The sequence below is a fragment of the Lissotriton vulgaris genome, chromosome 1_1, assembly GCF_964263255.1.
Source record: "Lissotriton vulgaris chromosome 1_1, aLisVul1.2, whole genome shotgun sequence".
NCBI classification, from domain to species: domain Eukaryota; kingdom Metazoa; phylum Chordata; class Amphibia; order Caudata; family Salamandridae; genus Lissotriton; species Lissotriton vulgaris.
In genome coordinates this window covers 242,713,938-242,848,263 of record NC_141685.1, presented here as the reverse complement: position 1 = coordinate 242,848,263, position 134,326 = coordinate 242,713,938, and the positions used below count along the sequence as shown (strand labels likewise).

The 134,326-nt window shown below is 47.3% G+C and overlaps 1 protein-coding gene and 1 pseudogene across 1 annotated transcript; both read left to right on the top strand.

Moving 5' to 3' along the window:
• The first annotated feature begins 26,888 nt into the window (after nucleotides 1-26,888).
• On the top strand, nucleotides 26,889-128,677 carry LOC147745361 (uncharacterized). The gene is made up of 2 exons (XM_086952263.1): nucleotides 26,889-27,031; nucleotides 122,146-128,677. The coding sequence occupies exon 2, from the start codon at nucleotides 122,872-122,874 to the stop codon at nucleotides 124,675-124,677; it is 1,806 nt and encodes a 601-aa protein (XP_086808389.1). The 5' UTR covers nucleotides 26,889-27,031; nucleotides 122,146-122,871; the 3' UTR covers nucleotides 124,678-128,677.
• Nucleotides 93,018-93,963, top strand: LOC147745362 (galectin-9-like; annotated as a pseudogene).
• Nucleotides 128,678-134,326: the final 5,649 nt, after the last annotated feature.

The window sequence follows — 134,326 nt, the reverse complement described above, 5'->3', positions numbered from 1 at the left end:
CATCGCGCTAATAAGAACCATACAGCCCATCCCCCGATCCCCACTCCGCCCAGAGCCGACATATTGGCTACGCTGCCACACGACAGGATGTTGTTATCACCACCTTAAAAGAAGAGAAGCGTCACCCCCAATTCACTAAACATAGCAAAAAACGTTACAGGCCAGGTCATTTCCAGTCAATCGGCAAGTTGATGTGTGAGGGAGTCTCAGCCTTGGCCAGTGCGCCGAAATGCATCCAAATATGTCCACAACTGTACACTCTCCTCAAGCTGAACAAAGAAACAAAATGGCCTCTCCCAACCAAGAAGACAAAGAGGAGGAGGAAGTGGGCATTCCCAGTCAACCCCAGTAACAATGTCAAAGTATTCGGGCGCCCCCCCCGCCACAAGTTGAAACATACTTCGCGAACCCAGAGAAAAAGTCACAGTGGCAAAGGCAGGGAGGGGAACCAACGCCCGGGAAGTCTCTGGGGAGCGCCACAATGTTGAAGGAGTTGCAACAGTATCAGGCAGCAAAGCGGAGAGTGAATCAGCAACAGTATCCTCGACGATAGTGAAACAGTCGGCAGTATATCCAGGGTTCGAACGCTCCTTCACAGTCCCACGGTGTAAAATTGCCTCTGGAGCCGGGATAAACAGCGGCAGCAGGGGGCCAGGCGCACCCAGTTCAGTGAGACACGAGGCAGCTCCCACTATCTTTTGTTCTAGTGCACGAGCATGTTGCCGCCACGTCGCCCGCAAATCGAGCAGGGCAGCCAGGATGTCGCCGCGAGTCGGCTCCCTTTGCATCGCTGGCCGACTGTCGCTGTACGGGTGCTCCCTCGGGTACATCGCCGTTTCAGGCTTGGAAAGGATACTGCCCGTTGAAAGCAGAGAGGCAGCCATCTTAGTCCCACAGGGAAGGGGGCGCCATGGCCACCCCAGCAGCAGGCACACAGCGCAGATAGGGGGGGCGGCGTTGCAGGCAAAAACAGAAAGAGTGGGAGCCACCAACAATTTAGCGGCACTCAGGTCCAGGGCAGAGTTAGAGCCTTATGCTCCCATCAGCGAAATGGGCAGGCAGCGGTGGAGCAGGCACCCCAAGATGGACTACGTACAGTCCCCAAGCAGCAAGTCAGGATAGGAACGGTGACCTCGAGGTCCAGCGTCACTCGGGAACAGGGCAACCCAGCAAGGAGCCTTACCGCTCAAAAAAGGGGTGACGTAAACAGCCTCCGCCATCCGCTGCGCTCCTGCCCCGGCCAGTGCCGTGGCGGCGTGTCCGGTCGAGTGCGCCCCGCCGTGTTCAATGGCGGCGATCGGCTCCAGGTCCCGGGTCGGAGTCGGAGGTCGGAAACGATGCCATTTCACCGCAGAAAGAAGCGGCAGGGGTTCCAAGAGAACGCCAGCGACATCCGTGCTCGCGTGCCTCCTTGTAAACAGGGTCTCGTCAGGATTAACGCCAGGATTTCGGTGAAGGATCGGACGGCTCGTGGAGCCCGGCGCTTACACGTCCGTCCCGGTCGCCATCTTGGCTCCTCCCCGAGTGTTTGTTTTTTGATGACTTTTAATAACCTCTCCTCCTTGATACTTATTTACATTCAAATCAGTTTGAGATTGATTATTTGTCAAGACACCCTCCTGTGTTGACTCATTCTGCATGAATGAACCCCATTTTCTCATCCAAGCTGGAGACAGTTGGAAAGAAGCTTCTCTTCCTCTTAGAAGCTTGAATGGACTTGAACCAGTAGTTGCATTTGGAGTTGTTCTATGTGCCCATAACATACTCTGCACAGCCTCCTTAATATTTAAATCAGAAGACACTGCCCATTGTATACACTCCACCAAAATTTGGTTATTCCTCTCAATAAAACCATTCGCTTGAGGATGATAAAGAGCCACCCTCTTGTGAACAATACCCGATTGAGACAAGAAGACAGACATTTCTTTTGAAGTAAACTGAACTCCATTATCTGAAACAATTTATTTCGGAAACCCCTCCCTTGCAAATAGACGCTGAAAGAATTTGATAACCTCATTAGAATTGGGATCAGTCATGAAATGGACCTCCCACCACTTGCTAAAGTAATCAGCCACAACCAATGCAAATTTACATTTGTTTGGTAAGATGTTGAATGGACCCACAAAATCCACTGCCAATTTCAACCATTGACCATCCGGCAACACCACATGTTGAATCGGAGGAGAAACAATCTTGACTACTTTGTCACTTGAATTGCAGACTACACAATCCTCCACCACAGAAGTAATCTGTTGGTCCGTGGAGGGCCACCAATAAAAATTACGAATTCTTTTCTTTGTGTTGGTTTGCCCCAAATGTCCTTCATGTCCAAAATTAATTATGGCTGATCTTAATTTCTCTGGTGGTACAAATTTCTCCCCTCTCATAATCATACTGCCTCCTTCTACAGTTAATTCATCACCAACTTTCGCGAAAGGATGAAATTCTTTTTCCAGCAAATTTTCTTTAGGCCAACCAGTGACAATGTAGTGTTTGACTCTCTTCAAAACATTATCTTGCTCCACAGCAGCAAACCATTCATTCTCAGAGAAACAGCCAACTAGACATGCATCCACAGCAGCAATCAAACAGTCTTCATCTATGTTTTCTTTAAAATCATTTTTGGACATGGGTACTGGGAATCTTGACAGAAAATCTGCACGGGTATTCTTTCCGCCTGGTATGTGCGCAACTTGAAAGCTATACTGTAAAGGTTTGCTACTAAAACTTGCTATACGCGGTGTGTTAGACCTGTCTGGCTTTTTGCGTAGTTATTTATTTTGTCCCCTTTTTGCCCCTCATACCCTTAATAATTTTTGTCCACTGACTTTTTCTAGGTGTTGGTCAAGGGGATAGGTGTTCTTTTTCCCCTCATAGTTTTTCACCTCAGGCCCAGAGGCCTGTTCTGACAGGAAAAGTTGGAACCACAAAATGGTGGCTACCAACTGCCCTAACTGCCAAACCCAGAACTTGCCCATAGACTAGTATAGGGCGTTCCAGAACCTTCTAGTCCATTCTGGACCACTGAGGGTCAGCCTATATAAGGCGGAATGCTGGGCAGCCATTTTGTCTGTCAGTGAGGAGCAGCTAGAGTGAAGGCTGAGGTCTGGTAGGGGTAGGATCCTGAAGGGTGGTTTACTCTACAAGGGTAGCCCTCTGTCAAGGCTTTTCCACCTCCCATTTCCTGTTGTCCTAGCCAAGTTAGTTCATCCTGCTGATCCTGGACAGATAGGTGAAGGGGTTAATTCCAGTAGTCTTGGGAGCTGAGAAGAACCCTGCCCTTGGAGCTGAACTAAGAGTTTCCCTGTGCCCCTAGTCTGTTCAGTAAGGAGGGATAGGGGATTAGTGCTGAAGAAGAGCTCTGTGGCTTTATTCTGAAGGAGCCCCCCTTATTATTCCCCCCTCCTCGCTAAAGTGTGGAAAGGAAGTACTTCCACTGAACAATTCCAAGAATTCCTTACCCCTGACTGGCCCTGTGGTGTGTGGCAAGCCTGTTAGGTGGGAAGCGAGGGGCTAGGAACTCGTTCTCTTGAGTAAAACAGGAGTGGGACCCCTGGGGCACCGATCGCGCGCTGTGGCAGCGTTTTCCCCGAGGTGAAACAAGATCGTATGTTGACTGACTCTTGAGCGCTACCGCGCATGCCCCAGGCGATCCCACTTCCTTAGAGCAGGAGGGGCCTAGGACCGAGCAGGCCCGGAAGAAGCAGCGTCTCGCCAGCGGAGCCAGCGCGGCGGAAGGCGGGAGCGGAGGCGGGTCTGGAAGCGAGGCGGTGCAGTGTGAACGCCTCGCGCATGCCCAGAAGTGTGCGCGTCCCAGCCCAGAGTAAGGAAGAGCGTCGGGATCCCTTCGGCGGCTGGACGCGTATGTGGAGATACCTCTTCCCTGCTCGAGCGCCTCCTGAGAGAGCTGGCGTGAGCGGGAAGGGAAACCTGAGGAGCCTGCTAGCGGCCGGGAAGGTCTAATTACCCTGTCGTTCCTCGTCTGGGCGCCACGCAGCGGTGCAGGCAGGCGGGGTGAGGAGAACAGAAGGGCTGAATTACCTTGCCAGCGCTTGGGTCTAGAGACCGGCCGAGTGATTTTTCCCCGCCCCCTGGCACAGCAAGACTTACACCGCCAGATCTTTCACAAGTAAGGAGGTGTTCTGTAGGGGGAAAGTGACGCTGGAGGTTATCAGAGAATAACCCAGACACTGGTAATTTCCACAGCTGTGTTACATAAAGTGGGGAGTATCTTAAGGAAACCCTCAGTGACTGTGTACTAGGAAGAGGGGGTTGTAGGTGCTGTGGGAGTCAAGTATAGTGCACTTAGTAGGAACCCTTTCTAACTAATGCTGGAGTCTGATAAAATGCACTATTGTTGATGATTATTGAGTTAAACTTAGCAAATCTGTAAGTGCTGATCTTCCCTTCTAGAGTAATGCTGTGAAGAGAAGTTGCCGAGGAGTAAAGCAGAGCATAGTAAATGCATAACTGATTTATTGGAGTATAAGTGTTACCTGCCAGTTTTGACTAAGAGGTCTAACCAAATGTTATGTACTGCAAATGCTGATTGATAATATGTTTTAGAACTTAAAAGTATAGTTAATGCTTCAAAGACAAACTGAAATGCCTAAGTTATAAATTTTGAAACCAAAGAGCAGAGTATATTATTTTTATAAATCAGTACTTATTTTTCCAACATTGGTGTAGCGTCCTTTTTATGTGTTATTGCGTGGAATTACTGCTGGGTGGTTTGCAACCTTCACACTTGTGCCTCTGAAATGCATGTCTTGCCCTAGGCCAGGCTACCCTAGGTGACCTGACCTCCCAGGTTCCAACACGGTGTATGATCTTTTACAACCTTCCCTTGCAGGATGGGAATCAAAGGTTTATGATCCGTGAGAAGGTTAAAATTCCTACCCCACAAAAAACATTTAAACCTCTCAATTGCCCAACAACATGCCAAGAGTTCTAGCTCAATTACAGAATAATTCTTCTCACTAGGTCTCAAAGCCCGTGACTCAAAACCAACAGTAAATTCCTTCCCATCTTTCACTTGTGAAATCATACCACCTAGACCAGTGTTTCCCAAACTGTGGTCCGCGGACCCCCAGGGGTCCGTGACACATTCCCAGGAGGTCCGTAGGCAACAGTTTTAAAAGCACAGAAACTTTTTTGTATAATTAGCTGCTTTCCAGCAACAATAAAAGTATCAAGAGAATGCCAGTGATTAATGTACCTGCTGGAGAGTGAGGAGAGTTTTGTTCAGTGGAAGCTTTGATTTAACTAATGTAGCACAGAGGGTTAATGTGCCTACTGCAAAGAACATGTAAAATGCATCTTAAAAAGCAGTATTTTATGTGCCTAGGTTGGTGGTTACTGCTTTTGTCACAGAGATTCTTTTGTTACTGTGCACTTCATAAGTGACCACCGTAATCTAGCATTGGGACCTATAAACTGTCATCAAAGAGCTGCTTGCAAACTGCATGGTACCAGTTAGTAACTTATATTTTGTCCCAGTTATTAATTATCCTGATGCTGCTAAAAAGATATATTTGGGTGGGAATACATTTTTAATGTTAAAGTCAATGCTAGCCACTGTGTTATGTTCTGAATCCTGAGTTTGTGCTTTTCCAGACCAAGCACTCTTTAAACATTTTATGTACACACTGATTTACATGTATGATTCAATGTCTCTATATGTGTGTGATGTAAAGTGCTCTGACATCCTACAATAGTATGAGAGATGCTATAAAACAAATGAAATACATGTGACCTTCATCTAGTCTTCTAATTTTTAACTTCTGCACACTGTCTATTTAGCGCCAGGATGCTCCTTTCGGAGCGATTGTTGCACTTTAGAAATACAATAAAATACAAATACAATACAGAGGGTCTATTACTTCAATATAAAATACTAAGGGCCAGATGGACGATCTGTTTTTATATGCGCGAACGGGTTCGCAAACCCGTTTACGCATGCAAAAACCTATTGGGCCATGTACATAATCTATTTCGCGAGTCGCAATTTGTTTGCGGCTCTCTAAATAGGTTTTGCAATTTGCTGTTTGGAAGTGGCATTCCCTTCCAAATAGCGAGTCTCAAAACCATGTACAAATGTTTGCGGTCGCAAAACAGTCACAATTACCACCTACTTTAAGTAGATGGTAATGCATTCGCAAATGGGAAGGGGTCCCCAGGGACCTCTGCCTGCCCTTAGAAAATGAAAAGAAAACGTTTCATTTTCTTTTTTTTTTTTTTAAAAGCATGGTAAACAGGCTGCATGTTTTATTTAAAAGCAGTCCGAGACATGGTGGCCTGCAGAGCCCAGCAGGCCACCATCGCTGGGAGGGCTGGCATTCCCAATGGGCTTGCAAATTACGAGAGGCTCAATAATAATAATGAACCTCGCAATTTGCGACCCCATTGGGAATCCCAAACAGTGTTAAACACACTGTCGTACATTTCATTTAGCGACTCGCAATTTGCCACTCGCAATGTGTCGCCAATTGCGAGGCGCTAAATAAAATGGTCGTACATCTGGCCCCAAAATCCTTAGTACTTTGAGTATTTGTTTTGTGCACACGTGTGTATTTTTTTCGAATTACTGTTTTCATGTTTGAATTTTAACTCCTACAAATTGCTTGAGTTTGAGTTTAAATCATTCCTAAAGCGCGCGTACACCTGGCGGTTTCATGGCGCTGTAGTTTACTGAGCCTCAGAGAACGGGAAGGTCCGGGGGGCATAGGGAGGAATTATTGTGGCAAAGCTTGTAGAAAAAGGAAGGTTTTTAGTGCCTTTCGGAAGTGAGAGTATTGGGTGGAGGATCTGAGGTGGGCCGGGAGAGAATTCCAGAAGGTGGGGGCGAGTGTGGAGAATTTTGAGCCTCCCCACTTTTTACGCCGAAAGCGGGGAACTGTCAGCAGGTGTTGGGAAGATGAGCGCAGTTCCCTTGCGGGGGCATAGGCTTTAATCTCCGAGGAGATAAAGGCAGGGGCGGAGCCTAACTGAGCCTGAAAAGTGATGCAACCCATCTTGAACCTGGAACGTTCACGGATAGGGAGCCAGTGCAGGGATTTTAGAAGTGGAGTGACGTGATGGGATTTGGCCAGGTTGTAGACTAGACGGACGGCCTGGTTCTGAACCAGCTGTAGTCGTCGTACGTTGTATGCGGGCATGCCGCAGTATGGAGCGTTGCCGTAGAGAGATGACCATAGCTAGTACAATAAGTTTTAGGGCAGAGAAGGAGAAGCGGGAGACCTTGCGGATAGTGCGAAGTGAAAGAAAGGAAGAGGACACCACTGATCTCACCTGGGAGTGCAGACTGAGTTGATCGTTAAGCTTGATACCGAGCGTTTTGACGGAGGAAGAGGGGGACGGAGGGGGACAAAGGGAGGGGGGCCAAAAGAGGGGGGACCAGGGACTGGTGCAACCACCTGTCAAAACCAGTTCGGTTTTGTCTGGGTTTAATTGCAGGTGGTTGTAATTCATCCATTCCCGGATGAAGATCATAGTAGATTGAAAGTTGGACATGGAGTCAGGGGATTGAGATAGGGAAAATATAAGCTGGAGGTCATCCGCATAGTTATATACGGAGACCTCCATTTGCTGAAGAGCAAAGATGAGGGGGGCTATGTACAGTTTTAAACAGTAGTGGGGAAAGGGAGGAGCCCTGAGGGACCCCACATAGTACCTTCCGTGGATCAGCCGAGAAGTCGGCCTGGCTGTCCTCCTTAGTAAGGAGGACAGCCAGACCAGGGCCGAACCGAAGACCCCAGCCACCCTGACACGGGAGAGTAAGATGGAGTGGTCCACCGTGTCAAAGGCGGCGGAGAGGTCGAGGAGGACCAAGGCCTGGGGAAGGTTGGTGTCCATGCCTTCTCTAAGGTTGTCGAGGACCGATAACACCACAGAATCGGTGGAGTGAGCGGGGCGAAATCCGGCCTGACGGGGGGCTAATACTCAGTTTTCTTCCATGTAGGCGGTGAGCGCTCTGGTCACATGTCGTTCCAGTACTTTCCCTAAGAAGGGTAGTAGAGAGATGGGACGATAGTTGACAGGAGCAAAGGGGTCAGCGCCAGGTTTTTTTAAGGATGAGCAGAATTATGGCTGTTTTTAGAGTTGGGGTAACAATGCCCTGAGACAGGGAGCTGTTGAGAAAGGTAAGAGGGGGTAGCACACAGGTCGTGAAGATGTGCCTGAGGATGTGAGCGGGGCATGGGTCTAGAGGGGATCCTGATTTGACCAAGGGGAGAAGGGAGAGAAAGGATTCTTCCGTTAGGAGGGGGAACGAGTCAAGACGAGCCTCTGCAGGAGGACAAGAGGGATTGAGAAAAGAGGGAGAAGGGGGAGGGATATTGGCTTTGATTTTTGCGATCTTGTCCAAGAAATAGGTGTTCAGGGAGTCGCATAGAGACTTTGACGGGGAGGTTTGAGGGTGGTTCTGTCGGAGTTAGCGAGATTGTGGACTATAGAGAAGATTTCTCTGGGCTGAATCTCGGCGGCTAAGATTTTCGAGGAGAAGTAGTCCGTTTTGGTGGTCAAGATAGTTTTTTTATATTGCGACAGGAGGGAGGGGTACTGGGCTTTGAGGTTGGGACAGTAATGTCGTCTCCAGGCTCGTTCGGCGTGGTGGACTGTAAGTTTTAGGGCCTTCAGTTCCTCGTTGAACCAGCGGTTGGAATCGTTCGCCCGTCTGGAGGAAACTCATCTAAGAGGGGCGATCGAGTCGCAGCCTGACAGTAACCAGGAGTTGATGGAGTCTGCTTGTGCTGAAATAGGCAGACCGAGTAAATCTGGGCTGGAGGAAGAGAGTGTGGTGGCCAGTAAGGCCGCATCCACCCGGCCCCCAGAGCGGGCCCAGATGTTTTTGGGAAGCGAGGGCTTGGTGGCTGGGCCAAGTTGTAGGGAAAAAGAAATCAAGGAGTGGTCGGACCAAGAGCAGGGGGAGGTGGAGAGGGACGCTATAGGACAGTTGAGGGACCAGATCTGGTCGAGGATGTGGCCCTGAATGTGAGTAGGGGTGTGGACATGAGAGTCGAAGTTGAGAGAACGAAGGGTGAACGAAAATTCTTTGGAGGTGGAGCATTGTGCTGGGTCAGAGGGCCAAAAGTTGAAGTTGCCTAGCACCATGATGGAGGAGTTGTTAACAGCTAGGGTGGCCACGAGCTCTTGAAATCCAGCAAGGAAGACTTGGGAGGGTTGGGGGGGACGTACATAAGTAAGCAGGTAAGAGGGACTTTAAGGGAGAGGGAGCGGACAACTAAAGAGATCTGAAGTGCCGATAGGGGGGAAAGTAAGAGGCTGAAAGGGAAGTTCTTTGCGGGCGATCAAGGTGACACCCCCACCCGATTTGCCAGAGGGTCGTCGGTGTGAAGCGCGTAGTAAGAGGCAGGAAGAGCTGCTAGTAGAGAAGGGAGGGAGCTATCACGGAACCAGGTCTCTGTAAGGAATAAGAGATCAGGTTTGTGCAGGTCAAGTAGAACAGAGAGTTCGTGGCAGTGCTTGACTGCAGAACGCGTGTTGAGATAGTAAATGGAGAGGGAAGTGGGTTTGGGTGCAGCAGGGGGATCGGAGCAAGAAGTAAGGGGGAGAGGGGGAGGGGAGGGTAGGGCGGGGAGGGGAGAGAAGGAGAAGGGCTTAAGGCAGTCAGTCCCAAACTGTCGATGTAATCGGTCACGGAGCCATCGATCGGCCATGGGCCCTGAAGTCCATATAGTTGCGCAGACGAGTATTGCCTCGTTAGGGCATGGTGGGGTGGCCCTAGGCCCGGTCGGTCGCGGACGGGCTTGCCTTAGGCACGCAATTGTCGCGCCCGCTGCGCTCGTCCGCTGCGCGTCCGAAAGAGGCACATGATTTATGGTGGGCGAGGTGGCGGCGGGGGCGTGGCCTCTGTGAAGGGGCGTGGCCTCGGCGCTCGCCGGAATGGCGTCAAGAGGTGGATTTGTTAGATTTCCTGCTGCAGCAGCGTTAAGTCGGCTGCGCGGGGAACACAGATCAAATGGTGAGTGGTTTAAAAATTGCTAAACACAAGTGATAACGAACAGTTTAAAAAAATCAAGTCGCGCTCCTGGCTTCCGCCTCAGGAGGTTCTGGTAATCCCTTGGGGGTCCCCGGCTTCCAGTGGTAACTCAATGGGGGTCCTCAGGAGTCAAAAGTTTGGGAACCACTGACCTAGACCATACAAACTTGCATCAACTGACACAGTACATTTAATATTAGGATCAAATGGTGTTAAAATGTTACATGAACCCAATTCTTTTTTTTAAGTTTTTGAACTCTCTTTCACAAATGTCATCCCAATTAAAGATTGCCCTTTTTTTTTTTAGCAAATCTCTCATATGTGCAGTCTTCATAGAAAATCTAGGAATACATTTTGAATAAAATTCTCACATTCCCAGAAAAGAGGAAACCATATCTTTTGTAGTCGGACTAGGAGCATCTACAATTGCTTGTATCAAACCTTCCCTTGGTACTATACCTGCTCCTGAAATTTGATGTCTTAAATAATTGATTGCACACCAAAAATGCATTTTAACTTGTTAGCCACAATCCCATTCTGCTCAAGCCTTTCTAAGAATTTAGACACATTACAAGTAATCTAGTTTCCATCTTTTATGTCTATTATATATCAGAACATTACTATGTCATGATCTCATTTCTATGGTTACAGAATGTTAGGCTTTGAATACTTTTCCTAGGACTCCTAGTTGTCAGTTCCTGGGAGCTCTTGTGACTAATGGTTAATAAATACGATCTGACCCATCATTTGTCGTTGTGTGGGCCTACTTCAAATTGGCGACGAGGTCTGGCCATTAGTCACCTAACCCACGTGTGTTCAAGCTGTTGAACTGTCTCTAGAGTCGAATTGGAAGAAAAATATTGAGATATATATATATATATTTTTTTAATTCAACTCTTACGCTGATGGGATCACTGATCTCAGCGTGTATCAAAAGCGGTGTTCAACAACATTATTAGGAGTGTGGAATGCTTTAAAAACTTTGAAGACTACGATGTCTGTCACTTCATTTGAACTTTGCTGACGTAGAAAAGATTTATACTATCGGCATTCAAATGGACTAACTGGAAACTTTTAAGGAAACTGTGAGTAAACCTGACTTTTCTTCATTTAAAAGGATACATTTTGGCAGATCTATTTTGAACAGCAAGAATTTGGCAGTATAAGGCACGCTTTGTTTAACTGTTCGAGGAACAAAATATTTGCAGGACATGAAATAACATTACCTGCTTGTTCAGATCGAAAATACAACGTTAACATGGTGCTTTTACCGGATGTCAATCGTATAAGCAGTTAGACGTCCTTTGGCTGCCCAACGGTTTTGTGTCAACCGCAGATCTGCTCATTCCTGTGCTGTACGGCAACTGATGACGTGGTAGAATCTTCAGCGGGTGTTGGTGATTGTTTCTGCGTGAGAGAAGCAACGTCGGCGGAACAGTGGAGACAGAACGTGATTTGATAACGTCATACGGTTTGGTGATTGTTTCTGCGTGAGCGAAGCAACGTTGGCAGAACAGTGGAGACAGGACGTGATTTGACAACGTCACATGTTTTCCTTTGTTTTTTTCTGTTGCTTAGCTGCTGAAATCACCAGTCTTTCTATTTCAGTGAATTAAGACGCTGCACATCGGGTTCCTCACGGACCAGTCTTTTCAGCCTGCAGTACAACGGGTCAGAAGCATAATCTGGTTTACAACATGGCATTTACAGATACTCTGAACTTAACAACGAAGCATTAGTAAGACAAAAATACAGCTTGATAATTCTTTTGGTAACAGTGCCATCCAATGTATTTGCAGCACATTGACATTTCTGGAGGGAATGTATAATTTCGCTTTTTGTATGACTTGCTTTGTTTTAATCTGTATTTATATGTTATAACTACTGTACATTTGGTAAAATTCTTTGGTAAAATTGCATTTATATTTAAATGTCTTTATCTTGGTACAGTATTACAACAATAGGTTTCAAACAAGGTAATATTTACAGTTTAATATTTAACTGGAAAATATGCAGAATGTACAAGCCCCTCCTCCATTTTTGCAGCTCCCAGGTGACCCTCCTGTGAAATGGAAAGTATGGTTTAGGGCTTTTGAAAAGTATTTAGGGGCAATTGGGGACAGTAGATTTAGTGCACAAAGAAAATGTTTCATTCTGGAACATAATCTTGGATTCGAAGGGCAAGCAGTCTTAGAACATTTGCCAGCAACGCAGTTAGGTGAAAATGGGGAGTAATTAGATGAGTTTGAGAAAATTGTTAGGTCTTTACAAAAACAATTTGATGTCGAAAGTAGTTTAGTTGTCGCAAGACACGTTTTTTACTAGAAAACAAGAGGAAAGTGAAAGCATAATTGCTTATGTCACTGCTTTAAGAATTCTAGCGTCAGAGTGTGAATTTGAACAATTTACTGAACAGTTAATAAGGGATCAAATTGTTGTTCATACTAACTGTGGGAAAGTTCAAGAGAAGTTATTAACACTTAAAAATCCATCATTGGGTGAGACTATTTCAATTGTAAAAAGTATTGAACTTTCACAAAAAAGCTAAAAAAGAGTTGAAACCAGAAAGAGATTCTGTTAGTGCCGTAAAAGAGTCAGGAAATCTGAAAAGCACAAAAAGTCAAGCAAAAGTGCCTTATAAGGTAGACCTTAAAGGGAATAATGAGTCAAAAAGTACTAAATCTTTTCAGAGTAAAATCAAACAAAGAAATGTGTGTACAAAAGTGTGGGTTTGCTGAACATTTTCCGAATGCAAAAATGTGTCCAGCAAAGAATGAGTCTTGCCATAAGTGTGGTAAACAAGGGCATTTTGCAAATGTTTGTAATTCAAAGAACACTGTGAATACAGTTTATAGGGAAAAACACACAAGATGATGAGAGTGATGGGGAAGTGGTGAGCTCATTATCTGATTTGGTAGTGGTTGTGAAGGATGAAAGTGAAGATTGTGAAGACCCTATTGTAGAAGTTTTGGTGGACAATAAACCCTTAGATCTATTGGTTGATTCAGGAGCACGTATAACGATGATAACTGATGAGTTATTTGAGAAGACATGGAAGGAAAGGTCACTTTATCCACCAGACAGAAGACCGCTCTCTTATGAGGGAAGGCGAATAGAATTATCAGGATTCTTTGAAGCTACTTTAGTCTTTAGACATAGAACTATTGAAGGTAAGGTCTATGTAGCTAAAAAAAAGGACTCAATATCCTTGGTTGGTACCATCAAGGGTTATTTAAAATGGAACTTAGACCGGGTAGGAAAGATCAAGTTTCAGTGGTTGAGGATTCTGAGTTAGAGGATACATCTAGTTCATGGTTTGATAGGTTCCCAAAAGTGTTTGGGGATGGTTTAGGATGCATTTCGGGTTTCAAACATTTGATAAGGTTAAAAGAAGATGCAATCCCTATCAAACATAAATTATGAACAGTACCTCATAGTGTCAGGGATGATTTGGCTAATGAGCTCAGGAAAATGTGTGAATCTGGAGCTATTGAACCCATTGAATCATCTCTTTGGTTGTCTCCCTTGGTTGTCAGACGCAAACCCAATGGTAGTTTGAGAGTCTGTATTGACCTTCGCAGTGTCAATAGTGAAATTTGGATAGATTCTCATTCTTTGCCGCGTATAGACGATATTCTTTCTAAGTTTGCGGGGGCTAGATATTTTACAAAAATTGATCTAGCTTCAGCTTATCACCAAGTGCAATTAGATCCCACTTGTAAACACATCACAGCTTTTGTTTCTCCTATAGGGACATTTCAATTTAGGAGAATGCCATTTGGCTTAGCTGGTGCGGCTTCAGTCTTTCAACGAGTTATGGAGAAAGTTTTGCAAGGTGTTGTGGAGACTGTTGTTTACCAAGATGACATATTGGTAGCAGGCAAAACTAAAGTTTAATAGTTAAAGCTACTGGAATATCCTATATGCCCAACCCATTAACACCATTGCAATAATATTAGGTATAAGAATATCTTTATGCCCAACACATTATAGACACCTCAACTGTACAGTTATTTAGAATACCTTACGTCCCCAATACATTAAAGGTCCATTGGTACTGTTTTAGTATCGAACTCACTAAAGACACAACAACGGTTGTGGTTTTATGGTTGAAGTAGCCCTATGATGCTTTTGTATATCTTTCTTTTATTGTTTGGTATTGTCTAATGTTTATGGTTTTAATTGACTTATAAACAATAATAATAAAACATTAAGACAGAGACTTCATGTTCGAATATTGTCCATGGCCTCTTTTTTTTATAATAAAGCCCCTTAAGTTGTGCTGGAGAGTGGAAAGAGGTGGTTCTTTATTTATAAATGACCTTAAATGTACAGGGGTGTAGAAACCCATATCTGGCACTCATTTCTCGTAAGGATGGATGTAGAGCCAGGAATTCTTTGAGGTGGCTGCAGTGACTGATGATACGTACTGAGAAAGAAACATCCTGTGACCTGACCAAATTATCTGTTTGCGCTGTTTACAAGCAGAAGAACTTGCATAAGGTCAGTGTATTGTAGAAAGTAGGATGATGATTCCTCTAGGTTTGGAAGCAGAGTTGGCACTAGAGAGTTTTGAACCAAGGCAGAGAGCTCTTCGGATGTTAAGGTGTGGAGAAGCGTGTCTCAATGGTTAGAGCAGCAGACCCTGATGCAGAGGTCTGGCCCGGGACCAGGGTTCAATTCCCGCCTCGGTGGCTCTTGGACTCAATTTCCCCGGACCTGATAATTCTCGCCTCGGTGCCTAGTCTAATCATGGGTCCCACTCGGTGACTCTGGGCAATAGCTTAATCTCCACAATGGCCCCAGCAGCGCTGTGGATGCCTGGCTTCACCTTGGGGGTGCCCAGGAGTGGACATTTCACAGGAAAGACAGGATGGGTTATACAGCGGTATGAATACAGTGCTACGAGGCCTCCGGGTAGAAGTGCGCTATATAAATACTCTACATTTACATTTAAGGTGAGAGCTGCTCATAATACCCACTATCTTGGGTAAGTTCATCTGAAGAAAGGTGATCATGTCACCACCTGCACCCCCCTCTGGAATTCCATAAACAAGATTATTTTGCGGATTAGGATTTTCTAAATCTTCTGTTTGTCTTTTAAGTGCCATAATGTTCACTTTGACCGAAGTATCTCAAAATTCAATAGAAGTGTGCTCGAGATCAGAAACTAGCTTCAAGAGATGACCACTTATCGTCAAGGTGTTGAAGAATAGTGGTGGTTTCCAAGATGAATGGTTTTAACATTTTGAGTTCATCCATTAAGTCTTCTATTGAAATGGGAAGGGGTGATTTCCTGGGAAAAGCAGCGTCCTTCTTAAGTGTCTTACTTCACTCTCCATGGTTTCCTTACGAGTGACTGAAGAGGCATTGTGGTGAGAACCAATCTTAGGTGAAGTACCACCCTCAGTCATGGTAATAAGGTGATAAATGGCAAGGGACAACATAGACAAAGCAATAAATCTGAGAGAACGAGTGCTCCTGAGGTAAAATTCGTGATGCAAAAATTAAGGAAAGATAATACCAGTCAGAATCATATATTAACAAATTGAAATGGCTCTGAGTAAAAAAAAAATAATTGAAAAAAACATTCTCTACAAATGCCAAGCAGAGAAAGAAAGAAACATTTGAAGAAAGGCCCAAAACAGCTGATGCTGCAATATAAATGCTTCTAGTCAGCGCAAGTTTGGCGGGAAAGCCGAGATATCCCCAGCCAACAGAACAGAAAACTGTAGAATGTAATTCTTGGTTGAAAGGGCGTTCATTTCATTAAATTGTAAAAAGTATTGAACTTTCACAAAAAAGCTAAAAAAGAGTTGAAACCAGAAAGAGATTCTGTTAGTGCCGTAAAAGAGTCAGGAAATCTGAAAAGCACAAAAAGTCAAGCAAAAGTGCCTTATAAGGTAGACCTTAAAGGGAATAATGAGTCAAAAAGTACTAAATCTTTTCAGAGTAAAATCAAACAAAGAAATGTGTGTACAAAAGTGTGGGTTTGCTGAACATTTTCCGAATGCAAAAATGTGTCCAGCAAAGAATGCGTCTTGCCATAAGTGTGGTAAACAAGGGCATTTTGCAAATGTTTGTAACTCAAAGAACACTGTGAATACAGTTTATAGGGAAAAAAACACAAGATGATAAGAGTGATGGGGAAGTGGTGAGCTCATTATCTGATTTGGTAGTGGTTGTGAAGGATGAAAGTGAAGATTGTGAAGACCCTATTGTAGAAGTTTTGGTGGACAATAAACCCTTAGATCTATTGGTTGATTCAGGAGCAAATAACAATGATAACTGATGAGTTATTTGAGAAGACATGGAAGGAAAGGTCACTTTACCCACCAGACAGAAGACCGCTCTCTTATGAGGGAAGGCGAATAGAATTATCAGGATTCTTTGAAGCTACTTTAGTCTTTAGACATAGAACTATTGAAGGTAAGGTCTATGTAGCTAAAAAAAAGGACTCAATATCCTTGGTTGGTACCATCAAGGGTTATTTAAAATGGAACTTAGACCGGGTAGGAAAGATCAAGTTTCAGTGGTTGAGGATTCTGAGTTAGAGGATACATCTAGTTCATGGTTTGATAGGTTCCCAAAAGTGTTTGGGGATGGTTTAGGATGCATTTCGGGTTTCAAACATTTGATTAGGTTAAAAGAAGATGCAATCCCTATCAAACATACATTATGAACAGTACCTCATAGTGTCAGGGATGATTTGGCTAATGAGCTCAGGAAAATGTGTGAATCTGGAGCTATTGAACCCATTGAATCATCTCTTTGGTTGTCTCCCTTGGTTGTCAGACGCAATCCCAATGGTAGTTTGAGAGTCTGTATTGACCTTCGCAGTGTCAATAGTGAAATTTGGATAGATTCTCATTCTTTGCCGCGTATAGACGATATTCTTTCTAAGTTTGCGGGGGCTAGATATTTTACAAAAATTGATCTAGCTTCAGCTTATCACCAAGTGCAATTAGATCCCACTTGTAAACACATCACAGCTTTTGTTTCTCCTATAGGGACATTTCAATTTAGGAGAATGCCATTTGGCTTAGCTGGTGCGGCTTCAGTCTTTCAACGAGTTATGGAGAAAGTTTTGCAAGGTGTTGTGGAGACTGTTGTTTACCAAGATGACATATTGGTAGCAGGCAAAACTAAAGTTTAATAGTTAAAGCTACTGGAATATCCTATATGCCCAACCCATTAACACCATTGCAATAATATTAGGTATAAGAATATCTTTATGCCCAACACATTATAGACACCTCAACTGTACAGTTATTTAGAATACCTTACGTCCCCAATACATTAAAGGTCCATTGGTACTGTTTTAGTATCGAACTCACTAAAGACACAACAACGGTACAGGTTATTTAAGTTTATTTTTTTTAGTATATTAAGTAAGTATTTGGTCTAAAGGTTCCTTAGGCCAAACACATTATAGACACCTCAACTGTACAGTTAGTTGGAAGACCCTACAACACCAACTCATTAAAGACTGGATGATACTCTTTATCGAATTCTACTATGTACCCAACACATTATAGACAAAACAAGGCACTGGTAACTGAAAAAGTGCCTAAGTCATTAAAGAAACATCAATGGTACTGCTTAATGAAAGATACTAAGGCGAGATATACGTCCATTTCTTTTAGCGCCTCGCAGTTTGCGACAAATTGCGAGGCGCTAAATGAAATGTACAACAGTGTGTTTAACACTGTTTGCGATTCCCAATGGGGTTGCAAATTGCGAGGCTCATTGATATTAATGAGCCTCTCGCAATTTGTGAGCCTATCAGGAATGCCAGCCCTGACTAAGTCATTGCGATACTTTTTGTTTTTGTATTGGGCACTTTTATTACAATTGAAAGGAAGGACTGAAGAAAAAGGTAAAGGCCCATCCACATGAGGTTTTATGGTTGAAGTAGCCCTATGATGCTTTTGTATATCTTTCTTTTATTGTTTGGTATTGTCTAATGTTTATGGTTTTAATTGACTTATAAACAATAATAATAAAAACATTAAGACAGAGACTTCGTGTTCGAATATTGTCCATGGCCTCTTTTTTTTTATAATAAAGCCCCTTAAGTTGTGCTGGAGAGTGGAAAGAGGTGGTTCTTTATTTATAAATGACCTTAAATGTACAGGGGTGTAGAAACCCATATCTGGCACTCATTTCTCCTAAGGATGGATGTAGAGCCAGGAATTCTTTGAGGTGGCTGCAGTGACTGATGATACGTACTGAGAAAGAAACATCCTGTGACCTGACCAAATTATCTGTTTGCGCTGTTTACAAGCAGAAGAACTTGCATAAGGTCAGTGTATTGTAGAAAGTAGGATGATGATTCCTCTAGGTTTGGAAGCAGAGTTGGCACTAGAGAGTTTTGAACCAAGGCAGAGAGCTCTTCGGATGTTAAGGTGTCGAGAAGCGTGTCTCAATGGTTAGAGCAGCAGACCCTGATGCAGAGGTCTGGCCCGGGACCAGGGTTCAATTCCCGCCTCGGTGGCTCTTGGACTCAATTTCCCCGGACCTGATAATTCTCGCCTCGGTGCCTAGTCTAATCATGGGTCCCACTCGGTGACTCTGGGCAATAGCTTGCTTAATCTCCACAATGGCCCCAGCAGCGCTGTGGATGCCTGGCTTCACCTTGGGGGTGCCCAGGAGTGGACATTTCACAGGAAAGACAGGATGGGTTATACAGCGGTATGAATACAGTGCTACGAGGCCTCCGGGTAGAAGTGCGCTATATAAATACTCTACATTTACATTTAAGGTGAGAGCTGCTCATAATACCCACTATCTTGGGTAAGTTCATCTGAAGAAAGGTGATCATGTCACCACCTACACCCCCCTCTGGAATTCCATAAACAAGATTATTTTGCGGATTAGGATTTTCTAAATCTTCTGTTTGTCTTTTAAGTGCCATAATGTTCACTTTGACCGAAGTATCTCAAAATTCAATAGAAGTGTGCTCGAGATCAGAAACTAGCTTCAAGAGATGACCACTTATCGTCAAGGTGTTGAAGAATAGTGGTGGTTTCCAAGATGAATGGTTTTAACATTTTGAGTTCATCCATTAGGTCTTCTATTGAAATGGGAAGGGGTGATTTCCTGGGAAAAGCAGCGTCCTTCTTAAGTGTCTTACTTCACTCTCCATGGTTTCCTTACGAGTGACTGAAGAGGCATTGTGGTGAGAACCAATCTTAGGTGAAGTACCACCCTCAGTCATGGTAATAAGGTGATAAATGGCAAGGGACAACATAGACAAAGCAATAAATCTGAAAGAACGAGTGCTCCTGAGGTAAAATTCGTGATGCAAAAATTAAGGAAAGATAATACCAGTCAGAATCATATATTAACAAATTGAAATGGCTCTGAGAAAAAAAAAAAAATAGAAAAAAATATTCTCTACAAATGCCAAGCAGAGAAAGAAAGAAACATTAGAAGAAAGGCCCAAAACAGCTGATGCTGCAATATAAATGCTTCTAGTCAGCGCAAGTTTGGCGGGAAAGCCGAGATATTCCCAGCCAACAGAACAGAAAACTGTAGAATGTAATTCTTGGTTGAAAGGGCGTTCATTTCATTAAATGTCGCTCACCATCCGAGCCCTCTCATCATTATTAACACCACATGCCTTAATAGCATGAGACTGACAGAAACTCTGGTTGGAGAAAGAAAAAGAAAAAGAAAACCGGACCAGGATCAGGAGCTGCGTTCTGCGCCGGCCAACTTGTACGGGTCCTACCATGTGCTCAGCTATGATCATTTCAAGAGTGGCAAGATGAGAAATGAGCTTTAAAAATATCCTAAACTGCTGCAAAACCCCTGAAATGGAAGGTTAACACCTGCTTTATAATTGACACTAAATCTCTGCATATTTTGTGGCAGCCTGTCTTGTAGTGTATGCAATACAAATTTAAAGCAGTGTACCTTGTAGCACTATGATGTAGAAGTCACTATCCCTCATTGTGCCAACATGGAAAAAATAGGTTTTTCTCTGTGTACACGCAAAACATCTTCAGTGATTGCATTAACCAATTGGGGTTTCATAATGTTAATGTAAGGAATGCATTTCTCAACAATTTCTTTAACTTGTACGGTTTATCATCCTTCATTTAGATATGTGGTTACTGTGGATGTAGGAGCCTAAAATGAAAGATGAACAAAATAGTTGAGGAATATTTTTCCCCAGATTCTGTTTTTCTGTGAGCCCTAGACCACATTGTTGGTGGAGCAGTCCGAGGACGGACCCATTTATGCATTATCCCCTTTTCAGTATCACATTTCCGGAGATAATTAAACCTGGCTTCAGAGCATGGCATCCGAGCAGCATATTTCATAGGATACTGATAGCTTAGCTTTTACAAGTGAAAGGAGCTTAAAATTACCAAACATTGCTCTGGCAAATAATACATAATGCTAATCATTCTCGGGGGGGGGGGGGGGGGGGTGCAAAGCAAGATGGCCACACTTACGTGAGGCTCTTGCTGCTCGGGAGCCCATCCACTGAATATCCTCTTCATCTTCTGAATAACAAATGGATAAACGGTTCCATTTAACTGCTACCTCCTCGGAGCACCCAATACACTGTTTTGCCGCTCGCACTTATGCCTAGAACCGGAGATAAGTGAACTTCTATTCCACCTGGCGGAGCTGACAATATGGTGGCTGCGAGTTCCCGATGATCGAGCCGAGCTGCCCCTGAGCAATTCGGAGCTGAATCACTGCTCTCAAAGCTAAAGCGACTGTCTTCCGCGTTGCAGATCCTGCGCCGTCTGACCTTTGTTGGGCTTGTGCGCTTTCTCTGACCTTACGGGGTTGGTACAGCACCCTCTTCCCAAGAACACATACCCACGGCCTGGTGGGCCTCGCGGGGGGCCTGTGCGGCTGAGTGCATCACCCGCTGCGGCCTCGAAGTCCGGTGTGAGGTGAGGAGAGGGCAATGATTGTCACAACGTTTGGCTGCTACTAGGTGCACCCACACCACCGCGTATCGGTCTCGCCCGACCTCTGCGGTTTTCCCCCCTACTGAGCCTGGGGGAAATGAAGCCATTGGCAATTACAGAATGAGGCAAAGATGATCGCCCCCCCACTTCAAATTCTACACCGCAGCACTATAGTGCATAACACAACGGGAGTAGTCCTAATTCATCCTCTGTAAGCGCTTGACCTCCCCTCTGGACACAGGTAATCAAAGGGAAGTGTGGAAAAACATTCCTGGCCCATACCGCATCTGCTGGAATCCTTCGAGACAGAAAAGGGGGGTGGTGATGAACAGTGTCTGAATTAAGCAGACCACTCTTACCCAGTCCAAAGATCAGGGCTTGATCCATCACCGTTATTTATCTCACTGCACCATCCCAGTTCAGAACCTGGCTATATGCAAATCAGTCTGTCCCTGGCCCAGTGCATCATGGGAACAGGGCAGACTAAACTACCAAGCCAATTCTTCACCAGAAAGGAGACAAGCTACTTGGGACCGGTTTCTGGCATTTCAGCCGTCTTCGGCCCGGCTTGCTTGAATCCTGATGGTGCAGTGAGAAAGGGACTCATGTCTGAGTATACCCTGCCACACCTATAGTGGCCAAAAACGATTCAGAAAAGGGGGTGGTGATGAACAGAGTGTCTGAATTAAGCAGACCACTCTTACCCAGTCCAAAGATCAGGGCTTGATCCATCACCGTTATTTATCTCACTGCACCATCCCAGTTCAGAACCTGGCTATATGCAAATCAGTCTGTCCCTGGCCCAGTGCATCATGGGATAAACGGTTCCATATAACTGCTACCTCCTCGGAGCACCCAATACGCTGTTTTGCCACTCGCACTTATGCCTAGAACCGGAGATAAGTGAACTTCTATTCCACCTGGCGGAGCTGACAATATGGTGGCTGCGAGTTCCCGATGATTGAGCCGAGCTGCCCCTGAGCAATTTGGAGCTGAATCACTGCTCTCAAAGCTAAAGCGACTGTCTGCCGCGTTGCCGATCCTGCGCCGCCGGACCTTTGTTGGGCTTGTGCGCTTTCTCTGACCTTACGGGGGTTGGTACAGCACCCTCTTCCCAAGAACACATACCCACGGCCTGGTGGGCCGCGCGGGGGCCTGTGCGGCTGAGTGCATCACCCGCTGCGGCCTCGAAGTCCGGTGTGAGGTGAGGAGAGGGCAATGATTGTCACAACGTTTGGCTGCTACTAGGCGCGCCCACACCACCGCGTATCGGTCTCGCCCGACCTCTGCGGTTTTCCCCCCTACTGAGCCTGGGGGAAATGAAGCAATCGGCAATTACAGAATGAGGCAAAGATGATCGCCCCCCCACTTCAAATTCTACACCGCTGCACTATAGTGCATAACACAACGGGAGTAGTCCTAATTCATCCTCTGTAAGCGCTTGACCTCCCCTCTGGACACAGGAAATCAAAGGGAAGTGTGGAAAAACATTCCTGGGCCATACCGCATCTGCTGGAATCCTTCGAGAGCCACCCCGTTAGGCATCCATTGCCGCGCACGATATAGTAACGCCTGACACCCACCACACCCGGCAGCCAACAGCTCTGCATACCGGCCATATATCAAAAAGGGAACATAACAGCGCTGCCCTTTCAGGTCTCCAACCTGGCAAACGACAGTTCTTATGCTGGAGGCTGCGATCTGCTCCGACACTGTTTGGCTATTGCCTCATTCCCACAATACGTACCCCACCTTGGTAAGCCCACAGCTAGAGAGGACAGGACTGGAGCTAGAACCCATGGAATCGCGGGAGGTCACAGCTGCCAATCCTACAAACCATAACCATTGGCACCAACTAATAGGAATATCTACCGAATAGCGCCTACCCTCTAGACTACCAGATCACCCCGCGCCAAGCCTGGGATATGGGCCGCAAAACATAAGGACACACAACGGAACCTCCTCGACTGCAGCTGCGCCTCCCTGCTCCGTGACCATGGGGAAGCCAGACGGGCGTCAACCAAAACTCAATTTCGATACCCGCAAGACAGCCTGATCACAAACAGAGCTGGAGGAGGACAAGCCTGACACGCCGACCACCTCTACCGCAGATCTAAAGGAATTACTGTTAGTGATGCAGTCAAGCATGACATCCATTGAATCGAAAATGGACTCTATGAATGCAAGGTTGAATGGCCTTACGCACAGGGTGGAGAAGCATGACAATCACCTGACTGAGGCAGAACAACGAATTTCGGACCTGGAAGACACGTCCAGCGCCACCACGAGCCGCACACTTGAGATGGAGAGGGTTCTAAAGGTGAGAGCTGCCAAAAATGAGGATTTAGAATCCCGCTCTCAGAGAAATAATCTGCAAATTCTTTGGGTGCCGGAATCGACAGCCACTGGCAAGATGGAAGTCTATATTGAAACGACAGCCACCGGCAAGATGGAAGACTACGTTGAACGTCTTCTTGTAACACTATTCGGCAGAGAGACTTTCTTGCCGGTCTTCGTTCTCGAGTGAGCACATCGTTCACTGGCAAACAGGCCTGCACCCGGAACCCCTCCCCGGCCGATAATAGCAAGCTACTTAATTATCGGGACAGAGACACTGCCCTCCGCCTCTCGAGAGAAAAAGTACCCCTTAAGCACAAGGGAACGGAGATATCACTGTACCCCAACTTCACCATGGCCGTCTAAGACCAAAGACGAAAGTTCCTCCAGGTAAAGCAAAAATTACAACAACTAAACATCCCATACGCTATGCTGTTCCCTGCCTACCTCAAGGTAACGCACCAAGGAAAACAACATTTCTTTACAAATCCACAACATGCTCAAGACTTTCTCAAAACATCTGCCAGCCAGGCATCCCCTACACATCACCCTGAAGGACATGGCGACACATCCGATGTCGAGTAAACCATGGGAGGACTAACCCCGACATTGCAGGGATATGCACTGAACCCCTGCAAACACGCTCATTCTGCTAGGAATGCGGCAGACATCAAACTCACCCACATAACCCTGCCTATACTATACAGGCTGGACAGCAAGTGGAGCCCAGTACATACGCTTCACACAGAAGCCTGCGTGATCACGATCAACGCGTATACCGGAATGAGGCAGACCACACACTCACCAGTCATTCAACTGTCATCCTACAAGACTCCTATGCCCCTCTCATGAGGTGCCCGATATTAATAGACAATCGAAACCTGACCTCTGTAATGGCTGGCTGTCCTGAAGTCGAAACAGCCGCCTGAAACGCCATGCAAGCTCCACAACATCTTCATGGCCAGAATCTTACAAATAAAGAATTGTGACACAGTAACGAGATAAATCTATACAATACCACCCGAGCGCCCTCGCCCAGACGAGGAGAGACTGGTCGCTCTCTAGATTCCACCCAACAGGTGAACCCTAAGGATTGTATAACATACATGGTTAAAATGTTGAACCCACTGTCCCCAGTTGAGACAGTGGGGATGGGGACGCTGGCGGAGGCGGGAGGGACAGGCCACGGCGGGATTGGTTGCTGTTGTGGGAGAGGGGAGGACTTGGGGATTGATTTCATGCCACTTTTTATCGTACTACTTTGCACATGCATATTGATGCTGAGAATCCGAAGTACACACTAAACACTCCGCATCCGCACTATTCTATACCCATGCAATATAATCACAACGCAGCCCCCTTCAATATAATTTTTTGACATGAAACGTACGATGATTGGGGAGTCCTCATAAACGGCGCCACATCCTTTCCTATTTGGACCGTCATAACATTCACTGTGCTATGCTTCAGGAAACACATCTTGCTCCCACCTCATCCCCGACTTTTGCAGCCCGCTGGGCGATCAGCAGATGTTTCTCGTCCTATTCTATATATGGTCGGGGAACCCTCATTTAGGTTAAGCACACGCTCCCCTACCCCCCATTGGATCTTATGGAGACGCACAGGGCCGATAAAGCATCCTTTGGGGTAGGTTATCCACACAATCCATTACCCTTGTCTCCTGCTATGGACCCAACACTGATGACCCAGAATTCTTCTGGATCCTATGGGGCAAAATAAGCGACATAGGTTCAACGCATCTGGTATGGGGAGGAGACTTCAATGTTACTTGAAAAACGACTCTAGACAGGTCACACCCCCAGACTCACCACTACTCTAACACGCAGAATGCCCTCAAAAACATTGTAGATGGACATGACCTCAGACGCTTGGAGAACCCTCCACCCACAAACCCGTGAAGGTATATGCTACTCAACTGCCCACTCATCCTGGTCTCGCATAGACACTTGGTTGGTGGACAGGGGTGTGGACACTTGGTTGGTGGACAGGGGTGTGGCCACCTGGATGTCATGCGCGTCTCACCTCGCCCACACAAATTCAGATCATTCTTCCTTATTCTCGAACCACCTCATGAAGACTCACCCTACATCTCCAGGCGTCTCAATCCTCAAACATTATTAAATACCGTTTTCAAAGAAGAACTTGAAGAAGAAATATCAGACTTCTTCCCCTGAAATGTTAACTCGGTCCCGCACTATTCAACAGTATGGGTGGCCTTTAAGGTCACCATACGTGGCATTGGCATAGCTAAAAGTGCGGGGGTCTTAAAAGATATCTGCACCATGCTATAGAAGTTAGAACTAGGTATCAAATAATCTGAACTCTCTATTCAAACTTCCCCCACCCATGATTCGATGTTTCTGTATCCATTTTACCAGCTATATGTTTGCTGCAGCTCCTCCTAGCGCACCTTGGGGTAGCCAAAGGGTGCTATAATGCATGACTAATGAATTACAGTGCGGTGAAGAGGATACCAGAACTAAAATGCATTAGTCGAACTAACCCCTGATGCGTGGTACTTGGCAGGGCTGAGCCGTGCACACTTAAGTGCCTCAAAACTGCAAGGCCTCTAAACCTACATGCCCTACTATATACTAGGGACTTACAGGTAGGTTGTCAATGGCAATTGTAATTACCCCTACTTACCATATACCTTTTGGTTAGCAGAGCCCAGGGCACAGTCAGAATCAGTTAACACCAGTATCAGTCAAAAAATGGGGGTGATCAGGTCAAAAACAGGGGCGTAGGAAGGGGGGTGCGGTGGTGTTTAAATACATATTTTTGCCATTTTGTCAAGCCGGGGGTGACAAGAGATTTCCCGCACTGGGTACCACCTGACTTTGCTACGCCACTGGGCAAAAAGGATCACTTTCTCACACAAACAATTTTATACAAAGTCTTATTGAAGAATCATGTCCGGGCCATTACAAAATCTTAAAACATGACCAAAAGGTGGTAGCCCATACAAGAACCTATAGGAAGGAGTCCAGCACCTTCTAGTGGGGAAATAACTCTTCCGTTCTTCTGTCCCAGCACACTTCACTCATTTTCATCATATCTTCCTCTGAGTAAGAAATCTCTGTGTGGGTCAAACCTGATTGTTCTGTCGTATGAATTTATTGTGACTACAATCTACTTCTTTCTTTGTTTTATTAGTGAACCTTTTGTAGGGTGGGAGGTGGTCAACAAAGCAGCAGACAAATGGAAAACTTCATTTTTGGTAAAGCTTCGGCATGCTGTTTGAAGAAACACAGCTATATTGAAGAATTACCCACAGATTTAGGAAAATTAGAACAATGCTGTCCAGTTTAGTTTACTGTGAGCAGCTGTCTACATCGTCATATATTTAATGGAACACAAGTTGTCTGTCAGTTCCAAATCATGGAGACCAATGCGAGCCCCCACGAGGGCCTCGAGACTGGAGCCAGAGGTTCTGTCAGCGGCCACACGAGGGCGCTCGTCATCTTATGATGAAACCCACTAAGCTCATTGTATGAGCGAGCGAAGGATTTCCTTTTCCGGGTCAGCAGCAGTAGAGGCAGCTGCGGCAGTGGTTGCGGACATCATTTCCGGTCTTTCTTTGTATGTCCAGCCTTCTACAGAGGAGGAAGGTTTCTCTGCCTGTCTGTGCTGTTCCCATGTTCAGACCTTCGCAGACCCTTTCTCTCCCAGGCCTCAAATCTGCACCAGCCCCACCTCAACCCCAGGAGGAGAGAGCCTGGAAATGTCTGCCCAGGTAGGAGAGTGTCTGCACTTTCTGCTGTGTGAATAATTGCCGGAAATCCCAGCCAGGAGCCGGGCTGAGCTGGGCTCTTGCATCTTGGGACCTCTGTGGGGGCTTTCCTTCCGGCCATGGGGGTGTTTGTGGTCATCATTTGTGTTAGAGGGGATCTGTGCACTGTATCTCACTGCAATATGTGGAATCTGTGCACACTGCACTGCTTCATACTGCACTATAAGGGATCTGTGCACTGCATTGCATCTTACTGGACTGTTTGAAATCTGTGCACTGTGTCTTATTATACTGTGACAAATCTGTCAGTGCACTGCATCGTATTGTATTGTGAGGAATGTGTGTGCTGCACTGCATCTTACTGTACTGTGAGATATCTGTGTGCACTGCATCTTACTGCACTGAGTGATATTTGTACGTTACACTGCATCTTACTGTGCAGAGAGGAATCTTAGCACACTGCACTGCACCTTACTGCACTGTGAGCAATATGTGCACCCTGCACTTCATCTTATTGTACTATGAGGAATCTGAGTACTCTACTCTGTACCTTTCTGCACTGTGAGTAATCTGTGGACAGAACACTCCTTTTTACTGCACTTTTTTGGGGGATTGACAAAAGAAATCTGGGCACACTGCACTGCTTTTAACTCTACCATGAAAGCAGCAATTGATGCTCAGTGCTCTGCTTTTCACTACACCAAGAGGAGTGTTTATAGCAGGTAGTAGATCTGCACTACACTACACAGGGAAGATAATCTGTGCATAATGCATGACCTTTTGCTCACAATGTGAGAAATCTGTCCATACTGCACTGCTTTTTCCTACATTACGAGGAGTGTATAAAGAGTTTTTCTTTCCTATATTACGAGCCTGGCCCACCCAAACATGATCCTTGGCCCGAGCAGTAAATCTGCCACCGATCTACAACATCAATAAAAACTGTTCAGATAACTGGTGATTTACGATCCTGCTGCAGAGCAACCATTTGTCTGTTGGTAGTTTTTAAATGCAGATAAACTGAATTTTATGGGAATAGCTCAGTGGGTTACTACCTTTGTCACAGAGATCCTTGTGTTACTTGCAGTTCAGAAGTTACCATCCTAACATAGGACAGTGACCAATGAACTGTCATCAAAGAGCTGCATACAAACTTCACTTTTTGTGTTGTGATATAGTTAGAACTTCTCCATTCTTTCAACATTCTAATTTTACTAAAAAGAGTTTGTTTGGGCAGTTCTACCTTTTTATCTGTAAAGCCAACCCCCAACCACTGGAGTACTCTTTAAATCCTGAGTGTGTGCTTCTCCAGACCAAACCCTCGTAAAATATACTGCCCACCTGTATGGATGACGTGATTTCTACACCTTGTAATCCTCATTGGCTTATGTGACATTCCCAGTAGACCGATTTATTGTCTCTGTTTAAAGTGTGCTGTTATGTAAAGTACTGTGACACTCTACACTCATATGAGTAGCGCTATGCAACAAATGGAATGGATATGAGAGAGGGGCAACGGCAAGATGAGGAGCACTGGTGGAGGGTGGCAGTGAGTGAATCCGTGGAGGAGGTCATGGGGTGGGGGGCTACGGAGAGATGTGGGGCGCTGGTGGAGGTTAGCAGTGAGGGAAGTAGAGGAGGAGGTCACGGGGAGGAGAATTACAGAGAGTTGAGGAGCACTTGTGGAGCGAGCAGTGAGGGAAGCCGAGGAGGAGGTCACGGGGTGATGGAGAACTACAGAGAGATGAGGGGCACAGGTGGAGGGTGACAGTGAGGGAATCCGAGGAGGAGGTCATGGGGTGGGGAGAACTACAGAGCGATGAGGGGAGCTGGTGGAGGGTGTCAGTAAAGGAATCTGAGGAAGAGGTCTTGGGGTGTGAGGGAGCTACAGAGAGTTGAGGGGCACTGGTGGAGGGAGCAGTGAGGGATTTTGAGGAGGATGTCATGGGGTGGGGGAACTACAGAGAGATGAGGGGCACCCTGGAGGGTGGCAGGAGGGAGTCAGAGGAGAAGGTCACGGTGGGGAGAACTACAGAGCGATGAGGGGAGCTGGTGGAGGGTGGCAGTGAGGGAATCTGAGGAGGAGATCTTGAGGTGTGAGGGAGCTATGGAGAGATGAGGGGCACTGGTGGAGGTTGGTAGTGAGTGAATCCGAGGAGGAGGTCATGGGGTGGGGGCTACGGCGAGATGTGGGGCACTGGTGGAGTGTAGCAGTGAGGGAAGCAGAGGAGGTCACGGGGGGAGGAGAACTACAGAGAGTTGAGGGGCACTTGTGGAGGGTGCAGTGAGGGAAGCCGAGGAGGAGGTCACGGGGTGATGGAGAACTACAGAAAGTTGAGGGGCACTAGTGGAGGGAGCAGTGAGGGAATTTGAGGAGGAGGTCATGGGGTGGGGGAACTACAGAGAGATGAGGGGCACAGGTGGAGGGTGGCAGTGAGGGAATCCGAGGAGGAGGTCATGGGGTGGGGAGAACTACAGAGCGATGAGGGGAGCTGGTGGAGGGTGTCAGTAAAGGAATCTGAGGAGGAGGTCTTGGGGTGTGAGGGAGCTACGGAGAGATGAGGGGCACTGGTGGAGGGTGGATGTTAGGGAGTCTGAGGTGGAGGCCAAGAAGGGGAGTGGCTACGGAGAGATGAAGGGCACTTTTGGAGGGTGGAAGTTGAGTTATCTACAGACAAAAGAGGTAAAAAAAGAGGTCAAAAAGACTTTTGTACCAGCACTAAAGCTGACCGACAACTGTGGAGCATACTTTACCATGCATGCTAATTACATTTACTGCTATATTTAATGTTTCAAGTTTGAAGGTGATTTTGCTATTATTTTTTACTGGGAATAATGAAAGTGGAACTGTATGGTGGCTGATATGGGGCTGGGGTCCAAGGTCAGCTGTGAGATAAGGTGTAATGGAGGGGGATGGTAGAAAAGTGGATAATCAAGCCTGTAAGTAAGTGCGCTGCAGAGTCAGGGGTAAAGTGGAGGTAGTAATGAAGAGGGTTTCTCCCTGAAGGCTCGCACAGAGGGAGCCCGAGTAGTGTCACTTGCTTGATACTCCCACCTTAGAAAAATCCACTTCCTATCAAAGGGACATTACATGGAAGAAAAGCACTTTTTGAAAGTGATAACATTTAGAAAGTGACTTGGAAAAGAGTGCGTTTTACTGTGCCTTGTAAGACTAAGGATAGAAAGGAGGGCCCAGAAGCAGGCCTGGCTAGATATATAAGCGATAAATCGGCCCTCCCGAAAGTACCTTTGGCCCACCCAAATAAATATTCCTGGAGCCGGGCCTGATTACGAGGGGCGGTGCTTTTTTTCTGTGCACTACAAGGGGTGTTTACAGGCACAGGAAGAAATCCATTTTACAGCAGAATGAAGGATGGTTGCAAAAGAGTAAAGCTGTATTCACCGACCTGCTGTTTGCTGATACTGTGAGGTTCTGTTACAGAGAATATCTGTAATCACTGCACTACTATTACCTAGACCGTGAGGGGCATTAACAGGAGGAAATTGTGTACTGTGTGTTGCTCTTTATTACACTACGAGAGGCATTTGCAGAGTAAAACTGCACTGCACTGCCTTTTTACAAGTCAATGACCGGTGTTTTTAGTAACGATTATATGTAGAGCTGTATAAACTGCTCTGCTTTTTACTGCCCTGAGAGAAGTAATAAAATGGTTTAAATCTGTGCACACCACACTGAGTTTTGCTGAATTAGAAATATTTGCAGATCTGTAAGGCACGCTGATTGTTACTATGGGTGGGCAGAGCATGCATAGTGCCTCTACTCGAAGGTTCACGGAATTTGAAACAAGCATTTACAATGCAATGGGTTCGCCTTTGGAAAAGTTAGAGCTATTGGCATTGTAAATGAAAAATTTTGTATTTATGTGTTGGTTTTGAAAACAGATAAATAAATGGCATTGTCATTTACATTGCCATTCTCTCGCAAATGTGAGACCTATTGTACCCTACGGACGAGCTCAGCAGACAACAATTACTGCCACACACACACCCAGAGCCACATACACACACCCAGAGCCACATACACACACCCAGAGCCACACACACACACACCCCCAGAGCCACACACACACACACCCAGAGCCACACACACCCAGAGCCTCACACACACACACACACACACCCAGAGCCACACACACACACACACACACACACACACCCACACCCAGAGCCACACACACCCAGAGCCACACACACACCCAGAGCCTCACACACACACACACACACCCAGAGCCACACACACACACACACCCAGAGCCACACACACACCCAGAGCCACACACACACAGAGCCACACACACCCACACACCCAGAGCCACACACACCCACCCACCCAGAGCCACACCCACCCACCCAGAGCCACACACACCCACTTTGCTCTTCTGAAATGTTGGCATGTATGGTAGTGAGCTGTGTGTGGTGAGCTGTGTGTGGTGAGTGTGTCTCGTGAGCAGTGTGTGGTGAGCTGTGTGTGATGAGCTGTGCCTCGTGATCCATCAGTGTGCTGTGAGCTGTGTGGGGTGAGCTGCATGTGGTGTGTGGGGATCAGTGTCTGTCCCCCGCGCTGCGCTGGTTTTGCCCCCCGGTCGGATCCTGCGCTGTGCGCATGCGCAGTGCCGGCTGCTGCTGCCCTTTCATCAGGGCCCGGGGACGGATCCTGCCCTGCAGCCCTTCAGTTGAAACACCTTCTCCCAGGCTTCTCGGTGACTTTCATGAACCAGGTGATCCATGGGGACACCTCGTGCACTGCCCAAAAACATGAACTGTGATTGGAAGTCTCTTGCTTATAATGCTTCGTGCTAAGTAACCTCAACCTCCGGGACCCTTCTAAGGTGATAGAAAAAAAGGCAAAGCTATTTGTGCTGGAGGTGTGGAAATACGGTACTCGTGATGGGACGAGGAAGTGTTTTTTCACATCCCTGTCTCTAAAACGGGATGCACTGGTCGTTGAACAAGGCCTCTAGTTCTGCAGGGATTAGAAGTCTGGGATGAAAACAAAGATGTGCTTTTTCTGCTAGAAGCGTGACTATCATGTATGTGCTATATCGCACATTGAACACCTTAATGACACACTTATCAACAAGGCATTTCAGCTCACAAAGAAAACTATCACCCCTCGCTCACCCTCACATACACCCATTCTTTATTTCCGGTTTAAATGTTGTGTAGGTTGCAGAGGGAGCCCCCGCGGCACTGCAGAAGAACATCTACCGGGAAAGGTTTAGAGAGGGGTGATCTGCATAATGTGGTCATTAACATGGAGGCGACGCTCACTGAATAAACATAAGCTGGGATCCGGCTGGCGCTACGAGGAACAGTCGAGCCTGCACTTCCCTGGACTGCATAGTTTAGCTGCAACCCTTTGCTTCGCTCGATAGCCAAAGCACCTCGAAAATTGATCGAAAGAGAATCACAGCGGGAAGCCCTGCCCCGGTGAAAGGCCCATGGGCCTAAAGCGTGCCTGACCTGACCCCTGAGCATGCCTGGTGACAGGACAGGCTCGTGTTGGCATGTAATGAAATGAAATGAAATGGAAAAAAAGGAACTTAATAAAGCGCACTGTGGCCGAGCGGCTTCCTGGCGCTGAGGGGGGGGAGACGGGTTCTGCACTGCAACCGGAGGGACTAACCGGGGAAGGCCTGAAGAAAAAGAAAGGTTTTAATGCCTTTCGAAAAGCTGGGTAAGTGGGGATCGAACGGATAGATAATGGAAGACTATTCCAATACTGGGAAGCCAGAACCGAGAAACGGGTGCCACCGATACGGGCTTTACGGTAGCGGGGAACTTGAAGAAGGAGTTGAGAAGATGACCGAAGAGTGCGAGAGGGAGTATAGGGAGTGATCAAAGAAACGATAAAGAGAGGGGCGGAATGGGTGAAGGCTAAAAAGGCTAGGCAGGCTAATTTAAAAGAAGAGCGAAAGCGTACAGGAAGCCAGTGAAGGGACTTCAGGACGGGCGTGACGTGGGAGAATTTGGGGAGATGAAAAATGAGCCGGGCGGCCTGGTTTTGGATGGCCTGAAGCCCGCGCATTTCAAAGGCGGGGATGCCGGAGTAAAGAGCGTTCCCGTAATCGAGACGAGAGGTGATGAGGGCTGTAATGATGGATTTGAGGGCTTCAGTGGTAAAAAAACGGGAAATTTTGCGAATGAGACGGAGGGATAAGAAACAAGATGAAATTACAAAGCTAACTTGGGAATGCATGGAAAGGTCACTGCTGACCTTGATGCCTAAGGTGCGAACAGAGGGGACTGGAAGAGGGGGGTTACCAAGAGAAAGGGGCCAATAAGTAGGGGACCAGGGATTAGAGGGACCACCAGTGAGGACAAGCTCCGTCTTGTCAGGATTTAGTTTGAGGTGATTCGTGGTCATCCAGTCCGTAATAAAGACTAAAGTGGAACTAAAAAAAGATGAGTATGTATGGTAGTGAGCTGTGTGTGGTGAGCTGTGTGTGGTGAGTGTGTCTCGTGAGCAGTGTGTGGTGAGCTGTGTGTGATGAGCTGTGTCTCGTGATCCATCAGTGTGTTGTGAGCTGTGTGGGGTGAGCTGTATATGGTGTGTGGGGATCAGTGTCTGTCCCCCGCGCTGCGCTGGTTTTGCCCCCTGGTCGGATCCTGCGCTGTGCGCATGCGCAGTGCCGGCTGCCGCTGCCCCTCGGAGGCTCTTTCATTGTCTCGCATCTCTCCCCGGCTCCCCCTTTCATCCACCGGACCTCAGCCCAGTCACCGGAGACAACTGGACCGTCATGGTGGGGACGGGCCCTGCGGAGGTGAGCTGCCCTTTACGGCTCTACCACCCCGTGGGGGCGGCGGGGCTCCTCTTTTCACCCACGGACCCGCTCTGCCTTTCATCAGGGCCCGGGGACGGATCCTGCCCTGCAGCCCTTCAGTTGAAACACCTTCTCCCAGGCTTCTCTGTGACTTTCATGAACCAGTTTTTGCTCACTACTCAGAACTCCTAAGGTGAACACACACACTTAAACCATCCCTAAAGCTGAAAGTAAGTGACGGTACTTGTCGAGTAACTCTGTAGGAACCATGTGTTGGTAGGCCAGCTGTAACTAGAAGAATGTGTGCACCTAGTGACTGCTGCTGTTCAAGGGCTTTCTGGATGCTTATTACCCTTCCCATTTACACTGCAGAATTGAATTACGTGGTGTCAGAGCCACCTTGAATTCCCGTTATATATTGGGCGATAAATGGTTAATGGTAAACACTAGTCCAGTTTTTCTGAAGCTGGTACATGGAGTAGTGTGCATGTGTACATCAGGTGAAAGTGTGACTAACAGAGGGCGGGGGGGCAGTGGAGCGGGAGGGAAGCGTTTACAGTCAGGCCACAGCCGTGGGCAGGTGTCAGCGGCTCTGGTTACCTTTGTGACACAGAAAAGACGCCCATGGAACTGTAACCGGCGGGCTGAGACCTGTGCGGATCAAGACGATCGCTTGCCGTGGGCAGCCGCTGCTTTTGTCTGCGGGATGAAACGCGGCCCTTCTCCCCTTACCGGGGACAGCCCCGCAGCTGGGCGCGCGCTCCCACGCGGGTTCCCGCCTGTGACTCCGGTGCCTTGCGCCAGAGGGCCGGCAGGCAGCACTGTGATGATGACCAAATACTATCTGTCTCCTTGAAACGCTGCACGCCGCTAATGTGCGCCGCGCTGGTCTTGTTGATTATGCACACGCTGGGCTGCGCGAGGGTTGTCGACCCTTGGCTGCCGTCCAGCGTCAAAGGACATATGCCGAACTCATCCCCACCCCGAAGGCTTGCTGCTGGTTCCCCTTGCTGACCACTTTTAAGGCCATCATGAATGATGCCGCCACCTGTCTGTGGCTGACAAGCTCTGCATCTTCAGTATCTCTTGTCATACGCCGAAGCCAGGACTGTTTTAGAGTAAAGGCGAATAAGTGCAACACAGAAAAAAAAAGATACGGGTAGAGGTGCCCCTTGAGACAGCGGGGACGGGCACACGGACAGCGGAAGTCAGGAGGGGGGCGAACAAATACACGGCAAACAGGGAGGGGGGACGGACAGCTGGATACAACCATGCGGGACCAGGACGATCAAACAAATGAGGAAAAACAGCCATGTAAAAAAAAAATAAGTACACGCCCACAGTGGACACGTCTTCATGACGTTGCAAAAAACCTAAAAATCGCCGGAACGCCCACGAATCTGCTCCGGCTATGACGGCTATGACGGACAGATCTCTGTTCCAATGGCTAGCCTCCATTTATGGAGCTAGCCAATGGAACAGAGGGGCGGGACAACACACACATACTGTAGGCATAAGATTTCGCACAAAGCTTGTACAGGCGAAACCTAAAAAAACTCAGTGAAGCTCCGCTCAGCTTCACTCCGACAAATTAAAAAAACCAAATTATTTCTAAAAAAGGCACTTACCTGTGTGGCTGCCTCTACCCCCTGCATGGCTGCTCTCCTTCCTGCTCCACACGTCCTTCTCCTATGAAAAAATCCTATGTTGTACGTCTGGAGGGTGATGGGCTGGCTAACTGTTTAGCCACGGAGTCGGAGTTTTGCCTACCTCCGCGTTCGCAGCAGAGCATGGAGTAGGCAAATCTGCACTGGCGAGGCGGAGTTACCCGCCCGGGGTTAATTATTACTCACACCGAGAGGGTGTTTAAAGTGAAGGTGATCTTTGCACTCTACAGCGCTTTGTGCTCACACTAAGAGGGCATTTACTGTTGAAACAAAACCATGTCCCGGCATTTGCACTTTATAAAACAGCTATCACAAAGTCTCATGATAGGCAAAAACACTAATCCCGCATGAGATGTCATCCTGATTGCTGATGGTTTACAGGTAGCTGCATGTGTGCCGTAGCAGAAATCACACTGTTCCTCTTCATGTGTGTATGTATTTACTTGCTGTTGTAGTTGCTGATAGCTTTAGCTTCCTGTGCAGATGTGCAAGTACATGACCAGGTGCCTCTGCACGATTCTTACTTCAATAATTTGTTTATGCGCAACAATATCTGTGAATATCCAGTCTCAACCTAATTTAATGAGAAAAACATGAAGTATGATCAGTCCATCCAAGCATGCGTATATCTATCCCGGAGTAAAGTGATTGTGTTTCATTGTCATCTCCTTAACACTACAACCTTTTTCCCATACACCATGTACCTAGGCATGTAGCATAGGTCAGAGCAATTAATCTTCTCAGCTGTCGGGCTCAGCAAGACTTACTTCTGGTACTATATAAGGTCTTAATAATGTACCACAGAGACTGCTCATAGCTATTCACCCTCCTAAGAAGGCTGCTCCTCGGTATAGGCTCTCTCATTTGGTGTCCCTCTCCTAACAGCCTTTCTAGCTCCATCTATGTAGATAAAAATTTGCATACAGAGATCTGATCAGGGTGATGGCTAAAGGCTCATTCTTCACCCTAAGAAAAATTAAGAAGCTACTTCCATTTCTCCCACCCTCGGCTGGCAAAACTCTTATCACTTCCCTAATCTTTTCCAGAACGCACTATTGTAACGCTCTCCACCTCAATGCACAAGAAAAGGTCCTAAACAAACTCCAACTGGTGCAGAACGCCTCAGCGAGAATTCTGCTCGGTATCCCAAAATTCAGTTCCATCTCCCCTTTTATCCGCCAGCTTCACTGGCTGCCCATCAGAAGCCGGACCAAATTCAAAGCCTTATGTATTGTCAACAAAGCCATTAACAATTCTGGCCCTCAGTGACAAAAAAATGCCTTCCGCCCATATGCACCCACCAGGTCACTCCATTCTGCCTCAGCACACCTCCTTCTCATCCAACGAACTAAGAAAGATACCTGGGGTGACAGGTGCTTCGTGGTTTCTACAGCCAGACTCTGGAACTCCCTCCCCGTCACCATTAAAACCAGCCTTACCCTCCTCATTTTCAGGAAACAACTCAAAACCTGGCTGTTCACTCATTAACCCTTGTGCCCACTTGTCTGTCTTCAGAATCCTAAGCGCTGAGACACCCCAGGGTAGTTGCGCGCTATAGAAATTGCCAAAACATAAACATAAGGATACCATTCTGACCCAGCTTAAGTATGTTGGCCAAATTGCAGAGGCCTAACATGTTATACAGCTCCCACTTAGAAAAGATAGGACTGCGTATTAGGACTACAGAACATCAGAATTTAGGGACTGAGTCCATCTACACCATCAGAGACTGTTGGCCAGATTCCTGACTAGCTCACAGTGCCTCACCTGAACACCTAACCCTTCTGGGATGGCAGGTGATTATGGCAACCTCAAACATGACACTCTGATTCCCAAGGGAATCATGGAAAGAGACCTTACCCCTTTCGTTGGTTACTTGTGCATGCCAAGATAGACACAAGAAAGATACAAATAAAGTTCACAATATATTTATTGACACAATCGCAAACTTGCAAGAGAGAATGAGCTGCAATTATATATACATATCTGTCTATCTATCTCCAGGTACTCCGCTTCTATCGTGTGTAGTTTCTTGAACAGAAAACGGATACAGACCTCAATTTTGGTACAAAGTTTATTTTGTGCAAGAGGTCGCCATGATGCCTTTCAGCCCTTCCCACGGGCCTTGATCACATGACACAGTGCAAACATACACATTGGTTTAAATAGTAAAGCATGTTGAGGTAATCATTGGTGTTGGAGGCATACAAAGTCAGTTGATATAAAAAACAGACTTCCTACGAACTACAGGTCTCGTTTCATTCCTCATCATGACATGTAAAGTTCGATTTTCTAAAAATTACACCCTAGCCTCTGTTAATGAAATTTTAAAAGTGTAACATAAAATTTAAATTCTTACACCATCAATGGTGTGTTTACTCCATATACATCTCAAAAGATAAGCCAATGTGCAAAAGACAATTATTTGTGCAAAATGTGGAAAATAAGTGCAAAATTAATTTAAAATATATACAGAAAGTTTTGTTAGTGAGCAGTAACGCCAATAAGGAGATTCATATGGGCATTAAGTCACCGTTAATACCTGTGTGAATACACATAAATTGTTACTGTCAAATAACGTAAGCAATATTAGAGATATGTGGGTTACTGGAGCCCCAGTAATCCTTAGGTCAAACAGAATAGGCTCAAAGGATTCAATAAAGTGCAATAATATGTAGTGTAATGGTCTCATAAAAATAGTAAATAGTTATGTACCACAAGTAAAGGTAGCAACTGATTAGAATATCGGTATGAATACCAGAAAGCTTTCATATAGAAAATGTAAGATGGTAATGGTATTAGTGGTCATTATCAAAGAGTGGAGATAATATATCCCCATGATATCAATGGATAGACCTTGAGCCCTACATACATACATAATTGAATACATAAATAATAAATATTATATAAGCAATGTAATACAATCTGTAGTAGATAAAATATGCTTAAATATTCATATATGTAACCAATAAATATGTATATAAAAGATCACTAGATCATCCATAAATAATAAATAATAAATATAACGATAACATCCACAATTATCTAAAATCCAATGCGTATTGCTCTCAATGAAGTTGGTAAAAAATCCTAATATAAAAGTCACATAATGAATTTAGTATAAACAACAAAAGAGTGTGACTACTGCAAACCGCATAAAAAAGGAGAAAAAAAGAGGGGAGCATGGACAAAGATACATAAATCTTGTTTATATTTATATAGAAGGCCCTCACTCACCAACCTGGTTGGTGACATGCTTCATCATTGGGCCCCACTGATAGATTGGCCACCCAATAAAAATTCTGTTGTGACACAATCCAGACATTTTTAAAGTTATCACATTATCACTCACTCACGCACTCCTCACAATACAAAAAAACAGCTCCGCAGTAGTTCTGGCGTCGAAGCACACCGGGGAGGCATTCGGCCTCTCTGTGGGGCCAAATGATGAAGTATGTCACCAACCAGGTTGGTGAGTGAGGGCCTTCTATAGAAATCTAAACAAGATTTATGTATCTTTGTCCATGCTCCCCTCTCTTTTTCTCCTTTTTTATGCTGATAGCCGTAGTCACACTCTTTTGTTGTTTATACTGACTAGCTGGAGGACCAAGAGTGTTCTTTCTACACTATCCCTCTCTCTCATATTGATAATGAAGAAAATAATGAATTTAGTCAATAATCTGGAAAATGTTCTTGTAGGCATGTAAAAAGATCCTCTATTACATTAAGACCGAAAGGTTGTTTAGTATTCAGTTCTAAAATGTACCCGGTTTCCATCTGGCATAATTTCTCTTCTCTATTTCCGCCCCTCCTACTAGCAGGAATAGAGTCAATTACAAAATACCTCAAGTCTTTACTTCTGGAGTCATGTTTGGCTTTGAAGTGTCGGGCCACTGGATATGTGTTGTCTTGGCAGGGCTCGACAAATCCACTCGCCCGCTCGCATTTGCGAGGGAGAATGGATGAGGGCGAGCTATTTTTAGGTCCTACTCGCCCTTTCTGGCGAGTAGGAAGACAAACTAACTTTTGTCCTCCGTCTTGGAAAACGGAGCAAAAGTGACAATATAACAAGATTTAAAGGCATTTTTATTGCTCACAAAGGGGCTAAGCAATAAAGATGCCTTTAAATCTTGTTAACTTGTCACTTTTGCTCCGATTTCACAGACAGAGGTCAAGTAGGTTGCACTTGGGTCGAGGGGATTTTCCAAGTAACTAGACCTGCAGGACTAGTACAATTTTTCAGATTTGTCGAGCCCTGCTTGGTTAGCAATAGCCCTTAGATGTTGTAATATTCTTTTGTGAACTTGGAGCTTAGTGCTCCCTACATAAAGTAGATTGCATGGGCATGACAACACATAGACCGCAAACTCTGTTTTACATGTAAGTAATTTGCCAATTTTATGCATTTTCTGATCAAAGGGAGTGATATATCTGGTTTTGTTTACACCCTGTTGGAAAGCTTTACATGATTTACAGTTATAAAAACTGGTGTGGGTTTGTAGCCAACTGACTCAATGACCTCAGGGCTGGTTTTGACTAGGTTGTCTCTCATGGAACGACCTCTGCTGCAGGTTATGAAGGTCTCTTTGGTAGTCTGGGGCCTATTATACAATCACTTAGAACCAGAGGCCAGTTTCGAGTTCTTATTGATTCAACCTTTTTATGCTGTTGACTGTATTGGACAACAATTCTAAATACCATGTCAATTTCTTCCTTATTGATTTCTGTTTCAATTGTTGTAATGTCAGTTATATTCTCTGTCTTGTCTAATAGCTCGACCCTACTTTTACGCATAGATTTGTTGATGGCATTGTCTATGGTAAGGTCAGAGTATCTCCTTTCCTTGAATCTCTGCTTTCGGTCTGGGCTACCTGCAAGTCGTTTTCTTTACTGTGGATCCGCCTTAGCCTAAGCATTTCACCATAGGGAATACTATTCACCAGATGTTTTACATGGGAGCTACTCGCATGAAGCGTAGAATTACCAGCAGTTTCCTTGCGATGGAGTTTAGTTTCCAATTTATTGTTCTCAACATAGACCTCTGTATCAAGAAAACTCACTGAGTGTGCGCTAATCCTGGCAGTAAAGTGCAAGTTCAAATCGTTTACATTGATTTCTTGCACAAACTCATGTGCTCTATCTGTACTGCCATCCCATATGATGAATAAATCATTGATAAAGCGCAATCATAACTTGGTTGTCATGACCTCCTGGTGTTCTGTCATGAGGACCAGCTCCTCCCACCAGCCCATGTGTAAACACATGGGGGAAGAAGCTGCCCCCCATCGCCACACCTATGAGTTGTCTGTAAAGAAGGTTATTGAACATGAAGATATTGTTTGTTAAACAGAAATCAACCATTTCAATTAACATCGTTTTGTGGTCTCTCATGTTACCCATTGACTTTTCCAAGAAATAATTCAGTGCCCTCAGTCCACCTGCATGTTGGATACTCGTATAAAGTGAGCTGACATCAAGGGCAATTCGTAGGAAACTAGGCTTCCATGTAACATTCCTGATTTTCCGTAGAAAGTCACTTGTGTTATTCACGTACGATGGAAGGGCTTTCACCAGACTCTGTAGGTAAAAGTTTACATATTGCGATGTATGTTCTAGACACCCATTCCTAGCAGATATAATAGGTTTCCCGGGTGGATTTACAGAGTCTTTGTGAATCTTAGGCAAGAAATAAATAGAAGGTACCACTGGATGATTGTTCTTTAGGGATTTGAACTCCTGCCCTGTGATCAAATTATTTGATTTCCATGTTGGCTATTTTTGGTGAATGATTGTTGTTGCATACATTGTTTTCAATTCCGTCCCACTACATCCAGTGTAACACGTTCTGTCATTCAACTGACTAAGCTTCCTTGGTGTACTTGTCTTTGGTCATCAGTACAATGTTCCCACCTTTGTCAGAGGCACAAATTACAATTTTAGTGTTCTCTCTGAGTTTAGACAGCAAAGTAATATAATCTGATTTCTCTTTATTGAACTTAGGTTTGCCTCTGTGTGTCTTTATATTAAGATCCTTAAGTTGATTTGTTACCTGGTCATGAAATAGATCAATCGAGTTCCGTAACATGACCAGATTGAATGTTGACTTTGGTTTAAATTGGGTCAGAGGATGCTTGGTTTGTATCAGCATTGTGTTTGGCTCTGTAGGAGGTTCACCTGGTTGTTCTTGGGGGTGGGTAGACAGTTCTTCATCTTGCTGGTAAATTCCCATTTGTGGGTCCCATAGATCCAGCATCTCATTGAGAAATGTTTCATCATATTGTGTGGCTTCTGTCAAATTCAGTACTCTTCTTCCTGCTACCATGGGAGAGTTATATTTCTTAGTATTCCGGTTCAGCTGGTGATATTTTTTTAGTTTTAATTTTCGAGTACTTTTAAATATATCAAGTCTTGTTTTTACATAGTTACAATTGTTGGCATGACAGTATGTTAAGCCCAGACTTAGTATTTTTATGTCATTGTCATTTAATTCCATACCCGATAGATTCACAATTGTTTTGTTGGTAACGGTTGACATGTTTACTTGCCTCTCCTCCACCTTCCTCTTTTCTTGTGATTTATTTCTGTTTCGTTTTGCTTTCGTTTCCAGTTCGTTTTTGGCCATAGTTCATTCTTTCTGTGCGGGGACGGAGAGTTTGCCGTCTGTCCTCGCATAAAAAAGATAACTCTTAGTCTAATGTACGTTTTGGCCTGCCCTGATTAGACGCTGATTCCCGCTCGGAGTCACTATCCGGAACTGAACTCAAGTCGGATTGTGAAGTGCTTGAAGATTTTCCATCCGTCTTGTTGCCATTTAATTTGGCAAGTCCTGTTTTTTTCTTGTCTTTGTTTGATCTAAACGCTTCATATTTTTGAAGAAGATGAAGATCTGTCCCAACTTCATAAGCCGTTTTGTCGTGGGAAAATTTATAGGTTTTCCGCTCCTTGATTTTATCCTCTACTTTTTGGAGCCTCGTTAGCATTTCTTGATGTAGTTTTTGTTTCTCCTCAGGTTGTTCTATTGTGTCAATATCCTCATTGATTTTAGCTATCTCTTCCAGTAACGCAGTTCGGTCGATGTCTGCATATTTAATTAGGATATGCATCAGACGTTTAGATGAATCTAAATTGCATTCTGCCCACTCCAGCATCATGAGTGGGTTGGGTGCCTCATAGCTAGGTGCTAGGAGTATCCTCAGCCCGAGTGGGACTCTATCCACGTCCAGGTACATTTGTAAGGAGCGCTATTCCCACCATTTACTCTGCTCTGAACTGCTTTTCTTTTCCAGTAATTTGAATTTGTCCCTTAATGAGGTATTTGTCTCCTTTTAGTTGGCGTTAACAGGAGTTTCTTTATTTGTTGCAGTCATTAAACATCATCAATGCAGCTGCTTCTCTTACTTTGACTGTGTCAGCCGACATTGCACAATAATATACGAGTACAGAGTCCGAGGTCAAAGAAACTGTAATTGAGTTTCAGACTTCGTCCCGCACACCTCTCACCCCTTATCCGCTACTTATCACGTACCTGAGTTGACAACAGGAAGCAGCCGCTTCCTCTGAACCGGTCAGCTCCCAGCCGGTTCGTGTTTCTTTCGCAGTATCCGGGCATTCCACAGAACGACTCCTTCCGGGTCAAACTTGTAGTTTCCTGAAGCAGAAAACAGGTCTCTCCGAGTGTTGCAGCCCAAAACGAGAGGGGGTCCGTAGAACGCCGCTTCTATCGCGTGTAGTTTCCGAAAAGGGATACGGACCACAATTTTGGTGCAAAGTTTATTTCGTTCAAGAGGTCGCCATGACGCGTTTCAGCCCTTCTCACGGGCCTTGATCACATGACACAGTGCAAACATACACAATGGTTTAAATATTAAAGCATATAGACACACACAAACTTACACACACACACACACTTCGCTCTTATCCGAGCCTCTTAATGACGGTGGTCACTCAGCGGGGTGGCAAATCCCGATCAATCCTCAAAACGCTGCAAGCACTCCCAGAAACAGCATGCTGCGGACTCAGTTATTTTGCAATAATGTTAATTTATTTAAATGGTGGCACAACAATCTTTGCGTATCAGAGCCCACGTTCCTAGCTCACGAGTATCTATTGTTGTGAGTCTGCACAATTTAAATAAACCATGTGACCTTCTCTTTTCATGTACACTGTGAACAAACTTTACATTTGTGTTGTATTTCTTCACTCAAAAACATCAGTTTAAATAAACAGACAAACCAACCAATGTTTCGCATATTATACGATCAAAAGGCAAGTGGTATAAAATAAATAATAGCTCACTGTTTTTTAAGGGGTGATGCAGATTTTGTTAACATTGCAGTACAAATAAAGTGTTGGGCCACCTTTATTGACTATTCACATAGTGGACAGCAGACACTGTCTTGGTGACGGACTTGGGAAATATTGTTTGCATATTGGCACACTCCGCTCCAATCTACTCATCCGTGCACTTGTAATGCAAGAGCAAATAAAACCCGACAAGATCAAAAAGACACCAACAGATCTTGCTGTTGATATTATTATTTCGTCAATTCTTGCCCCAATGGGCACATGTTATATAACCTCATGTATACATCCTGTCCAGCTCCAGTGGACCATTTAACACTTCATTGTTCGTCAACTCATGGTATATATATTTTATATTCAAATTGTTCGTGACTTCTTAAGATACTGCCCAGTAGGCTTACCCTTACATCTTGATGGCCAAATTTCACCTGCATTAATTGTCATCTGCTCCGACAAAAAGTATATCTTCGTCATTAAAGTTCACTTTTCTGCATCCTTCATTCAATTGGATATTTTTGGCTCTCTAGCCTTCCACTTGCCATCATATCCGTTGTTGATTTGCAGATACAAAAAAAAGTCAATTCATCCAAATTCCAAGTGCATCATCAAAATACTAAAAAACTAAAGCCAAACAGTAAGATTAAAACCAGATTTCTGATACTATCCTCTTACATTAAAAGCAACATTAGAGCTAATACTTCAATAGATACTTTGATGTTGGTGTATTATATACTATCAAAGTGGATGATTATATTACCCTAAATGAACCAACAGTTCTTCATCCCCATTGTGTCCTGTAGGTGTCATGGTGTGATGCTGTATTATCAGCTTAGATTCTAAGCGTCTCAATTCTCTAAACAGGTCACCCCCTCATTCATGAACTAACACAGTGTCAACATATTGTTTTCATATTCACGACGCCATAAAATGAATGGGTTCACAAAGATACTAAAGTTGTCCCATTCTAAGAGAAGTACCTACATTTGTTGTTGTTGTTTGACCGCCTAAAGAGAATCAACTAAGGGCATAGTCCGGGCCTCTGGAATTATGTGACCAGAGACCACCAAATTAGGCGGCAGGGTTCTCTAAACTGTATGGGAAGTGAAGGCACATTATGCATCACATTATTGCTAGTATCACTTCATTATATTGTAAATTTTACATATAGTAATACTACCTAGGCAAATATTTCACCTCAGGAGTACCAGTGTAACAACCAAATACTGAAATAAGCATTGAAAGATAACCAGTTAATCTTTGCAAACGGCCTTCCGCTGAGCGTGAACATGTGTGGCCAAGTTTAATCTGTGTGAGTTCGAGATCTGCATAATCTGCATATCATGCAGCTGATGATGGATTATGTGACGGATCCATATTTTTGCAACGGTATACACCTGTTACAACGCATTTTTTACAACGCACTACCACTACAACGCAGGCATTACAACGCATACCATTACAACACATTGCGCTGGGGGGCGCTCTAGGATAGGGAATAAGTATAATTTACTATCCAACACCTTCCCTAGGGTCCACGGGGACTGGAGTTAGAATAGTAAATTATACTTACCACTATCCAGCACCTCAAAGCGCTATGCGTTGTAACGGTATGCGTTGTAAATACCTCGTTGTAATGGTATGCGGAGTAAAAGTATGCGTTGTAACGTCATACATCCTTTTGCAACAAAAGCTGTGGCTCTAGAAGATCATAATTCCAGTGGACATGGAAATAGTAGCCTCTTTCTCTATAGAGAGGAACCTCAGGATCTTGTAGTCTCATACTTTGTTAGACCCTGTTCTTTTTGCTTGAGCCCATGCCACCCCTATCTTTCACCTCCGCTCCTCATGTTTCTAATCTCAACTTTTCCCTCACAAACTCGGTCATAGTTTTCTGGAGGGTTCAGAGTCTCAGTCAGACATAACCCACCCAAGGAAATAACTCCTGATGTTGGTGATAGTGGTACCCTTGAAATCCAAGGAAAGACAGAATGTCTTGAGGAAACCTTGGAAAGATAATATCACCTTTGGGGTGTGTCTGGGGACTCATTTAATTTGGGAGGGCTCTTGTACACCATACCTGCACCAAGAAAGTGTTGAGCTATAAGACTGTCACAAGAGCACTACTACTTTTTGCAACTATTTTAATCTTATTGAATGTGAATACATTATGTTCATCTTGTATGCTGCATGGCTAACAAGAAAGATCAATGAGTGTATATATTGACATGAGTTGCACAATCTCTCTGAATAATTATTTGAATAGCTAGCAGCTAATCAGAGTAAACAGCTTCAAACATCACAGAGTTTTGAGATATAAAATAGAGCTTTAAAGTTCAGCCTTCCTTAAGCAATGAAGAGGGATTAAAAAATAATTTTCTTTAACTGAAGATTAGCACAAAGGAGCATTCTCGTCTTGGAGCTGGTGACTACAGTCTCCAATTGTCACAAACCTGGAGAAATATACGGAGGGAAGAATGAGAAACGGCTTTCACTGAGGCTGAAAAGGAAACAGGTGCTTTCATTTTTATGACATGCTACTCGAGGGTGGCACTGGGGCCGGGCAATTAATCCTGGCTGCAATGCGGCCTATTTCCAAAGCGAGTTTACCCACTGAAATTCTGGCTTATAAAATCCAGTGCGCATTTCTTCATATGAATAAAGTGCGGGAACAACAGTCAGCAATCTTTATCTCGATGAAAATGTCACAAGTCTGTGTTCCCCCCCCCCCTACATGACTCTTGTTCCCCACGAAGCTTTACTGCACAAGAAATGTCACATATATGTACCTGTTTGCGTCATTAGGTCTCGCCTGGACATCGCATCCGAAGGATGCGTCCAGGCTGGAGACTTATAGTCGTCTGACACGGGGGAATGAGGGACACGAAACTGTGACGAGCGGCTGGATTGAGCTGCGTGCACGCGCGTCAACATTCACGCATGCGCACATCACAGCCACACGCATACACAGCACTCACGCATGCGCACATACACACGCATACACAGGCACACCCCCGTCACCTACACGCATACACAGAGACCCCTCCACACACACCAGCCCCTCTCCTCTCGGCTCCACACACACGCACACGCATTTACACTTACACAGACACAGACACGCAGGCACCCAGACAGGCAACCCCCCCCCCCCGTCACACACACGCATACACACAGACTCCAGGACACATACACATACACACACACATGCACGCTCACACACATACACAGTCCGCCGCCGCGCGCGCGCACACACAGATGCCTCCCCCCCCCCCCCCCCAAACAAGGCGAAGCCCCACTCACCGGCATCCTCAGTGCAGCGGCTCCCACCGGCAGCAAGACTCTTCTTCCCTTCTTCGGCACCGGGGCGCAGGGTAGGCTCCTGCCTGCTCCGGTGCTCCAAACAATCGCGGCTCTTCCGTGGGAGGCGGGGTAGGCTCCCGCCCTCCTACTTCCGGTTGTCCCGCCCGGCCTGCCTGACTTCCTGGTCGCAGGCCGGCGCAAAACGCTGCATAAAAAATGCTTACAACAAAGGCTGCTTCTCAGTTTCCGCGACCGCGCTCCGGTTACCGGCGTCTTGTGTTTTTTCTTTTTTAATTGCGAGCCTTATATTTTTCAGTCTCAATTAAGTGCATACTATTATATAACTGAGTTAAGGTCCCGCGACGAGGGGCTGAGCAACCGTAGTGGCGAAGCGAACCTGACCTGTGAGGCGGCCTGATTGCTGTGGCGGAGCCGGAATCGCGGCGCGACAGACCGAGCCCGGGCCTCATTCAGGTGCGGAGAGAGGCGTCCGCGAAGTAGCAGCAGCTCCGGACTGAATTCCGGCCGCCTTTACCAAGATGGCGGCCGTTTGAGTGAGGTTCCGGACCACAGACGCGGAGACCGAGGGAGAAGCGGAACGGGTCCCACCCGCGAGGCACGGCGCTTGGTGGAGGTGCTACCCGGGAGCGGAGAGCGGGGGGATCCCTTCACCTCCCCCCCGCACCCCTCCCCCTCCAACGACGAAAACCGCGGGCGCTTGGATCGGCGGAGCTGGTCCGTTCCCGCAGGCGAGATTGGACGCCTACAACGGAGGTGAGCCCAGGAGTCAAAAGCGGAGAAAGGGACCGCTTGGGGGGAGGCCTTGCGCCAGTGGCCTACCGGTCCGGTGCATACCACCGAATTCCCATTAGTGCCACCCGCATCGACGGAGGTGCCCTCTCCCCACCCCCCATACACACATTCCCGCCTGTGGAACGGCCGGTGGGGAGGACACACGAGACACGGGGGCAGGCGACAGACTACGGGAGGCACCAGCAGCGGAGGCTGACCCCGCCAGGGACGACACTAGCAAGGAATCGGGGCCACGCAGGGAAGGGAGAGCAGAACGATCACGAGAGCGGCAGGGGGTGAGACTCCGGACATTGCCCCCCCTCCCCCTACGTGACAAGGCACACAGCCGAACGGGGAAGAAGGCCCTGAAGCAGCAGTGGGGATACTAGGAACTGGAAGAAGAGATAGTGCCCCCCCCCCCCCCTGCACCAGGGGTCATTGTGAGAGGACAAGCGCTACACGGGAGAGGGCCGGACCATATTCACGAACCGGGCGGAAGGAGAAGGGATGAGATAGCCACCTCAGCCAATCCTGACCTCAAGGGCCACACGGAGATAGACCACTTGCAAACGCACAACACGCCCCTGCTGGCAGAGACCCGCCTGGGATAGCTCCAAGGGACGGGCTTCGGAGCGACTGAAGACTGAGCACAGGGAAGAAAGACACCTGGATACGACGAGGGGGGTGGCAGGATCGCCCCACCCGGAACCCTGAGGTGGGTGCAGAACCAGACAAGCCCGATACTGTGCGTGCAGAGTGACAGTGAGTGCAGAGTGACAGTGAGTGCAGAGTGCGTGCAGAAACGCAGAGTGACAGTGCGTGCGGAGTGACAGTGAGTGCGGAGTGACAGTGAGTGCGGAGTGACAGTGAGTGCGGAGTGACAGTGAGTGCGGAGTGACAGTGAGTGCGGAGTGACAGTGAGTGCAGAGTGACAGTGAGTGCAGAGTGACAGTGAGTGCAGAGTGACAGTGAGTGCAGAGTGACAGTGAGTGCAGAGTGACAGTGAGTGCAGAGTGACAGTGAGTGCAGAGTGACAGTGAGTGCAGAGTGACAGTGAGTGCAGAGTGCGTGCAGAGTGACAGTGAGTGCAGAGTGACAGTGAGTGCAGAGTGACAGTGAGTGCAGAGTGACAGTGAGTGCAGAGTGACAGTGAGTGCAGAGTGAGAGTGAGTGCAGAGTGAGAGTGAGTGCAGAGTGAGAGTGAGTGCAGAGTGCGTGCAGAGTGACAGTGCGTGCAGAGTGACAGTGAGTGCAGAGTGACAGTGAGTGCAGAGTGACAGTGAGTGCAGAGTGACAGTGAGTGCAGAGTGCGTGCAGAGTGACAGTGAGTGCAGAGTGACAGTGAGTGCAGAGTGACAGTGAGTGCAGAGTGACAGTGAGTGCAGAGTGACAGTGAGTGCAGAGTGACAGTGAGTGCAGAGTGACAGTGAGTGCAGAGTGCGTGCAGAGTGACAGTGCGTGCAGAGTGACAGTGCGTGCAGAGTGACAGTGCGTGCAGAGTGACAGTGAGTGCAGAGTGACAGTGAGTGCAGAGTGACAGTGAGTGCAGAGTGACAGTGAGTGCAGAGTGACAGTGAGTGCAGAGTGACAGTGAGTGCAGAGTGACAGTGAGTGCAGAGTGCGTGCAGAGTGACAGTGCGTGCAGAGTGACAGTGCGTGCAGAGTGACAGTGAGTGCAGAGTGACAGTGAGTGCAGAGTGACAGTGAGTGCAGAGTGACAGTGAGTGCAGAGTGACAGTGAGTGCAGAGTGACAGTGAGTGCAGAGTGACAGTGAGTGCAGAGTGAGAGTGAGTGCAGAGTGAGAGTGAGTGCAGAGTGAGAGTGAGTGCAGAGTGAGAGTGAGTGCAGAGTGCGTGCAGAGTGACAGTGAGTGCAGAGTGACAGTGAGTGCAGAGTGACAGTGAGTGCAGAGTGCGTGCAGAGTGACAGTGAGTGCAGAGTGACAGTGAGTGCAGAGTGACAGTGAGTGCAGAGTGACAGTGAGTGCAGAGTGACAGTGAGTGCAGAGTGACAGTGAGTGCAGAGGGACAGTGAGTGCAGAGGGACAGTGAGTGCAGAGGGACAGTGAGTGCAGAGGGACAGTGAGTGCAGAGGGACAGTGAGTGCAGAGGGACAGTGAGTGCAGAGGGACAGTGAGTGCAGAGGGACAGTGAGTGCAGAGGGACAGTGAGTGCAGAGTGACAGTGAGTGCAGAGTGACAGTGAGTGCAGAGTGCGTGCAGAGTGACAGTGAGTGCAGAGTGACAGTGAGTGCAGAGTGACAGTGAGTGCAGAGGGACAGTGAGTGCAGAGTGACAGTGAGTGCAGAGTGACAGTGAGTGCAGAGTGACAGTGAGTGCAGAGTGCGTGCAGAGTGACAGTGCGTGCAGAGTGACAGTGAGTGCAGAGTGACAGTGAGTGCAGAGTGCGTGCAGAGTGACAGTGAGTGCAGAGTGACAGTGCGTGCAGAGTGACAGTGCGTGCAGAGTGACAGTGCGTGCAGAGTGACAGTGCGTGCAGAGTGACAGTGCGTGCAGAGTGACAGTGAGTGCAGAGTGACAGTGAGTGCAGAGTGACAGTGAGTGCAGAGTGACAGTGAGTGCAGAGTGCATGCAGAGTGACAGTGAGTGCAGAGGGACAGTGAGTGCAGAGGGACAGTGAGTGCAGAGGGACAGTGAGTGCAGAGTGACAGTGAGTGCAGAGTGACAGTGAGTGCAGAGTGCGTGCAGAGTGACAGTGAGTGCAGAGTGACAGTGAGTGCAGAGTGACAGTGAGTGCAGAGTGACAGTGAGTACAGTCATTCAGCACCACCACATTATCACTCAGAACCACCACAGCATCACTCAGAACCACCACAGCACCACTCAGCACCACCACAGCATCACTCAGCATCACTCAGCACCACCATAGCACCACTCAGCACCACCACTGCATCACTCAGCACCACCACTGCATCACTCAGCATCACCACAGCCCCATTCAGCACCACCACAGCATCACTCAGCACCACCACAGCACAAATATGTTCTCTCAATGTTTCAAGCTTTATTACAAATGTCACAAAAAGATGTTAATATTTCACTTCTGTTCTTGGATTTTGTTACAATAAAATACACTGAACATAATCTTCACAAAAGTTATTTACAAAAGTTTAAGCTATTGCCATTATAAATTACAATCACTTTTATTAAGTATTAAAAAAAATTAAAAGCCATTGTTATTTGTAATATCAATACATCTAAGTCACGTAAATACAAATGTTGCATGACAAATGCTATAGGTGTCACATTTGCGAAAGTTATAACTATTGGCATTGTAAATGACAAAGCTATTAATTTAGCTATTTTCAAAACCAACACATAAATGAACATTTGGTGAATTTCCATTAAAATATTTGACTTTTTTACTAAGATATTATTATACTGTTTTATGCAAACAAAATTTAGATACTGCATAAATAACTTTAATAAAACATATTTTATATGAAGCTTTTTATGTAAAAAAAAAAACTATAGCATAAAGCAAAAAACAATTGCCATTTACAATGCTAATAGCTCAAACTTAAATAATGCGAGACCTATTGCATTGCAAATGCTTGTTTTTTATCTGCAAGCCGCTGTGTTCACTAAGGATGCTGTCCTGTTTGGCAAGACTGCAGACCACTGCACATTTTCAAACAGTAACCAATCATTTTTGTCCCTTTCAAACTCGGCATGTGAAAATAAATGAGTCAGTTCAGTTCAGTAAGCTTTATTTGATTATAAAAAACAATCACAAAAGCACAGAAGCCTTTAAGACATGTACAGTACATTATATGAAATAGCAACAATCAGGACAACAAATATTAAAATAGCATACTCTTTCTAGCAGCAATTGATATTAGGATATAAGTTGCAGTAAAAAAACAAGTATCGGGCTCGTGTAATAAAAATAGGAGATTCATAGCAGTATTTACAGATAAAATGCCGTACTTTTAATAAAGAGGTTTAAGAAAAGCAATGCGGAGGTGCAAATATAAATCACAAATGAGAAGAAAGTGCATAGTGCTATGTTTTGTGACTCCGTCACATGGGCATGGGACCGTGGGATACTTTTTAAAACATGGGAATGCCACCAGATGGTGTACAATGCCTAGTCTCATTCTGGTGAGTACAAACCGGTGTGATGTTCTAGTAACCGTTGTTAGATATTGTTGAAAACCAATGGTATCCGCATGAAAAGTATAAAACTTAAAGGTTGCTAACTGCCCACTTGTGCGTTTTCCGGTCCGAACCTTTCTTCCTCAAATAAGTGTGTTTGATTTCACTCCTCGATATATCGGTAGCACTACTAGGATCTTCCATAATATTTATGTTGAATATGTCCTTAAATGTTGATACTACATATTTGAGCCATGGGATCTGTAAGCATTTGTCCAGGCGGAGGCAGTCATTAATAATGCTTCTATTAAAAATGGTTTCATCCTTCAACCATATAGATCTCCAGACCATCAGGGGTCTTAGCCCAATTAAATCTGTCAAATGTTCCGTCCCCACTTCATTATGTATGAGTTTGGTGGAGGCCGACATAGGTAAACTGAGTAACTTAAAAAAAAACAAATTTCCTCTATTTGTAGATCTACATGGTGACAGTAGCCCCAGACCCCAGCTCCGTAGAGCGCTATCGACACGCATCTAGATTTATTTATATGAAGCATATCGCGGATACGGCGATCCCCAAGTTTGCCCGCAAATTAAAAAACCCCAAATGCGCTTTTGGCCATTTTAGCCCTAACATTGGTTACCTCCTGTGTCCACATTCCGTTACCGGCAAAAGTTATACCCAGGTAACAGAACTTCTCTACTACTGAGATTTTTTGGTGGTCTAAATAAAAGGATTTTGTTTTTCCTGCTCTATTGCCACAGATCATAGCATAGGTTTTAGTTTTATTGATCTGCAGCTTTCTACCCTTGATAAAATCTGAGAACTTATCCATAAGTCTCTGGAGGCCTAAAGGTTGTCCTGTCCCTTGGTCTACTTGATAGGGCTTGCTTTAGCAGCAACAGGGATTGCGTGCAGGCATGATCGAACCACCCTTTATTCTGGGCTGACCTGTTCACCTTAGTTACAGTCAGGATGTTATGAATTTTAACATTAATCTTGCTAAAGCACTTTATAGTATGCAAGGAGTCAACATAGGAGTCCAGGCAGTCATATAACTCTGCTTGACATGCTGTGACAATACTTTTTAAAAACTTGTCAGAGTTTTCCCCTTTCCACTTAATCATTGGGTTATTCGGTCTACATGGGGTAATATCATCTACAGTTATTTGGGGAGTCTGACTTCTAAAGCCCCAAATACAAAGTGTTAGAACAATACAGTTCTGGTCCTTAATGTCTAAGTCTATTATCTCTGGAGTGGTACAGTATGCACTAATATTTGCAGAGATCATCAGGTGATCAATGATAGTGCAAGCATTCCTGCCTGTGAATGTCGGTAAAGGGTTACCATCCCCATCTTTGGCACACTGCAACACCTCCATGCCAAATTTGGCCATAACGGAATTCAACACCTCTCCATAGATGGTATGCAGAAAATGGACACATTCATCGCCTAGATCGTTGTTAAACCCAAAGACTTTCGTTATAGAGAGGGGACACGGGGATATATTAAAATCACCCCCCATATAAAATCAAAATTAACATGATTATCAGAACACAATTCATCTAGTACATTCTCTAGTTCAGTAACCGCTTTGTGTCGCGTGGAATCAAACACATTATTGTAAAAATTAATTAGCAGGACATTTTGACCATTTATGTGTTGTAGCCACAGAACCTGAGAATGATATCCAACCATTTTATACATTTTAACTTCCACCGGCAATTTAACAGACAGAAGAATCCTTTTGCTCTGCCAGCGGCAGATTCCAGGGAAGGTAGATTAAATGAAACATACCCATCAAAGTTGATGTTCTCCATACACCATGTCTCCTGGTAGCATAGAATATCATGGCCATTGACAAAGTCCTTCCAGCCTAAAAATCTATCTTCCTACACCACCTGGTAATATTCCAGGTAATAAGGCTAAACCCGCTACCATTACCACATATTCCTGCCCTCGGGTCAGCTACTTCACACACCCGGGATTTTACAGCCCCGATTTCCTTTGGTGTGCCGACCAATTCATTAGGTAGAAAATTTGCAGGGCTATCGGGATCTAAATCTGGTGGATTGCATTGATTAGACTCCCTTATTAACCTATTATCCCCTATGCTGGGGTCAACCTGGATAGGGTTGTCCGACTGTCTAGCATCCCCTAGGGAAATCATACTTTCTTGTTCCACCATACATATGCTATGGCGGTCGGGGTAATGTCAATCTATCTCCTCTAATGATGTCAATGGGAGATATCTATTGGACTTTGGGATGGTGGGATAATGTAGGGATATGAGGGTTTAATGTCTTCCGGTTCCATTCTTGTGCCATAGAGCTATCTGCTTTTAGATGTCTGTAAAAATACCCCAACGGTAACAGAGAGACACTTCCACCATTAGGGTGCCGGGTAGGACCTTTCTCTAGAGCTGTACGTGCGTAATGAGGATTTTTTAAATTAATGATTACGCAGTCCCCCTTAACGGATTTGTTTGATGGACCGATCCAATTTACTCTCCTGGTTGTAAGGATTTGATCCACACAAGCTATGGGGAAGTCATAGTTGCAGTGGACCCAATCAACAACCTTGTTTTTGAGGGAGTCATGTGATTCTATGGCATCAGGAGTAAGTGGGGGGACATTCACCAATACAGTTACGTATGGGCAACATGCTGGAGGGAGGTCAATTGTCCTAGATCTTATCACCTTCTGCGGGTCTTTACCTGATTTATTTATATCTACCTGTTTTGTCTCTTTATTTCTCCCCAGAAGACTGTTTCCTGTTGCTGCCTTGCGCTGTTCCTTAGTAATTTGGGCATTGCTAATGATTTGTAAGTCTTGAGTCAGGCTATTAGATAGTCCCTCCCCTTCTGTAGGTATGCCGGAACTTTCATTGCCTTGTGCTGCTATATGACCTTGTGAGCAAACTGGGTTCTTTGTACTAACCACTAACTTGCTTTTTCCCAGCATCGTAATTACATCCTGTAATCTACACACTTCTGTTTTAAGTTCCTCTATTCTATCCTCAAGGGGCTTAATATGTCTTACCAGGGAGCTTGTTACTTTATCAATGATCATATTGACCTGCTCACTGGTAATGGTACCTGGTATCATTTGTACTGGGGATGTATGCGTGGGAACATTGGAACCTTTTTTAGCAGGTCCCTGCTTTGGTAGTTTTGGCTGGGCCCTCCTACAATTTCGCTTTATTTTGGGGGATGGGGAACCATTATTTAGAGGAGTACAGGGTGATCCATCTAGCTCAGAGTTACAAGTAACATCTGGGGTTAGTAGGTTTGTATTTAGTGTGGTGGCAATAGGCATATTAGTCGTAGGGTCAGACTCAGCTTGGGTGGCAATAATTAGTAAAGGGTCAGGTAAAGTACCAAGGCCCAGCGAGAGTCTACGTTCTGCCTTATCAATCTCCTCGTTTATAGCGCTAACCGCTTTCACCAGGTAGCAGTCTATGGTGTTTCCGGGTGTCTCTGAGACATCTGTGACCCCTTTATTTAGCTTACGTTTTGTCATGGTTCGTAGTTACAACACTCGCCTTGTTATATCTGTGTGCTCCAATTAATGTAGAAGGGAAATGTACTTTAGGTTTAAATTCCTAATACAATATTTGGCGTTTAAATGCTGTTGAATTAAGCTTACGAAACAGAAGCAATACAGTTAAAATATATGTTTAAAACATTTACCGGAGAGTAAATACATTGCAATATTACAATACCCGAGTCTAATGTCCCCAATAAGCAAATGTTCCAGATCTAGCCTTCTCGGGTCAGCAACAAGGGGGGTGGCCCATCCCAGCCTCCGTGGGCCCCGGACGGCCCCAGACGGTTCCGCCCATGTCCCGGGCTTGTCCCGCGACGCGGGAGGAGCAACTCTCTTTTAAGTGCCTCCGGGCGTGTGTGTGTGTGTGTGTGTGTGGGTGGAAGTGGGCGTGCCAGCAGGGGAAGCTGGGATCTGTAGTCCCCCCTCGCAGCGGCCGCTTGATGGTTCCGGCGGCGGCGAGGGAGACCAGCAGCAATTGTTCCCCGGGCTCCTCTAGGGTTCCTGTAGGGCGTATGGTAGGTAGAACTCCGCATCAGTGTCTGCCCCAAGATTATAATGAGTGAGCAGTGTCAGCCCTCTTACCTACTTGTAGTGAAGAGGCACCCCAGAGGCGCGGCAGAACACGGGCAGGAATAACGCTTGTCAATCATCGCTGCATATCCTGAGGCTACTACGCATGAAAGCACGTATACGTGTATGGCAGCAGAGCACTCTTTGGCCAAACCATGTTTCCGGATTATGCAGGTGGCATTTGTAACTCCCCCCTGTTTAGTGCTGCGGTTGGAATAAGCTTTACTTGCAGGCTTCAGGCTGAAAGTTAGAGTGTCAAAAGATGCATAATTTTTTACGGGCCCACATTCTCACAACAACATGATCCCAAGCTTCCTCAGCACATGGCCACATGCTATCTTTCCTCACATCGCGTGCGGTGCCCCTGGCCGCGGCGCACAGTTTGGGAACCAATGACTTTAAGAATATATGGTCTGGCTGCATCACAAAACAACCCCGGAGAATAGATTCTGAAGGCTGCAGAGGGGCCCTGCTCATGTATAGGCACCCTCTCACACAAAACCCAGCACCCTGCCTTCAGGATTGCTAAGGCCTGCCATAGGGGTGACTGATAGGTTTATATGTGAAGTTATATAAGGTAGATGTAGAGAACCTATATCTAAGTAAGGGGTGCATACACCACCTTACACAGGCTGCAGTAGCAGACCTGTGGTGTAATTTTGCAAGGCTTCCTAGTGGTGGCATAATACATGTTTCAGCCCCTGGTAGGTCTCTGGGGTACCTATGCCCTTGGTACCTAAGGTACTATATACTAGGGACTCAGAAGGGTACAAAAAACAATTAACAGGAGATGCCTAGTCAAGAAGATGTGTGTAGTACAGACGTTTAAACCATAAGGGTACCCCAGTAACCAAACTGGAGTGTACCTAAAGAACATGGAATCATTTTAGAAGAGTAAGCAGATAGGCTGGGGCCCTGAATAGCAGGATCCCAGCCAAATCTAAGTCAAAAACCATCAAAACACCAGGAAAAAAGTGAGGGCAACCATGTAGTCAGATTCCACCTTCCTACATCTGTCTCTACAGTTCCCAAAGGCTAACAGAGATGGCAAGAATGAGGCACAGGTGCAGATAACTCAAAGCAAACATGCTTGAAATGTTTAGGTTTCGCCCTGGCCGTAGCACTGCAAAGCAGTGCCCCGCCCAAGGCGAACCTTATGTCCTACAGTATGGGGCTTCGTCCCGCCTCTGTCTTCCATTTTCTAGCTCCATAAATGGAGGCTAGCCATTGGAAAAGATTGGCTGTCAGTCACTATTTCCCAGTCAGAACGCGATTTGGGGGCGTTTCTGTGTCTTTTTTTAAGTCCCGCCCCCCACACCCTCCCTCTCGCCGAGGTCCGTGGCTTGATGCGATCCGTGGGCGTTTCTGTCTCTTTTTTTAAGTCCTGCCCCCCACACCCTCCCTCTCGCCGAGGTCCGTGGCTTGATGCGATCCGTGGGCGTTTCTGTCTCTTTTTTTAAGTCCTGCCTCCCACACCCTCACCCTCCCTCTCGCCGAGGTCCGCGCTGAGTAGCGCTTCTTTTAATTCGCTTAGTCCCGTTTTATTTATTTATTTCGAGGGAGCCAACTGTGAAAATCACCGCCGGTCAGCCCGGGACAACCCCCTGACGTCCTTCCCCGGGCCGTGCTGTGATTGGCTGCCGGCCCGGGACACCCCGTGACGTCATTCCCCGGGCCGCGCTGTGATTGGCTGCTGGCCCGGGACCTGACTTGTTTAATTTCCCGTCATCTGCTGCTTGCAGCTTGAAAGCTTTTGCAGATAAAATGTCAACAACACGGAACAGTCCGTAAAACACAAGGCTATGGCTGTATCATGGCGAAAAAGCATTCACCTTGGGCGTCCTGCTCAAGGACAATGTGTGTGACACGTAACTGGTGTTGTGTATCTGCAAGGAAACAATCCAGCCTTTTTCTTTTTGTATTGTGACTGTAATTCACCATACAATATCATACTATATTCATTGTGCCAGCTTTAGGACATAAGCCATACAATATACAAATAATAAAATCCACATGCTAATATATTGATAAAATAAGAGTAAATATGGGCAAAAAATGAGTTCCAAGCATAAATATACAAATGAACTGCAGCGAAGCAATTTTCATACATTCTACAACTCATCCAGAAAGCTTGTTATGAACATAATTAAAAGTAGGCAGTAATTGTATTTCTATAGCACCGACGAGGTGTTGAAGTGCTTTAGGTCTGTCACGCTCTGTGTCTTGGCAATTATGGGTTCTTGGATTATTGGCGCTAGCAAAACAGTAAACTCGTGTGCAGCAGCGAGTTGTGCATAGCACTTGTTAAGTGCGTGAGTTTTGCACTTTAGTTGTATTGTAATTATATGTATGTAGAGCCTACTACTCCTGACGAAGTGCTGAAGCGCTTTGCATGGCACTGCATACCAGTGAGAGTTTGGAGCACTCTCCCTGGGTTAGGTTATTCATTAAAGGGGTCCTGGCTGCAGAAACTCGCCACCTCGACTCATTACCTCAGCGTAGTTGGAAATGGGGATAATACACCTTTTATTGAGGTGATTTACCCGCAATACGCCTCTCCATCCACCATTGCTCCCCAGACCCTCCCTCTCGCTATCCAGCCTCACGGAAGTCCTGAACAACAATGCTCTTATGGCTTTATGCAGCTTTTTTCATAGTGACGTCAGCAAGGCCAGCAGAATATGGCCACTGCAAGTTAAAACGTTCTTCGAACGTTATCTTTGTTTAGGAGTTGCGTGATTGGGCCTGGGCTCGCACCCCCAATCACGCATCTCCTATTAGGCAGGTGGGCTGTGTCCCCGCCGACTCGTGCAGGTACATTAGGGGCACTGTGAAGGGGACAAAGACTTTCGTTGGAACTGGATTTGTGGATAATTAATTATTTTCTGCTGGTAAAGAGGAGTTTGTTTTGCCGTTTCGTTTTCCTGACCTTCCTGACCCCTTGAGCTGTTTGTTTGACAGAGTTCATAAGGAGCAGGTAAGAGAATGTGTGGCTATTGTGTTTTTTAAATCTGTGAGAAAGACATACTTAGAACGCCGTGTTTATTTCATTTTCATTTACATCGTGTGTTTAAATCGTATCATTCATGAGTGTTTCTGCAAGGATGCACGACAACTAAATGTCCAAATAACCTTGGGGATTGTTGATCTTGCTGGAGAGCGTTCTTTTTTTTGGTTTGTAGTATTTAAATGCAATACAACTGTAGTTAACGTGGATAGCTCAGTGGGTTACTGCCTTTGTCACAGAGATCCTTTGATACATAGGACAGTGTGATCAAAGACGTGTATACAAACCAGAATGGTATAATTAGATTTTTTTTGTATTGCTAGTTAGTTCGAATTTTCCCAGTATTTCATTATTCTAATGTTGCAATACAGAGTTTGGGCAGATATAATTTCTAATCAGTACAGCCAACCACTGGGGTATGCTTTAAATCCTGTGTTTGTGGTTCTCCAGACCCAACCCTCTTAATACATATTGCCCAGCAGCATGGATGAGATGTGATTCCTACACCTGCTAATCTTCATTAGCTTATGTGACATTCCCTATAGGCTGATTTGGATACTTTTATGAATCATTGTGTCTGCATAATGTGTGTGTGATGTACAGTACTGTGATACCCTACACTACGAGTAGCGCTATACAAGAAATAAAATGCATATGAGAGAGGGGCTATGGAGTGATGATGGGCTCTGTTGGAGGGTGGCAATGAGGGGATCCGAGGGGGCATCATGAGGGGTGGAGATACGGAGAGATGGAAGGCACTGGTGGAGGTTGTTTGTGAGGGAGTCTGAAGAGGAGGTCATGGGGGAGGGGCTTTGGAGTGATGAGAGGCACTGGTGGAGGGTGGTAGGAAGGGATTCTGAGGAGGAGGTCATAAGGGGGAGTTGCTTTGGAGTGATGAGGGGCACTGGTGGAGGGGTAGGAAGGGAGTCTGAGGAGGAGATCATGAGGGGGTGTTGCTTGGAGTGATGATGGGCACTGGTGGAGGGTGGTAGGGAGGGACTCTGAGGAGGCGGTCATGAGGGGGGGTTGCTTTTGAGGGATGGGCACTGGCGGAGGGTGGTAGGGAGGGAGTCTGAGGAGGGGGGCATGAGGGGCACTGGTGGAGGGTGGTAGTGGGGGAGTCTGAGGAGGCGGTCATGAGGGGATTGCTTTGGAGTGATGGGCACTGGTGGAGGGTGGTAGGTAGGGAGTCAGAGGAGGAGGTCATGAGGCAAAGGAGCTTTGGAGTGATGAGGGGCACTGGTGAAGGGTGGTAGGGAGGGAGTCTGAGGAGGAGGTAATGGGGAGGGGCTATGGAGCGCTGAGGGGCACTGGTGGAGGGTGGTAGGGAGGGAGTCTGAGGAGGAGGTCATGAGGGAAAGAGGCTACGGAGAGATGAAGAACAGTGTTGGAGGATGGCAATGAGGGAATCCGAGGAGGGGGAGGTCATGGGGAGGAGCTACGGAGAGATGAGGGGCACTGGTGAAGGGTGGTAGTGGGGGAGTCTGGGAGGAGGTCATGAGGGGCACTGGTGGAGGGTGGTAGTGGGGGAGTCTGAGGAGGTGGTCATGAGGGGGGTTGCTTTGGAGTGATGGGCACTGGTGGAGGGTGGTAGGGAGGGGGTCTTAGGAGGAGGTCATGAGGCAGAGGAGCTTTGGAGTGATGAGGGGCACTGGTGAAGGGTGGTAGGGAGGGAGTCTGAGGAGGAGGTCATGAGGGAAAGAGGCTACGGAGAGATGAAGAACAGTGTTGGAGGATGGCAATGAGGGAATCCGAGGAGGGGGAGGTCATGGGGAGGAGCTATGGAATGATGAGGGGCACTGGTGGAGGGTGGTAGTGGGGGAGTCTGGGAGGAGGGTGGCAATGAGGGAATCCGGTGAGGTCATGGGGGAGGTGCTTTGGAGCGATAAGGGACACTGGTGGAGGGTGGCAGTGAGGGACTCAGGAGGAGGTCAATGGGGGGAGGGGTTATGGAGCGATGAGGGGCACTGGTGGAGGGTATTTGTGTGGGAGTCTGAGGAGGTGGTCATGGGGCGGGGCTTTGGAGTGTAGAGGGACACTGGTGGGGGGCAGGTAGGGAGGGAGTCTGATGAGGAGGTCATGACTGAAAGGGGCTAAGGAGAGATGAAGTGCACTGTTGGAGGGTGGTAGTAAAGTTGTCTATCGAGTAAGAGGTCAGTGGTGGGACACCAATAGAAACTTTTGCACCGGCGCTATAATAGACCCTGTTATGTTTTTGCTTATTTAATTAGCAGTTGGGTCATTAGGGCCACTGCGTAACATAGTTTAAAGTGTGTGCTAATTATATTTACTCTTATATTCAGGGTTTTCAGTTTGAAGGTGATTTTACAAATCTTTTTAGTGGGATTATGGAGAATGAAACCAGGTGGTGCCTGATATGGGGCTGGGGACCAAGGTTAGCTGTGAGTTAAGGTGCACGGTAGAGAGATTGTAGAAAATTGATGATCAGGCCTGGAAGGGAGTGTGCTGCAGAGTCTGGGGTCAGATGGAGGTAATAATGTAGAGAGATTCTCTCTGAAGGCTGGCAACGAGGGAGGCTGAGTAGTGTTACTTGCCTGATACTCCCACCTCAGAAACCTCCTCTGCCCATCAAAAGGACCTTACATGGGATCAAAACACTTTTTGAGAGTGTTAACGATTAGAAAGAGATTTGGAAAATAATGGAGGGCCCTGAATCTCCTGTTATCCCCTTTATCACACGCAGGAGTACAGTTTTTTTTATTTGTAGGCTACCTCCAGAAGCGACACATTGAGCCCGCAGTGGCCCACCCAAATGCGCCCTTGGCCCACCCAAACAAAAATTCCTGGAGCCGGGCCTGATCGGGTCATGCATCCCGCTCTGCATCTCTGGCTGTTGGAGGCTCCTCGGAGGCCTGTGAGGCTTTGGCATCTGGCATGGCGAATGGCGGGAAGGGGCCTGCTCACACATGTAGGAAGCCCACACAAAAGGTAAGAGCTGATAGAGTATCTAACACCTGCCAATTCAGGGCCCTATAATCGCTTTCAAATCACAGCAGGCCTGATAGTGGATCCGTTCTTTGAGAAAGTGCACGGATTCAGGCCATAGAACGTCCATCATTGCCACGCCAGGGAGCAATACCTTAGCCATTAATGTTTTACTCCTTGCGGTGTCAGACAAGCAGGATCAGGGCTGTTCTACCTTAGCATGGGCAGCACTAGGAGTGAAGGCAAATGAGTGTACAGGACTGAAGAGCGTTTATATTTCAATCAGAATTGCTGTTCAAGTGAGAACAGGGTTGATACGGGGCAGGTCAGATTCATGCCGTTAGAAGGCCACGGACTGTCTCGGTCTGTGAGACAACCACATGTTGCTGCATGACATTGAGCAGTGGTTGAACATGGAAACCTATGTTTCCCACTAGAGGGTGGCTGGGTGACTACTTCAGCTACCTTCCTCTGAGAGCTCGATTTCATTTTGTGGCCATCATTTTAATCCCAATGACATTTTGGAGGGGGAATCTGTAGCAGGTTGTGGTGGTAAAATCATGGATAGTTGCTGGCTTCCTGGGATCACCACAGATACACACAGGGAATTATATTAAGCAAAAAATGGACTATCGTTCTGAGGGTGAAACCCGGGATGTTTCGCCAGTGTTGCTTTTTGTAAATGTCATCTTCTCATGGTGCTCAAGCTCCTTTGCTTTTTGATCTGTAGATATTCTACCTCTAAACAGGCCTCAGCCACAATACGCTCTTTGTAAAACGGCATTTCACACTGTCCAGTCATTTGTAAGTGGTGGCCATCTTTCAAAGGTTTTCATGTTGTCTAATTTATTATATGGCGTGCTTCTAGGGTTGCAATCTAATAAAACACATCCATACAAAGCCTACTGATCACAGAGTCCTTCCCTTCCTCTCACCCTCTGGGGGCTGATAATGAGTACAGATGAGTAGCAATAGAAGCCAGTAGATGTGTGTGGTATTTATACAGTACAGACTTAGCTGAGAAGTAACAAAGTGCTGTTATGTTGTGCAAGGAAAACCCTTGTGTTGAGGGTGGTTTTCTTTCCATATATAAATTATGTTATACACCTGTACTTTCACCCTGAAATCGAAGATCATTTCTAGAGCCCTACAACAAAATAGGCTGCATGTATTAAGAGCAAAAATGAGGGCTTCTTTTCTTGTTTGTTACTTTGCCTCCTTGCAGCCCTCCTTACTCCCACCCCCACCCCCTCCTGCTGCCTCTCCCTCCAGCGGTCTGTGTGCTGGCATCGGACCTAGCCTCGGTTTTGCCTCCTGAGCCTCCGGTTATTTTCTGTTACAAAGTTCTTGCAGTTAGGGACTTGTCCGGTTTATCCCTTATGAAATCAGAAATACAAGACCCAGCATGCAAATAAAAAATCTTGACTGGATAAACAGAGATCACAATTTGCAGAAAGCGGAGTGCAAGCTTGGTCAAGTTGAAACTTTTATCGCTGAATGAGCTCACAAACAAGATTTACTGCCGAGTGGGTGACCACATTGAAGTCCAAGCATACCAGCGTGATAAAAACCCTTGAAGAAAGCAGAAGTCGCTCAAGTAGCCTGAGCTACTAGAGCACATCCACCACCGCCACATCCACCACCACCACCACATCCACCACCACCACATCCACCTCCACCACTTCCACCACATCCACCACACCCACCACCACATCCACCACACCCACCACACCCACCACCATATCCACCACACCCACCACCACCACATCATCCACCACCACATCATCCACCACCACCACATCCAACACCACCACATCCAACACCACCACATCCACCAGATCCACATTCACCACATCTATGTGTGTGTGTGTGTGTGTGGCTCTGTGTGTGTGTGTGTGTGTGCGTGTGTGTCTGGTTGCAAATGCAATAGGTCTGGCATTTGCGAGAGATTAAGCTATTGGCATTGTAAATGACAATGCCATTTATTTATCTGTTTTCAAAACCAACACATAAATAAAAATGTTGTCATTTACAATGCAAATAGCTCTAACATTTGCAAAGCAGAGACCGTTGCATTGTAAATGCTTGTTTTATTATTCTCATTAATAGTAACGATTTTAACTGCCATTACATTCTCATTCTGTGTTGCTACCGTTCTTTGTATCTGCACAAAATCAAGACCTTTACGGCATACTTTTAAAACTACAAGTCCCGATTTTTTTGGTGCAATGTTTGAGTGTGTTGTCTGCAAGACGAACCCATCATTTTGATTACCACTGTGTCCCTGAACTTGCTTAATTGGACTGCTGACAGGAATCTGAAAGCACCACCTACGCAAAGAATAGCTTGGTTGGTTTGTTTTGAGACTGCGGTCTGTTGTGCATCTCTAACTCAGCATGTGCACTTAACAGAGTCCTTGAACCCTGGAGAAATCTCCATAATTTCTATCAGACTGTCCACCTTGGAATGTCCCCGTTTCTCCCTTGGTATGAATGGAATGCTTGAAAGGCTGCCAAGGGATGAATGGTCTTCAGAGACTGTGGATCTGTGTTTTAGGTAGGGGAAAGGATATAGAAAATGAGAAACTCAGTAGTGAAATGGTTGTTCATGTTCTGGATGAGTGAATGAATGTCTGACATTAATTAGGGCTGTTCTTTGTCCTGGACCACCTCTCCATATCCCATCATTGTCAGTTGAAGGGAAGTTATCCCCCGTCCAAGTGTCAACTCAATTCTGAACTGTTATCGCACAACTTATTTGTTACGTGTGTGAACTCCCTCATGAAAGGATTAGGGAGAAGGGTGGCTAGGCTTCCAGGGAGGTATGATTTAGTCTGCAAGATCCTGGACTCTAAGTTACAGGGGGAAGGATGCACCCTGCTCTTCCAGACAGGCTGTATTTTATTTATTTGATTTTATTTATTGACAGTTTTGTATAGTGCAAACTAGACCTGAAGGCATCAGAGTTCTTCAAAGAGTTTGCATAGCAGCAATTTACAAGGGGTTGCATTTGGAATAAATATAATACAAGGTGAAAGCATATCTCTCGTGACATGGTCAGTGACATCACTGATGACATCAGGCCTTTATATATGTTTTAAAAAAAGGGGAGAAAGCCACGCAGCCCCCCTCCAGGCCTTCATATATATTTGTTTAGGTCTCGCCTCTCAATGCACTTGCACATTGAGCGGAGCGAGACTATAGGGGCTTAAACAGAGGTTTAACTAAATGGCGATTTGATGCTGTGCCCGTGCGCTTTTAGGTCAATGTGCAAGCGCATTGACCTAAAATGTGCGTGCACAGCATCAAATCGCCAGCCATCTGTTCCCCAGCAGCTCTTCCCGCTCTGCCCCACAAGCTTCCCCCAGCGTGCGCTCTGCCTCAGCCGCACTCCTCCCACACCTTTGAAGTGAAGCATAGCTTCACTTCAAAGGCCCCTGCTGCTTCACACTATTCACGGCCGCCAGGCCGTGTCTCTCCCTCATCGCCCCTCTCCCCGCTCCGCCCCCTGCTGCGGCCATGTCGCATTTCTCCGACCCCCCCCCCCCCCCACCCTCCCCACAGCAATGCCCTCTCACTTGGGCAGTGTTCAGCTTGTTAATATAGTGCCATACATGGATTCACACTTTGTAGATTATCAGCTATTTTAGTTAATTTAGCATCTTTCAACAGTTAACAAGATATTAATGTAATTATGCATTGGTCAATAGCACTCCCTATCCACGATCTCCGATTAGATGGACAAGACCGACCCACATATTCAGTAATCTCTCTTGCTTGCTACGAATTTTCTCTTTTCTTTTCAGCTGCCTTTAGTGGAGTCTGGATTTTGAATGCAGAGCTGTCAAGCAGACCTATTGTATACAATTCACACAGTGTGCTTAGCTGTCTCCCCTTCCAACCATTTGCTTGAGTCTGTCAATGTGGTCTTGACTAAGCACACAGAAGTATGATTTTCTCACCTAATGCTATTGGCTGTTGGGCTGTATGCTTTCACCTCCAGTAGTGTGTGGCCGGACTGCTTTAAAACTACATAGCCCACTTTATGTGATTAATAAAAACAATCAAAAACATTATCGGAGCCAAGGGAGTCTTTAGTACAGTTCTAACTTTTCTTGTCTGCCTTTAATATGCTTATTTCGCGTCTATTTGTACATTAAACCCAGGCCTATTAGTTTTGCCAAAGCTTGTCTAGGTATGGGAAAGCAGCTGTTCCTTCCTTAAGCTTTAAATGAGTGCTGCTGATGAAAGGTTTTGATAATTTTAAGACCAAGATGTTTTGAATGTGAAGAAGTCAGTCATAGCTCCTGGATTCATTTTTAGTAGGGTTTGTTCGTTCAAGCGACCGTCGTAATTTAAGTAATTTAAGTTTAAAAAAAAAAAGTGGTCACTTAGATTCATCTATGATTAAGTCGGTTTTGTATTTCAAAACTCTGTCCTGGCGTGTAAAGGAAAAGCAAACCCGTTATCCTAATAAAAATGCATAAAGGTGTAGACAGACACTTATCGGTCTAGTTTTAATTTTTAAAGACAAGCATGCGCTAATGTTTACATCCGTTTACACACTAAAACCAGAACGATTGGCTTAGCTGGAGCTTGCTGTGTATACTCTATATTTATTACTTAGTAACGCGTTTTGACATTGTCCGCTACATGCACGTTTAAGGAAGGGCTTTTGAACATTACTACCTCGTAGGGCGTCCGATTGATAAAATGCTATTGGTAATATTTACTTATTATTAGAGCGTATGCTTGGAAAATAAGTTATCAATAGGTTTTGTACGTTTCTAATGTTAATGTGAAATAGTATGTATTTAATTAAGAAAGTTAGACTGATGCAGGATCCTATTGAGAGCTGTGTGGAGCGGACCCTTGCCTCAGGGAAGCGTGTGGACTGTCGTGCCCTGTTGGTGCAGAGGAGAAAGGCAGCGCCTCGCCGGACTCGCTTCGCGGGTCCCGCAGCGCGTGTCCCGCAGTGCGTGTGTCCTCGGATTGTGCAAGTTAGACTCTGGACTCTGGCTGAGCAACGCGGGTCAGGCAAGTGAGCCGGCGGGGCTGCGAGCTTCTTGGCAGGGACTCCAGCGTCCAGGAGTCCCTGCGCGCCCAATTGGTCACACCTGGGCTGCTCTCCCCGCTGGCCACGCCCCCCGCCAACGAAGTAAAACCGGACCTGCCCTGCCCTTACCTGGGATCCTATTGAGAGCTGTGTGGAGCGGACCCTTGCCTCAGGGAAGCGTGTGGACTGTCGTGCCCTGTTGGTGCAGAGGAGAAAGGCAGCGCCTCGCCGGACCCGCTTCGCGGGTCCCGCAGCGCGTGTGTCCTCGGATTGTGCAAGTTAGACTCTGGACTCTGGCTGAGCAACGCGGGTCAGGCAAGTGAGCCGGCGGGGCTGCGAGCTTCTTGGCAGGGACTCCAGCGTCCAGGAGTCCCTGCGCGCCCAATTGGTCACACCTGGGCTGCTCTCCCCGCTGGCCACGCCCCCGCCAACGAAGTAAAACCGGACCTGCCCTGCCCTTACCTGGGATCCTATTGAGAGCTGTGTGGAGCGGACCCTTGCCTCAGGGAAGCGTGTGGACTGTCGTGCCCTGTTGGTGCAGAGGAGAAAGGCAGCGCCTCGCCGGACCCGCTTCGCGGGTCCCGCAGCGCGTGTGTCCTCGGATTGTGCAAGTTAGACTCTGGACTCTGGCTGAGCAACGCGGGTCAGGCAAGTGAGCCGGCGGGGCTGCGAGCTTCTTGGCAGGGACTCCAGCGTCCACGAGTCCCTGCGCGCCCAATTGGTCACACCTGGGCTGCTCTCCCCGCTGGCCACGCCCCCGCCAACGAAGTAAAACCGGACCTGCCCTGCCCTTACCTGGGATCCTATTGAGAGCTGTGTGGAGCGGACCCTTGCCTCAGGGAAGCGTGTGGACTGTCGTGCCCTGTTGGTGCAGAGGAGAAAGGCAGCGCCTCGCCGGACCCGCTTCGCGGGTCCCGCAGCGCGTGTGTCCTCGGATTGTGCAAGTTAGACTCTGGACTCTGGCTGAGCAACGCGGGTCAGGCAAGTGAGCCGGCGGGGCTGCGAGCTTCTTGGCAGGGACTCCAGCGTCCAGGAGTCCCTGCGCGCCCAATTGGTCACACCTGTGCTGCTCTCCCCGCTGGCCACGCCCCCGCCTATCAACCTATCATGAGGTAGCAGTGTGTATAATAGTGTACAGGGCTTCCGCATCGCGGGAGCATGCGGGAGCGCGCCGGGAGAAGCCCGGGACAAGGGCGGGACCGTCTGTGGCCGTCAGGGGCCGAAGGAGGCCGGGCTGGGCCTATTCTCTTGGCCCCGCCGCCCACCCCCAGGTACAGAAGCTGATAAATAACCTTATTGCTTGTATTACACCCTAAGAAACCATGCCGTCCCCGGCAAGGGAATGTACCCCCTTAAGACAGGCAGGAACAAAAAACATGACCCTAGATAACTACTTCCCACGGGCGGGGGGAGAAGGGGACAAGGAAAACATGCTAAGTCGGCTTAGGGCTGAGCGGAGACGCTCTATAGACAACCTGAAAGGCCGACCCCTAGGAGACTATCCCCCTACACCTACCTCAGATCTAACACTATTGGAAGACGTCCCTATCCTGCTTAGGGATGCCACAAAAACGCCCCCAGAAACACCTAGGACCTCAACTCCAGTGAGGAGCGAAAGCCCAACCAGGGAGACGATTGATCTAATTTCCCAACTCCCCCCACAATCAAAGCCTAGAAAAGCTAAACCTAAACAAATCGCTGCGCAGGGTGTATTTGGACCCCCCCCAAATAAACGAAGGAGGAAGTCGAAGGGTGCCCAGGTTAAAAATAAACCCAAGATCTCCCACTCTGACTTTGGGAAGCCACCTAAACATACCACACCAACTGTGACTGTGGCGGGTGATTTACACCCCATTCCCACGGCTCAGGACGGTGGGGCCCCCATTTTGCCTAACGAGATGGCTAGTAACACCACCAATGCCCCTCTTTCTGTTGCCCCGCTGGGCAACCTGGAATTCCTGCTTAGGTCACTTTTGCTACCTATTAGTGAAAGCATTAAACAAGTGGAAATAAGATTAACCATCCTTGAGGCCACACTAAGTAGCATTAAAAACCCCCCCAAATCCCATGAAAAGGTCCTTAAACCTACTGTCAGTTCAAAAGCCCCGAATAGCGCACTACACCTGGCTCCCCCACAGGCGCCCATTACGACCATCCCACCACAAACTCAGAGGAACAATCCTGCCTTAACTAAACCATCCAACTGTACAGGATCTAGCCCCCCTGTAAAGGTAAACAGCGTTCCCATAGTACAGCCGAAAGAAAGTGTAGCACCTACTCCATCAATGAAGCCCCCCCCTAGGCCACGCAGACCCAACTTACCACCAGAGGCGAATGACTTCACAGTAGTTATGGCGGGCGTCCCCACATTAAAGGAGGGTGAAGCTGAGGATTTCTGCACTTTAAAAACTAGGGTGATTAAGTGGCTAAATCAGAATAGACCCTTACCTGTACACTTAAGCAACGAGATAATAATGGTCAGAAGGGTACCCTGGATAGGGAGAACACGTAAATCCATCATAGGGGACTGGATATTGGTGAGCTTCAGGGATACTGGAACAGTTGCTCACATATGCCAGGGAAGGAATAGATCACTAGTGACAACAATCCAAACACTACATGTGTCCTTTTTCTTTCCTCCTGCCCCGGTTCGCACACATGGGACCCGTTCTTATGACAACTGGGAAAGGGTGGGCCGAAGGGGCGCCCAGCATCATGAGTTCAATCCCAGGCCACCACTCAACCGGCCATTACCACCCTTCCAAACATTTAATCGGTTCCATTGTTTGGACGGACTCGAGGGGGTGGACTGACAAACAGAACACTGCAGGTGGGATAGCGGTGACAGAGGTGCCCAAAATGTAGAGTAGGAGATCCCCAGCCACCTAGCAACAGGTAGTGCCCGGAGCCAGGTGTTGGATGAACCTAGGGTCGTAGACAATGCACGCATGGGTGATGCGCAAGGACCAGTCCCGGGGGATGAAGGGCGAGAACCTCTAGGTGGGACGCAACGAAGTGGGGTCCAGGCGGGGGATGCACTAAAAATTATTTCATGGAATATAGCCGGTTTGGCTGGGAAAGTCAATAACAAGGAGTGGCTTGAATATATCAGGAAATTCCACATAATATGCCTGCAGGAGACCTGGGCCCTGGAGAATAATTTTCATCTAGAAGGGTATAAGTCCTTTGTTGTACCTGCGCAAAAATCAAGATCAGGGAGAGCCATGGGAGGTTTGGCTATTTACACAGATTTGAGCCTACCGGGAAATTATGCTTGCCTTGAGTGCAACTCCCACAGGATTCAGGCTGTTAGGTTCACTGGGAAAGGACTTAGATTCGTCGCTGTAAACCTCTATAATAATGAGACTGCAGGATCTAACACCCCCCTTGCCATCGAACTAGATAACAGGTTGGGCCAGGTACTAACAGGTCAAAAAAACGGGCTCCCATATGGGCTAGTGGTCATGGGAGACTTTAACTGCCATTTGTGCCCAGCACTGGTCCAAACAAACATAGATTGGTCCCGATGTCCAATGGAGAAGGGACCGCATTTCTCTCACACGCCGTTGGGCTTAGCCCTTAGGACGTTACGGCTTAAATATGATCTTGGACATACCATTAACATGGTAGGGATGCAGGAGGGTGGCACACTCCCCCCCCACATTTAAGGGTAGAGGATGCTCCTCCTTTATAGATTATATCTTGGTCTCTAGGGCACTAATGAATAAGACAATCAGTGCAGGGATTGAGTGGAGTGGTTTTGGCGACCACAACCCTCTTGTTCTGGAACTGCTGTATTTGGCAGGCCCAAGAACTAGAGCCCACCCTACTATCACCGAGAGAGCAACAGACCAGGGCAGGAGATTAAAATGGGCTAAAATAGATGGGGAAAAGTTCTATAAGGGCTTGGTGGATGCAGGGAAACTAGCTATTAATGATTGCCTGGACATCGAAGTCCATGGACCGAGGGTAATGGAAGCCTTCGACCAGATTGCTAAGCTGGTCGACGGTTTATTAAAAACCAGTGTGCCTCTCAGGACTGACGGGAATCCCCGTTGGTTTGATAAAGACTGCTCTAAAGCTCTGAGGGAGCTGAAAAGCAGCCTTAAAGCCAAACCAAGGGTCCCCCACAAAGTTAAAGAGTGTAGAGACGTTTACAAAAAAGAAATTAAGAGGAGGAAGTTTGCCTTGCAGGCGGAAGCATGGGCAGATTTACGAGAAGCGGGGGAAAAAAAGGACTTAGCGGGTTTCTGGAAAATAATTAGTAACCCAACCTTCCAGGAAAAAGATTCCCCGGATATAGGGGCTAATATTCTCCCAGAGCAATGGATTAACCACTTTAGGGGCCTCTATAATAACGAGCCAGGTTCCATTGTAGACTCCCCGGTCAGTTCTATCGAGGCCACACTGGTGGAATTTTCCATCAAGGAAATAATTGCAGGGATTGAGGGTCTGACCAAAAACAAAGCACCGGGGCCTGACGGAATCCCCCCTGATCTGTTTTTGAGTAACATCGAACTGTGGGCCCCCCTTATGACAAGGGTAATAAACACTGCTATTATTTATGGCCTGCCCCGATCCTGGTCCACGGCAGTAATTGTGCCAATTTTCAAAAAGGGCAATAGGGATGACCCAAAGTGCTACCGCCCGATCTCCCTGATCGATGTGTCAGCAAAGCTTTTGGGGAGGGCAATCCTCAATAGATTGTCCGAGTGGACCGAGGAAAGAAACATCTTCTCGGACACCCAATACGGCTTTAGGGCAGGGAGGTCCACTAGTGATCAGTGTCTGAATCTATATATGCTGACTGCCAAGTATACCATAGCTAGTGATGAATCCATTTATATGGGTTTTATGGACTTGGCAGCAGCATTTGATCACGTGAACAGGGAAAAACTGTGGGGCATGATGCTCAGCATGGGGATAGAGAGCGGCCTAATTAACATCTTGAGAGAACTGCATAGTGATACTACTGCCAAGGTCCGCTTTAATAGGGAGGGGGGGCTGACTAGTTCTTTTCCTTGCAAGAGTGGAGTCAGTCAAGGCTGCATTCTCGCTCCCTTTTTGTTTTCCCTTTATATCAACAACTTAGAGCAGTTTCTGCTAGGATTGAAGACAGATTGCCCAAGGGTGGGGTCGCGTCACATTCCAGTTCTGCTTTATGCAGATGACGCGGTTTTGATCGCACGCACACCGAGGAGCCTTCAAACCCTGATTGACGGATTTGTCAGTTTTATGAGTGCCCTGGATCATTCTGCAAATCTCAGTAAATGTTATGTGCTTCTGGCAGGAAAAAAAAACACCTCTAAATTTACCTACAAAATAGGGAGCCACATTTTGGAAGAGGTTAAAACGTTTCCATATCTTGGTGTTACATTTGATGGTGCCTTGCGGTTTGATACCTTGGTGGAGAAACGCTGTGGTAAAATGGTATCCTCTAACGGGGCAATTGCTAGTTATGGCAGGAGGCTAGGAAGATGGTCCCCGGAACAGGTGTTAAACCTGTATAGCTCTGTATCATGCTCCAAGGTAATTTATGGAACAGAGGTATGGGGCTTTGTTAATACCACTAGCATCCAACGTGAAGAAAACAAATACTTGAAATCAGTTCTGAGGGCCCCACAATGTACTGCTGGTTTGATTGTCCACAGAGAGTTAGGGAGATCATACATAGAAGATCTGATAAAACTGAGGCCAATCATAGCCTGGTTAAAAATTTGGGTGAACCCGGAGGCGACACTAAGCAGAGAAATTTTATCAGATTGTCTAAAGAGGGACAAATGTATGCGCATCCCTTGGCTCCTTTATGTGAAGAATATCTTAGAGGAGCTCGGCCTTGGGAACCTCTTCTTTCACCCTGCATCGATTGTAGCCCAGGACAAACAGCAAGTGGGGAGAATATTCCTGGAACAGAAAACCATGTGCAGAGAGGAGGTTGAAGGATGTAAAAAGACTGTGAGGGCCCATCGCCAAGTAAAAAGCGTTGAAGGTATGGAGCCATACTTGTTTCTCATGCACAACGCCCAGGATAGGTTCCTGATGTGCCGATTCAGACTAAACTTACTCCCATTCATGTTGGCATCACCAGCGGGGTTCGTCACAACAATAGACCAGAAGGGGCCCTGCGGCTGCGACAATAGGTCTCTGCAGGATTCCCTTCACTTGGTCTTACTTTGCCCTCTCTACTCTATGCCCCGGCGTAAATACCTTGTAAATATCTTGAAAAAAGCTAACTTGGTCCACGCTAGGGAGGCACTAGTTTTCTTACAGAAAGCCGAGGACCCTTTGACACTGTGTAGTATTATGAATTTTATTAAAGTAGCACTAAGACTAAGGCTCACTAGAGGTGTAGATTGAATTCTTTTATTCTCATTTTTAAATGTTAAATATGGCCATACTGCTGCAGCTATGTCTGTAAATTTATTGTACAAAGAATTCTGAAATGTTTAATGCTTTTTTTATTGTGTAAATATGAATGTGCTTTTATGGTGTTTTTTAATCACCGAATAAAGATTCTTTGAATTGAATTGAATTGACTGATGCAGTAAAGTTGTTGTACCTTAAGAAGGAAAATCCAAACCATCCTAGCTAGGGCTTTGGAAGGGTTAATGCCAAGCAGACTCTTCTGCTGAGATCTGCCTGCTGGGCCCAGCGGAGCATTGGTATTTGATGGGCACTTAAACGTTCTCACTAAAGGGAACTGCGTGGAAACCAAAGCAGGGTGGCGTCGTAAGACGTTGGATTTTTACTCTTGGGAACAGCAACCTAAAAGCACATTAGCTCTTGTAAAGCATTGTGATTTTGGGGGATGGGAGGTTCGGAATATTGCCTTAGTAAATAGAACCCTGTCACTCTTTTTGCCCCCTCTGTATTTTTCTAAGACCCGAGGGTCAGAGGGCGTAACCTTTCGTCACTACGATGTCGACAAACTTCATAAATCGAAAAAGGTTTCCTGTTGAGTTATGATGAACCCTATTATTGAAATGTCTAGCGAAATAGCGACACATTTTTTAGTGGAAAACGAATTTCTTGATGATCCCACATTAAGAGCACTTTTCGCATGGAAAACAGCAATCGTTTAATTGTTTTATAATCCTTAAGACTTATGATTTGTTTCCGCTCTTGACTGTTTTTTGTGTGTGTGTGGGGGGGGGGTGATAACTTTGGACGAGCATGCGCGCTGTGTTCCGGCTGACCGAGCTCCCCCGCGCTGACGTGCTGTGAAGAGCTGTCTCGGGTTTCACTGCCCAACAGTGGAGTAGTGTAAGCCTTCGTCCAGCTGGCGCTCCATGGCAGCGGTGCCACTACTGGGAAGCTGATGCATGAGCTCGTATGGAGCCCGAACTCAGTGCCTAGCTGTAGCTGGTCAAATTTTTGGCAACAACGGCTTTGCATGAATATACTTCAAGAACATTCAGCCACTGTCACAAACAAGGCAGGATGACTCACCTTAAAAGTCAGAAGCAGCAGGAGCGATGTCGTAGCTTACTTCCTTCCTCCCTAGAAGCGGCCCCTCCCAGGCGCGTCATACATATAACACACTTCTAGGTTGACCTCCTCCAGGGAAGGGGAAAAATGGAGAAATAAAATATAATAGGCTGGCAGCCAGAAATCATCTACAGCAGGCGAAGACAGGTTAGAAGTCCCTTTTCACATCTGCTTGCTGAATCTGCATGAATACACAAAAAGACACTTGTCAATACTAACCCCCTCCCTTTCATAGAGCCCAAAAGGCAAAGAGGTATAGAGAAGAGGTAAGACTCACTAATCTATGCTGCCACACAAATCCAAGAAGACAATGGCCAATGAAAAAGAAAGGAAAGTAATCCAAGTTTGAAAGAGCACAGCTCCAGAGAGAAAGCAATAATCTTAGTTCCAAATGCACATCTAAGAAACTAATGTGCTCTCTCTATATCTCTACAGTATTTAGAACTGTGTTCCCCTTCTCCGTGGCAAATCAAAAATATAATAGTTCAGCCTTTCTCAAATCCACACGGGCAGTAGGCTGGGGGTCGCTTCACTAAATCACATGGCACCAAAATATCCAGCCAAAAACAAAGGGGCGGGCTGGGGAAAAATACAGTCACAGTACCTCCGTATGGAATACTAATCAAGGCGCCCAGCTCTCTCTGAATGAAAGGAGGAGACACGAGGGAAATCAGCGTCTCTTTACACAGTCTGTAATGGCCACACAATGTTCACTTTCCTTAAAGGCTGCTGGCGACTTCTCCGCGTCGTTCCGTAAACAGCGGTCTCCTTCTTTCAGCGCGAGCAGCGCGGCTCCCCGGCTCTCAGCGCGGCTCTCAGAGGTCAAAGGGGCGTAAACAAGCCGTGAAGCGGAAAAGTCTAGCACACGGCAATGCTCGGTCTCCGCTAACTCCGAGCAATAATCTCTTCACCAGAAATTCTACATGAGCCCGATAAGGCTTAACCAGGCACTCGAGTTCAGAGCAGATCGGCTCTCAGGTGACAAGCACCGGAAGCAAGGAGTGAAAGAAAGATATAGGAATCAGGGAAAACGACCAACAACACAAACAACAGACTACACACCAGGCACTCTAGGAGATGCAGTTCTCCTAACATGGGCCTGAATCATGACAGAACCCCCTCTCACCGACCGACGTCTTGGCGGTCCACCTGGCTTCGTCGGATACATGGTGTGAAAACGCCGTAACAGACCAGGACAGCGGAGATTGGAATGAGGCTCCCAAGAGCGTTCCTCATGCCCATACCCTTTCCAATCAATTAAATACTGCAAAACCCCTCTCACTCTCCTGGAATCAAGCACTGCTTGCACTTCATATTCAGTGTCCCCATCAATCTCCACTGGCTGTGGCCTCCCCAAGACTCTCGTACCCGGTACATACGGTTTCAGGAGAGACACGTGAAACACAGGATGTATATGCCATGTAGGGGGAAGACGAAGCTTCATGGCCACCGGATTGATAACCTCTAGAATGGGATACGGGCCAACAAATTTAGGTTGCAATCGAGTATTCCCCTTCAGTTTTAGGTGCTTTGTGCTCAACCAAACCTTATCTGCTATCGTATACACTGGTTCAGGGGTTCTTTTTCTGTCAGCCTGTTTTTTGTCATAATCCCTGGCTGCCACCAACTGTTCCCTAGCCTCCTTCGCTATGGAAATAAGATGAGTATGGTGCTCCTGGATAGAGGGAAGGGAGGAAACACCAGGGTGAGCAAAAGGCAGAAAATTGGGATGAAAACCGTGAGGACAATAGAAGGGTGAACATCCCAATGATGAATGGGTGGCGCTATTGTAGGCAAACTCCGCCATCCACAACAACGTCCTCCATTCCTCACTCTGTTGCAGAGTAAAACACCTTAGGTATTGTTCAAGTGTTTGATTTAGTCTTTCAGTTTTTCCATCTGTCTGGGGATGATAGCTTGTAGACAGTCGTGCATCGATATTCAGAATGTCACACAATGCCTTCCAAAATTTAGACGTGAACTGTGTTCCCCTATCCGTGATAAGGACCGAGGGAACACCGTGTAGCCTTACCACGTTTTGTAAGAAAACCAGGGCCAATTCCCCAGAGGTAGGCAACTTAGTGAGGGCTATGAAATGCCCCATTTTGGTTAAATGGTCTATGACCACTAAGATGGTGTTGTTGCCGTGACTGAGAGGCATCTCCACAATGAAGTCCATTGAGACGGTGTGCCATGGCGCAGGAGGTATCGGAATAGGGCGTAACAAACCGCTACTTCGTTGATGCAGTGCCTTTCCCTGGGTACATACAGGACATTTCGCCACATAGTCTGCAATGTCCTTTCGCAAGTTCTCCCACCAAAAATACCTGGTGACTGTTTGCAAGGTTTTCTGAACCCCCAAATGTCCACCTAATGTTGAGTCATGAGTCCATCGCAGAACTTGATTTTGTAATTCTGTCGTAGGCACATACAGCAGTCTGTCCCTGAAGAGAAGTTTGTTTCGCGAAGTTCTTTGCTGTGGTTCAATAGCTATCCAAGCTTGCACATCCACCAGTTTGACTTCCTCTTCCACTCTTTTCAGGAATTCAAGGGAGCCACCAGTTTGACTTCCTCTTCCACTCTTTTCAGGAATTCAAGGGAGCCCCCAATAGCTGAAGCTGATGGAGAAAAGGATGCCTCTCGAAGAATGCTTGGTAGCTCTTCGGTGTCTGGAGAAAGTTCTCTTACAGCAGATCCCGGTCTCGAGAGCGCATCGGCTTTACCATTCTGGGGACCCGGACGGTATTTAATCACGAAATCAAAGTCCGAGAAAAACAAAGACCATCGTAATTGGCGTGGTGTTAATGCTCTTGCGCTTTTCAAAAAGAGCAAATTACGATCTGTGAAGATTTCCACGGTGTGTCTAGCCCCCAGTAGATGGTGTCTCCATTCCTCACAGGGTCTCTTGATGGCTATCAATTCCTTGTCAGTGATGCTGTAGTTGATTTCACAAGAAGTTAGTTTCCGAGAGAAATATGCCACAGGGTGTAGTTGACCAGTATCCGGGTTTCTCTGTGAGAGGATACCTCCTATGGCGTAGTATGATGCATCCGTCTCCATGATGAACGGCTGACTAGCATCTAGATGCCGAAGAATGGGAGCAGTCACGAAACAAGTCTTCAATGTTCGGAAAGCACTTTCCGCAGAGTCGGTCCATTTGAAGACAGCTCCCTTCTTCAGTAGATGGGATAATGGCTGGATAATCCTAGAGAGGTCCTTGATGAATCTTCTGTAAAAGTTTGCAAAATCTAAAAAGCTCTGCAAAGCCTTTACAGACGAAGGAGATTCCCACTCTCCTAGCATACTGAACGTCAATGAAATTACCCGTAGCTCCTGAATCAAGCATAGCATGTACCATCACAGGTATTTCTCCAGGCCATGTAAGGGTAACACACAGATTCATGTGGGGCACAGAAGGTTGCATGGTATTAGCAATGGCATGAGAGACCTCTTTCACTTCATCCAAGCTCAAACCAAGGGCCTCTGGTTTGTTTGAGCCTTCTCGTTTCCCGAATCCTGTGAGGGATATTCAACTGCAGGTATATTTCTGTTGTTCTTTGTTTTAGCTTTGCAGTCTCTGATAAAATGCCCTGGCTTTCCACAATACATGCAAAGTTTTTGGTTGCGTCGACGTGTTCGTTCTTCCTGGCTCAAAGGACCTCTGACTCCCCCTATTTGCATAGGTTCCGAAGTGTCTGTATTAGATGCACCATCCGACCCCACTTTAGGTTTTGTTACTGGTAATCGCAACTCATAGCGGTGCTTGTCGCCCTTCCGTTCCTATAACCGATGATCCAGCTGTATCGTGAGATCTATCAATTCTTCACAAGAAGTAGGCATGTTCACCACCTGAGCCAGAACATCCTTTAGCTCCCCTCTTAATCCTTGATAAAACAAGGAAACTCGTTTGGCAGACGGCCAATCAGTCTCGACAACAAGACGGTTGAAATGGGTGATGTAGGTCAATAAATCCAGTGATCCCTGTTTAAGCGTTATCAGTTCCCGATCCAAGGACAACGTATGAGCCTTGCGATCAAACAACTTACCCATTTCTTCACAAAAATTGTCAAAATTAGCTAACACAGGATCATTTTTATCAATTAAAGGGAATGACCAACTTGCAGCGTTGCCTCCCAAATAAGACAACATAAAGGCGGTCTTAGAATGGTCATCAGGGAAAACAGAGGGTTTGCACATAAAGTGCAGCTTACACTGCCCTAAAAAGGTACTGAATTTCCTAGGATCCCCTAAGAACCTTTCAGGCGGTGCCAAGGGTAATTGTACAGGTTGTATAACCTGAATGGTGGATGGGCCCTGCACTCCTGGGGCTAAATGGGAAGGTACATGAACTGAGGGGAGGGGGGTAAAGTAGCCTCCCTAATATACTGCTTTCCTGTAGGTCTGACTTGGGCCAATCCCTCAACATCACGTCTTAGTGCACCCATCTCACTCCTCATGTCGTGATTCTCCACTCTCACTGCGTCTACCTCAACCCGTAAAGCAGTTAAGGATTCCAACAAGGTCTGTAATACAGTGTTGGTGTCCATCGCTCAGGCCGCAAAAAGACGTGGGCTTGTCACTCTGTCACAAACAAGGCAGGATGACTAACCTTAAAAGTCAGAAGCAGCAGGAGCGATGTCGTAGCTTACTTCCTTCCTCCCTAGAAGCGCCCCCCCCCGGCGCGTCATACATATAACACACTTCTAGTCAAGTCAAGTCAAGTCAAGTCAGAAATTTATATAGCGCGCTACATACCCAGAGGGTCTCAAGGCGCTTGAGGAGGGGAAGGGAGTTACTTGTCGAATATCCAGGTTTTAAGTTGCTTTCTGAATGCTAGGTGGTTCTGTGTGAGACGTAGGTGGGTGGGTAGAGAGTTCCAGGTTTTAGCTGCGAGGTAGGAGAAGGATCTACCTCCCATGGTGGTTTTATTGATGCGAGGAATGGTAGCAAGGGCTTGGTTGGAAGATCGAAGCTGGCGAGGGGGGCTGTAGAAGGAAAGTCTTGTGTTGAGGCATTCGGGTCCAAGTTCGTAGAGTGCTTTGTGGGCGTGGGTTAGGAGTCGGAAAGTAATCCTCTTATTGACGGGGAGCCAGTGGAGGTTTTTCAGGTGGCTGGAGATATGGTCTTTGCGTGGGATGTCTAGTATGAGTCTGGCTGATGCGTTCTGGATGCGTTGGAGTTTTTTCTGGAGTTATGCGGTGATACCGGCGTATAGGGTGTTTCCGTAGTCCAGGCGACTTGTAACCAGTGCATGGGTGACTGTCTTTCTGGTTTCGGTGGGGATCCAGCGAAATGTTTTTTTGAGCATGCAGAGGATGTTGAAGCATGAAGATGAGACTGCGTTGACTTGTCTGTTCATCGAGAGAGAGGAGTCCAGGATGAAGCCCAGGTTTCATGCGTGGTCCGTCGGGATGGGTGCTTTTCCAAGGGCCTCTGGCCACCAAGAGTCGTCCCAAGCAGAGGGGGAGGTGCCTAAGATAAGGACTTCTGTTTTGTCTGAGTTCAGTTTCAGACGGCTGTTCTTCATCCACTCTGCTACTTCTTTCATGCCTTCAAGTAGGTTGGTTTTGGCGGTGTTGGGGTCTTTGGTGAGTGATAGGATCAGTTGGGTGTCGTCTGCATAGGAGATGATGTTGAGGTTGTGTTGGCGAGCGATGGTTGCGAGGGGGCTCATGTATACGTTGAAGAGGGTGGGGCTGAGTGAGGAACCTTGGGGTACGCCACAGATGACTTCAGTGGCCTCGGACTTGAATGGTGGGAGGCGGACTCTCTGGGTTCTTCCGGTGAGGAATGAGGTGATCCATTCCAGTGCTTTTCCTTGGATCCCGATGTTATTGAGGCGCTGTAGGAGAGTGCTATGGCAGACTGTGTCGAAGGCTGCGGAGAGGTCGAGGAGGATGAGGGCGACTGTGTCTCCGTTGTCTAGTAGAGTTCGAATGTCGTCTGTTGCTGCGATGAGAGCGGTCTCCGTGCTGTGTTTGGCTCGGAAGCCGGACTGTGAGGAGTCGAGGGATTTGTTGCTTTCGAGGAAGGCGGCGAGCTGGTTGTTGACGGCTTTCTCGATGACTTTGGACGGGAATGGTAGGAGCGAGATGGGGCGGTAGTTTTTGAGTTCGGTGGGATCCGCTGTGGGTTTTTTCAGAAGGGTGCTGAGTTCGGCGTGTTTCCAGTTTTCCGGGAAGGTGGCGGAGTTTAGGGAGCAGTTGATGACGTCTCGGAGGTGTGGTGCTATGATGGAGTCTGCTTTGTTGAAAATGTGGTGAGGACATGGGTCTGTGGGGGATCCTGAGTGGATGGAGTTCATCAGGCGGATGGTGTCCTCGTGGAGATTGGGTTCCAGTTGTTAAGGATGTTCGAGGGGGGTGCAGGTACGGCAGAAGATTGGGTGGGATGGTTTCCGGGTTGGCTGTCGAAGCTGTTGTGGATGTCTGCAATTTTGTTGTGGAAGAATGAGGCTAGGGAGTCGCAGAGGGCTTGCGAGGGGGTGATGTCGTTGGAGTTGGCTGAGGGGTTGGTGAATTCTTTGACGATGTTGAATAGTTCCTTGCTGTTGTGGGCGTTGTTGTCTAGTCGGTCTTTGAATGCGGCTTTCTTGGCAGTCCGGATCAGTTGGTGGTGTATGCGGGTGGCGTTTTTGAAGGCGTTCCTGGTGCTGGAGTTTGGGTCTTTTTTCCACGCCTTCTCCAGGGAGCGACAGAGTTTCTTGGATTTCTTAAGATCATCATTGAACCAGGAGGCGTTTTTGCTGCCAAGTTTGATTTGACGTTTTTTCGGCGGTGCTAGGATGTCGGCGCTGTTGGATAGCCATTGGGTGAGGTTAAATGCTGGTTGGTCGGGGTTTGAGGAGTGGGTAGGTGGGTTTTGAAGAAGCAAAGAGGAGATCTGGTCGATGGTGATTTTGTTCCAGTTTCTTCGTAGAGTAGGTTGAAGTCGGTTGTGAGTGGTGGTTTTATTGTAGAAAAAGTGTACGCAGCTGTGATCCGTCCACTGGAGGGTAGTGGTGTGACTGAAGGAGACATGTTTGCTGGAGGTGAAGATGGGGTCAAGTGTGTGACCTGCGATGTGGGTGGGCGTAGAGACAAGTTGTTTGAGTCCGAGGTTCGCGAGGTTGTCCCGAAGGGAAATGGTGTTGCTGTCGTTGCTCTTTTCCAGGTGAAAATTGAGGTCTCCCAGTAGGATGTATTCCTCGGAGGGGAGGGCGTGTGGGGTGATGAAGTCGGTGATAACGTCGCTGAATGTTGCACGGGGTCCTGGAGGCCTGTAGAGGAGAGTGCCTCTGAGTGTGGTCTTGGGGTCGGTGTGGATCTGGAAGTGAAGGTGTTCGGCGCTAGCTAGGTTGACGTCTGAGCTAGTTGAGATGCGGATGGAGTTCTTATGGACGATAGCGATGCCTCCTCCTGTTTGGTCGATGCGATCCTTACGGATGATCTTGTATCCTTCCGACATGGCCTCCTCCAGGGAAGGGGAAAAAATGGAGAAATAAAATATAATAGGCTGGCAGCCAGAAATCATCTACAGCAGGCGAAGACAGGTTAGAAGTCCCTTTTCACATCTGCTTGCTGAATCTGCATGAATACACAAAAAGACACTTGTCAATACTAACCCCCTCCCTTTCATAGAGCCCAAAAGGCAAAGAGGTATAGAGAAGATGTAAGACTCACTTATCTATGTTGCCACACACATCCAAGAAGACAATGTCCTATGAAAAAGAAAGGAAAGTAATCCACGTTTGAAAGAGCACAGCTCCAGAGAGAAAGCAATAATCTTAGTTCCAAATGCACATCTAAGAAACTAATGTGCTCTCTCTATATCTCTACAGTATTTAGAACTGTGTTCCCCTTCTCCGTGGCAAATCAAAAATATAATAGTTCAGCCTTTCTCAAATCCACACGGGCAGTAGGCTGGGGGTCGCTTCACTAAATCACATGGCACCAAAATATCCAGCCAAAAACAAAGGGGCGGGCTGGGGAAAAATACATTCACAGTACCTCCGTATGGAATACTAATCAAGGCGCCCAGCTCTCTCTGAATGAAAGGAGGAGACACGAGGGAAATCAGCGTCTCTTTACACAGTCCGTAATGGCCACACAATGTTCACTTTCCTTAAAGGCTGCTGGCGACTTCTCCGCGTCGTTCCGTAAACAGCGGTCTCCTTCTTTCAGCGCGAGCAGCGCGGCTCCCCGGCTCTCAGCGCGGCTCTCAGAGGTCAAAGGGGCGTAAACAAGCCTTGAAGCGGAAAAGTCTAGCACACGGCAATGCTCGGTCTCCGCTAACTCCGAGCAATAATCTCTTCACCAGAAATTCTCCATGAGCCCGATAAGGCTTAACCAGGCACTCGAGTTCAGAGCAGATCGGCTCTCAGGTGACAAGCACCGGAAGCAAGGAGTGAAAGAAAGATATAGGAATCAGGGAAAACGACCAACAACACAAACAACAGACTACACACCAGGCACTCTGGGAGATGCAGTTCTCCTAACATGGGCCTGAATCATGACAGCCACTCTACCTGCAAATGTGAGTGGTTTTAGCGTGTCTATTTGTATTTTTCCTCTCTATCCGACTGTTTTCGTTTCTGCAGATCTTTGTCGTCTTTGATCACCTCCTGCCCAGCGTAGAGGCGTTCCACACATGGCATCTCTCTCGCACCAGGGTCTGGTTTTTTGTGCCTCTGTTCACCGCAAGGAACTACGTTTGTAGTTCAGGATAATGGTGCAGAGGTTAAGGGCGTCCTTCTGTCTTATCTTCTCCCTTTGGACATTTTAAGGAGCAGCCCCTGAACCTTTGGCCTGCGTACACTTGGACTCGCATCCTTCTTCCACCCACACCCTGCTTCTCCTTTATTCTGTAATCCATAGGCTCACTTAGACACCTCCCTTCAGTTTATTGATGCTGCCTACTCCCATTAGTTGTTGTGATTGCTCTTCGGTGAATGATTCTTTACTACAGAGGTTCTGATTATAAAGCCTGCAGGCCTCTTTGTCAAACAGGAGATAATTGAGAGCCTTTAAGGAAATTGATGCGGGCTGTGTAACCCCTAATAAGAAGGCCTGTAAACCTCTACAATAAAACACCCTGAAGAGGCTTAGAACCAGTAGGACTAAATATTAAAATAGTGTGCTATTTTTGTATAGCACTCCATTAAGCACTTCTGTTTCTAAGCACTGTAAATATCGTTAAAATTAACCAATTCATGCTTCTCAATTTACTGACCCCTGAAATATGAAAGTCTGAGGGGGCCTTATTTACGACTGAAGTTTGGACAAAACTTGTCTGTGGTGAGACACTTTGATGGCTATATAGTTTATCTGAAAGAGACTTCTAGCCTCAGATTCCTTACCTTTGAATTTCCCCCAGGCGTCAGGGGTTTTCTGGAAGATTTTTCGAGAGCAGTACTCCTGATCAATGGTAGGTGACGCCGACCACCACCCTCCGCGCCTGGACTCCGATCAGCACCGAAGACACCGTCCGCATGATGAACTCCATCCACTCCGGATCTCCGACCGACCCCTGCCCTCACCACGTCTTCAACAAGGCCGACGCTGTCATCGCACCCCACCTGCGGGACATCATCAACACCTCCTTCGACACCGCCACCTTCCCAGAGAGCTGGAAACACGCCGAACTCAGCGCTCTACTCAAGAAACCAACAGCGGACCCCACCGAACTCAAGAATTACCGCCCCATCTCGCTCCTCCCGTTTCCAGCCAAAGTCACCGAGAAGACCGTCAACAAACAGCTGGCCGCCTTCCTCGAGACGAATGGATCCCTCGACCCCTCAAAGTCTGGCTTCCGAGCCAACCACAGCACCGAGACCGCCCTCATCGCTGCCACCGATGACATCCGAGCCCTGATGGACAACGGAGAAACAGCGGCCCTCATCCTCCTAGACCTCTCCGCGGCATTCGACACTGTCTGCCACCGCACCCTAGTGCAGCGCCTCAGCAATGTCGGAATCCAGGAGAAGGCACTGGAATGGATCATCTCCTTCCTCGACGGAAGAACACAGAGAGTCCGCCTACCACCGTACAAGTCAGAGGCCACCGAAGTAATCTACGGCGTCCCTCAAGGATCTTCGCTGAGCCCCACCCTCTTCAACGTCTACATGAGCCCCCTCGCGGCCATCGCACGCCAACACAACCTCAACATCATCTCCTACGCCGACGACACCCAGCTGATCCTCTCCGTGACCAACGACCCCGCCGCCGCCAGAGCCAACCTTCACGAAGGGATGAAAGATGTAGCCGAGTGGATGACGACCAGCCGCCTGAAACTGAACTCAGACAAGACGGAGGTCCTCATCCTGGGCTCCTCGCCCTCCGCCTGGGACGACTCCTGGTGGCCCCCCGCCCTGGGCACCGCACCCAAACCGACGGACCATGCACGCAACCTGGGCTTCATCCTGGACTCCTCCCTCTCCATGACCAGACAAGTCAACGCCGTCTCCTCGTCGTGCTTCAACATCCTGCGCATGCTACGGAAGATCTTCCAATGGATCCCCACCGAGACCAGGAAGACTGTCACCCAGGCCCTCGTCACCAGCCGACTGGACTACGGCAACGCCCTCTACGCCGGAACCACCGCCAAGCTCCAGAAGAGACTCCAGCGGATCCAGAACGCCTCAGCCAGACTCATCCTCGACATCCCACGAAACAGCCACATCTCCGGACATCTGAGAGACCTGCATTGGCTCCCCGTCAACAAAAGACTCCCCTTCCGTCTCCTCACCCACGCACACAAAGCCCTACGCGATCAAGGCCCGAGCTACCCCAACAACCACATCAACTTCTACGCTCCCAAACGCCACCTCCGATCAGCCAGCCATGCCCTCGCCTCCGTCCCCCGCATCCGAAGAGTGACAACAGGAGGAAGGTCCTTCTCCTACCTGGCCGCCAAGACCTGGAACTCCCTCCCTCCCGACCTGCGCCTGACCCAAGACCACCTCTCCTTCGGGAAGAAGCTCAAGACCTGGCTGTTCGAGCAGTAACGGCACCCCCCCCCCCCCCCCCAAGCGCCTTGAGACCCTACGGGTAAGTAGTGCGCTCTATAAATGTCTTTGATTGATTGATTGATTGAGTGACGTCCACCTGCTCTGCTTTCATCGTTGGCGTCATCGGCGCCAGAAATGACACACACCCTCAGTCACCCTCACCCTCACACCTCCTAACCCTCACACCCTTACCCTCACCCCCTCACACACCCTCACACACCCTCACTCACCCTCACACACCCTCACCCTCACACACCTTCACACACCCTCACCCTCAAGCCCTCACACACCCACTCACCCTCACCCTCACACCGCCTCACCCTCACACCCCTCACACCCCTCACCCTCACACCACTCAGTGCTACAAAACATATTGTGTTACAATAGGTGTCACATTTGCGAAGATAAAACTATTGGCATTGTAAATAACAAAGCTATTAATTTCGCTATTTTTAAAACAAGCACATAAATAAAAAATGTGTCCTTTACAATACCAATAGCTCAAACTTTCCTAATGCGAGACCTATTGCATTGCTGTGCTTCTCTCCGCTGCTGCACTCTCCTGCTCTCTAGAGATGTGGCCTAACGACCAGAGCTGCCATCTAAGTCACATAAATACAAAACATGTTGCATTCCAAATGCTATAGGTGTCACATTCGCGAAAGTTATAACTATTGGCATTGTAAATGACAAAGCTATCAATTTAGCTATTTTAAAAACCAACAAATAAAGAAATTATTTTTCATTTACAAGACCAATACCTCCAACTTTTCTAATGCGAGACCTATTGCAATTCCAATGCTTGTTTTACTGGGGAGGGGTGCTCACGCGGCCACCCTCCCCAGACCGATATCGCCCTGGGGGCCCCATCCCGTGGTGCCTGGCCTGGCAACTCCTGCGAGAGCCAGCATTGCTTTGAGACCCAGGGAGCTGCTACCATGCAGCTCCCTGGATCTCAAAGCAATGTCTGTTTTCTTGCTCGCTTGACAGTGGACAGGGAAAAAGACACTTGCTCTGCTTTCAGCAAACAAGAGCATTTTCTGCTTCTTCTTGTTGAAAGCAGAACACTTGTTTGCTATAGCTTGGTGGGAGCAATGTCTTAGGGGGTGGCACACAGGGATATTGCTGGAGCCTTCCCTGGGAGGTGGCTGTCCCCAGAACCACCTAGGGCTCCAGGAGGTGGCTTGAGCAACCCCACTCCAATGTTAACTTTGACTCTAGGGAGGTAGGGATCCCCTTCATTGTTGTGTTTGTGCCCCGGGTAGGTGGCGATTCTGGGGGGGGGCTGTAGTGACTCTCCTGCATAAAAAAATCTATATATATATATATATATATATATATATATATATATATATATATATATATATATATATATATATATATACATACATACATACATACATACATACATACATACATACATACATACATACATACATACATACATACATACATACATACATACATACATACATACATACATACATACATATATATATATATATATATATATATATATATATATATATATATATATATATATATATATATATATATATATATACACACATACATACATACATACATACATACATACATACATACATACATACATACATACATATATATACATACATACCTAGGGGATGTGGCAGTCCCTGGGGCCATAGGACCTCCACCACATTTCATTGAAAAACCAGTGTGCTCCGGGAGGTAGCGGTCCCCAAGGCTGCGGGGGGCAGAGCGAGCCCCACCTATTTTTATTGTTTGCAGCCCTGAGGAGGTGGCGGTCCCTGTGGCTTTTTTGTAAGCCAGAGAGGGGGGCCCCATGGGCCCCCCTTCTTCAATGGGGCACCCCTTCTTCATGCCCCCAGGGTTTCGACCACCCGGGGGCATGACAGATTGCCCCAAGACTTTCAACACAGCTGCTGAATCAAAAGGGGGATGTTTTGTGAAAATTTCGAGTAGATTTGTCAAGCGTTGCAAAACAAAAACCGCTTTTCCTATGCAAACTTTGGTCCTAAGTATAACTACCTACTGACGACCACCAGTAGGAAATATACAGGGTTTTGCAGAGTTGGCTCAACAGCAATTGCATGAGTTACATGTGGAGTAGCATAGGCTCACTTTTATTGTGCTTTATTTTGTTGGAGGAGTGGAAATTTCATTTTCTATCTACGGTACTGAACTAAATTGTTGCTCAATATCCTGTGAGGTGTTCAGTTCCATATTCTTAGTTATTAATGAATTTTCCTTCATTTTCATTTAATGTGAGTTCTCTTTTCTCACATTTATTACTATTTGATTTTGTTGGTACATCTTTTGTAACTTTGTATATTCCCCTTTTTTTGTATATTCACTTTGTATATTCCCCTTTTCGCTCTCTACCGCTGTGTAGCGGGCGTGTATGCCTGTGTTTGTTTTATATTCAGTTGTACTTTTTCTCCTTCTCTTTGTGCTCTCGTCTTTACATCTTTTTCGGTTAAGGGGAGGTGTTTTGTATTCTGCTTTCCTAGTACCTTGTCCTTCCTTTGTGTCTGTCTCTACTTGTCCATTTCATGTCTCTGTGATGTCATACACTGTTCCACCTGTTGATGGTCAATGATATTTGTCAGTAATCTGGAGGCTGAGCAGGATTTCTACTTGAATCCTGTACCTGACCGTCTAATCCCAAGAATAAATATACTACATGAACATTATAACAAGGAGTTTTAATCTTTATTTTACTGAATGTAACATACCCTCTGCTCGACATACCTGCCAGGTCATTTCTCTCCAGAGGGATAATACTAAGTAGGCTTGACTACTGCAACGCCCTGTTGTTTGGAGCCCCTAGTTACCTTCTAAAAGAGTTAGAACTTATTCAGACCATTACTGCCAAATTGACACTGAACAAACCTTGGTATTCATCCGCCACGGAAGCCCTGAACGAGCTTCATTGGCTACCTGTCAAGCTAAGAATAGTTTTCAAATCTCTATGTATTGCTCATAGAGAATTACATAACAAAGGGCCAATACGTCTTCAAAATAAAATAAACAAGCATTTGCAATGCAATAGGTCTCGCATTATTAAAGTTAGAGCTATTGGCATTGTAAATGGCAATGCCTTTTATTTATGTTATAGCCTTGAGCATTACAGTGCATATACTAGAGGTCTGCAAATGTCACATGCCCGAGCCAGAAATGTCCACTTGAGCAGGCTTCTGTTTGGTTGGTATATTATATGCGGCAAGTTGTGAAAGCCTATGCACATCATATGGGCAGCTGATATTTGCAGACTACCACATGCCTTTGGCTAATTCATATTAAATAGCCAGCTGATATTAGCCCAGTGCTTCAAACCTTTGTCAAATGCATTTTTTGTGGACAATGAATGCCCAGTAGTGCAGGCCTCAGGGATAGGCAAGTGATGTGATCAGGGAACATTCGTCCAAATTTTAATTGTGTTTACATTTAATATTGAAGGTTTAAGACTCATGTTTCCAATATTTAACACAGCAGCAGCATAGTAATATTGATGCAAGTAATCTCTGTGATGTTTGAGAGGTACCGTTTTGGTCTAAAAGAAACTTTTTTATAGAAGTTACATGAAATATAAAAACAGCATGTCTCTCCAAAATGTCCATTATAGACTCAGATATCACCCACATTAAAAAGGAAAAACAGTATTTAAAACAATCTGTTAAAAAAACGAATTAGTCAAGTTAATCAGGGCAATACTGAGCTGCAGAACAGAGCTAGCTTTATAAGGAGGCCTCCTGAAAGGCTCTTTGCCCATACCTTAACATGTATCCACTGCTGGGTAGGCCAAAGGTTTCTGACTCTCTAGGTATAGTGCTGCTAAAAGATCTTCAGCAACATGGGGACGGGCTGGACACTGGACTTTTACCCACACTATCTCAGGGAACGCTTTTGTACTCCTCGGCCGAGCTATTAGCGTTAAAGCCCCCATGTCTACCATGTACCCATAGATTTTCCCCAGAGGGCATCCTGCATTCCTCCCGCTGTCACACGTGCAAATCTGTACTATTACCTCTCATACCTTCTAAAGTGGATAGGAATACTCTGATAAAAAAGGGCTTTTTAATCAATGCTAGATCCCTTATTAAAAACAATATTGCATTCCATGACTTTGTGGTAGACAGGCAACCCGATTGGATGCTTGTCACAGAAACATGGGCATCGGAGTCTTCTGGACATGACCTAGTGATGGCCATCCCAGAGGGTTATAAAATACTTCAACAAGACCGACCCATACGCAGAGGGGGTGGACTTGCTATTGTCTGCAAGGCCACTTTGCCCTGCACGATTAAAGCCCTGTCTGTAGTATCGGACTCTTTTGAGGCCTTGCATTTCTCCATCCTGTTTGCTCCCTCGGTTTCCTTCTCAGGAATCTTTATTTATAGACCCCCTGGCTCCAGAGTTACGTTCATTGATGACCTTCTCAGAATCCTGGAACCCTACTTTGGCAATTCCCATCTGTCCATTCTTGGGGACTTTAACTTTCATTTGGACAACACAAGAGACTCAGATACCATCAGGTTAGTGGACGCACTAGCTGCCTGTGAATGCATACAGTTGGTCAACAGCCCTACTCATTTGGCGGGCCACACCCTCGATGGAGTCTTTACTAACGACGACAGATTGTCTGCTGACACCCCGGTGCCTCTGGTCTGGTCGGACCATTCGGCGATCCCTCTTCTGATGGCCCTTCCTCTGGAAGGAACATCCGATTTGTACTCCACTTCCAGAGGCCCAAAAAGGAGCTATAAGAACATCACCAATGACACTCTTGAACCTTACATAAAGAAGTTCACCTTCTCCTCCCTGGGAGATGTGGATGATGCTGCGGTATTGCTCTCTGAATCTATCACCTTAGCGGTTGATGAGCTGGCTCCCCTGTCTTTTAGATACTCGGCTCGCCGTAAGCCCACTGCCCCGTGGTACACGGATTCACTTAGACTCCTTCGTCAAGGCTGCAGAAGACAGGAAAGAAAATGGAGGAAAGCATGGGATCCCATTGAAAGGGAAGTACATAAGGGTCTGCTTGCCGATTACAAAACTAATGTTATCAGGGAAAAGCAGCAGTACTTCTCGAATCTTACTACCTCCCTTACTTCCTCCAGGGAGCTCTTTAAGATTGTAGACTCCCTCTGTTCCCTTCAGGTCCCGGATCCAGTTGTGGGTTCGCAGGAGCTCTGCAACAATATATCAGAGTTTTTCCATAAAAAAATTGAGGACATCTATCTTGCGCTGGAAACTCAGAGAAAGTCCTTAGCTGACTCCTCACTCCAAACCCTGAACAAATTACAAGCCTGGACTAGAGACCATCCGGTTAGTCTAACGGCCTTTCCACTACTGACCCGAGAAGAACTTGAGCTTCTACTCGATAGGATTAAATCCTCATCACCTCTAGATCCTTGTCCTTTGAGGATATTGAAGGAATGCAGAGCGATACTGCTCCCGCCACTCCTGGAAGTTATGAATGGTGCTATAACCCAAGGTACCTTCCCCCTAATATGGAAGAAAGCGATAGTGAAGCCTCTACTCAAGAAGCCCACGCTGGACCCGGAACAGTTGAAAAATTTTAGACCTATCTCACTGTTACCCGCTCCTGCTAAGATTCTTGAGACACACCTCAATGGCCATCTTACCGCCTTCTTGGACTCATCTGGGTATCTTGACATCTCCCAGCATGGGTTCCGAAAGGCGCATAGTACGGAGACAGCTCTGACTATGGTGGCAAATAACATCCGTAGGAAGGTGGATGCTGGCCAAACTACTGTGTTGGTTCTACTAGACCTCACAGCGGCATTTGACACCCTGTCTCCCTCAACGCTTACATCTCGGTTGAGGGAGGCAGGGATCTCCGGCATGGCTCTGAACCTCCTGCACTCCTTTTTACAGCATAGGGAGCAAAGAGTCAAGCTTGGTGAGTTCCTTTCCCCTGCTATGTCCTTGCAGTGTGGGGTGCCACAAGGGTCGGCTCTCAGTCCGACCCTATTTAACATTTATGTCGCCCCCCTTGCAAGGCTAGTAAAATCTCAGGGGATGGAACTGGTGTCATACGCCGATGACACCCAGATTATGGTGTCACTGGCCCACTCAGTATCATCATCCGCCACCAACTTCAGGATCTGTATGCAGACAGTCTCTGATTGGATGCTTCAGAACTCCCTGAAGTTGAATGGTGACAAAACTGAGATCCTGGTCTTTGGCAAGGACCAGGATATCTGGTCGGATGAGTGGTGGCCGGCCTCACTGGGAACCTGTCCATCCCCTTCCCAGTCAGCAAGAAACCTTGGGGTAATCTTTGACACCTCCCTATCCATGACTCTGCAGGTCAACCGTACGGTGGCCACCTGCTGGGGAGTGCTAAAGATTCTCAGGAGGATCCTTCACTATCTCTCTCCCTCAGCACGCAAACAGGTGGCAGTAGCATTGATAGGTTCAAGGTTGGACTACTGTAATGCGCTCTATGTAGACTCCAACAAGGGGCTCATTCAGCGATTACAGGTAGTTCAAAATGCGGCTGCTCGCTTTGTCTTAGCACTTCCCAAAGCTTCATCTGCTACGATGGCCAGAAGGAGCCTTCATTGGTTGCCCATTCATCTCAGGATTTCGTTTAAGATCCTCTGTCTTGTCTATCGAGCTTTGGCAGAGGGCTCTTCTGACCCCCTTGGTGCCCTGCTGACCCGGTATCAGCCCGGTAGATCTTTAAGATCTTCTGAGATGAATCTGTTGGTTGTCCCACGTACCAAAAGCGTTCGTTGGGGAAACAGAGCTTTTTCCGTTTCTGCTCCCAAACTATGGAACTTGTTACCTCTTGAGATTAAGATGCAACCTTCTCTGTCTTCCTTTAAAAAGGCGCTCAAGACCTGGTGTTTTGTCAGGGCTTATCCGTAATTAGGATCAGTCTCTGTTATCTGGTATTATTTGGTTAGGCGCCTTGACGCCCATCTGGGCTTAGTTGCGCGTTAAAAATTGTTTTTCATTTCATTTCATTTCAACATGTGCACCAGAAAGGGTACCTGAAAGTACAACTAATGTAAGAGGATACACAGATGTGTACTGCATCATTTTTGACCCTTTCCACATCAGACACAAAGGCGATCTATAAAAACGAATCCACTTTAGAAAGACCATTTTTATAACGTTGTATGTCATGTTTGACTCTTAAATCTTAAAACGAGGTGAAAAAATAATGGCAGGTATGTCTTTGTAAAAGGTGGCAACCCTACTTACCAGTGGTTTAATATGTTACTTAGGCATCCACCGTACTGTAGGCAGGGGGACTATTGAAGACTGTCTCTCACTGTCTTGGAGCACAGGGCAGTTTTAGCTGTCATGATTGCTGCATGCTTTCCCTATTAACCAGGTACAATAACCACATCCTCAGCACCAACGGAGCATCCAGGAAGCCAAGATGCAGGTCGGCCATCCCCACAACCAGTTCTACAGACCGTGGGTGCCCTTCCCCCAAGGTATCTCCGGCAGCCTCAGCAATGGGACCGTGTTGGTGATTAGTGGCACTGTCAGTCATCATGGTGACACGTTTTATGTAAACTTGCAGTGTGATCATTGCGCGCCGTCTGAGAACATCGCTTTCCACTTCAACCCGCGCTTTTCCGAAGGTGGTGTCGTTGTTTGCAACACCAAGGAGAGGAACCAATGGGGAAAAGAGGAGAGAAAGCATGAGATGACTTTTCACAAGGGCCACCGTTTTGAAATCAGGATCCTTGTGAACCATCACTGTTATATAGTGTCAGTCAACGGAAAACATTTCGTGGAGTACAAGCACCGGATTCCGCTCCATAGAGTTAACGCCGTGCACATAAGTGGAAATGTGGAATTGGAAAATGTGTCTTTTCAGGGTCCTGGGGGGTTCCCTCCGTCTTTCCCACCTTCTACGTGCCCTCCCGGAGGATCGTTCCATCCATATCCAACTCCACAATTTCCACTGCATGGCCAACAATGTCCTGTGCCGTACCACCCAAACATCCATGGGGGTTGCTACCCTTCTAAAGTAATCACAATTTCCGGGACCGTTCCGCACCATGCTAAGAGGTTTGCTATCAACCTGAAGTTCCATGGCGGCACTGCCTCATCTGAACCCGCGCTTTGATGAGAACACCATTGTTCGAAACAGTTACCTGAACAACAACTGGGGATCAGAGGAGCGTGGAGGAGCAATGCCCTTTTGTAAAGGACAGGGCTTTATGATTGTAATCTTATGTGAACACCATTGCTTCTGCCTGAAAGAAAAGCTTGTTTCCGGCAAGAGGACAGGTTACTGGACTTCCATCAACAGAGAACAAGCTCTAGCCGAATTAAAACTGGCAAATGCAGAATATAAATTAATACTCAAGTAGTGTGCTAGTGTCTGCCATATCACCCACAAAATAAAGAAAGTAAAGTATAAAGTGCTCCAAGTAGGCCTAATATCATTATGCAGCTACTAGGTTTTATGCATCCCAATTGACGAAGAGCCCTAATTAACACATTTTCTTTCATTACTCATTTGCTCCTGGGAATCGGTTTTTGGCCAAGATCACACACTTTGGATAAGAAGCTGGCACCCAAACAGTGAAAATTCAACCCCCTCATTGAAAAACAAAATTCACCGCCGCAGCCCGGCTTGAACAGGAAGCCAGGTAACCTGTGTTGGGACGGGGGCGGGGCCGCAAAAAGACAGGAAGCAGACGGGAGCCTACCCCGCGCTCCTGTGCTGAAGCGCTCCTGTGCCCGTCAGCCGGAAGATTTGCGTGTCAGCTAGCGGGGCTCCCGTGCTCGTGGAGAGCCCCGCCTGCTGCTGAGAATGACCCGCTGCCTGCCGAGGTAGAGAGGAACACACGAAAAGAACTCGGTGAGTGGGGGGGGCGGTGTGCGCGCCTGTGTGTGTGTGCGCGCGTGTGTTTGTGTGCGCGAGTGTGTGTGTGCGCGAGTGTGTCTGTGTCTGTGCGCGTGTGTGCCTGTGTCTGTGCGCGTGTGTCTGTGTGTGTGTGTGTGTGTGTGTGTATTTATGCATGCGTGCGTGTGTAGAAAGAGCCGATGACTGGTGGGGGGAAGCGCGCGTGTGTTTCAGTCTGTGTGGTGGATGGCTGTGTGCGCACGCGTGGGCGGAGCCGACGTGCGCGTTCGCGCACCCAAATCCAGGAGAAAAGCTAGTAACACACGCTTGTCCCCATTCCCTCGAGTCAGGCAACTAAAAGGCTCCTGCTGGACGCATCCTTCGGATGCAGTACCAGCGAGCCCTAAAAAGTACACCCCGGCAGGAACCTCCGCTCTACTAATGGTAACTATGCCCAGGAAATCGGGTATAAGAAAGTTATACAAGGAGGAAGCATCCTCACGGTTATCGCGGCCCAGCTATGGAATAGAGTTCCAGCCTACCTACGTTCTCAAATTCATTTACAAAAATTCAGGAAGGCACTGAAGACCTGGTTATTTCCCCACTAGTGGCCACTGTTTAGCTTTCCATCTGCTATATCTTACACAATAGTTCAGCACCAGAATACCATCTTTGGTCACAGTGTGCTCTATAAATAATACAATACAATACAATACAATACAGTAGCTATGGAGAGCAGCCTTTAGACTAAGTCTCGAAGGAATGTGAAGCAGCTTGTTTTACAAGATCAGAACCTCCTGAATAATCAAAGGAAAGGAGAACCACATGAGATATATAAAATATATTTATTTATTACTAAACACTCCCTACTAACCTCTTTAAGAGATTAGAGCACAAGGCACACAATACTTAATCAATAGAACAACAGTAAATAGCACAATAACAGCAGGCTCCAGGGGGAGACCGAACCATATACTAAATAAATGGTATAACAACAATGACTTCACTAGACACAGTACCTAGAGCATGTAGAATTTCTGGTACCCCAAGGAACCACCCAAAGTAGTGACACAGGAAGCCCACGGAGGACCAGTGCAGTGTGTGAACACAGACGCTAGTTCCGTAACACTCCATGGGAAAGTCGCAGTTGGATAATTACAAATTCAGGACACTACGGAGAGGACTTCAAGCAAACCCTTTGGAACATAGAAGGTTCTAAGGTCAGCACCCTCGTGAGTACCGAGGTACCCATGTTACCTATCCCAGAGGAGCCAGGTGCATAGGGGTCAAGTGGTGACGGAAACCTTTGTCGTTTTCAATGGTGTGACTCAAGAAGTGCTGCTGCCAGGAAGATGAAAAGTGTCCGGTGGAATCCAAGTCTGGATCTGAGGTGAAAAGAACCTGACAGCAGAGGGGACAGAGTCTAGTTCACTTCAGGGTGACCGGGGGCTCGATAGACGAATGCCCACCGATGTCAGGTGCTTCAGCTGTGAAGATTGGATGCTTGACTCTGCAGCCATGGGGACCAGTAGACGTCAACGATGACCAAAGTCCAGAGGTGAACTGTCCCACGAAGGATGTCGAGTGCTGAGGGGTCAGTGTCCAGATTGAACACAAACAAGCCTTGGCAAATGCAACCCACGCGGGCAGAGGAATCAAGTTACGATGAGGACCAGCAAGGTCCAGGAGACTCTCCGCAATCTGGGGAGTCGGGGCACGTCTGGAGCAACCAAGAAAGCCCAAGGGAAATCAAAGTTACCTTCACAGGGATCCACAGATTAACTTGCCAGTGATCGGAAAGGGACCTCGATCTGAATCACGAGGTACAGGCCCACAGAGCACTCGTGGAGTGGAGGCCAGAAATCTTTGGTGTAAATACTGCTCGGGGTCAGGACTACACGTAGCCCAAAGCACAGCCTCAGGGATCTCCAAAAAGCATATGCTGCATCAAAAGTACACGGTGCACAGGGGTTTGGGATGCATGGTCCCCACAAGGGATACTGGTCTCAGAATTGCTGAGAGAGCAGATCGAATTCAGAGACGCTCGGAAACCCACCCCCTGTGTTGCAGAAACCTCCATGCAAACCGGTCAGATGCGTTAAGGTGCCTGCTTCAGCGGGGGAGTAACTCCTATACTCCAAGGGAGATTCTTCTGTCGTCCAGCGAAGTTTAGATCATCGAAGTACTTGTTTTGAATTTAGTCCACGTAAAATCCATAGCACTGTAGTCAAGTTTCCCACTTTATAAGCAGGCATGGGGTTGGACTAACTTTGGGGACCCACCTATGGGTGGGTCAGGACAGAGGGGTGGCTACACCCATGTCCTTTGTCCAGTTTCACGCCAGAGCAGGAGCAAATGGCTCCTGCAACCGGTTTGAGCTTGACTATGCATGGGGACACCAAATGTGCCCCCATTGCAGACTTTCTGGCACTCCAAGAGTACACCCACCCAGCCCCAATACACTAAAGCCTGTCTGGGAGGTGGTCACACCTCTCTGTGACAAGAAACGTATTGTCAGGCCTTCCTCTGCTTGAGCTTGGCTCAGCAGCAGGAGGGCAGACTCGTGTCTGTGGCTGGAAGCATCTATTTTGTGATGCCCAGGTCGAGAAAGCTGGTACCGGGTGTACCGGTGTTTCACATAAGCCCCTCTAGAAGGGTGGAATCATACCTTCCCCTCCAGTTACCGACGGGGAGGTATGATTCCAAGGTGTTTGACACCAAACACAACATGTTTCTAATCAGCCATTTTAAAGTTAGCTTTTACCGCAAGGTTTATAATGCACTCCAGTATATATGGTTGGCTGCATTACAGACAACTCCGGAAAATAGGTTCCGAAGGCTGCAGAGGGGCTCTACTCATGCAGGTGCACACTCTCACACAAAACCCAGCACCCTGCCATCAGGATTGTTAAAGCCTGCCATAGGGATGACTGATAGGATTATATGTGCAGTGATTCAGAATAGATATAGGGAGCCTATATCTAAGTAAGGGGTGCATACATCTCCTTACACAGGCTGCAGTAGCAGACCTGTGGTGTCATTTTGAATGGTCTCTCAGGGGTAGCACAATACATGCTTCAGACCCTGAGAGGCCTCTGGGGTACCTATGCCCTGGGTACATGGTATACCGTACACTAGAGCCTTATAAGGGTACCCCAGAATCCAATCTGGAGTGTACCTAAAGTGTAAGCATATCCAATTTAGGGAAAAAGCAGATAAACTAGGGTTCTGATTAGCAGGATCCCAGTCAGACTAGTCAAAAACCAGCAAAACGCCAGAAAAAAGTAGGGTAACTATGCAGTCAGATTCCACCTTTCTACATGGTCAAGCAGCAATCGCAATTCTACTAAGTGTAAGGTACAAGCAAACCCCAAATTAACCTGTGTGCACGGAGCAGCCGGGCCTAAATGAGAGGCAGTATGTAAAGTATTTCTGTAACGCTTCACACAGTGAAAACACCACAACAAAACATTCGGCTCCAGGATAGGAAATATTACTTAGTTTAATCAATAAAACAAGACCAAAACAACAAAAATCCAATGAGTAGAACTGGATGGATTGATTTTTAAAGTTTATGAATCTCCTCTCAGCACAGGGCTCACTGATTCCCTCCATTAATCCCAGTAACGCCTCTCGGAGACCCAGTTCAATGTTATGCTCCAGGACCACAGAAATCTCCCATGTTACTTCCTCCCAGAAGGGCTTGAGGTGCAAACAGGACTATGTCATGTGGAGGAGTCAGCATTTTGGGCTTGACAGTGTGATTGGTGCTCTGTGCTCTTTTGTGAATGTCACCAGTAAATTATTTAATTGCCTCAAATTGTAAAGCGCTCAAATATCCTTCGGGATCAAGTTTGCGCTATATAAAACTTTATAAATAAATAGTGAAAAATAGCACAAAAAAATACAAAGCGCTATTGAGGATATCTGGTTGTGTCGGACAGGAACAAAGTCACAAGTTAGGAACGACTCCGATGGAAAGCGGGCCAGCTATAGGGACCCAGTTAGGCCCGCTGAACAAAGTACTTTAAATTCTGATTTTGTTGCATGAATCTGCATCAAATGTGCATTGTTAAGCCAAAACGCTATGTCGGTCTTGAGAGATAGCGAGGCTGCAGTGCGAGGTCCTGTTGTGTCTATTACGAGGATCCCATCGACAGGGCTTTCAATACGTAGTCAGATGTCGGGGATGCGATGCACAATCGAGGCGATGTGTGGGTTCTGATGAGCAGTGAAGCTGTGATGCAGCATTACAGCAAGTAGGTTAGCCAAATAGCCCTTGTAGTCACTATTGGTTCTGGGTTCAAGAGATGCGGGTCTAGGGTCTAGTCCTTCTCGCCCAGGCAAGAGGGCAGCAGGCATTAGATCAGCACAGCAAAGCAGGAGTCCAGAAGAGTGCAGCTGTAATCCATTCTTATTTAGTAGAAAAAATATAGTTCATGAACACATACAACCCATTATCTTTGGTAAACAATGAAAATAAAAATTATAACCTAATTGAGCAAAATCAACCAAATTCTTCTTGTGTGCAACTAAACACCCCACAATGTGCATTAATCTGAACTCGCATAGGGCGATAACCTCCTCAAGCCAATCTCTATTAATTTGACCTGCACATGCTAAACGCTATTCCTAGCAATGTAACCGGCTCCTCTCCTCTACGCCGCATCACTGTGCGAGTGGTCAACCAACTAAATACTACCTTGTGATCACAATTAAACCAACCCCGCTGCATACCTTCCAAACAATCACCTGATTCTAATTACCAATTGCAAAATCAAACCTACTAAAACTGCAAGTCCCAATAACCATTGCGTGTCATGCATTGAAAACCTACCATTTCTACTTAAATCCAAACATTTACATGTAGTATTTATCAATAATATCTGATATTTTTATGGGATTTCATATTCCAGATGTCATTTGTACAACAAATGTATACGATGTTTAAACATGTTAAACATTTTAAATCCTTCAGCAAAAGACTTTTTAGCAGTTTTCTAATAAAGAGAACAAGACTTCCTCTCATGAATTTAGATTTTCCTAAGCAGTCTTTTCCGTGATCTTGTTTAATTTCTTTCTCCTTTTAATCTATGTCATTGTCCTGGGTAAAAACAATTTGCCGGGCAAAATCCATTCAAAATTCATGTACAGTGACAGAATGCACACCTATCTAGTTAACAGTCCAATTTTGCAACATGCTCATAAGGCAGGCATTGTGCCTTGCCCCAAGAGGACGAGTGAGTGACTACACAACCTTTGGAATGACGTGGCGCCTATCAACGCCTATTTCTGGAACACGTGGAGTACATAATTTATCTTGGGCAGCTGTATGCCCAGGATGAATTATGTATGCCATGTGCTACAGAAAAAGGCATATCTGTAGCATCTGAAAAAATTGAGTAACATGCAGCCTTTGCATGAATGGAGAAAGTAAAGAGAAAGTTATGGAATGAAATAAGGATTCAATTGATTAAAATGTATTGGGTTTCCAGTGAGAAGAATCGTTTTGATACTCAATAACTATATAGAGATCCAAAGCAGAATAGGAGCTGTCCCCTTGGGCAATTGTACTGCCCTTTTATGCATGGGTCTGGTGATGCTTTAACCAGCCCTGTTCATGGTAATAGTGATATTAAAGTGCTAAAAACGTGGGGGATCCACACAAGCCAAACCTCCCTGGACTCCCCAGGGTTTCTAGTTCTCAGAAATGTCTCGGTTTGGTAGGTTTCCCTAACTGGCCACCGAGCCCAGGACCAAAATCCTAGGAAGCCCCTTTGCAAAATCAGGACGTTTTGTGATAGGTAATTTTGATGTCTCCACTATCTGTTTTGGGACCTTCTCTGCTGTGGGCACTTGGCCCACCCTCAAAAGTGAGGTACTATTTTTATTGGGAGACTTTTGAGAATGCAGGGTGGGTAAAAGGTTTGTGGACCCACTCAGATTCCAGAACTTTCCATCACAGAAACATGTGGAAAATGTGTTACTTTTTTTTACAAAGTTTAAGGTTTGCAAGGGATTCTGGGTAACAACCTGGTGAGAGCCACACAAGTCACCCCTGCTACATTCCCCTGAGGTTTCAAAAATGTATAGGTTTGCTGGGTTTGCCTAGGTGCCGGCAGAGCTAGGGTTCAAAATCTATAGCTAGGGACTTTGGAAAAAAGGGTCAGTTTTCACTGTAAACAAGCATTGGAAATGCAATAGGTCTCGCACCATTAGAGTTAGTGCTTTTAGAATTGTTTATGGATTTATTTTTGTAAATGTTTAGCATTTTTGTTTCCTGTAGCCAATGCTAAAGAATTACAAATAAAAAAAGCCATAAACATTTCTAAAAGCTCTAACTGAAATGGTCTGAGACCTATTGCACTGTGTGAGGGTGAGGGGTTGAGGGTGAGTGAGGGTGAGGGGTTGAGGGTGAGTGAGGGTGAGTGAGGGCGAGGGGTTGAGGGTGAGTGAGAGTGAGGGTGAGTGAGGGTGAGGGTGAGGGTTTGAGGTTGAGGGTGAGGTGTTGAGGGTGAGGGCGAGTGAGGTGTTGAGGGTGAGTGAGTGTGAGGGTGAGTTAGGGTGAGGGGTTTAGGGTGAGTGAGGGTGAGGGGGAGTAGTTGAGGCTGAGTGAGGGTGAGTGAGAGTGAGGGTGAGTGAGGGGTTGAGGGTGAAGGTTTGAGGGTGAGGGTGAGGGGTTGAGGGTGAGTGAGGGTGAGGGGTTGAGGGTGAGTGAGGGTGAGTGTGTGTGAGGGTGAGGGTGAGTGAGGGTGAGGAGTTGAGGGTGAGTGAGGGTGAGTGAGTGTGAGGGGTTGAGGGTGAGTGAGGGTGAGGTGTTGAGGGTGAGTGAGGGTTGTAGGAGAGTAGGGTCTGCAATCCTATGATCACCCAGATTTTTTGCTTTTGTTTCACTGGTTTACGACTTTCTCTGGCTGTGGGCCTGCCAATCAGACCCACAGCCTGGCTTCTCTCTTTCTAAATTCCGATATGTACCCTAGGTGCATTTACCAATTGGTACTGGGCCACCTTATCAGACCCTGTAACTCAGGGCATGGGTGTACCCAGGGCCGCCATGGGCTGCAGCATGTATTATGCCACCCCTGGCTGGCCTCGTAAATTTGACACAACTGGCTGCACGACAGCTGGGGCGAAGACGTGTAACCACCCTTCGCTTTAGGTATAGTAGCTCTATATCTAACCATACAATGGACACCCGAGTTCCTATCAGTCACTCCTATGGCAGGCCTTAACAATCCTGAAGGCAGAGTGCGTGGGCTCGTGTGAGTTAGGTTCAGGCCCGAGCCGAGCCCGGCTGCAGCTTGCGGAATCAAGACCCAATAGCTGTTCCATGATAACGCGTACCACATCGGTAACTTCGGTGTCGCGTTATCAAGGCATGTCGAGTAAGGTGTCATACGAATCGGGATGCTGCCCTCTCACCAACGCTGGCGACGAGGTTAGCATTCCGCCCTTCTAGAGGGACACGACATGTACGTAACTGTGAACCCCGGTTAAAGTTAACGAAAGCCTCAGCTCCACAAAATGGATGCTGCCACCACAGACACAAGTCTGACCTCCTGCTGCTGGGAGTCCTTCCAGCGAGGAGCACTTGGACAAAGGGTTTCCTGTCGAGGGCGCTGTTCGCACCGTCCCAGACAGGGTTTGTGTATTCTGGGTAGGTAGGGCTTTGGCGAGAAGGTGACTGCGGAGTGGCACCCCGGTGCTCACTACGCATCTGCCGGTTAGAACCAGTTCCAGGGGCGACAGCCCTGGCCTGGGGAAAGTCCGGCAGGGGAGAGGGGCGTAACTACCCCCCTTCCTGGTCCCACCCTTAGGGCAGGACCTAGTCATGTACCCACCCCTTTCTTTAGGATAAAGACCGGAGCGGGGACCCTTCCAAATTAGATCATCTTTGAATCAAGAATACTTTCTACGAAAGGACTTCAAGACTCTTCTCAAGATTTCTCCCTTGTGGCTAAGGAGTAGTCACCCTGCATCAGCGGGCACCATCTAAGAACTCTGCGGTTTGCTGTAAGTCCTTCCTCAAGGAATCCGACGGCCCAGCTCGACGAGAACCGGCTTCCCTGGCACCTCTGACCTCTACCCACGTCATCAGCTCAGCTGTGATCTGTGGGTGCGACGAGACCTCGAGGGACCGGCCATCATCAGAACCTGCACGCTCTTAAAAACCAGCACGACCATCGAGGTAACTCTCTGGTGAGTGCTCTGGGGTCCGAGAAGCCCCGACCCTGAGCCGCTCCAGCACCGAAGTGCAGTGTCCCAGCATCTCCACGATCTGCGTGGGGCCCTTCTGCTCGCTGCTCAGCAGGTTGTCTGGTCACTAGCCGCTGGCTTGTGCCCTTCTGTGACGACATCCGAGAATCATCACTGCCGGTCTGGTTGCTCCAGACTGGCCCTTGCTTCCATCTTTTCGAGAAGCACCCCGGACCCTCCTGGTCCACTCAAGACGCCGACAGCGACATCCGTCGTGGGACAGCTCGCACCTCCACCGTGGTCGCCGACAACGCCTCCTGGTCCGAGAGACTGCAGAGCCTAGCGTCGCCCACTCACCTGGTCGAGGTGACGGCCAACCGGTGCCTTCCTGGTACCCTCTGACTACTGGCTAGTAGTACGAACTTGGTCCCCTCTGCTTTCAGGTTTCATCAATCTCCGATCCAGGCTTGGATCTCTACGAACTATTCAGCACTGGTCGCCGGCCAGCAACTCCTTTCTTCCGGCTCCTGGCTCGTCAGCGAAGACCCCGACGCCTGTAAGACTTGTGCAGCCGCAGCCCTCGTGGCTAGGTAACTCGGCATTTCAGTGCCTGCATAGCCTCCTTACTCTAGGGTCCCGAGTCCCTCGCTTCCGACTTGCCTTAACCTTTCCGTGTCCCCGGACACTTGTTTTAAACTGTGCACTTGAAGTATTTGCTAAAGAGATTTGGTTTGTGCTTAGTACCCTGTCCTCATAAAGAGTACAGGGCTGTTGTGATTCTTAATAAATATACTGTTTATTTTCATAACACTTGTGTGGTGTCCTTTCACTGGGTGTTCAAGGGGTACATGTGTGGTAAACAGCTGGCTTAACACGCCCTCTCGAGTCTTTAGCCTTAGACTGCTCGTATCCACGCTACTAGGATAGCTGGTCTATAGGTTGACTTACAACCAAACACCATAAGGGTCGTTGGAACGATACATAGCGGTCGCTAGAATAGCGAACGTTGCATATCGGGCCAACTTCTCACATTGGTGAGCAGCGGTTGGGATTTGAGCTTGCTGTTGTTTTACCACACGTATCCTAAGAATATCTTGTTGAAAGATCGCACAAGTACTGGTAGTACATATAACTAAAGCTTAGAATACTCTGAGTTCTACTGAACCAGCTGTTGTAGCTCCTCAAGGCTTAGCACACCTTGGCTACAACTCTTAGCAAGGGTACAGTAGGAAAACACATAGTGTAGGTAGGTGCATCACTTACACCACACTAGAAACAGTATGTCGGGCCAAGGAGGAAACTCTGAGTCTCCCCTTGTGTCAGTTGACCCTCCACAGGTCATCCCTTCAGGATATACTGTGCTGAGCTTCAAGGAGTTAAGACGGTTGTGTCACTCCCGGAAGATTCAGCAGGGGTCTAACCCCACAACGTCCTTTCTGATTGGTCTCTTGGAGACTTATGATGCCAGAAGAGCTGAGAAACTTCGTAGCTCTTCTAATCCAGAAGGAGACATGCCTCCCCTCGAGGGAACCCGGGACGATCCTGACCTCATTCACCTCGCAACCGAGAACGAGGATGTGGAGGAGGATGAGGATGAGGATCTCTCTGGGGACGAGGCAGATAAGGGACAGGTAGAAGTCGTCAGACTAACACGGTCCAACTTAAGCAGACACAATAGTGGTACGGGGGGAACCCCGGCGCTACTGTCGGTTCCGCTTAACCTGGGGAATGGACGAGCCCGATCTCTGTCAAGAGACTCTGGCAGATCCCTTCATACCAACGGCTCTCACAACTCTTCTCAAAGAGGGATGACGTCCCCTCAGAGGAGAGTGTACGAAGCGAAAGAAAGGGCAGCTAATCTAAGGATCGAAAGGGAAGAACTTGCCCTGGCCAAGGAAAATCTTGCTTTCGCTAGAGAGCAACAGTTAAGTGGGGCAATCCCCACTGGTGGCAGCAATGTACCTAGTAATAGGGAAAAGAGTTTCGATACGAAACACCTTGGGAAGATAGTGCCCCCCTTTAAACAAGGGGACGACATCCACAAATGGATTACTGCTTTGGAGAGGGCCTGCACTGTGCAAGGTGTTCCCCAGAGTCAGTGGGCAGCTATCTTGTGGCTCTCCTTTGAAGGTAAAGGAAGAGACAAGCTCCTCACCACAAGGGTAGAGGACGCTAATAATTACCAAGTCTTGAAGAATACACTCGTTGAAGGGTTCGGCCTAACCACTGAGCAGTACAGGGTGCTGTTCAGGGATACCCAGAAAACGCAGTCTCAAGATTGGTCTGATTTTGTCGATTGTGCCACTAAGGCTTTTGAGGGCTGGTTGCTGGGCAGTAAGGTTACTGATTACAAGGGATTGTATAATTTGATGATGAGAGAACAAATTTTAAACAATTGTCAGAACCAGTTGTTGCATCAGCATCTTGTCGACTCGGATCTGACCTCTCCCCAAGAATTGGGGCAGAAGGCAGACAAATGGGTTCGTACGAGAGTTAAACAGAACCAGGGCCAGAATCAAGGTGGTCAGAAGAAAGCAGACCAAAAGGGTAAAGATTCTAAAGGGGAACAAAATGACCAGAAGTCTTCGACAGGTCCCCAACAACCCAAAGAGGGTGGGGGTCAGGCTCCCCAAAAGAAGAAAGAAGGCCAATCCAAACGATGGTGCCAGTACTGTAAAAGTAAATCTCACTGGTTTAGTGAGTGCACCAAGAAAGGAGGAGGGCAGACTCCTGCCACTGCAGCCCCTAAGGCACCTGTGCCCCCTAGTACAGTCAGCAGTGGTAGTGCGCCTCCCAAGGGTTTAGTAGGGTTAACCCTGGGTTCTGAGGGACGTGACAACTTAGTTGGCACGCTCACTCAGGCTGTCCTTGTCAGTACAGGGGACGCGGACGTGTCCCCTGACGTAAGCCCCAATACCTTGGGCAAATACAGACAGACACCTTTCATAAATGGAAAGATGGCTCAGGCCTATAGGGACACTTGTGCCAGCGTCACCATGGTGACGCCTAACTTTGTGGACCCTGGACAGATCATGCCAGGTACAGAATTCCTGGTGACCAATGCAAGCAATGTCACTACCAATCACAGTATGGCAATTGTAGCTTTCTCCTGGGGAGGGGTAACTGGCCAAAAGAAGGTTGTAGTTAGTCCAGACCTCCCAGTGCATTGTTTGTTGGGCAATGATTTGGAGTCGTCACAATGGTCAGAAGTGGAGCACCGGACTCACATGGAAATGTTAGGTTTGCCAGCACATGTGTTCGCTGTGACTAGGTCGCAGGTCAGGAAATGCCCCACTGAACAGGTGCTGGATCCTGGAACAATGGACCAGACACCTCTCAAGAAAAAGAGCAGTAGGGTTAAGGCTGCGCCTTCCCCCTTGCCCCAGGTCGAGGATCAAGTCTCAGAGGAGGCTGACCTACAGGAATTGAGGGAAACTGAGCCGAGAGAGTTCGAACTTGATCAAGTTGAATTCTTGGGCTCAGGGGGACCCTCAAGGGAAGATCTGGGGAAGGACCAGTTAGACTGCCCTTCTCTTGAACCCCTCAGACAGCAGGCTGCTGCTGAGGCTGCTGGGAACGCCACAGGTACCCACAAGGTATACTGGGAAGATGGACTCCTGTACACTGAGTCGAGAGACCCCAAGCCTGGCATGACCAGGAGGCTGGTCGTCCCCTTGTCTCAGCGTGGTTTCCTACTTACCTTGGCCCACGAGATTCCCTTAGCAGGTCACTTGGGCCAGACGAAAACGTGGGACAGGCTTGTCTCGCACTTTCACTGGCCACACATGAACGAAGATACCAAGGAGTTTTGCCGCTCCTGTGTCACTTGCCAAGCCAGTGGTAAGTCAGGTGGCACGACGAAGGCCCCCCTTATACCACTGCCTGTGGTGGGGGTACCCTTTGAACGGGTGGGGATCGACATCGTCGGTCCCATGGAACCACCTACAGCATCAGGGCACAAGTTTATACTGGTGGTAGTGGATCATGCCACCAGGTATCCTGAAGCTATTCCCCTTAGGACCACTACAGCACCTGTTGTGGCAAGAGCCCTAGTTGGAGTGTTCTCCAGAGTGGGCTTCCCTAAGGAGGTCGTCTCCGACAGAGGTGCAAACTTTATGTCGAGCTACTTAACTGCTATGTGGAAGGAATGTGGTGTCAACTACAAGTTCACTACACCCTATCATCCACAATGCAATGGGCTTGTTGAGAGATTCAACAGGACCCTAAAAGGGATGATTCATGGACTACCGGAAAAGCTTCGGCGTAGATGGGACGTCCTGATCCCCTGCCTCTTGTTCGCCTACAGAGAAGTCCCACAGAAGGGGGTTGGCTACAGCCCTTTTGAACTTTTGTACGGGCATCCTGTAAGAGGACCCCTGTGTTTGGTGAAGGAAGGATGGGAGAGACCTCTCAAAAAGCCTGCAACCAACATAGTGGACTATGTGCTCGGCCTCCGCTCGCGGATGGCTGAGTACATGGAAAAGGCATCTGAAAACCTTAAGGCCAGCCAAGAACTCCAAAAAGCTTGGCATGACCAAAAGGCTGTCTTGACTGTTTACCAGCCCGGACAGAAGGTGTGGGTGTTGGAGCCAGTGGCCCCAGCAGCACTCAAGGACAAATGGTCCGGGCCCTACACCATCCTGGAGAAAAAGGGAGAGGTCACCTACCTGGTTGACCTGGGAACTCCCCGGAGCCCCCACAGGGTGCTTCATGTCAACAGGCTCAAGGCATATGTCGACAGGAAGGACATGAGTTTGCTCATGGCCTTAGATGAGGGACAGGAGGAGGAGAGTGACCCTCTCCCCGACCTGCTCACTCAGGATCCTGACGATGGATCGGTAGATGGTGTTGTCTTTTGTGGCAGCCTCTCCGAACATCAACAGAGCGACTGTAAACAGGTTCTTCAGTCGTTCAGACATATGTTTTCTCTAACACCCAGCCAGACCGATTGGTGTACCCATGAGGTCGACACTGGTGACAGCTTGCCCGTGAAGAGTAAAATCTACCGGCAGCCTGATCACGTTAGAGACTGCATCAAGAGTGAAGTGCAGAAAATGTTGGAGCTGGGAGTCATTGAACCCTCGGATAGCCCTTGGGCTAGTCCCGTAGTTCTAGTGCCGAAACCTCACACCCAGGGTGGTAAAAGAGAGATGAGGTTCTGCGTAGACTACCGGGGTCTCAATGCAGTCACTAAGACTGACGCCCACCCAATACCAAGGGCAGACGAGCTTATCGATAGATTGGCTTCGGCCAACTACCTAAGTACGTTTGACCTGACAGCTGGGTATTGGCAAATCAGGTTAGCTGAGGACGCCAAGCCTAAAACCGCATTTTCAACCCCTGGTGGGCATTATCAGTTCGTGGTGATGCCCTTTGGTCTGAAAAATGCACCTGCCACCTTCCAACGGTTGGTGAATCAAGTCCTTACTGGGCTGGAGGACTTCTGTGCGGCGTATCTTGACGATATTGCTGTCTTTAGCTCCACCTGGGAGGATCACCTGGTCCACCTGCGGAAGACATTGGAGGCGCTGCAAGCAGCAGGCCTCACTATCAAGGCCACCAAGTGCCAGATAGGGCAGACACAGGTTGTATACCTGGGCCACCTTGTAGGTGGAGGACAGGTTCAGCCACTGGAGAGCAAGATACAGTCAATCAGGGACTGGGCTCCTCCAACCACCCAGACTCAGGTTCGAGCTTTCTTGGGCCTGACTGGTTACTACAGGAAGTTTGTCAGGAACTATTGTTCCATCGTGACACCATTAAACGAACTGACAAGCAAGAAAATGCCAAAAAAGGTTCAGTGGACAGTGAGCTGTCAAAAAGCATTCGATGACCTAAAGCAGGCCATGTGCACGGCGCCTATCCTCAAGAGTCCGGACTACTCCAAACCATTCATTGTCCAAACAGATGCTTCTGAGTTGGGTGTGGGAGCTGTTCTTTCTCAACTGAATTTTGATGGTCAAGACCAGCCCATTGCTTTTATAAGCAGACGGCTGACCCCTAGAGAGAAAAATTGGTCAGCTATTGAGAGGGAGGCCTTTGCTGTGGTTTGGGCCCTGAAGAAGCTGAGGCCATACTTGTTTGGCACTCACTTCAAGATTCAGACCGACCATAAGCCCCTCTTGTGGCTAAATCAGATGAAGGGTGAAAACCCCAAACTGCTAAGGTGGTCCATTTCCCTACAGGGGATGGACTTTACAGTGGAACATAGACCTGGTACTGATCATGGCAATGCCGATGGGCTCTCCAGATATTTCCACTTAGAACAAGAAGACTCACCTGGTCAAGGTTAGCTTATTGTTCCGACGTTTGGGGGGGGGTCATGTAGGAGAGTAGGGTCTGCAATCCTATGATCACCCAGATTTTTTGCTTTTGTTTCACTGGTTTACGACTTTCTCTGGCTGTGGGCCTGCCAATCAGACCCACAGCCTGGCTGTTCTCTCTCTAAATTCCGATATGTACCCTAGGTGCATTTACCAATTGGTACTGGGCCACCTTATCAGACCCTGTAACTCAGGGCATGGGTGTACCCAGGGCCGCCATGGGCTGCAGCATGTATTATGCCACCCCTGGCTGGCCTCGTAAATTTGACACAACTGGCTGCACGACAGCTGGGGCGAAGACGTGTAACCACCCTTCGCTTTAGGTATAGTAGCTCTATATCTAACCATACAATGGACACCCGAGTTCCTATCAGTCACTCCTATGGCAGGCCTTAACAATCCTGAAGGCAGAGTGCGTGGGCTCGTGTGAGTTAGGTTCAGGCCCGAGCCGAGCCCGGCTGCAGCTTGCGGAATCAAGACCCAATAGCTGTTCCATGATAACGCGTACCACATCGGTAACTTCGGTGTCGCGTTATCAAGGCATGTCGAGTAAGGTGTCATACGAATCGGGATGCTGCCCTCTCACCAACGCTGGCGACGAGGTTAGCATTCCGCCCTTCTAGAGGGACACGACATGTACGTAACTGTGAACCCCGGTTAAAGTTAACGAAAGCCTCAGCTCCACAAAATGGATGCTGCCACCACAGACACAAGTCTGACCTCCTGCTGCTGGGAGTCCTTCCAGCGAGGAGCACTTGGACAAAGGGTTTCCTGTCGAGGGCGCTGTTCGCACCGTCCCAGACAGGGTTTGTGTATTCTGGGTAGGTAGGGCTTTGGCGAGAAGGTGACTGCGGAGTGGCACCCCGGTGCTCACTACGCATCTGCCGGTTAGAACCAGTTCCAGGGGCGACAGCCCTGGCCTGGGGAAAGTCCGGCAGGGGAGAGGGGCGTAACTACCCCCCTTCCTGGTCCCACCCTTAGGGCAGGACCTAGTCATGTACCCACCCCTTTCTTTAGGATAAAGACCGGAGCGGGGACCCTTCCAAATTAGATCATCTTTGAATCAAGAATACTTTCTACGAAAGGACTTCAAGACTCTTCTCAAGATTTCTCCCTTGTGGCTAAGGAGTAGTCACCCTGCATCAGCGGGCACCATCTAAGAACTCTGCGGTTTGCTGTAAGTCCTTCCTCAAGGAATCCGACGGCCCAGCTCGACGAGAACCGGCTTCCCTGGCACCTCTGACCTCTACCCACGTCATCAGCTCAGCTGTGATCTGTGGGTGCGACGAGACCTCGAGGGACCGGCCATCATCAGAACCTGCACGCTCTTAAAAACCAGCACGACCATCGAGGTAACTCTCTGGTGAGTGCTCTGGGGTCCGAGAAGCCCCGACCCTGAGCCGCTCCAGCACCGAAGTGCAGTCTCCCAGCATCTCCACGATCTGCGTGGGGCCCTTCTGCTCGCTGCTCAGCACGTTGTCTGGTCACTAGCCGCTGGCTTGTGCCCTTCTGTGACGACATCCGAGAATCATCACTGCCGGTCTGGTTGCTCCAGACTGGCCCTTGCTTCCATCTTTTCGAGAAGCACCCCGGACCCTCCTGGTCCAGTCAAGACGCCGACAGCGACATCCGTCGTGGGACAGCTCGCACCTCCACCGTGGTCGCCGACAACGCCTCCTGGTCCGAGAGACTGCAGAGCCTAGCGTCGCCCACTCACCTGGTCGAGGTGACGGCCAACCGGTGCCTTCCTGGTACCCTCTGACTACTGGCTAGTAGTACGAACTTGGTCCCCTCTGCTTTCAGGTTTCATCAATCTCCGATCCAGGCTTGGATCTCTACGAACTATTCAGCACTGGTCGCCGGCCAGCAACTCCTTTCTTCCGGCTCCTGGCTCGTCAGCGAAGACCCCGACGCCTGTAAGACTTGTGCAGCCGCAGCCCTCGTGGCTAGGTAACTCGGCATTTCAGTGCCTGCATAGCCTCCTTACTCTAGGGTCCCGAGTCCCTCGCTTCCGACTTGCCTTAACCTTTCCGTGTCCCCGGACACTTGTTTTAAACTGTGCACTTGAAGTATTTGCTAAAGAGATTTGGTTTGTGCTTAGTACCCTGTCCTCATAAAGAGTACAGGGCTGTTGTGATTCTTAATAAATATACTGTTTATTTTCATAACACTTGTGTGGTGTCCTTTCACTGGGTGTTCAAGGGGTACATGTGTGGTAAACAGCTGGCTTAACACGCCCTCTCGAGTCTTTAGCCTTAGACTGCTCGTATCCACGCTACTAGGATAGCTGGTCTATAGGTTGACTTACAACCAAACACCATAAGGGTCGTTGGAACGATACATAGCGGTCGCTAGAATAGCGAACGTTGCATATCGGGCCAACTTCTCACAAGGGTGAGTGAGAGGTTGAGGGTGAAGGGTTGAGGGTGTGAGGGTGAGGGTGAGGGGTTGAGGGTGGAGGGTGAGGGGGTGAGAGTGGGGGGGTGAGGGTGAGGGGGTGAGGGTGAGGGGGTGAGAGTGAGGGGGTGAGGGTTAGGGGGTAATTGTTAGGGGGTGTGAGCGTTAGGGGGTGTGAGCGTTAGGGGGTGTGAGTGTTAGGCGGTGTGCGGGTTAGGGGGTGTGAGGGTGAGTGTGAGTGAGGGGGTGTGAGGCTTCGGGTGTGTGACGTTGCGTGAGTGTGTGTGAGGGTGAGTGAGGGTGTGAGAGGTGTTGTTACCCAGAGGGTGTGTGAGGGTGTGTGAGGGTGAGTCATTGTGAGGTGTTGAGGGTGAGTGAGGGGTTGAGGGTGAGTGAGGGGTTGAGGGTGAGTGAGGGTGAGGGTGAGTTAGGGTGAGGCGTTGAGGTTGAGTGAGGGTGTGGTGTTGAGGGTGAGTGAGGATGAGTGAGAGTGAGGGTGAGTGAGGGGTTGAGGGTGAGTGAGGGTGAGTGAGGGGTTGAGGGTGAGGGTGAGGGTGAGTTAGGGTGAGTCGTTGAGGGTGAGTGAGGGTGTGGTGTTGAGGGTGAGTGAGGATGAGTGAGAGTGAGGGTGAGTGAGGGGTTGAGGGTGAGTGAGGGTGAGTGAGGGGTTGAGGTTGAGTGAGGGTGAGGGTGAGGGTGAGTGAGGGTTGAGGGAGGTGGCAACAGGAGATCGCCAATGCGCATTTTAAAATGCTGTTGGTGTTGTGCGAGCGCGCGTGCATATATCCTGTCCTGCGTGTGCGTAGACATGGAGGCAGGGGCAGTGTGGCCTTGCTCCTTGGACAGTTAGCATAAATTGTAGGAGGGTTCTGAAATACGGGGTTTAGTGGCAGATGAGGGATGGAGGGATGTTGTTAGCTTACACTGCCTTTGCTCGCGCAGCATGTTGGTGATAGCATGGCACTATTGGGGGGGTTGCTTGTCGGCGTTTGAAGTTTGCAGTTAGAGTACTAGAGTGTTGGTGGCTCAACAAAGATGAGGTTGTTAAAAAGTGAGATACACTTTAGAAGAGGAACATGGAGTACAAGGGAGGGGGGAATGTAGAAGAGTCTTATAGCAGTTGTATGTTAAAAGAGATGGAGGGTTGATTTTGTAGAAGTTCGTGTATTTGGGAGTATGGTATTGGAGAGTAGGTGCTTGAACCGGATGTTTTGGTACTTGTGTACGTTTTTGGTTCTGCCACTGTAGTTATAGTACTGTACAGCGAGTTCTGCCGTTTGGTGTGTGCTTTAACTGTTGGGAACTGAGATACAACTTAAAAGCGAAAGATGTTGGGCATGGAAGAAGTTTACGGAAGACTTTGAAAAGTAATGCAAGTGAAAAGGAATAGAGAGAGGTTTATCATGGTTGGTGAATTTAGAAACGCACTGTTAGACAATGAACATTTTTATCAGATGTTTTTTCCCCTTGGAAGTTTTAGCGTTGGCCCTGGGTTTTTTGTGTCATACAGCAAGTTCGCACCTTTTGTGATTTGCTTAGAAAGGCATTCATTATAGAGTGCCTTTGCTTGCGCAGATAATTGAGACTGAGGGCCTTTTTTCAAAATGCTGGTTGTGCTGTTTATGCAATGCGTGAGTAGTTTGTTTAAAACTGTAAAATACGATTGTGCTCTTTTTGTGCACCATGTATGAGGCAATCTTTACACAATACGCTAATAAAGTATACTAGTTGCATGTTAAAAATTAATATTTTTGCCTTTGACGCTTTGCTTTAGTGCGGCCACAGGAATCAGAAGCAATATGGTGTTGACTGCTACAAGACGCTGATAAAGTATTTTAGGTTGCATGTTTAGCTTTAGTGTTTTTGCCTTTGGTGCTTTGTTTGAGTGGGGCCTGGAGAATTAGGAGCAATATGGTATTGACAGCGATGATGATGGCCACAAAGGTCGTAAAAAAAAGGGAATTAAAATAATTACTGGACATTGCCGATGACCGGGTAGACTGCGTATGACGAATTGTAGATGCTGCTATGAAAGTTAGAGAAAAAAAAAAGAAAGCACACTTCCATTCCTTTGCATGGCAATGCTCTGTGCACGCGTTCCTTACTGAAGGCACGGCGCCAGAAAGACGCCACTTATTTACTCTCCTGACAGTGGGTTAAGGAAAACACCAATAAAGGAGGATTTGCAGTGCACTCTGTTAAAGCACAGTTCCATTTCTCATGTGCCTGTTAGTAAAGAACACAAATAAAGCCGCATTTCAAACGCACGCTGTTAAAGCACACTTCCATTTCTTGTGTTAGGTTGCATGTTTAGCTTTAGTGTTTTTGCCTTTGGTGCTTTGTTTGAGTGGGGCCTGGAGAATTAGGAGCAATATGGTATTGACAGCGATGATGATGGCCACAAAGGTCGTAAAAAAAAGAGAATTAAAATAATTACTGGACATTGCCGATGACCGGGTAGACTGCGTATGACGAATTGTAGATGCTGCTATAAAAGTTAGAGAAAAAAAAAAGAAAGCACACTTCCATTCCTTTGCATGGCAATGCTCTGTGCACGCGTTCCTTACTGAAGGCACGGCGACAGAAAGACGCCACTTATTTACTCTCCTGACAGTGGGTTAAGGAAAACACCAATAAAGGAGGATTTGCAGTGCACGCTGTTAAAGCACAGTTCCATTTCTCATGTGCCTGTTAGTAAAGAACACAAATAAAGCCGCATTTCAAACGCACGCTGTTAAAGCACACTTCCATTTCTTGTGTGCTTGTTACTGAAGCTCTGGCGGCAGCGCAGTGGCACTTATTTCCTATCCTGAAAGTACAAGGCATAAATCTTGCAGTAAGTGGTACAAAAATACGAAACGATTGCATGCGACATGGCAGGGTACAGACGGCTGAGGGAACAGACGGCGAACAGACGGCGGGCAGGGGAGGGGGCGGAGCGGGGAGGGGGTGTGAAAGCAGCAGGGGCCTGGAGTGCGGCTGAGGGAACCGATGTGCACGCGCTTTTAAGCTCAATGCGCATGCGCATTGAGCTTAAAAGTCACGGGCACTGCAAGGAATCGCCACGATTCCTTGCAAGTTGGATAAAGAGTGGATGAGCCCCCATAGTCTCGCTTGCTCGATGCGCATGCGCATCGACAGGCGAGACCTAAAAATGTGGTGTGTCCACATTGGGTTTTTGCCCATTTCGTGTTGTGGGCACTGGGCCTACCCACATCAGTGAGGTACCATTTTTATCTGAAGACTTTGGGGAATGCTGGGTTAAATAATTGGCAGAATGCGTCCCTGAAGACACTGCAGTGTCCCATGGCGGAAAGGGGGACTGGAAGTCCCTAATTTTGACTACTATATACTGGCGGTCCAACTACAGTGGTTGTCACTGTGGTTGGAGGGAGTAAATAAGGAAGGCACATGGTTACCCAACCCAGACTCCCGCCCCAATTTATTGATGGCCAAACTCCTCATATCGACAACGAATACGCCATACTGCTCATTATTACCATGCACTGCCTTACAGGCCTGGAAAAGGCGTCAGAATTAAAATTCCTTGCGCTGCTAAATACACTGTGCTACCATTAGTGGGACTGCCGCATGGTGATCTCCAATATGTATTCACAAGTGAACAATTGGCACATTAGGCGGCCGCAGGGCTGGAAAATGTAGGGGACTGTTACTCGTATAAGGCATTGGTCCCGTTTCAGGATCTGGTGGTGCAAATTCAAGCTTGGCTGTATTATTTTCAAATCCCTTCCCGGCTTGAGTCCTTCCTTTATCTCTTCACTACTGCACGCTTATGTTCCTATCTGTAATCTTCGTTCCTCCCATTTTGCTTTACTTAAGGTCCCTGTTTTCAAACGCAAGAAACATGGAGGGTTAAGATTTTCTTTTCTTGCCCCTTCTTTTTGGAACTCACTTCCTCTGAATATCAGAGCTGTTTCCCCCATGCACGTTTTAGATCTCTTCTTAAAACTTATTTGTTCTGTAATGTTTTCTGCTAATACCCATGTGTTGCTAATGGTTTCCCCCCTGTTTGCCCGAGCGCCAAGAAACGGCTAGGTGTTAGCTGCGCTTTAAAAGTAATTTTTACATTACATTACTAGGCACGGCAAGGCATCTCGTAAAGTGGTTTTATACTATGCTAATAGCAGCGTCCCTTGACCCCCTGAGTGGGCTTCAGTAGAAGTGGGAAAGACTTATCGGAAAAGAGCTCACATATGTGGAGTGGCGTAAGACCTTGCTGTCCCCCAGACAGATCTCTAGGAACACATGCTTAAAATATACCCAGTTTAACTACATACACGTCTTACTTAACACCACACCGTCTCAATGTGACATATGGAGGAGAGGTTAGGCATTGTCCCAGATGGAATCACCCTGATTTGGACCTTGGGTACATGGTCTGGGGTTGTCACACTATACGGCTATTCTGGGGGGCTGTTTTGGACAAAATTCAAAGTGTGCTGGACAGGGTTTTTGCCATTCATGGTACAGGTGTGCTTGATGGGCCTCCTCCCCAGACCACGTAAACATACGGTTGGGAACCGACAGGGGGGGGTGCTAGAGGGCACCAAGCAAGATGGCTGCACTTGTGTGAGGCTCTTGCAGCTCAGGCCTTCATCCGCCTAATATTCTCCTCATCTCACACTAGCGCTATACAATACGACTGTACTGTAGAACTTGTGGAGCCATCAGCCAATCTGGTGACTGGCGGGTCGCCTGGAGAGCGCTACTATCAAGATTCAGCTCCCATGGCTGGGCTTCGCAAAATGGCAACGGTGTCGCCCAGATGAACTCCTTGCCCGCGACCGTGATACCACCGGGATTGCCTGAGGAGCGGAGTAAGAGATTGGCTGCGGTAAAGCCGATCCCCGCCTGATCACTGATTCCTCGTGTGAGACACTGCAGCCCTGCTGACCCTTTGAAGTGGCCTATGGGAGGAAGGAGCCAGGTCGCCAGAGCCCCCTGTGACGCTGCAGTGGCGGCGAGAGGTAGATGAGCAGCGTGACCCCTTGTGCTCTCCAGGACTCCCTGGCTGCCGTGTGCTCTGAGCGAAGCCCTGACACTACCATCTGGACCCACCAGTAAGTGAAGCACTGCCCCCGACAGCTGCGCGAGGCCTGACTGGGCGCTGGGCACTGGGCACCCGCTGCGGCCATAACACTCCGCTCCACACTGACCTGCTGACTAGCTCGGAGGCGGCGGGCCCACTGCGGGAAATCGCCCATGCTCTGTAACGAGAAACAACTTTGCCGGGCACCCTGGCATTGCGCTGCGTCCCAGGCGGCCCGACCACCCCACCACCCCCTCCGCTGCCTGCACCGCTGAGGGCTGGGGGGACCACTGCAACACAGCCACGCTGCGGTGAGGATTAAGTATTGAGGCCTACTACAATAGCGTGCACCCTCGATAACCAACCTGGAGGGAGGAGCGACCCGCCACTGTGCTCCAGCGGGCCCGCGCCATCATCCTACCTTCCTCGTCTTGCAGGGGACTCACCCACACTTTGGACATCTGCGATCCGTCTGAGGGCTTCGTGGCGGGCCCGGGAGACTGTTGCAACTGATGCCATTGAGGCCTGCAAAATAGGATACACAGAACCGGCTCCCCCACCGGCGTGTTGAAACATGGAATCCGCAGTATGAGGCCATCCCCATGTGGTTCAACTGAAGACTCACTGCCATACCCTGCTGCCTAGGTTTTTGGCAACTTGAGAAGAGGACGCCATCCCGGCCTTCCTCTCGTCACAGGAGCGGCGAGGGAGCTCAGTAATAAACCAGGATACGACACCTGCCCCCACTGAAAAGTATTCCCTGCATCGCTCTGCCCCATCTGGATCACTTCTGAAGTGAGAAACACTTGGAATCAACGTGTTATCAGCAACCCTCACACACGTTAGACAATCGGGACCCCGCTGAAGTGGGGGAGGACCCGCTACACACGGATATCACCCTACTGGAGTCAATAAATTGGAGGACTACCACCACGGCATTCCATTCCCTGAAGCCACCGAGTGCCAGAAGTGAATACTGCATTCACCAGGTAGCCCCTCTGGGACCTTAATCACTCTATCAAACTTGCCGATCCACCATCATGGGGAAACAAGACGGACGCCAACTGAAAATTAACTTTGACACGCGCAAGTCTGCCCTCTCCCAGACGGAGCCTGAGGAGGACCAACCGGACGCCCGACATGAACACCAGGCTGGATGGACTCACTTACAGGGTTGAAAAACATGATGATCGCTTGACGGAGGCGGATCGATGTGTCTCTGACTTAGAAGACACCTCCACTACCACGGCAAATGGCATGCTCGAAATGGAGAGGGTCTTAAAGGTGATAGCGGCCAAAAACGTAGATTTAGAATCACACTCCCGGCGTGATAATCTACGTATCCTAGGCGTGCCCCCGGTAAGATGGAAGAATATGTTGAGCGCCTCCTCATAACACTGTTTGGCAGGGAGGCCTTTTTACCGGTCCTTGTTGTTGACGGTGTACATCGTTCACTGACGGCCCGACCCGCTCCTGGGACCCCTGCTCGCCCGACAATAGCTTGAATACTTAATTATCAGGATCGAGACATGGCTCTCTGCCTCTCCAGAGTACATGGACAACTCTGACACGAGGGGACAGAAATATCGATTTACCCTAACTTCACCCTAGCAGTACAGGAGCAAAGGAGGAAATTTCTCCAAGTGGAGAAAAACTGCAACCCTTAACTTGCCCTACGCCATGCTCTTCACGGCCCGACTAAAAGTTACACATCAAGGGAAACAACATTTCTTTACTAACCCGCAACACGTCCAGGTTTTCCTTAAGACTTTACCCAATCAACCTACGGGTAAATCATCTCCGACGCAGCGACCAGTGGGTAATGGCAGCACCTCTGACATTGATTAACTCCACGCATGCCGCCCTTGCCATGCGAACTGCAAACCAGGTAGCGATCCGGACATGTAATCCATGAAAGGGCTCAAGGGATCGCAGCGAATTGCAAGCTACTATGGCAACAAAAATAAAAAGACTAAAGGAAAAAGAAAACCCCAAAAAGACTATGCACCTAAAAAAACCTGTCCGCATCGTCGATTTCCAGGCCATGCAGGCTCCCCTAGTGATACCGTCACAAACTATGGACTTTTACTCCGCTTCTATAAAAGCATCTACACTCTATGAGCTGGGACGAGAAATTGACTTCTGAAACACTACACATGCCCAGCATTACCTCGCTGTCAGGACCCATTCAGACAGAAGGACGTTTACAATACTGCCCAAGCACCCTCACCCAGCGAGAAGACTCTGGTCTCTCTTTAAGTATTTCACCCGACAGGTGAACCCTACACACTGTATTTTGCAAATATGTTACGGTTTAGGCCATCTTCCCCAGTTGGGAACTTGACACAAGGGGAGAAAAAATATGGGAGGGGGGAATGTGCCACGGCAGGATTGGGCTGCTGATGTGGAAGGGGGGATGGGGATCCCTGTTCAGTTTGTTGGAAGGAACAGGGAGTTATTTCATGCCACTCACCAACGTTCTCATGCTTATGATTATGCCTACACTACAGCACCGAACCACACAATGTCCGCACCCTAATAACTATCACCATGGCAGACCGCCTCAAAATTTCTAGCTTGGAATGTCCGAGGCCTGGATGACCGCCGCAAAAGATGGCACATTCTCTCATATCTGGATCGTCATAATATTCACTGTGCAATGCTCCAAGAAACGCACTTTAGCCCCAATGCCTCCACCACATTCGCATCCCAATAGGCAAATTATACACGATTTTCTTCATTTTCCTCTGACCCCCGAGGAACAGCTATACTTGGGAAACGCTCTCCCCTACACCCTATAGGGTCCTACGAAGTCTTGCAACGCTGCTACAACATCCTCTGGGGCGAGCTGGTAAAATGTAAATGTAAATCCAGTACTTATATAGCCCACGAATCGCCCCCGAAGGGGTATCTCGGCGCTGGGGGCCATTGGAAAGATTAAGCGAGCTATTGCCCAGAGTCGCATGGTGCTAGGCAGACCCCTGCTGCCGGCGCCTGTGTCGAACCGTGATCCCCAGTGTCCAGCGTCAGTCTCCCTGGCCGCAGCGCCACACCTCTCCCCAGAGTCTTATCACTTTTGTCTCCTGCTACGGACCAAACACTGATGACCCAGAGTTCTTTCGGGTGCTCCGGGGGAAGATCATAGATACCTGGTCCACGCATGTGCTTTGAGGTGGAGATTTCAATGTCACCTTACAGCCCACGCTAGACCGCTCACACCCACAACCGCATCACTATTCCAAGGCACACTATACCCATAAAACGATAGTCGAGGAATATGAACCGATCGAGGATTGGCGACATTTACACCCGCGGTTTCAGAAGGGGTTATGTTACACCACGGGTGGATAGATGGTGGCTCCTCACCAGGGGTCTCGCTCCTTGGTTGACACACGCTTCATACTTTCCGCGCACATATTCTGCCCACTCCCCAGCATTTATCACCCTTACTCCCCCCCCCCCCATAACGACTCGCCCTTTATGTCCTGGTGCTTGAACCCACAAAACCTACTGGTCCCAGTTTTTAACTGACTTCTTTTCCCAAAAAGAAAACTCGGTCGAGCAATACTCCACGATATGGTAGGTATTCAAAGTCACCATTCAAGGGAGTTGTATTGCGAAAACCAGGGGAATTCTGAAGGATATCGGCTCCACGCTCCGCAAACTGGAGACAAAGCTCAAACGTATGGAAACTATGATGCAGGAGGCCCCCACTCCAGAACTACAGGCTTAGTTGAGAAACTACCTTATCGAATATCAGGAGACAGCTGAGAGTGAATGTAAATTTAGAAATATCACCAGGCACGCCGATATGGAGAAGGCGAGCGACCGGGGAAGGCGGTCGCCTCCCTGATTCTCCCTCCCCGATTCTTTAATATGGTCCTTGAAATCGAAGACGAAAACGGTCAACTATATAGAAACACCTCTGAGATTGTGGGGACTTTTTGCAGCTTCTACAAAGTCCTATAGAAAACACAAAGAATTCACTCGGTGGATTTCACCCCCTTCTTTGAGGACACCGCAAGCTTGGTTAGGAAATGGACAGAGGGAATTTCTTTTAGCACACCACGAAGATGAGGAGATCATCTCCGCCATAATGTAGCTCCAATCAGGCAATTCCCCGGGCCGGACGGCCTCCCGGACGAATTTTATAAAACGTTCTGCCACTTACTTATCCTGTACTGCGACATGTATTTGAAGAGGCACGTGAACCAGGCATACTACCCCTCACAATTCGCGAGGCGCTCATAATCTCCTTGCCCAAACCAGGCAAACCGCACTATACTGCGCCTCATATAGACCCCTCTCATTAATTAACGTTGATGCCAAAATACTAGCAAAATTGATTGCAAACCGCATCAGCCCTCTTATGACTTCCCTTGTACTCCCAGATCAATCGGGCTTCGTACCAAATAGAGGCACGTCTTATAAGCTGCGTACTTTGTTTGCGGTTCTGCAGGACATTGATCCCGATATGAACGCTGCAGCAATATTTCTTGACGCCACCAAGGCGTTTGACTCATTAGAGTGGGATTACCTAGCTTTCGTCTTGCAGCGCATGGGGTTTCCTGCTCCCTTCCTGGCATGGATAGACTTGTTATACACTGGCCTGCAGGCTAGAGACATGGTCAATGGTGTCCAATCCTCTCCCTTCACAATAGCTAGGGGCACCCGTCAAGGATGCACCCTCTCGCCCCTACTCTTCGTCACAGCGATTGAACCTCTGGCGGCCAAAATCAGGCAAGATTATCGGGACCACGCGCTGTTCTATCCAGAACGTCAAATTTTAATCTCCCTGTATGCTGATGACCTTGCGCTGTATCTGCACAATCCATTCGAAAGTCTTAACCCCATCCTTTGACTTCTCATCCGGTTAGGCCACATCTCTAGGGTTAACATCAATTGGGGGAAATTCCAGATATACCTGTTTATGGACGCCACCACACTGTTCGAGCCAGACTACCCACTCAAGTGGTGTGAAGACATGTCTTGGAATAAACATCTCTAGGGACGGAGCTGAACTGATGCGGTTTAATTATTAACGAACGCTTGATCTCCTCACTGACAAAATCACTAGATGGGTTGTCCTGCGCCTCTCCATGGTTGGAAGAGCCTCACTGATCAAAATGGTGATACTTCCCAAAGTGCTTTACCTTTTTACGAATATACCTTATGCTCCTAGCCGCATAGAAGGTACCAGAAATGCTTGGACCAACCCCAAGTAGGGCTGAGAAAGTGGCAAAGATTACTTAACGAACAGCAAGGTAAAGACCAGAGTTGACACTTGAGCTTATACAAAGTAAATAGGAAAGCACTGAAGTATGTGAATGTGTTTACCTTTGTTATATTCTTCCTGAAGAGTTACCGTTGTTATATACTTCTTTAAACTGAAGAATCAGCAGTACACCCCGAGCCCTCTTTTTGAACAATCTGGTCTTTAACGAAATCTTTATCATTTGCATTATCCTAAAGCTGTACCTGTAGCACCTGGGTGCTCTGTGATTGCCCTTTCTTTGGTAAGTGACTCTGTAAACACTGGTAAATCACCTCCTTTCCTGAAGTAAGATGTGGTGTGTTCAACATAACTCTTAGTTAAATGTTTGTGTATGGTGAAATATACCTTGCTAAGTTTCAAAGATGATAAAGAAGAGATGCATTTTACAACCAGATAAATATTCTGTTTTCATATTCCATTACGATTGTTTTTAGTAATTTTAAATCTCTTTACATTCAACAGGAAAACAACTTGAATGCTTGCAATGATTTTCAATAATGAAGATAATAATTTAACTCTGCAGAACAATGGTCAAAAATAACAAGCACCAGTATTCAGGAAATCATAAGTACAGTCACCGACGGAGGAATTTGAACATGAGCTGACCGATCTGGAAGAAGCAGTCTAGAGCAATTCAATGAATCTGAGCTGTGCACCTCCACACTACAAGACTAAGAAATGACCTGTGGAAAATTAAGGCAACAACACTGACCAACCACCTCCTGAATAAACCTGTAGCAAACACCAGCTTTAATCATGGAATCTGTATGATGTGGTTACCGCGGTGCTCTGATACCTAACAATATAATAGACCATCATTCAGTGCTCTTAGTGTGTTGTATACTCTTCCTGGCTATACCACAGCAACAAGAGAAAAGCACAACGGAGTGCAGACATCCAACTGAAGGGTAAACGAAAGCGGATTTCTGCTAGCTAAAATATATAGTATAGTCCCAATTTGTAACAGCCAGAAGGAAGATTAACCTTTACCTTAAAGCATTCAAAACCTGTTATCCAATCTAAAGACACAATCTCTTGTGAAGAAGCCTGACACTTTTTATGAGTGTGGCAAATATTTAGGAACCACTTTACTTACCAGTAAGCACTTTACTTTTAAATTGGAAATCAAATGTCCTAAATACCAACACATACAGGAAATGTGAGAATAACACAAGTGCTTTATCAACCATGTTGGCTCTTCAGGAAGCACTTTCGTGGGAAGTGGACACATATATCCCCAATCCAGAGGTACTAACCAAGAAAGAAGAATCATACACATGCAGTGAGATCTTTAGTTTGTCATCAGTAATAAAGCACCATCAGCCAACTCATACAAAAGAAGAATTGTTCTATTGCACTGAATGTGTGCAAAGTTTTAGTCATTTAGTACTCCTAAAAGAGCATCAGCAAACACACACCGTGGAAAAGCCATTCAGATGCAGTGAATGTGTAAAGAGCTTTAGTTCTTTATCACACCTCCAAAGACATCAGCAAACACACACCGGGGAAAAACCGTACCATTGCAATGAATGTGTGAAGAGCTTTAGTCGGTTATCACACCTACAGCTACATCAGCGAACACACACTGGGGAAAAACCATACCATTGCAATGAATGTGTGAAGAGCTTTAGCTGTTTATCACACCTCCAAAGACATCATCGAACACACACTGGGGAAAAACCATATGCTTGCAATGAATGTGTGAAGAGCTTTAGTCGGTTATCACACCTACAGCTACATCAGCGAACACACACTGGAGAAAAACCATACCATTGCACTGCATGTATAAAGAGCTTTAGTCGGTTATCACACCTCCAAAGACATCAGCAAACACACACTGGGGAAAAACCATACCATTGTAATGAATGTGTGAAGAGCTTTAGTCTTTTATCACACCTCCAAAGACATCAGCGAATACACACAGGGGAAAAACCATACCACTGCAATGAATGTGAAAAGAGGTATAGTCAGTTATCACACCTCCAAAGACATCAGCAAATGCATACAGGAGAAAAACTATATCATTGCAGTGAATGTGGAAGTAGTTTTAGCAAATCTTCAACATTAAGGAGTCATCAGCGTACACACACAGGAGAAAAACCATATCATTGTAGTGATTGTGGAAATAGTTTTAGTCAGTCTTCAACATTAAAGAATCATCAACGAACTCACACAGGGGAAAAACCATTCAAGTGCAATGAATGTGTGAAGAGTTTTTGTCAGTTATCCATCCTACAAAGACATCAGCTAACACACACAGGGGAAAAACCATTTAAGTGCAGTGAATGTATGAAGAGCTTTAGCCAATTATCAAACCTAGAATGTCATCAGCGAACACACACAGGGGAAAAACCATATAATTGTAGTGAATGTGGGAAGAGCTTTAGTCGGTTAACGCACCTTGAAAGACATTATCAAACACACACAGGGGAAAAACCTTACAGTTGTAGTGAATGTGCAAAGCAATTTAGTCGATTCTCACACCTCCAAAGACATCAGCGAGCACACACAGGGGAAAAGCCTTACCATTGTAATGAATGTGTGAAGAGCTTTAGTAGGTTATCACACCTCCAAGTACATCAGCGAACACACACAGGAGAAAAACCATTCCATTGCAATGAATGTGTGAAGAGCTTTACTCGGTTATCTCACCTCCAAGTACATCAACGAACACACACAGGGGAAAAACCATACCATTGCAATGACTGTGTAAAGAGCTTTAGTAGGTTATCACATCTCCAAAGACATCAGCAAACACATACAGGGGAAAAACCATACCATTGCAATGAATGTGTGAAAAGCTTTTGTCAGTTATCAGATCTCCAAAGACATCAGCGAACACACACACAGGAAATGTCATTCAGGAGCAGTGAATATGTGAAGAGCTGTAGCCAATTATCATGCCTACAAAGCCATCAGCAAATTACAGAAGATGGTAAAATTACAATTATGTGGGACTTTCTAATGCCAGAGGCTGAAAGGTTTATTATCTAAGACCCAACTTCCACAAAAAGAAGAAAAAACTATTTCTTGAATTATAAAAGTGTTTGTTCTCAGCAATTGCTCATTTCTTTTTAGGACAGTGCGGACTAAAACAATAGACACAGTGTTGATTTTTATTTGCTGAAATAGACTTTTAAAGAAAGACTCCCAAACACACCTGACCATGCTACCTGTAAAAGAAACTCTATGAACAATGCTTGAACCAGTAAGGAGTTTTAGCTAACTTTAGGGATTCATGATACAACCTATAATCCCTATGCACTCCAGACACTTTACCAATCTCACAATGGTGAATCATCACAGCTGATTGTGGTGTTTGGTCATTTTCTGCAACATTGCTGGTTCAGTGACAACGGCCAGAGAACGGTGTCCAAAAGGAGAATTGAAAGTAGGAAAAGATGAGCTGTCACTGTCTGAGTTAATGTTTGCAGTTCATGGCACCCCCTCCCCCTTCCCCACAAACCCTGATGCAGAAGTGATAGTCTTTTCCATCATCACATGTTTCTGTAAATGAAGCCATCATGGTGGCACTTTTCTGCGTGTCCGACATCGAGCTGGATCCTGGGGAGATTTGCTAGCTCATCACTAACTATGTATGAGTCACGGTTAGATTAATAATATGTAAATAATATTTTGTGAGTTTCCTATTTGCAGAGCTTCATTCAATCAAATCTTTACTTTTGAAGAGGCAGAATAAGTGCATGATGGCAAAATTCTTGCAATGAGAAAGAGATGTTAAAAAGTTTAGCTCTTAATAGATTTCTGAAGCCTTGACGGTTAAGTAAAGAGTGAATCTTGAGCAGTTAAGAATTGCTGCTGTTAGGAGCTAGAATTAAGAATCGTCAACTCACAGCTTCACATTTCTGTAACCTTGGTTATGGAAAAGAAATCTGGATACATAAAAAAACGGAACATGAATGATATTTAGGCTTGTGTTTCCAAACATAAAGGAACCCTCTTTTATATGAACGCATCTGGAGAATTCATGGATTTTTAAAGTATGTGCTGTCTCGTGGCCAAACAGGGAAAGTCTATGATGAAGATGAAACTTCCTCAGATCACAAATGCCACTGATGTAGCATTCTGATGCATCTAAAGTTGATTTCTGGTGCTGGAACCCTATGTCCTGGACAAGCTCATGGATCTCCCTTTTGACAGGGTATGCCTGTTCGGATTTAACATTAGAGACTTTCAAAGCCAGCAAAGCTACAGCCCACTTATTGGGACTTCAACTGCCACCTCCTACAAGAGATTATTACCAATTTCAGCATTTTCATTGCTTGTTGAGGTAATTTCTCTTTTCTTCATGTCAACCCAAACCAGCTCCAATCCCAGCAGCAGCAACATCCTCTGGTCAAACAGTATAGGGGCAGAGTCAGAGGAAAGGATAGCAGATCTACTTCACTTATACTAACCCACTCATAGCATAAAGGGATGGGGGTGTCCTCCGTTCGCTTGGCCTGGAAGGCTGTTTCATTGGATCAGTAAGTCTACCAAATCATATAACAAGGCTATGTCCTTCCATTCCTTCAGGCTACACCTCCTCATCACCTGTCCGTCCCCCCCACCCATCTGGGTATATCTTTCCATTATCAGCAAGAGGAGGCAGTACTCCTACAGAAAGGAGCTATGGTGCAAGTGTCAGAGATGGAAGGATGGCTTTCTGCATCTTATCCTGGACCTCAGAGAATTGAACTTCTGCCTCAAACAAAAAAGGTTCAATAGGCAGTCCCTAGCTGAAGTGTTTCTGGTGTTGGAAGATGGAGCTTGGATGGTGTCATATGACTGCAGGATGCACACGTCCACATTCTGATCTTGTAGTCGCATCTGAGGTACATGAATGTTATAGTTGGTTTTGCGCTCTACCAGTTTGTAGTGCTCCTGTTTAAGTTGACATCGTCACCTAGAGTTTTCACAAAGATGATAGCAGTGGTTGCAGCCCATCTACGAAGGTCAGGCGTACCAGTTTTTCCAAACCCATTTGACGGGCTAATTGAAGTTGAAACGCCAGAGGCAGTATCCCGCCATGTACAGTCAAGAGTATCCCTGCTGTGCTGCCTTGTATTTTTGAGCGGTAATCAACCTGAAGCCCTCCCAACAACTTTAGTTCATAGGGTCAGTACAGGACATCACTCTTCTCCACTCGTTTTCTCCACCACAGAGGATTGCTGAAGTTCAGAAATGTGTTCCCTCTCTCCAACTCCTGCGTCTGTTGGGTTCCTGCTTTCTCCTAGTCCCATATTCACTTTGGCACATGAGGGCCCTGCAGTGGTTCCTCTGCAGGCAGTGGCTATAGGACGTGGAAAACCTGTCACTCCCCATCATAATCTCCCCCAGCTTTGCAGCAGAAGTGGTTTGTTGGGGAAACAATGTGAACCTGATGTTGCAGGATGGCTTTTGCTCCCAGTTGAGCTGTGGCTATGGTAGTAATAGATACTTCCATTTCAGGATGGGAAGCTCCCAAAGAAGATCTGGGGATCAATGGCCTGTGGTCAATGGAAGAACAGGTTCCACATATCAACTTGTTGGAACGGCAGGCACTTTGGCTGGTGCTCAAGGCCTTCCTTCCCTCCATCCAAGGTCGGTCCGTCCACCTGCTACGTAGCGGGGTCTCTAAATGCCAACAGTGTCTGACAACTTTATCCTGCCAATCATGTGTAGCATATTCCACTGGAGGTAGTCCAGGACATCTTCACCAATGGGATACCCCGCAGGTGGACTTTTTTGCCTCTTCAGAATGCACTCAGCAGTTCTGTTCCCTCCAGTATCTGTTGATGGGAGCCATAGGAAAATGTTTGAGTTGGAACTTTCAACTACACTACGCATTTCTCTTGCCACTGGAGGTGGCAGACATAATCCTGACTTTCTACAAAGTCCATCAAAAGAAAATGTTACTTACCTGTTGTAACATAATTTCTGTGTACATTTTATCTACCTGTAGCTTCCTCATTGTCTCCTTGTTTAATGTTCTAGGAAGAGTTAATAAGATCCCAAAATTCATTTTGGTACTGCACCACTCTATCCATGTCAATCAGTAGCTGGTCTTGAAGGCTGGGAAAAAATGAGTGAAGCCTAAAGTCCTTTTACTGGGATGGGCGCATTATGCCTTTTCTGATGTCATTGGGTGCCACTTCCAGCGCTGATGCGAACCAGTGCCTCCTATCGACTATGTGAGAACCTTGAAGTTTCCGGATCCAGATTGGCACCTGAGATTGTTCTACTGGTGAAGGATCTGCAGGCATATAAGTCTCCACCAGAAAGATCGTTACCATGGGTAATTAACTTTTTTTCTTCCTAGTCACATGGCTACTTGTCTGTGTGAAATGGCGGGGATGTTTGACTAATTTAAATGGTTACTTGATTGATAAGAAATCTGCCCCTTGCTTTCAGTGAGGACGTTCAGAATAAGGAGGTGCACATAATCACTATGGCACCCAGTTGTGTGACTTCAAGGAAACAAAAAAAAAAGGAAAACAGAATTGCAGTTAGCCAAATCTGCTTTCATCAATGTATTGTTGCCCTTAAAGAAAAAATAATTCTTAAAAAACTAATGTGAGAAGCTGTAAATATGTAATAACTTTCCTCCTAATATCACATGACCTGACTGTTCTGTAATAATTGGCCAAAATTATGAAACATACTGAAACTAGAGAGGAATTGTTTAAGTATGTGAGTTTTAAGTTATAAATTGACATCATTAGCGTAAAAAATCATGTCATCCATAGGTTGGGGGAAGCTGCTGCTACATTTTTCTGCACGTTTAAATTAACCATTGGTCTTTTAAACTATGGATCCTTTCAGTTAGTTTTTAGACATTAGGTGTAAGATATACCTTTGGTACAGCAGTTCCATGTTTTCCTACTACTATGAATGAATTATGAATTGATTAGCTAATGTTTATTTACATTTTTGTCATTGATGTATTCTTCTGTACTATTTATGTAACACTTTCATGAAATCTGCATTAATGTACAATAAATTCTCAAATAAATCTTGATTGATCGATTGATTCACTCACATTCTGTCAACGGTTCTGTGATTTTCTTATTTGTGAATGGAGAATACTTGAAATGAACGTCTAGGGTCTTCTTCATCAGTATGAATAGCCTTTTGTAACAAAGTTGGTCAGTCAGGTTCAAAACGTGAGCCTCTAAGACCAACAGTCTGTACACTGGAGATGTTCCTGCACTTGAGGGTGCCAATGGCATGGGCCCGGACACCCCCTAATTCTGCTACAAGACTCCTGAAGATGAATCTCTTTCTGGTCTGAGGTTGATCATAACAACATGGCTGCTGTCGCCACAACTCCAGTGGGTCTGTAGCCCATGGAGAGGGCTGATGGGGCACCTTTGCACATGTGGGTTCGCGGAGCTGGTAGAGCGAAGTCTCGGGGGATGGCAAGGGACCATGTTTGCTGTTGGCGGTCTTTGCAGTTCCCTTCCTCATGGGTCTATGGCTGTGTGACACTGGGTGGAGCTGCTAACTCCTGTACCCAAGCTAATAAGTGTGTTGTTCCTGTACATGACACAACACTGCCATGCTCGTGTTTGGGGGAGATTTAAGGGTGGCCTCGAACCCAGTATTAATAGATTACACCCCACTTGGCAAAAGTTTAATGCCCCGCCTTCCCTGTCCCTGGGCCTAGATGATTTGAGATTCGTAGACGTCTTGCGTGCTCAACATGCACGGGAAGGGATTCTACTTTTCAATCTAACATTCACTGGTTGCATTCCAGGATCAACTATATATTTTTTATTTCCTTGACTGTCTACCCTTGGGTTGGCTCTTCGGGCAATTGCCACTCACGTTTGGTCAGACCATGCATTGGTGTCAGTATCAGTACATAGACCCCTACTTGACTAAAGAGTTCACCTCATCGTTGGACTCTCGGGAGGTTACTCCGACGATGATGGAATCACCTGAATGCACTCCTCAATAGCAAAGTGAAGATTTTCACTGATGTACTGGCGTTTCGGCTGAGAGGTGTCTGACGTTGGTTGGTTTCTCCTTACTAATCAAGCTTGATTAAGAATAGACATATGGATAATTGGCCCTTAATGTTGTTGACAAAGCCACCTTTACTGACACTCCTTCTTCTCTCTATCGATGCAGAGAAGGCTTTTGATCATGTAGACTGGTCATACCTGGCCAACGCAATTGGCAAGTCCACTATATAATTAAATTAACATAACTGCTTCATTCTACTCACTATAAAGTTTCGCACATTTGTAGTGTCATACATAAGGAGTACCCTAAATACCTGCAGGACACGACGACATACCCATACCCCCACTGGGGAGAGAGCTCTGAGGCTGCGCTGCATACACGCGACGACACGGAGGCCTGGCTGGCACTGGGCGCTGCCGATCACCAACACAGGGACAGAGGAGCAAGCAACTGATCGCCCACCAGCCACAAACACTGCGCAGCCGACCCGCCCCCTACCACTCTGCAGATCCACGCTCTGACTCGTCCTCCGGCAGCCACGTCGTGGCATATCTCGCTGCTGTGGCTGAGCGCGCGCCACGGCACTGATGTCTAACGGACCCAGAACTCGAACCGGAACCGGTGGCGCAAGCTCTAAGGGCAAGATGGACAAGCCCGGAAAGAACAACGACCCGGATCAAACAACGTCAAAACTGGACACCATGCTGGCAGCCATGGAAAGGCTAGAAGAATCCATCCAGCTCACTCGCACCTCCCTAGCCACCAAAATCGATAGTGTAGTCGTAGACCTGACACACCTGAGAGCGACCATAAAAAATTGGCGGAACGCACCACGTCCCTGGAAAGCGACGTGAAGGAACTTCAGCCCCAAGTCAGCCAATCAAACAAACAAATGCAGGACCTGCTGAATAGGGTGGAATTTCTGGAAGACAGAGCCGAGGATGCGGAAGGTAGGGCACGAAGGAACAACGTGCGACTAGTTGGGGTCCCGGAGAAATGGGAAGGAAGGAGTCCAGAGGAGAACATGGAACGGTGGCTGAAGGAAATACTACCGGAGGGGTCACTCTCGCCACACTTTGTGGTAAAACGTGCTCACAGAGTTCCTACAAGGCCCTTAACAACGGGCTCCAATCCGAGGCCCATGCTGCTCCGCATAGGGAACTACAGAGACAGGGACTCCATCCTACGCGAAACACGCAAACTCCAAGAGATCCGGATTGAGAGCACGTCCGTAATGTTCTTTCCGGACTACACTGTGCAGGTGCAGAGACAAAGACACTCCTTCCTAGCGGTGAAAAGACGCCTGAGGCAGCTAGGCCTGCAATACTCTCTGCTGTTTCCCGCGAAATTGAGAGTTGTAGCTGGCGAGCTAACCCACTTCTTCACTGACCCAACCGAAGTGGAGGCATGGCTAGACAGCGGCACAGATACAGACCTCAGAGCAGCCGCAGGCCCCGCTCCTCGACGACAATCTGGAGGCGGCGCAGAGCCCGCCAGAGATCGCAGACCAGCACGCGAGGAGCGGCGAGGACACCCCCTCCAGCAGACGCCACTCAGCAGGAGAAACAAGACGCCCTTCGCCTGGTGATGGAACTCAGCCGATCTCCTGCGCAGAGCGAAATGGCGGGCGGCAGCCCACGGGACCTCCCCAGCGACGATAAAGCCATCTATGGCGTACCAGACTCCCAGGCCTCGGAGGAAAGACCAGATGTCACGCCTCAGACGGCGGATTACATAAGCTGATTGCACCATAGGATATGTCACTTCAGAGACACTTGCCGAGGAGTGCCACAGCGGACTTAGAGAGATGGACTGACAGGGCCACGGCACCGCGAGCGCAGGAGACGCTCATAGCAACAAGTGGCAATCTTGACCCTGAATACAATCTACGGAGCAAGCACGCACCCAACACCTCTCCGGTGGGCGCGGGACTCAGGGACGGCCCAGAAACCTGCATGCGGCCGGCACACGAGCCCAGAGACAACTCACCTGGCAGCCGACCGATTGGGACACGTAAAGTATGGTGTTTAATGCATGTGCAAATGGTTCCCTGTATTGCAAGTGTGGTTTAGACTGGCATACACCTCCCGGGAAGACGGAGGGCCTTCATGCAATGACTTTGTTGACTTAAAACCACTGTTACAGTGCGCACCGCACAGCAGCCCCCGTAGATATAGACTTTGTTGCTCTCCTCGAGAGTATGGACGGGAGCACGTTTGGCATCCGACCTTTTGGTATTCTATATGTTCATCACGTTCAATGGCTCATTGTTCCATTAGCCATGTTTTTTACCCCCCCCCCCATTTCGATGAAGTGGTGTAAAGAAATAGATGCACTTCCGATAAGTATTGAAGGAAACACTTGCTTGATGGGAACTGCGGGGCTCAAGGGAGGATGATGGGAGACCTGGAGGAGGAGAACTGCTAAAGAACTGTAATGTCTGCCATTAAAATATGTACGTGGAATGTGAGGGGCATGCATACACGTTACGTTACTTTACGTTAAAAGTATTTATACAGCGCACGTACACCAACGGTTTCATGGCGCTATTGACGTAATGGCAGCTAGGGTGGAGGAGTTACTCGGGGATTGACTGGAAGAGAAAGGTCTTCAGGAGTTTTCGGAAGTGATCATAAGTAGGACAGAGGCGGAGTGTATTAGGGAGAGAATTCCAAGTGGTGGGTGCGATGGCTGAGAAGCTGAGGCCTCCGTGCTTTTTGCGCCTGGTTTTAGGGATTACCAGGAGGTTGTGAGTAGCAGAACGGAGGTCTCTATGAGGGACGTACCGTGTCAGGCAGGACGAGATGAATGCTGGGGCTTAGTCTGAGAGAGCTTTGAAAATTACACAGCCAAGTTTAAAAATGCAGCGTTTAGTGATGGGGAGCCAATGGAGACTACGCAGAAGAGGAGTGACATGCTGGTATTTCGGCTGGCGAAAAATCAGGCGGGCTGCCTGATTTTGAACAAGTTGTAGCCGGTGAAGATGGATAGATGGTATTCCGACATACAACGTGTTCGCATAATCGAGCCTGGAAGTGATCAGAGCTAGGATGACCAGGATCAGTGCATCTCTAGTGAGGAACCTACTGATCTTACGGATCCGCCTAAGGTGGGAAAAGCAGGATGAGGTAACTGCATTAATTTGGGGCCTCATGGAGAGGTCCTCAGAAATGATCACCCCCAAGCTCTTCACCGTGCTGACTGGGTTAGGTGGAGTCCCCAGAGAGGCGGGCCAAAAGGTGGAATTCCACGGGTTGGTGGAGTCTCCAACTAGTACCAGCTCAGTTTTTGTAGGATTCAGTTTTAGCTGACTGTGGAGCATCCACTCAGCAATGTGAAGCATAATGGATTGAAAGTTGGAACGGGAGGAAGGGAGGGGGTCAATGGGAAGAATTAACTGAAGATCATCTGCGTAGTTAAAGATAGTGACCGGAGTATTGCGGAGGGAAACAAGAAGGGGCTGAAGGTACAAATTAAACAACAAAGGTGAGAGCGCGGAGCCCTGGGGGACCCCGCAAGTGAGAGGTGAGTAGTGTGCGGAAAAGGTAGATAAGTGGACTGCTTGAGTACGGTGGCTCAGAAAGGATCTGAGCCACTCGAGGGCCACCCCCTGGATGCCGGCATTGTGGACACGGTCGATCAGGATGGTGTGATCGACCGTGTCGAATGCAGCCGACAGGTCCAAGAGGACAAGGGCCTGGGAGATGTTGTTGTCGGCACCTTTCCTCAAGGCATCCATGACGGCTACTATGACCGCCTCGGTGGAGTGGAGGGGTCGAAAGCCAGCTTGTTGGTTATCCAGGAAAGAGGAGTTCTCTATAAAGGTACTCAGGCAGCGAGTGACATAAGTCTCAAGGATTTTGCCCAAATAGGGAAGGAGGGAAATAGGGCAAAAATTACTCAAAACTGTGGGGTCAGCGTTGGTTTTCTTTAGAATAGGAAGAACAGCTGCCTGTTTGAAGGAGCGGGGGACCTCCCCAGTAGCGAGAGAGTTGTTAAGCAAGGCTAATGGGGGGCCAGGGCAAGACAGAAAGGCTTCTCTGAGGATCTGAGGGGGGCAGCAGTCATTAGGGGATCCTGAGCTAACTTTACGGAGAAGAACAAAGAATTCATCTTGAGAGATTGGTGGAAGCTGAGTCAGGAGGGTGGAATTCATAGGGGAGAGAGGTAAAGGAAGGGGAGATGAGGGGGGGGAATGTTTTCCTTGATGGCAGAAATTTTGTCTATAAAATAGGAGTTCAGCGAGTCGCATAAGCTTTGGGTAGGTTGAGGTTGGGGGGTAATCCTATCCGGTAGGGAAAGCTCATTAACAATAGAAAAGATGTCTTTGGCTTTGGTGTTCGAATTAAGAATCTTTTGAGAGAAGTAGGCTGTTTTAGCAGATAGTATAGTTTTTTTATAAGTGTTTAAAGTGTCAACATAGACCAGTTTGAGTTGAGGATCATAGTTGCGTCTCCAGCGGCGCTCTGCCTGCCGCAGCGCAAGTTTATCAGTCTTGAGCTGATCGGAAAACCAGCGTTGAGCGTCATGGGGGCGCTTCGCTTTGATGGTTTTATAGGGAGCAACTATATCACAGGCAGTTAACAGCCATTCCTCCAGATGGGCGGCTTGATCATTGACCGAGCTCGCAGGGACTGGAGCAGAGGAAGCCAATAGGGCGTGAAAATCAGTTATATTGGCTTTCTTCCAATTA

What these genes read in the sequence shown, in the direction of transcription:
- LOC147745361 (XM_086952263.1), top strand. Translation starts at nt 122,872, where the DNA reads ATGTTGGCTCTTCAGGAAGCACTTTCGTGGGAAGTGGACACATATATC.